General features: G+C 37.6%; 11 protein-coding genes across 17 annotated transcripts in view; 6 read left to right on the top strand and 5 right to left on the bottom strand.

Moving 5' to 3' along the window:
- Positions 1 to 12,807: 12,807 nt before the first annotated feature.
- On the bottom strand, positions 12,808 to 19,197 carry LOC140889742 (uncharacterized). The gene is made up of 10 exons (XM_073297462.1): positions 19,166 to 19,197; positions 17,851 to 17,978; positions 17,176 to 17,307; positions 16,456 to 17,079; positions 15,230 to 15,882; positions 14,836 to 14,923; positions 14,365 to 14,501; positions 14,179 to 14,274; positions 13,889 to 14,016; positions 12,808 to 13,339 (listed from the first exon to the last, which is right to left on the bottom strand). Exons 1-10 carry the CDS (start codon positions 19,195 to 19,197, stop codon positions 12,808 to 12,810), a joined length of 2,550 nt encoding a protein of 849 aa, XP_073153563.1.
- A 2,197-nt stretch (positions 19,198 to 21,394) lies between these two features.
- LOC140889743 (uncharacterized) lies at positions 21,395 to 23,129 on the top strand. The gene is made up of 4 exons (XM_073297464.1): positions 21,395 to 21,440; positions 21,483 to 21,640; positions 21,823 to 22,131; positions 22,587 to 23,129. Exons 1-4 carry the CDS (start codon positions 21,395 to 21,397, stop codon positions 23,127 to 23,129), a joined length of 1,056 nt encoding a protein of 351 aa, XP_073153565.1.
- Positions 23,130 to 38,707: 15,578 nt separating this feature from the next.
- LOC140887139 (histone-lysine N-methyltransferase, H3 lysine-9 specific SUVH1-like) lies at positions 38,708 to 42,731 on the top strand. 4 transcript variants are annotated; one of them, XM_073294199.1, is made up of 3 exons: positions 38,708 to 38,803; positions 39,179 to 41,584; positions 42,362 to 42,731. In XM_073294199.1, exon 2 carries the CDS (start codon positions 39,411 to 39,413, stop codon positions 41,529 to 41,531), a length of 2,121 nt encoding a protein of 706 aa, XP_073150300.1. In that variant the 5' UTR covers positions 38,708 to 38,803; positions 39,179 to 39,410; the 3' UTR covers positions 41,532 to 41,584; positions 42,362 to 42,731. The 4 variants fall into 4 exon arrangements, with proteins under 4 accessions (XP_073150300.1, XP_073150303.1, XP_073150301.1 ...); XM_073294202.1 differs by having other exon boundaries at positions 42,367 to 42,731; XM_073294200.1 differs by having other exon boundaries at positions 42,408 to 42,731.
- Positions 42,732 to 46,046: 3,315 nt separating this feature from the next.
- LOC140886698 (probable protein S-acyltransferase 1) lies at positions 46,047 to 49,949 on the top strand. 2 transcript variants are annotated; one of them, XM_073293419.1, is made up of 6 exons: positions 46,047 to 46,459; positions 47,303 to 47,420; positions 47,509 to 47,814; positions 48,664 to 48,885; positions 49,156 to 49,615; positions 49,746 to 49,949. In XM_073293419.1, exons 2-5 carry the CDS (start codon positions 47,343 to 47,345, stop codon positions 49,612 to 49,614), a joined length of 1,065 nt encoding a protein of 354 aa, XP_073149520.1. In that variant the 5' UTR covers positions 46,047 to 46,459; positions 47,303 to 47,342; the 3' UTR covers position 49,615; positions 49,746 to 49,949. The 2 variants fall into 2 exon arrangements, with proteins under 2 accessions (XP_073149520.1, XP_073149518.1); XM_073293417.1 differs by having other exon boundaries at positions 46,049 to 46,459; positions 47,241 to 47,420.
- A 2,343-nt stretch (positions 49,950 to 52,292) lies between these two features.
- On the bottom strand, positions 52,293 to 53,000 carry LOC140889744 (uncharacterized). Its single transcript, XM_073297465.1, has one exon. It carries the CDS (start codon positions 52,998 to 53,000, stop codon positions 52,293 to 52,295), a length of 708 nt encoding a protein of 235 aa, XP_073153566.1.
- A 226-nt stretch (positions 53,001 to 53,226) lies between these two features.
- LOC140886699 (probable cytochrome c oxidase subunit 5C-1) lies at positions 53,227 to 54,532 on the top strand. The gene is made up of 3 exons (XM_073293420.1): positions 53,227 to 53,288; positions 53,388 to 53,455; positions 54,046 to 54,532. The coding sequence occupies exon 3, from the start codon at positions 54,074 to 54,076 to the stop codon at positions 54,266 to 54,268; it is 195 nt and encodes a 64-aa protein (XP_073149521.1). The 5' UTR covers positions 53,227 to 53,288; positions 53,388 to 53,455; positions 54,046 to 54,073; the 3' UTR covers positions 54,269 to 54,532.
- A 581-nt stretch (positions 54,533 to 55,113) lies between these two features.
- Positions 55,114 to 59,555, bottom strand: LOC140887826 (uncharacterized). Its single transcript, XM_073295333.1, has 2 exons — positions 59,401 to 59,555; positions 55,114 to 57,713 (listed from the first exon to the last, which is right to left on the bottom strand). The coding sequence occupies exons 1-2, from the start codon at positions 59,405 to 59,407 to the stop codon at positions 55,624 to 55,626; spliced, it is 2,097 nt and encodes a 698-aa protein (XP_073151434.1). The 5' UTR covers positions 59,408 to 59,555; the 3' UTR covers positions 55,114 to 55,623.
- Positions 59,556 to 62,294: 2,739 nt separating this feature from the next.
- On the bottom strand, positions 62,295 to 67,400 carry LOC140891701 (uncharacterized). The gene is made up of 4 exons (XM_073300308.1): positions 67,304 to 67,400; positions 67,146 to 67,200; positions 64,135 to 67,018; positions 62,295 to 63,575 (listed from the first exon to the last, which is right to left on the bottom strand). Exons 3-4 carry the CDS (start codon positions 66,940 to 66,942, stop codon positions 62,547 to 62,549), a joined length of 3,837 nt encoding a protein of 1,278 aa, XP_073156409.1. The 5' UTR covers positions 66,943 to 67,018; positions 67,146 to 67,200; positions 67,304 to 67,400; the 3' UTR covers positions 62,295 to 62,546.
- Positions 67,401 to 116,577: 49,177 nt separating this feature from the next.
- On the bottom strand, positions 116,578 to 117,784 carry LOC140889745 (uncharacterized). Its single transcript, XM_073297466.1, has 3 exons — positions 117,271 to 117,784; positions 116,861 to 117,156; positions 116,578 to 116,724 (listed from the first exon to the last, which is right to left on the bottom strand). The coding sequence occupies exons 1-3, from the start codon at positions 117,782 to 117,784 to the stop codon at positions 116,578 to 116,580; spliced, it is 957 nt and encodes a 318-aa protein (XP_073153567.1).
- A 6,140-nt stretch (positions 117,785 to 123,924) lies between these two features.
- LOC140891176 (membrane steroid-binding protein 2-like) lies at positions 123,925 to 125,985 on the top strand. 2 transcript variants are annotated; one of them, XM_073299523.1, is made up of 3 exons: positions 123,925 to 124,357; positions 124,609 to 124,653; positions 125,504 to 125,985. In XM_073299523.1, the coding sequence occupies exons 1-3, from the start codon at positions 124,065 to 124,067 to the stop codon at positions 125,799 to 125,801; spliced, it is 636 nt and encodes a 211-aa protein (XP_073155624.1). In that variant the 5' UTR covers positions 123,925 to 124,064; the 3' UTR covers positions 125,802 to 125,985. The 2 variants fall into 2 exon arrangements, with proteins under 2 accessions (XP_073155624.1, XP_073155625.1); XM_073299524.1 differs by lacking the exon at positions 124,609 to 124,653 and having other exon boundaries at positions 123,928 to 124,357.
- A 16,163-nt stretch (positions 125,986 to 142,148) lies between these two features.
- Positions 142,149 to 144,179, top strand: part of LOC140887299 (chaperone protein dnaJ 72) — a 3,269-nt gene continuing 1,238 nt past the window's right edge. For both annotated transcript variants that reach the window (XM_073294464.1, XM_073294463.1), the window contains exon 1: positions 142,149 to 142,700. In XM_073294464.1, coding sequence (XP_073150565.1) covers positions 142,288 to 142,700 — 413 coding nt within the window. In that variant the 5' untranslated portion in view covers positions 142,149 to 142,287. The remainder of the gene's footprint in view (positions 142,701 to 144,179) is intronic.

Here is a 144,179-nt window from a genome sequence, read left to right on the forward strand (position 1 = left end):
GTGCCAGATTTCAATTAAATATAACAATTCTATTATTGATCAGATAATTGAAAAGACAATCAATTCTAGAAAAATAATTAATCTAGAAAAACTCAATTCAATAAAATCAAAAATTCATGAAAATGTCTGCACCAGGTTCCATCCGACCTCTAGACTCTAAAAAATTAGTTCATGATCAAAAATAGATAAACACAATTCATGTTTATGAAACTAAACATCAATTCCAATTTAATAAGAAACGGGAAAGAAAAACAAATCCGAAGTAGCTTCCACGTCCTTCTACTTCGAACTTTTCCAATTTTCTTCTTCACGTTGTTGTGCAGATTTTTCCTCCCTAAATCTCTTCTTCCTTGTGCGTGTGTTGTGTGATTTAGATTTGTGCGGCCGCCCCCCTCCTATTGTGTCTTTGAAATCTCTTTTATATGTCCTCGAAGCCCGTCAAAGAAAGCCCGAAAAAGTCTCAAAGTCTCCTTCCCAAAAAATTACAAAATCTGACTTCGCGACGGCGCGGGCGAGCATTAGAGTGGCGAGGGCGCGCCTGAGCCTCAAATTTACACTTCTTTTCACGTCCAGAGATGGCGCAGGCGCTCCCTACTCTTGCATGTGCTGTTCTACAATGCGCGACAATTTTCAAAAAATCATATCTCATAATCTAACCGTCGGATTGAGCTGAAATTTTGACAGGTGCTTCAAAACATCTCAAAATATATTATGAATGGTGAAGATCGGATTTTTTGTCTCAATAAGATCCAGTAGTTTTCTGAAGTTGCTGCTCCAAAATTCATCCTTCCGCTTCTTATAGCTACTTTTGCTCCAATCCTTGGAACTCACAAAAATAACAACAAATATGCGTAATATCCACTAAATACATCACAAAAGCCAAGTAAAAACATATATAAATTAAGTGCATAAAATGCACTTATCAAGTGCGCCCAAGAGTATATATGCCATATCAACGAAATCATCAAAATTCAAGAACTATCAAGTTCCTCAAACACCTATTGTCGTGCAATGGTCCAACAGACATCCAAAAAATCTAATACATCACTACACTTCACCGGTTAAACATTCGTGCTTGAAATATTCAACAATCAACCTACGGTTTCTCATATCTAATCAAGAGCAGAAAAGTTTTCACAAAAGTTTCATATATTTATTTTTCTCAACTTCCTCATCATAGGCAAAAATTTCATCCTCACTCATGCATTCGAACAAACACAAAACAACGACACAACAAAAACAAAAACATCATCATGAATAATGCACCCCCTACACTTAAATGAAGCATTTCCCTAAATGCATCAAAACACAAACAAATAACTAAACACAATGCAATGCAAAATGTAAAATGAAACTCCCCTGGTTTATTGGTTGGCATCGTCCTCTTCTTTGACCTCAGGAGGGGGAACAGGTCTAGCGTACTGAAATAGGAAAGGCGGAGGATATGGTAGAGCAGCAGGGACAGTGGCCGAATAAAGGCCGAGATGCAATGTGATATTCAGAAGGAGAGCATCCACAGCTTGAGAGTTATGAGCCGCCACAGTAATGTATGCAACTTGGTGATGAGCAAAGGCGGTAAGCTCGTGGATGGAATCGTCTTGGGAGCAACGAGGAGGCTGCGGTGGCCTTGGGGGATCCGGACAAAGAACAAATCGGCCATCATGCACAAAGTTCTTGACTCGGTACACTCTCTTGGCCTCAATTGCAGCGGCGTCCACAGGTCGCATACATTGCAACCATTCTTCATCAGAGCGAGTGGAAACCCCGGCGCAAATACACAAGGCTGAGATAATCATCGGAAAATATAGACCCAAAATGGCGGAAGTAATCGACCGTCGGATCTCACTGTGAATCACGCGTCCCACATTAATCGGCCATACCATATTGAGAGCATAGAGATGAAAGAGTGGGTGCCCGGTTAGCCAACTTGTGGCTAAGGGCTTTTATGACTCTATGTAAAACAATCTTTTGTTTAATATAATTTACACTTTTATAATGACATTGACTTTATCTTTCTTCATAATGTTATATTATGATATACTATTGTTGTTTTGATAAAGACCTTGAATATACTATAGTGTATGTAAGATGTGGTAGCACATGGGGATGGCTATCATGAAACACATCTTATAGTCACTGTATATTCTAAACAGTTCCTAGTCAATTGAGCCGTCCGCAAATAAGGATAAGGATCGCTCGAGATTGAGACTAGCATTTGCGATGCAGAGTACCACGTTTCATTGGTATGGAACATAGAGATGTTCAAAGCATGCAAATGGATATTCATATGATGAATGATCGAACTACCCTATTCGGACTTTCCAAGTGGTTATCACTTATCGAGTGGATAAAGTCCGCGGTTTTGGTTGTACACCATTAGTCCTTATTACTTGAAACATCATTGAGACTCTATATGCTAGTACTGTACTTTGACTCGTTTACCGACTCTATTGGGGTCATCAGGTGTCGGGATTGGGTACAGTTATGACACATATAGGAGTCGATGCTTTGTTGTCAAGGATTCACCACATACTCGCGAGTGTGGATATCCTATGCGATCTGAGGAGATATTAGTGTGACGAATCTCTGGCCAGAGTACATGATGTGTTTTAGGTTAATGGGTTTTCCTAGTAACACATGCGATGTCACTATTTGATCTCCAAGATGTAATGCATAGTTATCGAATCTCGAACGACTCTCGATGCACCAATGGTTGTTGATTCGATCGGGATATTTGGTTGAAGGGACCGTACTGTACGCTAACCAAAATCTACTGGTTCTTGCAGACACTATCAGTAATACCTAGGGAATCATGGGGCGATGTTGCTTAGCGCTCTTACCATGATTCGATGGATAAGTCGGAAATTGTTGTTCCGAGTCACAAGGAGTTGTGAGCCCATGGCTAGCTGTATTCCTGAACCATTGAGGGTTACACAAGTAATGGATTACTAAAATCCCGTAGAGATAGTTAAATTTAAAGAGTTAAATTTAATGAAAGAGAAGTTGGACTTCTTAACTAAAGGGAGTGGGATTTCCTAAAATGATATAGGGATGGGCATTTTTAGAAATCACTGAATTCGGATTCAGAAAAATTATCTTGACTCTAAAAGATGCAGAAATGGTTTCTGTGCACATTGGTGAAATCAGTTTATCAATCGGAGTCACGATGAATTTTATATTAATTTCTATAACAACAGGCTTGGCTTGTGGGCTTAAGTTATGGATTGTGGGCTTTAAGGAGTTAGTGTCTTGATACAATTATAACTAGAAATTATCTATAAATAGAGGTGTTGGGTTTGAAAATTACACACATTGAATACTGCAAATTTTGAAATTCACTCTATACTATTCAAGAGGATTTTTCGAAAATTCCTCTGTCCCTTTTGGAGAAAATTCAACTTGTGATTTTTGTGAAAAATTACAAATCGAATTAACAGATCATATCTGTTTATTCTCTACGTAAAACTTCTGATTGATTTCTAGTGCAGTCAATTAGAGGGTTTCTGTTTTTCATTCGTGGACCTAATTCCGGAGATAGATCGTGACAGTCATCGGTTCCCGGGATTTACAAGAAGAGCAGATTAAATTCTGTTGGAATCCACGATCAAGCCTTTGCTTGACGAGGTAAAAATTTCATTGTTATTTTATTTTTACTTGAACAAATTTAATCGTAAAAGTTTTGATACCCATATATGGAATCGTTCCATATAATAAAATAAAATTTTAAACTTCCGCTGCACCGGGTATCAATTCTTAATTGATCTGAACACATTTTTCCAACAGTGGTATCAGAGCCAGGTTGCTCAGATCAAACGATTAAATTAATCGATTGTACAAAATTTTAAGCCTCGGTTTTTGAAACAAAACGAAAATTTTAAATTGAATATTAATGGGCAAATCGGGCAGCGATCGTCGCTGCCCAGGGCAGCGAGTCCATCACTGCACAGGGCAGCGATCGTCGCTGCCCTGCCTGGGACCCTTTTTGGGGCGCGGGCTGCCCGTGATTGTCCCGGGCAGCCCGGAAAAATTATTTTTTAATTTTTAATTAAAATTTTAATTTTTTTTTGAAATTCTAGTTTTTGATCCGATCCAAAATTGTTTTTGATTGGTTCACGAGGCATCGGATCGAATTGTTCGAGTCCGAAAATTTTAAAATTGATTTTTGGATAAATTTGAATTTTAGGAAAATTTATAAATTTTATCCGTTAAATTAAATTTTATAAAATTAATTATTTTGGTACAATTGATGATAAGATATGATCTTATGGATGGATAAGATAAAATATGATTTTATCTTTTAAATTATGATGTCTTTGCATGTTTATCCAATTATTTAATTATTGAATTAATTATTGGATAAAGGATGATCGATTGCCATGACCAATGTTTTAGGTGTATGTTAGGTAATTTATATTTGTCTTATTGTTGTTGGATTTTATTAATGGGCTTGGTTTATAGCCCAATATGATTGTCATATGTAATAAAAGTGGGCCTGGTTTATGGCCCGTTCCCACCCCTAAAAATGTATCCAATATTTGTTATCGAAATTTATTGTAAATTTATTAGACTTAGTGGGAGACAAAGATTTGAAGAAATGGTGGGCCCAGCACACAATGAAGACCGAAGAAATGTAAATTGGAAGCTCAATGTAATAGGATTGCATTGCATACTTGCATATCACCTAGGATTGGACTTAGACTCGTGATTGGCAATCACGGGTCGATTAGTTAATGGGATCGATCATCCTTAAATAATATATGATATTATTGATGTATGCATGTTTGGACTAAATTGTATGAATCCCGCAAGCATACATAAATTGCATGATGAGACAAATTTTCAAAATTAAAAATCCATCATTTTAAATATGATTTAAAATTGATATCAAGATTAATAAAAAGGGAATTTAAATATTGTTTAAATATTCCTACCTTCCATCAACGACCAATGTATGAGATGCTACCTGCGGATACGGTCCGGCTCATATTATTGGGGGGGGCCCATTCGTCGGAAAGCTGTACATTGGATCGACACATGTTGTAAGTTGGGTGGAACTCTCATGGGATTGGTTCATATTATTGGGGATCTACATGGCGACCGTCTATCACAACTTAATATTGATGGGTTATCTTGACATGTCACAATAAACGGCGTCATATTATTGGGCCCTTATTGGACATGAGGTGAAAACATGGGGGTTGCTTTGGAAGCAATTGGGCTCTACCTTTTGAAAATTATGGTTGGCTGATATTATTCGGGACTATAATTTGTCAATTGGACTCCATATTCCCACTAAAGAAAATGTTTCTCATTTTCACTAGAGGGTAGTGAAATCGTCAAAATAGTGGGAGTGTAATTCATAAAATAAAATTCGTCATATTTTATGTCTTAGTAAATTAATTAAACAAATCACTGATTATTGTCTGTTTACTTTTCAGTACTATATTACGATGAATCCACGCAATCCACTGTTTTCAATTCTCGAACAAAACAAATTGACTGGCGCAAACTATACGGAATGGTTCCGTAAGTTGAAAATTATTCTTACTTCGGAAAAAGCTTTCTACATGTTAGAGAAGCCGCCTCCGAAGGAAGCCCCGGCTAATACAAGTCCGAAAGAGTTGGCCAAACTTGATTTATGGTGGGACCATGATATCAAGGCCAAATGCTACATGCAGGCTTCGATGTCTGATGAGCTTCAAAGGAGATTCGAGGATGCCGTGAATGCTGCTGACATTCACAAGAACCTCAAGGAACTCTTTGGAGCTCAGTCAAGGTCGAAGAGATATGCCACCGTCAGAGAGCTCATGACGAGCCACATGCGAGATGGGACTTCGGTCCGTGAGCATGGGGTGCACATGATTGGGCTCATTGAAAAGTTGGTAACACTCGACTTGACTTTGGAGCATGAACTTAGCGCGGACTTGTTGCTTCTATCACTTCCTTCATCGTTTGACGATTTTGTGATGAACTTCAATATGAACAAGATAGAGGCCACCCTTGAAGAGATGGTCAATATGCTTGTCACATATGAAGCCACACTAAAGAAGGATAAGCCGGTACTCTTGGTTGGGTCCTCTTCTAACTCTAAGAAAGGACCAAGTGGAAAGGGTAAGAAACATTCTGCCCCGCCCAAGAAGACTGTACCAAATAAGAAGGGAAAGGCCAAGGCTTCAATTGGGATAAAAGATGAAAACGTTTGCCATTACTGCAAGAAACCCGGTCATTGGAAACGTAACTGCAAGGAATACCTCGAACAGTTGCGAACTGCAAAGGGTATGTTTTACATTGAAATAAATGTTTCGCTTAATACTTCTTCTTGGGTATTGGATACCGAATGTGGATCTCACATTTGCAATGATTTGCAGGTGATGACAAGAAGTCGTAAGCTAAGGATGGGTGAGACCCAGCTAAGGCTCGGGAATGGTTCTAGAGTCGAAACCAAAGCTATAGGAGACATTTATTTAGTTTTGCAGAACAATTTTAAGTTATTTTTGAGAGATGTTTTATATGTTCCGGATTTGGTCAAAAACATTATATCTATTTCTATGCTTGATAGAGATGGTTTTTCTTGCAATTTTGTGAATGGAATTTGCAATATTTACAAGAATGAATGTTTGATTGGAAATGGACAACTTGAAAACGATCTATATAGCTTAAAATTAAAATACGTTCCAATTAATTATGTTGATAAACCGGTAACAACAATTAAAAGGAAAAACGATAGTCAAAACCTGGCAAACCTTTGGCATGCTAGGATAGGTCATATTTCCTCAAGGAGGATGAACAAGCTAGTGGGAGAGGGCATGTTTGATATGTCTGATATTAACTCTCTACCTACTTGTGAGTCCTGCCTAAAGGGAAAAATGACTAAATCTCCTTTCAAAGGAAAACCTGAGCGTAGTCAAAATCTGTTGGATTTGATCCATACAGATGTTTGCGGTCCATTTAGGATTGGTACTAAATGTGGCAACACCTACTTCATTACCTTTACTAATGATCATTCTAGGTATGGGTATTTATATTTAATGAAATATAAGTCTGAAGCATTTGAAAGGTTCAAAGAATTCAAGGCTGAAGTAGAAAACAAACTAGGTAAAAGTATTAAGGCACTTCAATCGGATCGAGGTGGAGAATACTTAAGTACCGAGTTTTTGGACTATCTAAAAGAGAATGGGATTTTCTCTCAGTGGACTCCTCCTATGACACCTCAGCTGAATGGTATTTCGGAGCGTCGCAATCGAACTTTGTTGGACATGGTTCGATCCATGATGAGCTTCACTGAGCTCCCACCTTCGTTTTGGGGCTACGCACTTGAAACGGCGGTATTGTTGTTAAACAATGTCCACACTAAAGCAGTAGATAAAACACCATACGAGTTATGGAATGGCAAAGCTCCTAAGTATTCGTACTTGAGGATTTGGGGATGTCCTGCTTACGTGAAGCAGACAGTGGGAGATAAGTTGGATAGTCGATCCACCTTATGTTATTTTGTAGGGTATCCGAAGAATTTAATCGGATATTATTTCTATCATCCTGATGAAACAAAAGTGTTTGTTTCAATAAATGCCACCTTCTTGGAGAAGGAGTTCTTATTGGATAAGAAAGGCAAGATGATGGAACTCGAAGAAATTCGAGAAAAACCCGAGATACAAAATAGCGATCCTACACCTCAAGAATCATCACAAGACACGTCTATTACTAGGAGATCCGAGAGGACTTCTAGGCTTCCTATTAGATATGGTCTTCTTCTTGAAGGGGATCAAAGTGAACCCGACATTGGATGTGATCCAAGAAACTTCAAGGAAGCAATTTCTGATGCGGATTCGAATTTATGGCTTGAAGCTATGCAATCGGAAATAGACTCGATGCATTCTAACCAAGTTTGGTCTTTAGTAGATCCTCTCGATGGAATTGTTCCAATTGGGTGCAAATGGATCTACAAGAGAAAGCTTGGGCCTGATGGAAAGATATTGACCTACAAGGCACGATTGGTGGCAAAAGCTTATACTCAAAGACAAGGAGTTGACTATGATGAAACCTTTTCACCAGTCTCAATGTTCAAGTCCATAAGAATCCTTATTGCCATAGCAGCATGGTATGACTATGAGATATGGCAAATGGATGTAAAGACTGCATTTTTTAATGGAAACATTAAGGAAGAGATCTATATGATGCAGCCTGAGGGATACACATCCATGGGAAGCGAGCATAAGGTATGCAAGCTTCAGAGATCAATCTATGGTCTCAAACAAGCATCAAGAAGTTGGAACCAGAAATTTGATGAAACGATAAAGAATTTTGGTTTTATCAAGAATCCGGAGGAACCATGCGTGTACAAGAAAGTAGTTAAGAATGAGGTAACATTCTTAGTACTTTATGTTGATGACATCCTACTCATGGGGAATGATGTAGGGATGTTGCAGTCAACAAAGATATGGTTATCAGGTAGATTCTCGATGAAGGATTTAAGTAAGGCATCCTATATTCTAGGAATTCAGATCTATAGAGATAGATCTAAAAGAATGATAGGACTCACTCAATCAACCTACATCGACACCATATTGAAAAGGTTTTCAATGGATGGGTCCAAGAGAGGACATCTACCTATGTGTTCTGGAGTTTTTCTATCCAAGTCTATGTGTCCCAAGACTGACGAAGAGATAGAGAAGATGACACACGTGCCATATGCGTCAGCCATAGGTAGTATCATGTATGGGATGATATCTACCAGACCGGATTTGGCCTATGCTCTGAGCGCCACGAGCAGATACCAAGCTAATCCAGGTCAAATGCATTGGAAAGCCGTGAAGGATATTCTTAAGTACTTGCGAAGGACTAAGAATTTATTCATGATTTATGGAGGGAGAGAATTGAAGTTGGAAGGCTATACCGACTCTAGCTTCCAATGTGATGTGGATGACTCGAAATCAACCTCTGGATTTGTATTTGTGCTCAATGGCGGTGCTGTCTCTTGGAAGAGTTTCAAGCAGGACACCACAGCGGATTCCACCACTGAGGCAGAATACATTGCAGCATCAGCTGCTGCTAAAGAGGCGGTTTGGATAAGGAAATTCATCCAAGAGTTGGGTGTAATTCCTGAAGCTGTTGGTCCATTCCCGGTGTACTGTGACAACACGGGTGCCGTTGCTAGGTCTCATCAGAAGTCCAAACACATACTGAGGAAATACCACATCATCCGGGAGATCGTGGAAAGAGGAGACATCAGTGTCGAGAGAGTGGCCTCTACAGACAATATCGCTGATCCGCTTACTAAGCCCTTGCCAGGACCATTTTTTGACAAACATCGCGAAGCAATGGGATTACGTAGTATGACTAGTTGGCTTTAGGGCAAGTGGGAGATTGAAAGAGTGGGTGCCCGGTTAGCCAACTTGTGGCTAAGGGCTTTTATGACTCTATGTAAAACAATCTTTTGTTTAATATAATTTACACTTTTATAATGGCATTGACTTTATCTTTCTTCATAATGTTATATTATGATATACTATTGTTGTTTTGATAAAGACCTTGAATATACTATAGTGTATGTAAGATGTGGTAGCACATGGGGATGGCTATCATAAAACACATCTTATAGTCACTGTATATTTTAAATAGTTCCTAGTCAATTGAGCCGTCCGCAAATAAGGATAAGGATCGCTCGAGATTGAGACTAGCATTTGCGATGCAGAGTACCATGTTTCATTGGTATGGAACATAGAGATGTTCAAAGCATGCAAATGGATATTCATATGATGAATGATCGAACTACCCTATTCGGACTTTCCAAGTGGTTATCACTTATCGAGTGGATAAAGTCCGCGGTTTTGGTTGTACACCATTAGTCCTTATTACTTGAAACATCATTGAGACTCTATATGCTAGTACTGTACTTTGACTCGTTTACCGACTCTATTGGGGTCATCAGGTGTCGGGATTGGGTACAGTTACTACACATATAGGAGTCGATGCTTATTTTTCAAGGATTCATCACATACTCGCGAGTATGGATATCCTATGCGATCTGAGGAGATATTAGTGTGACGAATCTCTGGCCAGAGTACATGATGTGTTTTAGGTTAATGGGTTTTCCTAGTAACACATGCGATGTCACTATTTGATCTCCAAGATGTAATGCATAGTTATCGAATCTCGAACGACTCTCGATGCACCAATGGTTGTTGATTTGATCGGGATATTTGGTTGAAGGGACCATACTGTACGATAACCAAAATCTACTGGTTCTTGCAAGGCACTATCAGTAATACCTAGGGAATCATGGGGCGATGTTGCTAGGCGCTTTTACCATGATTCGATGGGTAAGTAAGAAATTGTTGTTCCGAGTCACAAGGAGTTGTGAGCCCACGGCTAGCTGTATTCCTGAACCATTGAGGGTTACACAAGTAATGTATTACTAAAACCCCGTAGAGATAGTTAAATTTAAAGAGTTAAATTTAATGAAAGAAAAGTTGGACTTCTTAACTAAAGGGAGTGGGATTTCCTAAAATGACATAGGGATGGGCATTTTTGGAAATCACTGAATTCGGATTCAGAAAAATTATCTTGACTCTAAAAGATGCAAAAATGGTTTCTGTGCACATTGGTGAAATCAGTTTATCAATCGGAGTCACGATGAATTTTATATTAATTTCTATAACAACAGGCTTGGCTTGTTGGGCTTAAGTTATGGATTGTGGGCTTTAAGGAGTTAGAGTCCTGATACAATTATAACTAGAAATTATCTATAAATAGAGGTGTTGGGTTCGAAAATTACACACATTGAATACTGCAAATTTCGAAATTCACTCTATACTATTCAAGAGGATTTTTCGAAAATTCCTCTGTCCCTTTTGGAGAAAATTCGACTTGTGATTTTTGTGAAAAATTACAAATCGAATTAACAGATCATATCTGTTTATTCTCTACGTAAAATTTCTGATTGATTTCTAGTGCAGTCAATCAGAGGGTTTCTGTTTTTCATTCGTGGACCTAATTCCGGAGATAGATCGTGACAGTCATCGGTTCCCGGGATTTACAAGAATAGCAGATTAAATTCTGTTGGAGTCCACGATCAAGCCTTTGCTTGACGAGGTAAAAATTTAATTGTGATTTTATTTTTACTTGAATAAATTTAATCGTAAAAGTTTTGATACCTATATATGGAATCGTTCCATATAATAAAATAAAATTTTAAACTTTCGCTGCACCGGGTATCAATTCTTAATTGATCTGAACACAGTTTTCCAACAAGAGAAGTAGGGCATGCTCAAGATTGACTTCACTGGTGTGCAATATCGGCATCAGACGCCGAGTTAGGAAGATATACCAGGTGGCTGGGACCAAATGCAAATAGCGCTCCTTAAAATTCAGTGAAGACACAAGATCAACCCACAAAGCTCCAGGGTAGGCCAGTTGGCCAAGTAACTCATCCAAATCCGGGTCGAGTTTGAGGCTTTGATATAGTGAATTATCGACATCCGGTGTCTCGAGCAATGAATTCTACTCATTGGGCTCAAATGAAATCAATTTCCCCTTGACAAAAGCTTTACTATCCGTCCTTTCCGCTGCATTCGCATAGAATTCACGCACAATTGGCATGACAGCGGGAGGAATTGGCTTGCAAAAAACTTCCCAACCACGTTCTTGAATGAAACGGAACACCTCACTATCACCAAAATCTAATTCAAATCCACGCTCGGGAATGGGAGAGAGGTTTACCTTAGCGTGATCGTATCGATCATGAGCCGCTTGATTGAAAAAAAATTCGGCAAGATTTTGTGAGGAACGTGCCGTTGCGGTACCTTGAGAAGAGGATTCTCCGGTGACTCGAACACGCTTAGGCCCCATGAGTAATCAAAATTAAATATGGCCAAAAAAAATCCGACGAACTCCGAGGGATTCAAGAAGCATGGCCGGTGACTGAGGAATCAGAGAAACGGAGGTATTTACGGCGGCGGCAGAATCGGCGCGAGCGGTGTACGGTGAACTGAGATGCGGCCAATCGTAGAAGCAGGGCGAGGTGGAGTTGGTGACTTCTGTAACAAGGTGAACCGGCGGCATAGGGATGTGGCGGGGATGTGCAGCGTGGCAAATGGCGGAGAGGAACCAGAGGTGGAGGAGTGATGTGGCGGTGCCCCGTCGGACAAGATGACCGAAGATGGTGATCAAAGCTTAGTGGTGTGGCCGCCGATTAACTCCCTGCGATGGAAGATGAGGATTGTGTGAGAGATTGAGAAGAAGGGTTTGGGGGTTAGGGATTTAGATAGAAAAGATAAAAGAGAATGGGAGAGGGGAGAAGTGAAATCGCGATATTAATTGTGTAACCAATCGAGCGAGACCAAAATATCAGACCTACTGCCTTACCAAAAAAAACCACTCGCTCGATCGGTAGAAGTCTACGGATCGAGCGAGCCATAAAAAAAACAAAATATTTTTGTATTTTTCTATTTTCCGAAAAACAAAAATAAAAAACAAGAAAGGAACAAAAATGCAAAAATAAAAACAAGGGAAAGAAATAAAGAACACTGGGTTGCCTCCCAGCCAGCGCTAAATTTACAGTCAGTCTATAGCTCAACTGCATGCTGCGATTTATTCGACATCTGGTGGGGCATCTAGTGTGAGATCATGCTCGTCCTCTCCTACATTCGCTGGGATCCCTTCATGATAATGTTTCAGTCTGTGGCCATTCACCTTGAATATTTTTTATGTGTCCAAGCTCTGAATTTTGACTGCACCATGGGGAAAGACATTAGTGATAACAAACGGTCCATTCCAACGTGAACACAACTTACTTGGAAATAGCCGAAGTCATGAGTTATAGAGAAGGACTTTCTGACCGACTTCGAATTCCCTTCTGGAGATCATCTTGTCATGTAATGACTTTGTCTTTTCCTTGTAAATCTTTGAACTGGCATATGCATCATTGCGTATCTCCTCTAATTCCTGCAACTGCAGCTTCCGATGCTCGCCACTCTCATTCATCTGCATGTTAAAGTTTTTGATAGCCCAATAGGCTCTATACTCCAATTCCACGGGCAGATGACATGGTTTCCCAAATATCAGCCAATATGGGGACATTCCAATTGGCATCTTGAACGCGATTCTGTAAGCCCGCAAAGCGTCATCAAAGCGCAAGCTCCAGTTCTTCTTTGTAGGATTCGCGGTTTTCTCTAAGATAGACTTGATCTCTCTGTTCGAAACCTCAGCTTGACCATTGGATTGCGGATGGTATGCAATGGAGATCTTGTGCGTCACATGGTAATTTTTCAGCAAACTGGCCATAGTTTGGTTGCAGAAGTGCGTTCCTCTATCACTGATGAGGGCTCGTGGAATCCCAAACCTAGAAAAAATATTGTGCTTGATAAACTCTGCAACCACTTTAGAATCATCAGTACGGGTGACCTTTTTTTCCACCCATTTCGAGACATAATCCACAGCAAGTATATATATATATCAATACGAACTAGGAAAAGGTCCCATGAAGTCGATGCCCCAAACATCAAAGATTTCTCAAACTAAAATAGGTTGCTGAGGCATATCCTTGCGCTGGGATATATTACCTGTCTTCTGGCATTGAGCGCACGACTTACAGAAAACGTAAGCGTCTCGAAATATGGATGGCCAGAAAAATCCGTTGTCCAACACCTTCCTCGCTGTTCTTTTTGCTCCAAAGTGACCACCACAAGCATATGAGTGACAAAATGTGATAATAGGGATTACCTCTCTTGCAGGTACACATCGTCGTATGACTTGATCAGCGCAGTGTTTCCACAAGTATGGATCATCCCACACAAAATACTTAGCATCGCTTCTCACTTTATCTCTATGTGCCTTAGAAACTTCGGAGGGAAACCCATTAGTAACTAAATAATTCACAATATTCGCATACCAGGGTAATTCTGTGATTGCTGAAAATAGTTGCTCATCAGGAAATTCTTCTCGCAAGCTCAGCTCCTCATCAATATGAACTAGACGGCTCAAGTGGTCAGCTACTCGATTCTCTGTTCCTCTTTTGTCCTTGATTTCCACATCAAATTTGCTCAATAGTAGTATCCATCTTATTAGCCTTGGTTTTGTCTCCTTCTTCGCCATCAGAAAACGAAGAGCTGCATGATCAGAAAAAACGATAACTTTAGCACCAAGTAAATAAGAACAGAATTTTTCTAAAGCAAAAACTACAGCCAAGAGCTCCTTTTCAATAGTGGAATAGTTCCGTTGGGCATCGTTCAGAATACGCAAAGCGTAGTAAATAGCATGTGATGCTTTCCCAACTTTCTATCCCAAAATCGCTCCTACAGCATAGTTGCTGGCATCACACATGATTTCAAACGGTTTGCTTTAGTCAGGTGGTTGGATAATTGGTGCCGAAGTCAATGAGTCTTTAAGTTTGTCAAAAGACGTTTTGCATGGATCATCAAACTCAAATGGGGCATCCTTTTGCAATAGTTTGCACATGGGGGATGTGATCTTGGAAAAGTCCTGAATGTATCTCCTGTAAAAACCTGCATGGCCAAGAAAAGAACGCACTTTCAGCACACATGTGGTATAAGGGAGAGACTGAATAATGTCAATTTTAGCTTTATCTACCTCTATTTCCTTTAGATGAGACGACATGACCCAAAACAATACATTGCCCAACCATAAAATGACATTTTTCATAATTTAAAACTAGGTTGGTTTCGACACACCGCTTTAGGACTAGAGCAAGGTGAGGCAAGCAGTTTTCGAATGAATCACCATAGACAGTAAAATCATCCATAAAAACCTCTAAGATATGCTCAATATAGTCAGAAAAAATGCTAACCATACACCGTTGGAATGTGGCCGGTGCATTACAGAGTCCAAAGGGCATGCGTCGATATGCAAAGGTTCCGAATGGGCAAGTGAATGTCGTCTTCTCCTGATCTTCTAGCGCAATCGCGATCTAAAAATAACCAGAATACCCATCAAGAAAACAATAGTAAGAATGACATGCTAACCTTTCAATTATTTGATCAATAAAGGGTAAAGGGAAGTGGTCCTTTCGGGTTCCAGCATTTAGCTTCCTATAGTCTATACAAACCCTCCACCCATTTTGAATGAGGGTGGGAACCAATTCGTCATCCTTGTTCTTTAACACAGTAATCCCAATTTTCTTGGGAACCACTTGGACTGGATTGACCAATTGACTGTCTGAAATTGGGTAGATGACTCCAACTTCAAGGAGTTTGAGAATTTCAGCCTTCACCACCTCCATCATAGGTGGGTTCAACTTTATTTGCGGCTGACGCAAGGGGTTTGCTCCTTCCTCCATCAGAATCCTATGCATGCACGTAGAAGGGCTGATTCCCTTGATGTCTGCGATGGTCCACCCAATAGCAGTTTTGTGCTCCTTTAGAACCTCGACGAGTTTATCTTCTTGTTCGGCTTCCAAACTGTTGGAGATGATGACTGACAATGTTTCTCTTTCTCCAAGGAAAACATACTTAAGATGTTTGGGAAGCGTTTCCAGTTCAACCACTGGTGCCTGCAAAATAGAAGGGAGACGTTGAGTATTAGATATTGGTAGAGAGAGATAAGCAAGATTACCTGATTGAGGTAGCTCAGGAGCACTGTTCAGAATGTTCTCAATTTTTTCTTGTGCTTCTTTACTTCGTCCAACTCCATCCTCATCCTGATGAATGGGTGCGATAATAACCACCTCTAGCTCATATTTTCCTGCATGCTCAGAATATTCTTGTGCCAAGTAATCCAAAATATCGACAGAATAAACACAATCATCACTGTTAGAAAATCTCATGGCATCATAAATATTAAACTTTACAACCTCACCATCAAATTCCATAGTGAGTGTGCCACTGTGAACTTCAATTTTATTCATCGATGTTTTCAAAAATGGTCTGTCTAACAGAATAGGACTATTATGATCACCATTTTCCATGTCAAGCACATAAAAATCCGCAGAAAATACCAAGTTATTTACTTGTACTAATACATCTTCCACTAATCCCCTAGGGTATTCATTAGACCTATCAGATAACTGTATAACAATTCTAGTTTTATTCAAAGGACCAAGTTTCAAGGATGCATAAATAGAGTATGGCATAACATTGATTGATGCTCCTAGATCTAACATGGCCTTCTCTAGTCTAACATTCCCTATAGTGCATCGGATAGAGAACATATCTGGATCCTTGCATTTGGCAGGAAATTTCCTTTGGATCAATGCAGATACATTCTCACCTAACTCCACATTCTGACAACCCTTCAGTGTTTGCTTCCTCTTTGTTGTGCACAATTCCTTCAAAAACTTCGCGTATCGAGGTATCTGCTTAATAGCATCTAGCAATGGAATGTTCACCTCCCATCTACGAAAAGTTTCATAAAGTTCCTTTATCCCTTCATCTTTTCTAGACTCCTTAAGTGCTAAGGGAAAAAGGGCCACAGGCTTATATTCAGAAAGAGGAGGAAACTTACCTTGTGGCGCTTCTTCCTTGGTTGCTTCTCCATCATTCACCTTCGGCTCTTCTTTCAGCTCCTCCTTGGACGAAGCCTCAACTTCTTTCTCCTTGACCTTCAACTCCTTCCCATTTCTTAGAGTAATTGCACTTGCGTTCTCTCTTGGGTTCGAAATTGTTTGGGATGGAAAAGCGTTGGAATGTTGTGCTTCCAACTTGTTTATTGTAGTGGCGAGCTGTCCCATCTGGTTATTCAAATTTTGGATGCTTGCTCGGGTCTCTTGTTGGAAATACAGAGTATTAGTTGCAAGATCCTTAACTATATTTTCGAGAAACTCACCTAGCGCTGGAATCTGATGACGCTGCTGCTGTTGAGGAAACGGTGGCCTATAAGCTTGATTGTGTGGTGGTGCTTGAGGTCCAGGTTGATTTTCCTGAGAGTTTCCGTATCTCAGATTTGGATGATCCTTCCAACCTGGATTGTATGTGTTGGAATACGGATCATACTTTCGCTGTGGTGGTCCAGGAAATCCGCCAGTAGAATTAACCTGTTCAACCGATTCCTCTTGAAATATGGGACACATGTCAGTAGCATGTCCTACTGCAGCACAAATTTCACATGCCTTCGCAGCTTGTCCATTCCCTACAGCCATTTGACGCACAAGAAACGTCAGTTCAATCAATTGTTGCTCAAGAGAAGAGACATTTACCTCGCCATTTTTCCTTGGTGCATGATCACTTCTGTTGGTGCCAAATTGCTGAGAATTGGCAGTCATGTTCTCGATTAAATTCCTCTCTTGAACTGGAGTTTTGTCCACAAAAACTCCTCCACTGGCCGCATCTAACATGATCCTGTCATGGGATAACAAACCTTCATAGAAATATTGAATCAACAATTTTTCACTTATCTGATGTTGCGGACAGATAGCACAAAGCTTTTTGAACCGCTCCCAATATTCATGAAGTGATTCCCCTGTGTATTGCTTGATCTCATAGATCTCTTTCCTGATGTTTGCGGCTCTCGAAGCTGGGAAATATTTCTCTAGGAAGATCCTCTTTATCTTAGTCCAGGTGGTGATGGATCGAGAGGGTAAATAATGCAGTCAATCCTTAGCAGCACTCTTCAAAGAGAAAGGAAAGGCTCTCAGTTGGATCTGCTCCTCTGTTACTCCATGGGGTTTCATACTTGTGCAAACCACATGAAATTCCATCAAGTGCTTGTTAGGGTCCTCACCTGCAAGACCATGAAAAGAAGGCAATAAGTGAATTAATCCAGATTTAAGCTCAAAACTAGCATTATTTTCTAGAGTAGGAAAATTAATGCATAAGGGCTGTTGGTTTGGATCAGGAGTGCCCAATTGTCTCAGGCTCAGATTTGCGTTGTCAGCCATCTCTTGCTCAGGAATTGCAGTACAAATCTCGTCCTCTTCCTGTCTTCTACGAGCTTTTCTCCTTTGCCTGTGTAAAGTTCTTTCGATCTCCGGGTCGTAGGGAAATTCTTCTTCAGAAAAATCACGTGAAAGCATGAATGGCAGAGAAAAACTAGAAACAAAGAAAAAAAGGAAGAGAGCAAGATTAAACAAAATAAAAAGAACACGATAAATTAAACACTGTTCCCCGGCAACGGTGCCAAAATTTGGTAGCGCTAAGTCGTGTCACGCCCAAATTACCCAACTCAAATCAGATAACGAAATATGCAGTAGTGTGTGAGTAGGGATCGTTCCCACGAGAAAAGTGAAATCTAATGTGTTCTAAAGTAAAGTAAAGGTCTTTTTGATTTATTATTGATTGTATGTGCTATAATTCAGCTGAATTGAGGTATTGGTTATTTTTCAGAATTAATTTGGGATTAATTTTGAATTTCCAGATTTTTAATATTTGGGATTTTCGAATTTAAGGGTTGATTACTCATTAATTGAGTGTTTAGATGCTCTAGAAAATATAAATGCGAATTTTATAAATTTGTAGGAATTTTTGGAAAATTCAGATTGTTTTAATTTGGGTATTTTGACATTTAGGAGCCGTTTATTCACTATTTGGACATTGATAGGATGATTTAATATGAAATATGAATATTTGGAAATATTAGTTTGGATTTTTAGACTTCGTTCCGATAATTCTCAGATTTGTACAAGGGAATAGGAATTAATATGAATAAATAGTTTTTCACAGGATTGGACTATTCGAGAATTACTTGAGATATTTCTGTGGTAAATTAAATGTTGATTGAGGTACGTATGAGCTGTTTACATTACGATGCCCATAATGGCATGTAATGATATTAAGTATTTTGTAATGAGTGATAACGTGTTTTATGTGCTTATGTGAATTATGTGATTTCATTCACTCATTTACTTTGATTGTTAATGTGCTGAATTGAGAATAATCCCTATTTTATTTAATAAAATAAAATAAATTTCAAATATATTTTTATTGGAAAAATATTAAGGGATATTCGTAAAATAAGCACGTTAACAATATTTCATAACAAGTTAAGCCTTGACACCTTTGATTGTTATTGATATTGATATCTTGAGATGTGTTGAGTCATCGTTGGAGCAAGTGGCATTATTTAGTGCACTCCTGAGGTAGCACGAGGCCGAGTGGGTCGCACCTACACCCTCAATGCTACGATACTCCTGATGACTGCATGAGGCCGAGTGGGTCGCTCCCACACCATCATGCTATGTGCATTGAGGAGCTGTGATGATTCGAGGTCTGCTGCGTACCTGGCACGGGTGACCACTGAGATTATTGTCATACGATTATTTGGACTCTATTTGATATCCCTTATTCCATTGATACCTGTCACGCATTGCATTGCATTGCATTTCATTTCATTGCATTGTACTTGATTTTATTCATGTCAGGTATATTTGTCATAATGTTTCTAGTTCGTCGTACTGAGGTCCGACCCCTGTTTTCTTTTTATGTTGTGGATGTTTGTGATTCTATAGCAGGATATCCAGGGGTATTTGACGCGTCTGGTGGAGCGTCATCTAGTGGTACCCAGTGAGTCGAGCGTGGACTCAAGTTCCTAGATATATGTATATATCAGTTTAGCGAGTTTTATATTTTTTGGGGTGATGCCCCGTGTATCTGTATCGATAGATTTGGACTTTTTTTTGGATTTTTATTTGTGTGATCGAGCCTTGCCGGCTCTGCATGTGTTTAGTCCTGGCCAGTGCGGCTATAGGTTTGTAAATTGGTGTTGTGACTCTATTTTTGAGTATATATTGCTGGTTGTGTTGTACAGGTTTTTGGGATGTCTTATTTACGAATAGGTCATGCCGAATTTTCTGTAGGCCCAAAATGCAAATTTTAACTCGTTTTTGCTGTTTACATTAATTAATCTTGATTGTTTGATCATTAAATATTAAATCAAGACACGGGTCCTTTCACTTGGTATCAGAGCATAAACTGAGATATGCTCGAATTAGAGTCTAGGACACTCGAGTTTAGACACCAACAAAATGGTTGCGTATGTGTGTGACTACTTGTTCTTACGTGACTTACTTGTTGTGTTGTATTTGAACTTAGCTGATTAAGAACCAGTAGTTATTGGGTTTGTAACTTAGTTTATGAATTCCTATTATAACTCTGACTTCGTAGAATAGTTCTGCATTCGTTAAGATATTTCTACCTGTATTTAAATCCTTGTGTCTTGTAGAATGGCACCGGAAGAAAGAGGTAGAAAAGGAAAGGAAGTTTTAGAAGAGTCTGCAGCACAAAATATTAGAAATCTTGATGATTTTGTCAGGGGAAGACGTGGTCGACCAGCTGTCCAGTCTCCGAAGGATGTGGAATTAGAGGTGGAACAACAGCCACAGGTAAATCCTGACAAAGGAAAAGCGGTTCAGGCTGAGGCTGATCCAGTGGCACAATTTACTGAGAAAATGGGAGGAATACGATTAATAATTTCTCAATTTCAGGAGTTGCGTCCTCAAAAGTTCTTTGGTAATGAAGAAAGTGATAAAGCTGCTAGCTGGTTGAAAAGTCTCAACAATATGTTTAATGGACTAGAGTATCCTGATGAAATTCGACTAAAGTTAGTTTCTTTTCAACTTAAAGACCGTGCGCAACTTTGGTGGGAAACGACAGCAAAAGTACTTTTTGATTTTGGTGAAAAGATTACATGGGAAGTATTTTGTACTCAGTTTACACAGGAATATGCACCACCATCCTATTATTCTGCTCAAGAAGATGAATTTAATCTGTTGGTGCAAGGCAATAAATCTGTTGTTGAATATGCTTCTCAGTTTTCTGCTCTTCTTCCTTATGTCTTACATGTTGCAAAGAATGATCGGTCAAAGCTTTCACACTTTCTGAAGGGGCTTACATGAACGATCCACACTTTGGTGAAAACTGGAACTCCATCGACTTATATGAAAGCAGTAGAAAAGGCGAAGAAGATTTAAGTGAGTTTACTGAGGGGTGAACCACAACCAATCCCAGCATCTGTTCCTCAAGAAGCTGGAAGCAGTTCACAGATGCCAATGGGTTTACCTCCATATCAGCCTACTCAGTTTCCTCAACAAGCGAAGAGGCCTTGGTTTAAAATCAGAGGAAATTCATTTAAAAAGAAGCCACAATCTAGTTCCTCGAGCTCCAGCGGTAGTCGTTGTGGAAGTTCAGTTGGATCATCCAGTAGAGTGTATTGTGACAGATGTGGTGGTAAGCATTTGATTACACAATGTACAGGATTTTCAGGGACATGTTATACTTGTGTTCATGTTGGAAATTCGGCTAGAGTATGTCCAAATGCTGGAAGACAGCAAGTGCAGCCACAACAGTTGGACCAATTTTCTGGGAGACCATCTTTTAGGCCATATACTCCTGTACCGCAGTTTGCTTCTACACAGTCTTATGTTCAGGTACAGCCAACGCAGCAGCCTAGGTATCCATCTCCTTAGAGTCAGCAGCGTTTTCCAGGGCCACAGCAGGCTCAAGTCCATGCGATGACTCAGGATCAGACACAAGATGCACCTGGGGGATTTATTGCAGGTATTTGTTATATTTTTTATTATCCTGCACGTATCTTGATAGAAACAGAAGCATTTCATTCATTTTTATCTGTTACATTTGCTGATGAGCATGAGATTTCTTTTACTCCGTTGTTGGATACTGTGTCTGTAGCTACTCTTGCTGGTGTTTTCTTGATGTCTAATGAGATAGTTTTGATGGCTTGTTTGATCAATTGCAGGGTACATCTGTGTATTCTAAAATCGATCTTCATTCCGGATATCATCAACTTCGAGTTCGAGAGGAAGATGTTCCCAAGACAGCATTTCAAACGCGTTATGGACATTATGAATTTTTAGTTGTGCCTTTCGGGTTGACTAATGCTCAAGCGATTTTCATGGATTTAATGAATCGTGTGTTTCAGGAATTCATAGATCGATTTGTTATCGTTTTTATTGATGACATTTTGATTTATTCTAAGTTAAGGAATAAGCATAAAGAACATTTGACATTAGTAATTGAGAAACTCAGAACATCACAATTATATGCTAAGTTCTCCAAGTGTGAGTTTTGGTTGGATAGGGTATTATTTCTAGGATATGTGATATCAGCACAAAGGGTATCTGTCGATCCTAGTAAAGTTGAAGTTGTTCTTAATTGGTCTAGAACAACCAATTTCTCTGAGATTCGTAGCTTTTTGGTTCTGGCTGGATATTACAGGCGTTTTATTAAGGTATTTTCTGAAATAGCAAGGCCTATGACCAAATTGACTCAAATAGATCGACGTTTTGTGTGGACTGAGGAATGTAAAGCTAGTTTTCAGACTTTTAAAGAAAATTGACTACGGCTCCAGTACTAGCATTACCTTCAGGCTCAGGTGGATTTGTTGTCTGTATAGATGTTTCTTTGAATGGACTGGGTTGTGTTTTGATGCAAAATGGACGCATGATTGCGTATGCATCTCGTCAATTGAAACCACATAAGACTCGTTATCCTGTTCATGATTTAGAATTGACTGCCATTGTGCATGCATTGAAAATATGGCTTCATTATCTGTACGGTGAGTAGTTTGTGATTTATTCTGATCATAAGAGTTTGAAATATTTATTCACACAGTCTGATTTGAATATGAGACAACGTCGATGGTTAGAATTTCTTAAGAATTTTGACTGTGATATTCAATACCAGTCAGGAAACGTGAATCAAGTTGCAGATTCTTTGAGCAGAAAATTTCATAGAAAGATGTTGGCATCTTTAACTATTTATAAAGTTCATGAGCATTTGGGAACTTCAGGATGGACTTATCGAGCTAAAGGTAATCATTTCATAATGTCATCTATTCAAGTTGATCCACGGATAATTTCGAAAATCAAAGCAGCACAAAAGACTGATCCATACATTCATAACGTGAAAGAATTAACTCCAGCTGGTCAATCAGGGAAATTTATTGTTGCTTCTGATGGATGTTTGTGTTATAATGGTAGACTTGTGGTTCCGAATTTGATAGATTTGAAAGAAGATATACTACGAGAAGCTCATTTTAGTCGACATAGTATACATCCGGGAATTAGAAAGATGTATCATATCTTGAAAGGCCATTACTGGTGGGAAGGTATGAAGAAAGATATTTCTGACTTTGTGGCTAAGTGTTTGACGTGCCAACAAGTGAAGACTGAAAGAATGAGACCAGGTGGTATGTTACTTAGTCTTGAAGTACCACAGTGGAATTGAGAACACATTACTATGGATTTCGTGACACACCTACCTCGATCTAATTGTGGTTGTGATGCAATTTGGGTTATTGTGGATAGATTGTCTAAATCTGCCCATTTTATTCCATATTATCGTACTTGTACATATACGAAAATGGCAAAAATGTACATTGATCAGATAGTGAGATTGCATGGTGTGCCAGTTATGATAGTATCAGATCGTGAACCCAGATTTACTTTTAAGTTTTGGGCTAGTTTGCAATCAGCTTTGGGTTCTAAATTGGCCATGAGTACTGCCTATCATCCATAGACAGATGGTCAATCTGAAAGAACTATTCAGACACTTGAGGATTTATACGAGCTGTTGTGATGGATTTCAGTGGTGGTTGGCAAGAATCATTAGCTTTGGTGGAATTTTCTTACAATAATAGTTAACAAGCATCTATCGGGATGGCACCATTTGAAGCCTTGTATGGCAGAAAATGTTGATGTGAAACCCCGTTTCTAATCTTATATACTCGGTTTTAAACAATCAAAGAAAAAGAAAGAGCATGCAAAAATTTTTATTTTTATTTTATAAAAGCCTCGCGCCCGCGAGAGCCATCGTCTCGCGCGCGCGCAGGCAACGCGGTCAGAGGCCTCGCAGGAGGCTCGCGCCCGCGCGAGGTGATGTGCTTGCGCGCACAGGCAAAACAAAAAGAGCCCCTCCAGGCGCGCTCGCGCACAGGCCTCTCGGACAGAAAGTGCAGGATTCCCAAAAATCAACCAAAACTATCTCCAATCAAATCTAAACCCATGCACAAATACAAACCAACATTTAAACATACAATATTCTAGGTTCTGCCCAAAAATACAACATATCAAGTTCAACGATAGGGTTCGATCGACTAATCAAAAAAAATACAAGTTTGAAAGACATAACCCTATGACACAGTGTCTCACTTATATCATTCTCACCCCATGCTAACCCAGACGACTCGGTCCAGCTCCTGATCCTCCTGTTGTCAAGTACACATACAAACAAAAACAACCGCCAGATAACCCGGTTAGAAATATAATTTTCAAGTAAAAGAGACAGGCATACAATATCAATTAAACAACTCATATTGAAATATATCAATCATCAATAAATCCAAATGAGAGTGGATTATTCATGACTTCAAAACTCGGGATTATCAATTCAGATAATCGAAATATCAATCGTAGTCAGTTGGGATCCCGGAGTCAAGACATTACGAACAACCCACCGACACTCCCATTCGGGGTGGATGTCGCACAACTCAACCCCTAGACTTCAGAGCAACTATAAGAAGTATTCTAGCACCTAGAAAAACTCGAAATCCAAGGCCACTTCAATATAGCTCCCTAAATTGTCTAATTTCAAAACGAATCAAATATTCGGCTCAATATGAATTCAAGTGCAAACAAAGTAAATCAATCAAGTTGACACCAACAAATTAACATGCAGTATGTGATTTGTGGGACTCGAGAATCAATCGAACTCGAGTATTCAACCCCATTCAATTCAATGTCGTCTTTAACCTTTACAAGTTCGTCGGGGATTCAAATCTGAAAATGACAATGAACTCAATCAATATCGAATCAAATCAAAAGACCATTACAAGAAGTTCAGTACTATACCGTCTTCAACTCTCGAATCGGTTCAAACTCCCAAGTTCGTTCCAAACCCAAATCTTTCAATCAAACTCTGAAAATATGAAATACGGATTCGATATCAATCTACTAACTCAACAAACCCGGAAATCAAACCGAATAATATAACCGATAATCCAAAACTCGATTTTGACGGCATAACGGCTATAAACGGTCAAACCAAAAATCTCAAACCAATTATCATCATCAATACAACTCAAACCCATCTTCCAAATCCAACAAACAACCAAATCCACCATAATTCCAAAACCCATTTTTGAAAATTAAGCTCCAAATATCATATAAAATCCAAACTTCGTTCTTTTTTCGAACCAACTTCGAATACATTGTCTATGCTAGCTCAAGAACAACATACTCAAAAATTATCAAATTCTGACAACCCAACAAAAATCAAAGTTCATAGATCGTAGCAAAACTTACGGCAAAACGATGCCCTCGTTGCGGTGATCATGAATCTGAACTCGAATCGGAAATCTGACGGTCGGATCGTGCGAATCGAAGGAAGAAGAAGCTCGAAATGTTGGCCATGGCTTCTCGGTTTAGGCGTGTGGTGGAGAGGAAATGAAGGAGAGAGGGTGATGTTGATGGTAGATAATAAAAATAAATCAAGCTTGCTTTGACTAAGTCCAACCCTCTATTGCAATTCGGTCCCTGAAACTCCAAACTCAATCAATTCAATCCCGGCTCAATTAATCTCCAATAATTCAAAATAAATAATAATCAACTCTGTTAATCACGAAATAATTAATTTTGGAGCCTTACAATTCTCCCACTTTAAGATTCGATTTCGTCCTCGAAATCTGACAGATCACACACTGAAACAAAGGAAGAATCATACTGAAGAAGGACTCACATCAATCAAATAACTCTGAAAATCGCTGCCTCATATCAGATTTGGTCTTCCAAGTCGCTTCTTTAACTCCGTGACGACTCCACTGAATCTTCACTAACGGAATCGACTTGTTTCTGAGCTGCTTCTTTTTCCTGTCAAGAATCTGAATCGGTCTCTCGAAGTAGCTCAGAGTCTCATCGAGTTCTGCCTCGTCCGGTTGAAGAACATGGGATGGATCCGGATGATATCTCCGCAACATTGAAACGTGTAACACATCGTGGATGCCTGAAAGAGACGGAGGAAGAGCAATCCTATAGGCAAGATCGCCTATCTTTTCCAAAATCTCATACGGACCAATGAATCTCGGCAACAACTTCCCTCTTTTCTCGAATCTGACAGTGCCTCTGAACGGAGAAATCTTCAAAAATACTCGGTCTCCATGATCAAAACACAGTGGTCTGCGTCTGATATTAGCGTACTTGGCCTGTCTGTCTTGGGTTGTCTTCATTATGATTCGAATCAACTTCACCTGCTCTGCCATATCGCGAATCATATCGGGGCCCAACTCAGGTGATTCTGAAATCTCATCCCAAAATAACAGAGATCTGCACTTCTTCCAGTACAAAGCTTCTAAAGGTGTCATCCCGATACTCGCTTGGAAGCTGTTATTGTACGAAAACTCCACTAGAGGCAAAGAATTCTGCCAACCTGAGCCAAAATCAAGCACTACTGCTCGAAGCATATCCTCCAAAGTCTGGATCGTACGCTCGGACTGACCGTCAGTCTGAGGGTGATATGCTGTGCTCAAGTGCAAATGAGTACCCAATGCCTCCAGTAAGTTGTGCCAAAAGTGAGAAGTGAATCTTGGGTCTCTGTCTGATACTATCGACTTCGGAATGCCGTACAATCTCACAACCTCTCTGACATATAACTCGGTCATCTGAACGTGACGGTATGTCATTCGGTACGGAATGAAACAAGCAGATTTCATCAGCCGGTCAATCACTACCCATATCGCATCACAACCTCTGACTGAACGCGGTAGCTTCGTGATGAAATCCATAGAGATGTGATCCCACTTACATTCCGAAATAGGCAAACTATGCAATAAGCCACTTGGTTTCTTCCTCCCGGCTTTCACCTGTTGACAATTCAGACAACGGGACACAAACCTCGTGACGTCTCCCTTCAGCTATTTCCACCAAAACTGAGTCTTTAGGTCATTATACATCTTCCGGCCTCCGGGATGAACACTGAACCGACTGCAATGCGCCTCTCGAAGAATACGCTGTCTCAATTCAGAAACATCGGGCACCACAATACGGTTATTCATGAATAAAACATCATCCCTAACCTGAAACTCTGACTGGTGACCTGATCTGACCCTCTCTATCGAACTCTGACTGCTCGGATCAGATCTCTGTGCCTCTCTGATCAACAGAAACAACTCTGGTTCGGCCTGAATCGCAAAAACTCTGATGGATCTCCTATCGGTCTCAAATTCCAAACCAGAAGTACAACAGTCTTCAATCAACTGAGAGACACCAATCGTAGAAAGAGATAAGGAACAAAGTTTTTGATTAAGAGCGTCTGCAGCTGCATTCGACTTTCCAGGATAATACTTGATCTCACAGTCGAAGTCCTTAAGTAAATCCATCCATCTCCTCTGTCTCATGTTCAGCTCGAACTGGAAAAACAAGTATTTCAGGCTCTTGTGGTCAGAAAATATTTCAAAAGACTCACCATAAAGGTAATGGCGCCAGGTCTTCAAAGCAAAAATGATTGCGGCAAGCTCAAGATCATGGATCGGATAACGAGTCTCGTGCGGCTTCAGCTGCCTCGATGCATAAGCTATGATGTGCTTCCTCTGCATAAGAATGCATCCAAGACCACGGTGAGAAGCATCGCAGTAAACGGAAAAACCTCTCGTACCTGATGTAATAGACAAGATCGGTGCGCTGGTCAACCTCTTATTCAACTCAATAAAACTGGCCTCGCACTCCTCGGACCAAAGAAACGGTGCATTCTTCGGGGTCAACTGGGTAATCGGCTTTGCAATGAAATAGGGACCCTCGATAAATCGGTGATAATATCCCGCTAAACTCATAAAGCTTCGAATTTCTGGCACTGATGTCGGTCTCGGCCAATTCATGACTGCCTCGATCTTACTAGGGTCCACAGCAATTCTATCTCCCAATATAATGTGGCCTAGAAAAACCACTCGGTCCAACCAAAACTCACACTTTGATAGCTTAGCATACAACTGTTCGGCTCGCAAAATCTGCAATACAATCCTCAAATGCTCTACATGATCTGAACGGTTCTTTGAATAGATCAGAATATCGTCAATGAAGATAATGACAAACTCATCTAAATACCGCTGAAAGATACGATTCATCAGATCCATAAAAACTGCCGGAGCATTGGTCAAATCGAACGGCATGACTATAAACTCGAAATGCCCATATCTGATTCTGAAGGCTGTCTTAGGCACATCCTCGTCGCGAACTCTCAGCTGATGATACCCTGATCTCAGATCTATCTTTGAATACACTGAAGAACCCTGCAGTTGATCAAAAAGGTCATCAATTCTAGGTAGAGGATACTTGTTCTTGACCGTTGCTTGATTCAACTGGCGGTAGTCAATGCAGAGTCGCGTAGAACCGTCTTTCTTCCTCACAAAAAGCACTGGAGAACCCCAAGGTGATACGCTAGGTCGGATGTATCCCTTGACAATCAAATCTTCTAGCTGCTCCTTCAACTCTTTCAGTTATAATGGAGCCATTCGATAAGGCACTTTCGAAATAGACTGAGTACCTGGTGCAAGTTCAATGTTAAATTCGATCTCTCGAATAGGCGGCAAACTAGGAATATCGTCTGGAAATACATCAGGAAACTCGCTAACCACTGGTATCTCAGTCAACTCAGGACTAGACCTCTGAACATCCACTGCATAAATCAGAAATCCTTCTGCCCCTCTCTGTAGCAAACGAGACATGGATAACACAGAAATCAAAGGAATTCTGGATCGAGAACCCTTACCGAAAAACTTCCATTTGTCTGCCATCTCAGGTCTGAATCGGACCACTTTCTGAAAGCAATCACTGTCGCCCTATACTTGGTCAGAGCATCAATCCCGACAATACAGTCAAAATCAGATAGTCCAAGTACAATGCAGTTGATCTCAATCGAATTTCCCTCGGACTCTAACACACAATTTCGGACCAATCTCACCGAAATAGTTTCTCCACCCAAAGGCGAAGTAATAGAAACAACATCCGATAATGGCTCAGCAAATAAATCATGCATCACGACAAATATTTCAGAAATAAAATAGTCAGAAGCACCTGTATCAATCAAAACATACGCAGGATAACCAAAAATTGAACAGTTACCTGCTATCACATCATTCGGAGCAGCATTGGCTTGATCCTCTGTCAAAGCAAACACCCTCGCCTGCTATTGAGGAGGTTGGTTCTGATTCTGATTACCTCCCTGACGAGACTGCTGCTGGGGCTGAAAATAATGGACTGCAGAAGCTGATCTCTCGGGCTGAGCTGGCGGTCGAGAAGAACTACCGCTCTGAGCTCTATCGGATCCCCGCTGAGGACAAACTCTAGCAAAGTGACCCAGTTGCTGGCAGATATTACAACTACCAAACACGCCTCGACAGTGATCACTTGGGTGACGGCCTCCATACTTACTGCATGATGCTCCTGAAAACCCTAAACTCTGCCCAGAACTGAACTGTCTAAAGCCACTGGAACTTGATGAACTGCTCCCAGGCTTCTTAAATTGCTTCCCCTTCGGTCTATACTGATCTCGCCTATTTTTGCCACTGTTACATCCCTCAACCCTCTGAGACAGATTCGACTGTTGAGAAGGTTGGTACTGATACTGAGACTGCTGAGTCTGAAACTGAACAGGCTGATTCTGAAAAGATCTCTGCTGCTGCTAAGGAGCTAATTGATTTCCTCGCTGCATCAATAGTCCATCTTCGGCTCCCTTTGCCTGATCCATAGCATCTGCGAAGTTGTTGGGTCTCCCGATATTGACCAAAGTGAAAATCTCCGGGTTCAAGCCGTTGATGAAATGATCGGCCTTGGCTTCTTCGTTGTCTGCGATGTGAGGTACGAACCTCAAGAGACTGTCAAACTTGATCACATAATCCTCGATTCTCAATTTCCCTTGCTTCAAATTCGCAAATTCGGCACTCTTTTCCTTTCGGTACGACACAGGAAAGAATCGCTTATAGAACTCAGTCTTGAATAAACTCCAAGTGACAGCGGTGCCTCGATTCTCATTTTCTCTCTTGGTTGTAGTCCACCAATTCTTAGCAACACCCTGTAGCTGGTGAATGACTAACCTGATTCTGCGGTCATCGGTATAGTCGAGGAAATCAAAGAGTTGATCATTGTCCTCTAGACAACTTTCACAGTAAACGGAGTTTTCGGTACCCGTCAAGGTAGGCGGTCGGAACGATCGAAATCTCTTCAATAAAGTTTTCATAAGGGTCGCGGTAGCATCAATCTGATCCACTCCAGTAATACCCTGATCATTCGGAGGAGTTACTACTGGCTGCGGATTCTCATTAGAAGGAGGAACCAAGTGTGGTTGATTTCTTCGCACAGATTGTCGAGGTGCCATCTGATATCAAAGGGTTAGGACACAACATCTCAATCACAATCTCAACCTCATAACTTCGGTGTCCAAAACTCTGCTCTGAGTACTCAGGAATCTCAAGGATATTCGAGAACAGATGATAGCACAAATACAATTATATATCACGTAATTCATGCTTTACAAATAAAATCACAATTCATGTAATTCAATTAATTCAAGAATCAATAAAGCATGCTCGCACGTATTTAAAATAATCATTTAAATAAATCAATCACATACGAGAATTCAATTCATGCGGACTCGATCTACCTCGCTCACTCTAGTTCAATTCCAAAAATATTATCCGCTCTGATACCACTTAATGTGAGACCCCGTTTCTAATCTTCTATACTCAGGTTTAAACAATCAAAGCAAAAGAAAGAGCATGCCAATTTTTTTTTTTTTATAAATGCCTCGCGCCCGCGCAAGCCATCATCTCGCGCGCGCGCAGGCAACGCGGCCAGAGGCCTCGCGCCCGTGCGAGGTGATGTGCTCGCGCGCAGGCCTCTCGGACAGAAAGTGCAGGATTCCCAAAAATCAACCAAAAATATCTCCAATCAAATCTAATCCCATGCACAAATACAAACCAACATTTAAACATACAATATTCTAGGTTCTGCCCAAAAATACAACATATCAAGTTCGACGATAGGGTTCGATCGACTAATCAAAAATAATACAAGTTCGAAAGACACAACCCTACAACACGGTATCTCACTTCTATCATTCTCACCCCATGCTAACCCAGATGACTCGGTCCAGCTCCTGATCCTCCTGTTGTCAAGTACACATACAAACAAAAACAACAGCCGGATAACCCGGTTAGAAATATAATTTCCAAGTAAAAGAGACAGTCACACAATATCAATTAAACAACTCATATTGAAATATATCAATCATCAATAAATCCAAATGAGAGTGGATGTATGCATGACTTCAAAACTCGGGATTATCAAGTCAGATAATCGAAATATCAATCGGTAATCAGTTGGGATCCCGGAGTCAAGTCATTACGAACAACCCACCGACACTCCCATTCGGGGTGGATGTCGCACAACTCAACCCCTAGACTTCAGATCAACTATAAGAAGTATTCTAGCACCTGAAAAAACTCGAAATCCAAGGTCACTTCAATATAGCTCCCTAAATCGTCTAATTTCAAAACGAATCAAATATTCGGCTCAATATGAATGCAAGTTCAAACAAAGTAAATCAATCAAGTTGACACCAATAAATTAACATGAAGTATGTGATTTGTGGGACTCGAGAATCAATCGAACTCGAGTATTCAACCCCATTCAATTCAATGTCGTCTTTTACCTTTCCAAGTTTGTCGGGGATTCAAATCTGAAAATGACAACGAACTCAATCAATATCGAATCAAATCAAAACAAACCATTACAAGAAGTTCAATACTATACCGTCTTCAACTCTCGAATTGGTTCAAACTTCCAAGTTCATTCCAAACCCGAATCTTTCAACCAAACTCTGAAAATATGAAATATGGATTCGATATCAATCTACTAACTTAACAAACCCGGAAATCAAACCGAATAATATAACCGATAATCCAAAACTCGATTTCGACGGCATAACGGCTATAAACGGTCAAACCAAAAATTTCAAACCAATTATCATCATCAATACAACTCAAACCCATCTTCCAAATCCAACAAACAACCAAATCCACTATAATTCCAAAACCCATTTTCAAAAATTAAGCTCCAAAAATCATATAAAATCCAAACTTCGTTCTTTTTCCGAACCGACTTCGAATACACGGTCTATTCTAGCTCAAGAAAAACATACTCAAAAATTATCAAATTCTGGCAAGCCAACAAAAATCAAAGTTCATAGATCGTAGAAAAACTTACGGCAAAACGACGCCCTCGTTGCGGTTTTCATGAATCTCAACTCGAATCAGAAATCTGACGGTCGGATCGTGCAGATCAAAGGAAGAAGCTCGAAATGTTGGCCATGGCTTCTCGGTTTAGGTGTGTGGTGGAGAGGAAATGAAGGAGAGAGGGTGATGTTGATGGTAGATAATAAAAATAAATCAAGCTTGCTTTAACTAAGTCCAACCCTCTATTGCAATCCGGTCCCTGAAACTCCAAACTCAATCAATTCAATCTCGGCTCAATTAATCTCCAATAATTCAAAATAAATAATAATCAACTCTACTAATCACAAAATAATTAATTTCGGGGCCTTACAGTAGATCTCCGATATGTTGGGAAGAAGTAGGAGAATGACAGTTGTCAGGACCAGAATTCATCCAAGAGATGAAAGAAAAAGTTGAACTGATCAGGAAAAGAATGAAAGCAGCCCAGGATCGTCAAACCAGCTATGCTAATAACAGGCGTAGACCTTTAGAATTTTAGGTTGGCGATTTTTTTTCTTGAAAGTATCACCATTTCGTGGTACTATGAGATTTGGGCGTAAAGGGAAATTAGCTCCTCGTTATATCGGTCCATACGAGATTGTTGAGAAGATTGGTATTTTGGCGTATCATTTGAACTTGCCGCAGATTTTGTCTGCAATACATGATATATTTCACGTATCTATGATGTGGAAGTATGAACCAGATCCTTCTCATATCTTGAGGGCTGATGATGTGGAGTTGGATAGTTTCCTTAGCTATGTTGAGTATCCAATGCAGATTCTTGATCGTAAAGAAAAGCAATTTAGGAACAAGACAAATCCTTTGGTTATGGTGGAATGGAGTAGACATGGGAGAGAAGAAGCTACATGGGAATTGGAGTCTAGAATGCGTCAAGAATGGCCTCATTTGTTTGACAATGTGATAAATTATTCCACGTACTCTGATTTTTCGATTTACTATCAGTGGTAGATGTTTGATCCCTTTGTATATAAGTTTGATGTGTGTTTGATTTCGAGGACGAAATCTTCTTTTTAGAGGGGGAGAAATGTAAGGACCTGATTTTAATATGTTAATTAATTTGTGTGTTAAAACTATGTATTAATAAATATCGATTTATAGACGATATTAAAATGCATATTTTATTTATAGAGCACACAGGAGTTGAAATAACTCAAATTTGGGTCAAGTTTTAACCCCGAATGAATAAAATAAGACACACATTAAATCAATACATATCTAATTAAATAGATATGGGTATACATATACAGATATATATCATTCTCTCTCCTCCATATTTTTCCATCTTCTTCGTTATCTATCTGTGTCGTCTTCTTCTTCTTTGTTTTCAAAATTTTTCCAACACTTTAAATGCCCGTATCTTCTTCGTTTTTGTCCGAATTTCAAAAGCAAATATAGTTCTGGAATCCTCGCGACGTAAGCTTTTTTTTGATACCAATTTTTCTAAGCTTTGTGCACGTTCCGTCGAACCCGTTTCCGACCAGCCGCTTCGTTCCGCCGTGCATCACCGGAGGTTCGGGGAACGTTGTTTGAGTTGTTTGAATCTTTAATTCGAAGTTTTGAGGTAATTTCGAGACTAGTGTTTCAAACTTTGGGAATTTCGATTCAATTGACATCCGATAATTGATATTTGATTTATTATTGATTGTAGGTGCTATAATTCAGCTGAATTGAGGTATTGGTTATTTTTCAAATTTTATTTGGGATTAATTTTGAATTTCCAGATTTTTAATATTGGGGATTTTCGAATTTAAGTGTTGATTACTCATTAATTTAGTGTTTAGATGCTCTAGAAAATATAAATGCGAATTTTCGAAATTTGTAGGAATTTTTGAAAAAATTCAGATTGTTTTAATTTGGGTATTTTAACATTTAGGAGTCGTTTATTCACTATTTGGACATTGATAGGATGATTTAATATGAAATATGAATATTTAGAAATATAATTTTGTATTTTTAGACTTAGTTCCGATAATTCTCAGATTTGTACAGGGGAATAGGAATTAATATGAATAAATGATTTTTCACAGGATTGGACTATTCGAGAATATCTTGAGATATTTCTGTGGTAAATTAAGTGTTGATTAAGGTACGTATGAGTTGTTTACATTATGACGTCTATAATGGCATGTAATGATATTAAGTATTTTGTAATGAGTGATAACGTGTTTTATGTGCTTATGTGAATTATGTGATTGCATTCACTCATTTACATTGATTGTTAATGTGCTGAATTGAGAATAATCGTTATTTTCTTTAATAAAATAAAATAAATTTCAAATATATTTTTATTGGAAAAATATTAAGGGATATTCGTCAAATAAGCACGTTAATAATATTTCATAGCACGTTGAGCCTTGACACCTTTGATTGCTATTTATATTTATCTCTTGATATGTGTTGAGTCATCTTTGGAGCGAGTGGCATTATTTAGTGCACTCCTGAGGTAGCACGAGGCCGAGTGGGTCGCACTTGCACCCTCGATGCTACGATACTCCTGATGACTGCATGAGGCCGAGTGGGGTCGCTCCCACACCATCATGCTACGTGCGTCGAGGAGCTGTGATGATTCGAGGTCTGCTGCGTACCTTCCACAGGTGGCCACTGAGATTATTGTCATACGATTATTTGGACTCCATTTGGTATCCCTTATTCCATTGATACATATCACGCATTGCATTGCATTTCATTGCATTATACTTGATTTTATTCATGTCAGTTATATTTGTCATAATGTTTCTAGTTCGTCGTACTGGGGTCCGACCACTGTTTTTTTTTTATGTTGTGGATGTTTGTGATTCTATAGCAGGATATCCAGGGGGATTTGACGCGTCTGGTGGAGCGTCATCTAGTGGTACCCAGTGAGTCGAGCGTGGAGTCAAGTTCCCAAATATATGTATATATCAGTTTAGCGAGTTTTATATTTTCCGAGGTGATGCCCCGTGTATCTGTATCGATAGATTTGGACTTTGTTTTGGATTGTTATTTGTGTGATCGAGCCTTGCCGGCTCTGCATGTGTTTAGTCCTGGCCAGTGCGACTATAGGTTTGTAAATTAGTGTTGTGACTCTATTTTCGAGTATATATTGCTGGTTGTGTTGTACAGGTTTTTGGGATGTCCTATTTATGAATGGGTCATGCCGAATTTTCTGTAGGCCCAAAACGCAAATTTTTAACTCGTTTTCACTGTTTACATTAATTAATCCTGATTGTTTGATCATTAAATATTAAATCAGGACACGGGCCCTTTCATGGAATGTATAGTATCTTTTTATGAAATAAACATGAGTGTTCTTGTTGTCTTGATTTATTACCCAGACTTAAATTTCGAGGACAAAATTTCCTAAGTTGGGGAGAATGTAGTAACTCGTACCCTATTTTAAGTAATTAAATAATAAACATGATTAAGGGTTACTAACTCAAGAAACAAAGATTTAAACAAGACAAATCAACATAAAAGTTATAAATTGAACTATGGTTAGTTCAGAAGGACCGAACCGAGTTCGGAAGACCTGAAATACACACACTTCGGAAGCAGCTAAATCAACAGGGTCAACTTCGTAAACAAGAAAGCAGTTCAGAACGACCGAACTGAGGATCAGAACGACCGAACTGAGGATTGGAACGTCCGAACCTCATTAGCCAATTTGTCCATGAGTAGACACGAGGTGAACTGACATGTGGCACAGTTCAGACCATCCGAAGTTATAGATTAGAGAATCCGATGACATGGAACGATGGCTAAGAAATAAATTCGGACATGTGTAATGCATGCAGAGATCGGAACCACCAAATTCAGGATCGGAATGTCCGAAATCTGGCGTTCGAAAACATGGCGAGCATGTAGAGTTCGGAACTACCGATCTCCGTCTATAAATAGGGGACTTCAGAAGAGATTTCATACCACAATAGTTTCCCTTCTTGATTTAGTTTATAACTGATGGCCCGACGATATAAGTGAGGTGCTTCGGTAATAGCATCCATTTGAGAGTAGAAACTAGGTTGTTGACATCAACGAGCTAACGACGAACGAAGGTATGGTTCGAGAATCATATTTAAATTATAGGAGTATATGTTATCTTAGTTAAGGCCTGTAGAACATGTTTAGTGATACGATGAATATTTGACTGTAGGCTTGGAACGTAGATTCTGTTAGGCTTGATCTACTACTAGAGGTACGTAAGTACTGACTGAGATTGTCAGCTGAGTATGCATGCTTATGTGTTGCATTTATGTTCCATGATATGTGTTTTACTATTTTAAATAAATACTGCATGTGCACATACACGTTGAGACGTATTTTCTTCGAGATAGCATTTCTCGTAGGGTAGCTCAGCCCTACACCTGATTATACTGTCTGACAACGAGAGTTACCGCACGAAGGGAGACTGATACTACGGTGATCTAGACGAGTGTGTGAGCTATCTAAAGGATGGAGTCCCAGATAGTGCTACATACTCAATGGTGCCTAGTCTGAGTAGGACTTGGTAGTTTACCAGTCATCACGTTGCATGCATCATATTAAGTTTTGTATACTCATATTTACGTACTGGGTATTAGTTGCTCACGTCCTTGGTATTATCTTGGACACCCCATCCTACGAGGAAGGTCTTAGGTTGGACGGAGAAGGTGGATCAAATCAGGGTTAGTTGCAGGTTCTGGAGATTCCAGGAGTTACTAGCTACAGTCAGTTTCATTTGTATATATTTTGGGTGAATACACTTGGGTTTGTAATACCGGTTGTATTCTTCCAATTTATCTTGTAATTAGTAGGTTTTTAAGTTTTTGTAATAAACTTTGTTAAGTTTGATTTAATAAATTTTATATTAAGATAATGGCATACTTAAGAGTGCTAGTTAGTAGGTGATCCGAGCGGGTCACTACATTATGGTGTGGGAGCCACCTGTTCATCCGACGACACAGAATACTACACGACATGACGCCATCTAATTGAGCAGAGTTCTTGATCCTGATTCTTGATATCCTGTGCACTTGAATTCATGCACTCATAGCACTTTTATACTCATGCTTTCGTATTAAGCATTTTTATTGCTCACGTTCTTGATTTTTGTTCTTAGACACGCCATTCCACGGGAAAAGTCTAAGGTTGGATAGACCCAGTGAGAGCGATCGCTGAGTTGGCAGGAGCCGCATGGTCAGGACTGACGATCATGTCCATGTTCCATTTGGGTTTTAGTACTTTTTTTCGATACGTGTGTATAACATTTACAGGTTTCTTCGATTGGGTTGTAAACTATGTTTAATTTTTATGTTGTTTATCTTATCCCATTTTAATTAAGTTAATTGCTTACTATTAAGAATTTTTTAGTAGGTGAATCGGGACGGGCCACTAGACCTGCTCAACATGATATATGCACATGTAACATATGAATAAAACAGTAAAACATGTATATCACGACACATAAGATGCAACATATAAACATGAATATTATGTTGGATATCTCAGTCAGTACTTACGTACCTCTAATACATAGGGCGAGTAAACAGCTCCACCGTGAAAGCCTGCAGGTCAACTGATTACCATATCATCATTACTGATGAAAAAAATCTTAACTAAGTCACTAACTACTCCCAATAACAACTATGAGTTCAAACTTATACATGTATCTGTCGTCAATCTTTTGTTGTCGAAGGTCCCAAAAATCGATCACAACTTCTTTATGACCTCGAAGGCTCTTGCCTATAGCTCGACCCTCGATTATGTGGCTAGAAACGTTAAAAAAATACACAAGAATCGAGAGAAACACACAAAAAACACACATCACTATGTGAAATTCGATGGCCTATTTATTAGCAACGGTCGAAAGATCCGTTCCTGGGATCGGTAGCTCCAATCTTCGTATGCAAAGATGTGTCAACATTATCTGGACACCTCAGTGCACACCTACATTCAAAAGGTCATAATTCACCTTCGAAAGATCCGATCTCCTACGCTTTCGTGCATTTTTGGCTCCTCGTTGAAGTGATTGACCATGCTACCTTCGGGCGGTCCAATCTATGTTCAGTGTTTCCGAACTCACTTCGATGGATCCGAACACTTTGGATGGTCCGAATGCTAATTTTTTGGTTCTAAACTGTTTAATCACTTGATTTACTTAAATAATGATCTTTTGATCATTTTTAATATTTTAATCACATAAAACAGTACTTGGGTCACTACAATTTTTATACTTAACAATAGTAATAGATAATAGACAAGATAGATTTATTTTATCGATTGAACAATAATTTAAATTTATTATAATTATAAATTAATTAAACATCACATTTTCTTAAAATATTAATCCACTATCATTCTTGAATTTTTAAATTTAATTCTAATCGAATAATTCTCTAATATTTTCTATGGCATGTAAAAGTTGAAATTTATGACTCAAATTGCAATAAATTTACTTTGTAAAAATATAAAATATCAGTTAATCCAAAATGGATATATAAAAAAATTTCAAAAAAAAATAATAAAAAATCAAAGCTGACTTTCCAAGTGTACGCACAATACGCAGTCATTGATGAAAAAAGAGTACAAAATGCTGCTGATGCGCATAATGAAAACCCTCGCTTCACTCAGCTCAGAACTCACTCGGTCTCAAGCGTAAAGCTCAGGGGTAAACATACATATTTTTTCAAGATCTGTTCGTTTGACCATGATGTGGAAGAAGAACATTGAACTTGATTTTCGTTTCAGATATTTCTTACATTTTACGATTTAGTGGTCTTCTTTGTGTTCTTCGCGATTTACTCTACCGTTTTTTAGGTTTCTTGGGCCCTTGAGACATGTTGGAACTGAAATTCTCTGTTTTTTTCCTTCGTTCCTCAACTGGCTTCTCGAATTTTGTGGCTTTGCATGTATATACTATTTGATGGGTGGTACTTTTGGGGGTTTAGGCTACTTAGGGATTCACTGTTCCTTTTCCCCCAACATTTGATTTTTCTTGAAATTTCCATCCCAACAACTGATTGCATCGTTTTGCATGTTGCAGGAGGCAGATTCGTGCAAGCGTCTGAGCTATGTTTTTCCTGGAAATATTATGTGATTAGTTTGGTTTTTGACCATTTAATGACTAATATTTGTCAGTTGAAAAATATTAGGTTTTTTTCGTTTGGTGCATTTTTAACAGTTACAATGAGTAGTTTCTGTGGATTTTAGTGCATAGTTTAAGTTAAAAGTTTAGTGTTGGCGCAATTACATAGGTAGTTCTGCATTCTGATTCTATGGAGCAAGGTTTTGGTTTCGAGCCAAATTCTCGTCCTGGGTCAGTCGATAAAACCAGGGTGTTGGATGTGAGGCCGTTGCAGTGCCTCGTCCCAATTTTCCCGAACACACCCAATGTGTCTTCAGGTTCAGCCCACCCGGCACCCTTTTCTTGTTTTCCACCGTCAGGTCCATTTCCACCAGGTGTCCGACCATTTTACCCTTTTCTGATTCCCAGTAGTTCTCAGCACACTACTTCTGCTACCCAAGACCAAGATAATTTAGGTTCCGACGGCCCTATACCAGCTCCTGTTCCACTTAATTCATATATGACCCCAACACCCCGAGCGCAAGGCCAGCGTGGGAAGTCTAAGAGGACCTTCAGTGCTCGCGAATATGTTGTGGTGGATGATGATGGGTATGATGACTCACTGACCGACCAATATCCAAGTGGATCCAGTGCACATGCCAATGATGCAGAGAATGGCAGCAACTCAGAGTTGAGGAGTGGCAGGCCAAGGCGGAGAGGGGCCAGGAACAGTGATGGCTTTGATGTGGAATCTTTAGTTAATAGCTTCTTGACACCATTTAAGCTTCATGAGTTTGATGACTTTAGAAGATCTAATGGTGACATGGAGACTGTTAGAACCATACTCCTAGTTTTTAGTTTACTAAGGAGAAGGCTTACTCAGCTCGAAGAAGCGAGTGACTCGGCAACAGCGATTGCTAGACGTCCTGACCTGAAGGCAGGCAAATTTTTGCTGACGAAAGGGATTCGAACAAATTGTACGAAGAGGATTGGACATGTACCTGGAATCGAAGTTGGCGATATATTCTTTTTCAGAATGGAACTTTGCATTGCTGGTCTACATTCCCAAAGTATGGCTGGAATAGATTATTTGAGTGTTCGCGTTACCGTAGATGAAGAGCCTGTCGCTGTCAGCATAGTTTCATCTGGAGGATATGATGATGAGGGGGATGGCGTAGATGTTTTGGTTTACAGTGGTCAGGGTGGAGTGCAGAGGCCAGACAGGCAAATGTTTGATCAGAAGCTTGAGAGGGGAAATCTTGCTCTTGAAAAGAGTTTACATCGTGCCAATGATGTAAGAGTTATAAGGGGTGTAAAGGATTCTCTGTCAACCGGCAAGATCTATATCTATGATGGCCTGTACAAGATTCGGGAGTCATGGGCGGAAAAAAACAAGTCAGGATGCAATGTTTTCAAGTATAAGTTGGTCAGAGTTCCGGGGCAGCCAGAAGCTTATTCTGTGTGGAAGTCAATTCAGCAGTGGAAGGATGGATTTACTAGGCCTAAGGGTGTCATTCTTCCCGATCTGACTTCAGGTGCCGAGAGTCAGCCTGTCACTCTTGTGAATGATGTTGATAATGAAAAGGGCCCAGCCCATTTCTCATATATTTCTACTCTGAGATACTCCAAGCCTTTTTTGACATCTAAACCTTCTTCTGGTTGCCATTGCTTGGGTGGATGTCAGCCGGGTGATCCCAACTGCCCTTGCAATCGTAGAAATGAGGGCCTTCTTCCCTATTCTTCAACCGGGGTTCTTCTAAATAACAAATCTTTGATATATGAGTGTGGACCAACTTGTGCCTGTCCTCCAAACTGCCGGAATCGAATGTCTCAAGCTGGTATTAAGTATCGTCTTGAGGTTTTCAAAACAAAGAACAGTGGCTGGGGACTGAGGTCTTGGGATCCCATTCGCGTAGGAGCTTTTATTTGTGAATATGCTGGGGATGTAATTAGTGATTCGGGTGATTTTGGAAGTGAAAATGATAATAGTTATATCTTTGATTCCACACGCTACTATGAGCCATTAGAACTTATACGAGAAAGTTCTGCTGGTTATAATAAGGCCCCTTTCCCCCTTGTTATAAGTGGAAAGAACTGCGGAAATGTAGCTCGTTTCATGAACCATAGCTGTTCGCCAAATGTGTTCTGGCAGCCAGTTTTACGAGAACGTAACAATGACTCATATCTCCATGTTGCATTCTTTGCCATCCGACATATTCCGCCAATGCAAGAGCTAACTTATGATTATGGACTGGTTCCATCCGAAAAAGGGGATAAAGGAAAGAAAAAGTGTTTGTGTGGATCAGAGAAGTGCCGAGGCTACTTCTATTGATGGTGTGAAGTATGAGAGTTGATGGATTTTGGTGCCCTATGCTTGGAATAAAGGTGATATTTCAATTTTATTGAACCTTATTCTGTTGTCACTTATTTCACTGGCGTCAACATTATTATATGTTCATCACAACATGAATGATATCTTGGTAAGAATTTGACAACTTCTATGAGGAAACATGGATTTTCAGCTTCTATAGTTTTTCATTACTCAAATTCTTCTCTGTAGACAACTTGTTTTTTTACCTCACCAGGCTCACCATGTGAAATAGTTTAGGGAAAAGGTTACATGGTCTTTTGTTTTACTTGGCATCTATATATTGGAATCGAAACATCCGAAGATTCAGTATATTAGCTATGCTTAGATTCTTTAGCCTATAACTTTTTGATTAATTATGCATTATGTTTACGTTTAGCTTTCATACATGTGAAAACAAGGGCCATTACAATTTTAGAACTGTAAATTTGCATTCTTCGATAGAATACTTCTTTCCTGATTGTATCATGTGACAACATAAAAGGTACATAGATTTTTTTGTTTTACCATTGAAATATAGGTGCCGAATTTTACCTGAAACATTTATAACTCAACATGTGATTTACACACGCCCTGTGTACCAATGACACTTGTATGTATATAAGGTCGAAATCTATGTCGTATTATGGTGTTCTTGTTGCACTCTCAAATAAACTTCTCTTTATCAATAAGACCGCCTTAGCATTTTTAATATGATGACTTGTGCACTGTGAAAAAGTTCAAAATTTGACTCAACTTTGTACCAAATTAATGCATCTGTTAATTCAAAAATTAATGCATTTTTAATTATGTAGGCCAGATGTTCCCCAGCCAGATGAGTTGTGTTTTTTTGTCTATCAGGTAAGTTTTCCTGTGCATTTACCTGCGAAGACATTGCAGCCCCTAGAAAGTAATTCTAGGTATGTGGCATGCAGTAAAAAAATTTCTCCGTTGATGTCTGGATAGTGTTCGCATTTTGTCTCGAGTATTAGCACTGTAATTCAAATGTATGTGAATGGATTGGTTAGTGTATGTGATGGGGAGCATACCGACTCGGATTTGAACTCCAGTTGATTTCTGCATTTTGGTATTTTTGTAATGTTTGATTGATGATATTAGCAATGTAGTTGTAAATTTGACTTTGGGCCATTGATCTTTGATATTAGAAGCTTCCCTCTATCTTTAGCCACCGTCACAGTTTCTTTGATCTGGTGAGTCGATTGATTTGCAACAGTTCATTTAATACACACACATACAAGTTAGATATTTTTCATTTTATACATTTTTCATTTTATACGAGGAAAAGAGACTTCCCAAGCTGTCCTTTTTCTCTCGTCGGCATCCATACATATGCATATATACATATACATATACATATATATATATATGTATATATATATTGCGAAAAAAAAGATGGTTATGAGTTTTATGACTTGTGAAATTTCAAATGTTATTTCTATCGGAATTTTGCATGCCCTCTCATGCCGCGGGATCTTTCTTCAAGAAAAGGCCCCTACAAAGCCACTGCATTGCTAAAACCTTGAATAAGCTATGAAGTGATATAATGGCGAAATGGTTTTACGTAAAGTATTTATAATATCATACTGTATATTTGTAATATATGCTATAACATAATTAATGGTTTGATCCTGCTGTCATTTTTATTATTTTTTCTTGACAAAATTAAGGTCCCTACTTTCTAATACGCACAAACAAATCATTGTGAAAATGTCAAAAATACAACTGTTTTTCTCCACCTTATAATCAAAATTGCTGGAAGTTTTCTCCACGTAAACTTCTTTTTTTCCACTCTTCCATTATTGACTGAAATTCCACAATATTTTTTTTTTTCAACAAATGATTTGATAATTACAATATCAGCGTTCACACGCATCACCTGTGCTTTTTTGCTAGTTTTTATAAATGACCAACCATGATATTTGGTTTGGTGAATGAATATCGATTCTCTAAATCACTTAAATACAAGGGAACAAATGCATTAACTCAAAAACTCTAATGAAATAGCCTTATGGTTTATTTAACTCAATTAATGAAAAATATTTTTTTAATATCAAAAATATTATTTTTAATTATAAATATAAATCAAGTTTATCTATTTCAAAAATATATATTTGTTGTAAGTTTTACAAGAAGTTAATGATTTTTAGTTTATCATACATCAATGTTTCAAATTTGAGACGTGTTGAGACTAGGGCTGGCAAAAAAAACCGAAATGACGTCATACCGTCTTTACCATACCGAAAAAAACCAAAAATATCGAAAATTTTGGTATACCTTAAATTTCGGTACGGTATGATACCGTATCGAAATTTTCGGTATCGGTAACGGTATAAGATTTTCGAATTTTTGGTATTTCGGTATACCGAAAAAAAATCGATATACACGGTATCGGTATGATACCGTGTATACCGATATATTTTTTAAAAAAAACAATATAAAAAATCGGTATACACGGTATCATACCGATATCGTACCGAATTTCGATATTCGGTACGGTATCGATATGGATTTATGTCATATCGAAATTTCGGTATACCGAAATTTTCGGTGAGACTCATTTGCAACAACTAACAATCTTCTTTCTCGACTCAAAAAAATAAAAATAAAAATAAATCTCATGACTGACCTACCCTTACATTAATCATGAATATTTGGGAACTCTAATTTCCACAGGAAACTGAAATAGAATGAACTAATGATAGAGACAGACATACAGATTACAGACAGCATGGGATGTATATGTGTCAAGTGTTAATTTTTTTAAAGGATCTCATATGTTTCTATAAAAGCACTTAAAAACGTAAAATATGCTTTGTAATGGCTATATATATATATATATTCTTTTGTAATGTAATATATATATGGTACCGTTTGGTACATGAGATGGTAGTGGGATTGAGATACAAATTTTTACTCATCTCATGTTTTTCTCATTTTTTTGTTAGCCCAATGATATTTGATGGCCCAATATAACATTAAATGTAGGCTTGATGACAAATACCTCTTAACTCATGGTATTAGTGGAGGATGAGTGTCATATAAGTAAAATTGTGTGAAATTGACAATAATGATTAAGAGAATAAACACAATAATCCTACAAAATAAAAAACATAAAAAATAACATATTATTCATATCTATGTCTTGTTTATCCACATCTTATCATGTTTTTATTCATTTATCGTACATCTCATCCATGATACCAAATGGTAGTATATATGCATATACATATATATTTTTTCTTTTGTAATTTGTAATGTAATATATATATACAGTATATACATATATATATATAGTATATATATATATATATATATATATATATATATATATATATATATATATAGATTGCGTTTACTTGCTATGATAAGTATAAGATTATATTAATAATCCTAAGCAATCACATGTTTACTTGTTTTTTAGGGCCCGTAGTAACTCATAAAACTCATCCATAGTTACCTAATTTAAACTTTAAACCTTGATGATTTATCACAAATAAAAGGTGTGATAAATAGTCATTATGTTTCTAATTGAAAAAAATTACACTAATATCCTTAATTTACTTCCCAAAAAAATAATATATGAAAATCTCATTTACAAAAATTATATAACATGGATATAAATTTCAAATTTTTTAAGATATATTAATACATTTCATTTAATTTAAATATACGAAATATCCATTTAAAAATTATAAAACATGAAAAAAATTCTAATAATTTAATATATGATTAATACATTTCATTAGAATTTATCCTTATTCATGGGGAAATTTTTTTTAACTCAATTTATTAATTTTTTTTAAAAAAATAAATAATTTTTATACTCAATAATTTTGGTTAATTAAAATAATTTACATGTGGATTAATAATAATTTACATTTTTCAATAAAAATTACAACCCCAATTTTACAAATAAAAACTAAAAATAAGATTATATTATATATAAATGACAAAATTGTAACTCGTAATTTAATCATATTATCAATCACAAAATTGATCCATTAAAGTAAGCATGTGATTGTTTATGCATCATTATTCAACATCTTATAAAATTAGTTTAATAATCTTATTATTATTTATCTATATATAATTGAGCAATGCTACATGTACAACCAAATTTATACATCAATTTGTACAACACAAAAAAATCAATACAAAAATTTCATTTATCAAAATCTCATGATAAATTGAATGTAAAATATCGCGGCATAATAGCGAAATCTCACGATATATTTCTTGTAAATATCGTTGTACACGATATATGTTGTACCTCTAGCATTATTCATATATAATTAATGTCACTAAGTAAACACAACCATAATATATAGGTTAAAAAATAATGAATGAACATTTGACGAGTAGAGAAAACGGTTAGAGAAGATTCCTTATATATATATGACCCGCGAGAAATTCGGATACCAAGAATGAATCCTTCCAACTTGTAGCCAACCGTTGCGATGTTAGGGGCATAGCAGAGAGAAAATAAAGAAGGGAAAAGGAATTTTGGGGCAATTTCTGTTTTGACAGGATGTAATGCAGGGGTAGCATCCAAAGAAAATAATTTTTTTTTGTAAAAAAAAAAAATAAAAGTAAATAAATAAATTCATGTGCTTCTTCTTGTTCTCCTCCATGATTCAGCCCTGCCCATCTGACAAATTCTTCATCTCCTTTATTTCCCATGTGATGGATGATATTGTTTTGCAATTGAAATAGTTTGCAAGGGGAAAGAAAGGAGAGGTTTGGAGAAACAAAGAAGAAGAAGAATTTGTAGGATATTTAATTAGAAGATTTTGATGGGTGGGGCTAAAAATCAAGATTTTGTTATTCCTTCCAAATGCGTGGATTCTGCTAAATCCAAGAAAAGGCTTTATCAAGTTTGGAAGGGTCGAAATGTATGTGTTTCTTGGACCCTTTTTCATGTTGTCTTTGTTTTGATTATCGTGTGTTTCTGTGTGTGAACATTTGCAATCTTCATTATCAAATGTGGTCTTTTTTAATTTATGTTCTTTTGTGAGTTTTGGAGCAAGAAAATGTTGGATTTCAAATGTTTCTTTTCATGTTTTTATTTTCTTAGGCAGATTTTCTTGTTTGATATGTTAGCAATGTGGGGAAGATTGAGAACTTATCCCACGTTTCTTCAGTCACTCATGAAACATATTATTTGTACTTCTGATTCTTGGTTGGATTGAATTATGTACATTGGAGAGAATATAATGGGTATACATGTATGTAATCTGAACCCTTTTAATGGATATTTATACAGCGGTTGTTAGACTATATTTTTGTCCTGAACTTCAAGAAATTCGATAAATTTGATGTCTGTTGATCTCTAGAGGTTCTTGATGACAAAATTACATTGAATCGCATTTGTAGAAGTATGTTTAATACTGGGGCAAACCTGTGGTTGTTTCACTTTCTTAAACAATATTTGACAACTTGTGTTGAATTTGGTGTTTTGAAGAAGAAAGTCACTAGAGAGAGACATGAACAGAAGAAATTGCATCACTATTTTTTCGTATGTTTTCTCTTCTCTGATGTTCTTTATGACATACGCAATTGTATTTTGCCCTTTATGTTCTGTCATCTTACTTGGAAGTGCTGATTTCATTTGAACTATTTTTGAATCCATCTGAAAATTAGCTCGAGCAATGAACTGATTCCTTTGACTTTCAGAAATTTTTGTGTGGAGGGAGATTGATCTTTGGTCCCGATGCGGGATCACTTCTTCTGTCTAGCTTCCTAATAGGAGCCCCTGCATTAACATTCTGTGCTAAGATGCTTGTAAGGATCCCAGAAGTTGATTCCTTGTACGGACACGTTGTATTTATTGTCGGACTTGTCCTCACATTTCTGGTGCGTAAACATAAGCATACTCCATAGAATTTATGGTGCATCGGTTTCATATAGTACCATGATTTACTAACATAGATTGGATTTACAGGTTTTGACATTTCTCGTCATGACATCTTCAAGGAATCCTGGAATAGTCCCGAGGAACACAAGACCGCCTGAGCCAGACAGCTTGTCGAATTCCAATTCATCTATAGAGTGGATTAACAATGCTACACCTGACTTAAAATTGCCAAGAACAAAAGATATCTTTGTCAACGGCCATACAGTTAAAGTGAAGTATTGTGATACATGTTTGCTGTATCGCCCCCCACGTTCATCTCATTGCTCGATCTGCAACAACTGTGTCCAGAGGTTCGATCACCATTGTCCGTGGGTGGGCCAATGCATTGGTGTTGTAAGTTACTTTTATGTTTTAAACCTCTTGGTTTCTTTATATAGCATTCCACCTAGTGGTGAACGGGTGAAGTACTTTTGTTTTCAGCCATGAATAACCCACAACCTCATAGCACCCCACATGTAGAGGTGCAAATGAACCAATCTAGCCTAATAGTAATTAATCTTTTATATTTGAGCTCAAGCTCAAACATTTTAATCTAACTAGATGTTCGACTAGAAACTTAAAATGATAATTTCTTTGAGTTCGATTCAATGCTGATCTCATATTTGAGCTTGATTTGTTTGGATTGAAATTAATAATCGAGCTCTATCACGTAAGAAGCTCGAACAATGGGTCGAGCTCTGTTAATTTTAAGTTCACTTATAAAATACTAAATAAAAAATAAAAGCTCGCAAGCAATTGAATATAATAATAGTTCATGCTCATAATCATCCTGAAAATATATTCTTTAATGTTGCAAAGTAAATGAAGATTTGAAATAATTGCTAGTGAAGTATTGGTCTCGCTTATGAACCTTGTACATGGCTTCTAGTGATATAATGGAATTACAGTCTCCACGACAACATCAAATGATTGTTCAGAATGTGATCACCCTAGAGACCCAATGCATGAGTCATCATGACCCAAGCTTAAAATGCTCTATTTTCCTGCATAACTCATTATATTTACATGTTTAATTCATTGGAAAATTCTTTAGTGCGTCCCTATCCATCTTGGATGTCCAGAATGAAAAAGGCAAATAAGCATTCATAAAACAAGTGACTACTGTACCATGCTCCATGTTTTCTTGTCTGATTTTGTCGTAGAATTGACTTACACTTGCCTCTTTATGCTGATTTGATGCAGCGCAACTACCGGACTTTTATCATGTTTGTATCATCTTCAACAATCTTGTGCATATATGTTTTCACATTTTCTTTGTTGCATCTCCTTGAACAACCGGGTCGCATTTGGACTAGCATGTCGAGGGATATCGTGTCAGTTGCTCTTATAATCTACTGCTTCATTGCGGTGTGGTTCGTTGGTGGCCTTAGCGTATTCCATTTTTATCTCATCTGCACCAACCAGGTTAGCCTCGTTTCATTTAAACACAGGGCTTAATCATATTTTTTTGGAAGTTACTTGATATATAAATTACTACAGATTTTTGCCTGCCTGGTGGCTAATGCGCTTTTGATTTATTGTGAAGCTACAGTAGTCCATTTGCATGTTCCATTTTTTATAAACAAGTTCTAAAATGCCGTTTCAAGATTTAACAGATGAAACATCCATGCTGTATAGATATTGTTAATTTCATGGTCTGTACGCATTCTAAAGCATAGTCTCAACAACTCACAGACAACGTACGAAAACTTTCGTTACCGCTATGATAAGAAGGAAAATCCATACAATCGAGGAGTGATCAAGAACCTCCAGGAAATCTTTTTCTCCAAGACGGTACCTTCTCTGGTAAACTTCCGGGAATGGGTGACTAAAGAAGACGACACTATTTTTGAGTCCATGACAAAGAAATTCGGTGGCGACATCATGAAATCAAATGGCAAGATGGATATAGAAGCCGGCATTCTTGGAAAAGATGGTAAACCATATCCGGATCTTTTGCAGAATCTTGATTATAAAGGAATCGAAGACAGCTTAAAGAAGGACAGGGGAGGGAAAATCGTCAGCGATCCCTTTTTCTTTCCCATGGCTCAAGAAGGAGAAGGTGGCAGACATAGTAATGCCGATGAGGATGATGCAGATGATGAGACAGAAAATAGCTCACAACGAACTTCGTCGGCTGTGCTTCGAGTATAACGTGAGTTCATTCCCCATTTTTCATTGGCATCAAAGTTAGAACCGTATTGGAGAAGCGGAGTTATTTTATCCCAAGAGTAAAGTTTATATATCTTTATGATCAAGTTGTGAATTTGTGATCCTTCTTGCAGGACCATATTATGAAAGTGTGAAGGATTTATGTAGTGAAAGGTTGAGTATCATCATATGTAATCCTCCTCTTGGCGAATGGAATCAAAGAGGAAGCAACCGAGATTTTGGGACGAAAATGAAACGTATGTTGTGAATATTAGGAAGATGTATGTAATTTCTTCTCAAACTGTTGCACCAAATTTAGATGTGTCCTTGTTTTCTTCCTTCGTTCTTTCATTTTGATTTTATTTATTATATTTGTGATGATGTTGTGTAGGACGTGTTCTTTGTGTCGAACCATGAAACTAGGGGGAAAAGTTCGGTTTTATTTTGCCACTTAATTATGTGTGTGTATGTACATATTTACATATTGAAGAGAATAATATCACAGCTTTACTGAACACCACTCTCTTTTTTTTGTAACATAAATATGAAATACCATTACGAAGGAGACATTAAGTCAAGTTTTACAATCTTCAACAACCAAGGTGGGAATTCACCCGGAAACCAAACAAAATTAAAACTCAAGGAAAGCGCTTTACGGGCTAACAAGTGGGCTGCACGGTTTGCCGATCTCTTCATTCATATGATGAATGGATATGAATTCATGTTCCAGAAGCATGGAATGAATTTCCAAGGCTAAAGCACCAGCAGATCCGAGTTCTTCTCCCGGTGCGATCGTTGCTTAAACCACCGAAAGAGAATCCGAGAAAATACACAAATTAGAGAATCTCTGCTCCACACAAAAATCCATTCCAAACCGAATAGCTACCAGTTCAGCTTCTTTAACCGATCCCAGGCCCCGGAAAATCCCCGCTTTTGCACCAAGAATAGACCCCTGAAAATCTCGAATTGAGCCCCGGCACTGAACAAATTTCTAACACCATCACAACCCGCATCCACGTCTAACCTCAGATGATTCTGCTGTGGCTTATTCCAATTATGTTCTGTGGAAGCTATATTCTATTTAGAGAACACATTACACCCACTGCCTGCAATTCGAAATGCACTAAGGTAGTGTTTGAGAGAGCTTTAAGGAAGCACTTCTCACCTTCACAAAATTGTGAGAGACTCTAGGAAGCATTTCTCAGCTTTTTCTTCACAAAATTTTGAAATTTTGTAAAATTTTGTGAAGGAAAAGTTGAGAAGTGTTTCCATAAAGCTCTCTCAAACACGAGAGAACACTACCTAAAGAAAGAAGCCCCAATCTACATCAATAAAAATCTGCTGCAACCTGAGTTCATTCAAGGATTTACATATATAATACCAATCAGCCCAACACAAAGTAGCAAATAACTCAAACTCATCTTTCGCATATTCTTTCGACAGCATCAAACCACAGTCCAAAAAGAGTTCCCTCTATAACTACGTAAAAACCTCCAAAATATTGTCTTTTTCCATAACTTACAAACAAAAGGACAAAACAGAATACAATGACTTGTAGACAAAAAATTAAACTTGCATAATGAACAAATGCCATAAGTGGAAACATGATGTGAATTCAGACGTCACAAAAAGATCCGAATTTTAGGAGGGACATTTAATTTCCAGATAAGCTTCCACCACGAATACAAATAATATGAAGACTGGGATTTGCTCAAAAAAAAAATATATGAAGACTGGGATGGAGGCGGGCTGAAATTATTCATTTTCCAGACAATAACCGGCTTTAACCAAATGTTTTCGGTTCAGGCTACCAATCCAATATCTGATATTCACTCCTCCCCTTCTATTCAAAGGAATGCCCAGAATGGCCTCCGCTTCAAACTTCGAGAACACCTGTCGAATGATAGATTCATACCAATAACCATTCGGCGAAATAAGAGAAGCCACTTTATAATCTAGTTTGGAAGGCCCTTATTGAGCCAATGTAACGCCGAGTCCCTCAGTCCTTTACTTGCTCTACTTGGAGAGTACGCTATCCCGGAACCGGAGACTTTAGGCGAGAAAATTTACAAGCTATCGCAGGGCGCTCGTCCAACGCCCACCAAGCAAGAGGTACTGCCCAAGGAAAGGAAAAGGTTACTTCCGGATTTTCTAGTTAGAGGGAACGATCACTCCTAAAAAAAAGGAGCAGTGATCCTTTTTTGAATGAAGGGAAGCTCGGAATCCACGGATCTGATTTAGCTAATATTTTCTTCCCATTTCCCACCCTCCAACACAGCCCCCTACTAAGCAACTCCCTCCCCCATAAAAAAGACCACCAAACAAATTATGGTTTAGCCCCTAAACCAACTGCCATAACATCACCCCTGCCTTAGATTCGGACACCATGGGTGTATCTCCAAGGTTATCTGACACTACCAGATTATCACTCATAACCGCTCTGGTAGGGGACGGAGTTGTTACCCGTTTTTCCGACACACTGATAATGTTCTCGTCCATTTCACTTTTATCTCGAGAGGATCCTGATTCCGGATTCGGCGTGCGATAAGGAACCAATGTCATTGGATCACCAACATTATCAGAAATATTCTGTGATGCGTCTCTTTGAGAATCACTGCTATCAGTACTGGTTCCTTTTGGAAACACTGATCTTCTTTCCCCAGAATACTCCTGTGCTCGAATCAATTACCAAATTGTGGTTCAATCGCCTCTTCCCCCTTCTGTTCACAGTGCCAAAGAGTATGGCCGAGCCTCCCACACATAAAGCAAAAATTCGGTAAACGTTCATATAGAAGGAGAATACACACTTCTTCGGTCGTATTTTCAGGTGTGATCCATATCCCCTGTTTGAGGGGCTTGTGGAAGTCCAGAACGACACGAACTCTGGCAAATTTACCAGTACAACGTCCATCTTCTCCAGAATCAATTTCAAGCACCCTACCCAATCGTTCAGCAATATTCCTTATGATTTTGGAATGCATAAATGCTATGGGAATGTTATGAACTTGGACCCAGATTGGAACTTCCTCAAATACCATATCATTTGGCTTCTGAAGGCCCAAGGGAGCTTTGAAAATCACCAAATCTTTAAAGAATGTCCATGGGCCATCATACAGAGCGTGTCTACGATCGATAAGAGAAGCAAAATCCAGTAGAAATAAATTTTCCCCAATTACCTCAATAATGACCTGTTTCTTGGCCTGAAGGATTCTAGGCATTTGGGCTCTAAAAGTTTCACGATTCACCGCCTTAGCAGACATCACTTTTGCCACTAGGCAAGATTCCATCTTCTGCTGACCAAAAGTTGTTAATTCTGCCGGAATGATGATCGGCTCTACAATGGATAATTTCAGTTTCCCCACTCTTTTAGCAATTTCATCATGATCCATGGAGGAAATATACTCCTTCGCACCAGGCCAAGGAGATCAAACCTACACCCAGATAGGAAATCTTGTTTCACCCAAGCCCTAGAGAATGAATCTCCATGAATGAGACGGGAAGTCTACAATAAAATTTATGTGGACGAGTTGTGTTTCTTTGTTTTTTTAAAAATAAATAAATTACTAAATTTATTTTCCAAAAACAATATATAAATAAAGAGGATTTAAAAAAAAAAAAAAAACGAACATGACAATATTTAAAAAATAAATACTGAGTGCTGATATTCCATTTCGCATGTAAGACGCTCTCCCCGGCACTCGCACACAAACACAATCCATACGATTCGATCCAATTTTTGAATTCCTGAAACCATTTTTCGTCCTCCAATTTTGCAGTGCAGGTTCTGCGGATCTAAGCGTTCTCGAAATTCAGTCAAATTTTTTGAAGTTGAGCTTCATTCTAGGTATGGATTTCCCTTTCATTTTTAGATTTGTTTATTTTGTGTGAATTCGTTCTGCTTCCGGGAATTTATTTTGTACTTTTAAGAAAGTGCTATTATTTGATCGCGGCTCTGAATTTGATATTGTGGTTTTATTGGGTCGCCATAATATATTTATTTATCCTGTGTTGTATGTATTTGGGTTCGAAATTCCTCACTTTGTTACTTATTTTTCCCCCATTTTGATTGGATGAATTCATAGTTTTGTCATTTGATTTCTGCGTTCTTGGTCTGGTTGTGTTTTGGTGGTTAATGTAGACTGAAAAACGAGGACAGAAAATCGTTCCTGTCATTGTGTTAACTAGTTAACAATTTCATGAGATTAGCTTTAGCACATCTTTAACAACTCTTTCCAAAATATCAAGTGTCTTGGTTCAGTTCAACAATCTTTCACTCCTCCGCTGGGAATGCCAGCACCTTTTTACCGACTTTGATGATGTCTTGTGGTATTTTGCTGGATTTAGAATATATTTACCTTGTTGAAATGTAGTCTTTCGTTTATGTAAATCCTTCCGATATTATGTTTCTGAAATTACAAAAGTTTCTGAAATTAGGATTTGTACACCTCTATTGGTAAGTTAAATGGCTGGCTCTAGGGTTGCTCATGTCACTCTGAAAGGACCAAGCGTGGTGAAGGAGATACTCATAGCAACCGCACTTGGCCTCGCTGCAGGCAGTCTTTGGAAGATGCACCACTGGAACGAGCAAAGAAAGACGAGGGCATTCTATGACATGCTGGATAAAGGCGAGGTCACTGTTGTCGCTGCAGAAGAATAAAACTTGTGCAATTTTTCTTGGTTATTTCAACCCATACTGGTGTAATGCTGGTCAGAATTTCCATTACTTTGGCTCTTTGATCAGAATTGGGCTTGTTTAGTTTGGATTTCATGTCAATAATTGCAGAACATATATTCAATCTCCTGCAAATACTGAAGTTTTTCTGGTCTCTATTGTATTGCTTTTGGTTGCTGAACCTGATTTATGTTGGCAACGGTTAAAAGATACCAATGCTTTCAAATATGACAATTGAATATTTGCTGACTGTTGCTTGTAGTTTGTTTTCTAGTCTGGATGTTTGAAGAGCCATTCCTTGGTATGACAGAACATGCAGCAATGCTATGCTAATTTCTTTTATCATGATTCCTTATTAACTTGCAATAAACTTTTTTATTACTATTATTTGTATTTTTTGAGAATATGCAATAAAGTATTAACTTCCATGAGATGATTTATGTTATTTGAAAATCAAGGGTGTGTTTGGAATGAGGACTTTGAGGTCATAGATTTCAGATTCATGATTCATCTACATTTGATGGCTTTGACCTTGATATATCTACATTTGATGGCTTTGGACCCTGATATATCTATTTTGAGTGGATTTCAAATCCACTATCTGTTGATTTATGTAGTAATGGGAATGAATTTGGCGTTTCAAACATCCTTCAAATTCTTCCAAAATCAAATATCTTCCTCCAAATCCATTGTTTCGACAGCAGGTAAATTTCAACAAGATTCAGTATGAATTTACGGGGTGTTGTGTACAAAAATCCGTGGCATATAAAATAGAGTTACGGAAACGTGAATTTCAATAAATAATGATACTTGCCCCGTAAAGTCCAGTATCCACAACACAAATCGCACTAATCAAACAATCTAAGACCTCCAATCTTTACAAGAGTTGTAGGCCATTGAAACATTGACACTATTGTCCAAACACTTTCTTCCAAATGGTAGTTAATAGATTATACATGTATATAGATGAATGATTTATGATCCTAAAATAAATCCAAAAATGATTAAATACACACTTATCATTCATCTGCATACATGAAGTTAAACACAAACATAAACTTGAGGCCTTGACTGATGATACGCAACAGCCTCTACAAGCAACGAAATTGTGATTGTCCAGCAAGGTGCAAAAACCATCAACGATGCTACACGGTCCTTTTCGTCTCATCACCAGCGATCTTAAAATCACGGATGTTGAATTTTCTACAAAAGCCTGATGTCATGAACGGCCCAATCTCCAAACCACAGCATCCTAAATACTTTAAATTCGAAACATCCTAAACTGGAAAATTTTCCTGGAACAGGGAGCACACTAGCCAGTGTAATGCAAAGGCAAAATCCTAACAGGACGACTCAACTTCCTTTCCATTATCATCATCACGAATATGTCGTTTTAACCTTCTTAGCCAGATTTCATAGTCCACAGGGTAAGGTGTTCCGCAAAGGCTATCAACATAATCTGCAAATGCTTTCAAGACAGCGGAGATGTCACCAAGTTTCTGCTGAATCACTCTCCTAGACCAAGAAATTTCTCTCCATTGCAGTGCGCCTTCTACCGAATCCAGAATGGGTAAATCCCCACCTGAAGAAAAGTACAGTGTATATACCAGGCTCTCTGCATCGGAAGCAGAACATAGCTTCCCCTCTTGAAGAGCAGAAGTGGATGAGAAATGAAGATTCAACGGTGGACGGTCTCTATCTTCTAAAATGGCATGTCCCCAACCCATAAGAACATAATAACATTGCCCCATGCTAGATTTCACGCATATTATATTTTCAGGTCTTATGTCTCCATGCCGAATTCCAGCTGAAGAGGCAGAAGATAGGGCTGACAAACAATCATGACAACATCTGATGGCCTCATCCGGGCCAAACTGGTTAACTCTCACCATGTCAGGAATGGTCATGCCAACTGGACTGGTCACTAAGACAGGAATCCCACACCAAGGGTACTCACAGTTACGGCCCGACCTCTGCTTATGACATTGACCAGGATGAACAACCCGGCCAGATGCATTCAGACGGGGAATATATTTACTTGACAAACCTTTTTGTTTCATAACACTCAACACTTTAGTCTGCCTCTGAACCTGATACCATAATTCCATACCCTCTAATGCCGGCTCAAGGTGAGAAGGGTGTGAGCCAATGTGCAGGAACAGACTCCTCCCTGGATTTTCAACAGAAGACGCGACATAAAACACAATCTCCCCATCATTCAGAACTTCATCTATCTGATAACCATTTTGCCGGTTTGAATCTTCTATCAACAAAATGGATCCAACTTCTAGCTCCACCGGCTTTTTGGGATCCAACTTAATGGCTTCATTTTGTAATTCTACAATTTCAGGAGAAGAAGGGCGATGCTGGAAACGAAGCAAATGATTACCATCGACATTCGTGTCCCTCAATTGCCTTTCGGCTCTCCTCGTTTGAAGACGGGAACTGTGGTCCGCAGCTAAATCTTCGACTGTGTTCTTAGGCATTCCACAGTATTGAGTTAAAGAATGAAATGTAGCATAAAGAACCTGTAAAGCACCAATATCACTCCAATTAGCATTTCCGAGCTTGTTCCAAATCTTTTCGACCGGGGATATCGCTATTTGTGAATGATCCTTGATCCATGTGGCAGCAGATTCATAGACACTATCAAGATCCAAGTCCAACTTATTCAGATCCCCCTCAACTTTAACAACTCCACCATATTGAGAATCAACAAGAAGTACGAATATTGAGTTATGATTCAGATGCCTATGCGACCTGCTAATGCTTCTAGCAAGTAATACACGAAGAGCAAAGAACAAAGCTTCACCTATAATAGAGAGTTGGGGCTTGTAGTTGCCGTTTAATGAGGTAAGACTTCCGATATCGGGCCTTAGCAGCGCTAATTCAACAATATCGTCCCACTTACCTTGAGGATGTCTCGGGTTTTTCAGCATTATAGCTGAGGCACACAACCCCCCAAGTTTACCTTTAGAAATAGCCTTTTCTGCTTGGTAAAATCTTGAGTTCCCACCATATAATGAGGAAACGTAGAAAGGCAATTGATCATTCTCGTGACCCCAGAAAGCTTCCCACAAGCCGCTCACACTTGCATGCAGGAAGTCCTCAAAAGCAAGATAAGCCGCTGATTCTACAGAGTTTGATATCGGTGCATTTATAGCGCTAGGCATCCTAACTAGTTGCTGAAAGGGTACCCCTTCTAATGCATAATCAAACTTTTGTAAATCTACCAACTCAAAAGGAACATCAAAGACAGGAGGCGCACCATTTTCTGAAATATCCTCAAACCATTCTGTAAGATTTGCATTTAAGATTTCACTGTTAACAAATCTGCGGAGAAACTCCTTCCTATCATGAGTCCTATCACCTGACGAAATACTCAGCTTTTGTGTAGCAGAATCCACCGAATCCTGATCGGGTGACACACCTGTAAATAAAATTGTTAGTCACAAGTCACCATACGACTTTACTCGAGGATGAATTTAAATTTGAGATGAAACTGAACGGATGATGGAAAATAAATTCATTCCGACACCAGGTGAAAATAAGCAGAACTGAATTATGAATAGGCCGAGGGATAGGTCATTTCAAAGAGAAGCAGGTAGACATCTTTCGCCACAGGTGAAAATCATTCAGACAAGACAAATTTGTCTATCATCTCCTCAAACTGGTCTATCGATCAGGCATTAACCCAAAATTTTGGGTACTGAATGCATTTACCCCAATATGTATGGTATTTTTGGCAGAAAATATTGTGAGGAATGTGAACCAGAAGCCATTGCTATCTAAATTAGTAATCTTAACCACGTAATGATGCCAGAAAAGACAAACAAGAAATTTATGGGAAACGATACGAGATCCATTTGGACTGTAATGTTAATTTTCTCATGGTGAATCTAGAAGAATCCACCATAGTTTAAGAAAGGGAACAATTCCAACATAATGACCTATTGACATATGTGGATAAAAAACTGGCAAGAAAATATAAATGTAGTTTTGGAAAGTACAAGGGAAATATGCAGACTTCTTCTGCCTGAATATTATAAATTCGTTAAGCAGATTGCTCGAGTAAACTGAACCCTGTATTTCTTTTATTGATCCTGTGTAACATGAATAACTTCCATAGAACTTTTACCATTTTGCTGAATCTTAAGAATTATTAAAGAATCTCTATATTCTATAAACTATGCATCAAGATTCCTTCTCGGGATTAAAAATAATGAAAGCTTAAGAACATCAACGCAAATATGAACATAAAGCGTCTTATTTTGGGCCTAGCAGACATGACACTCTTATGTTGATGCACTCAGCATAGCAGAAGTCAGGTCGTTTCCAATTACAATACAAACCAGCTGCACCAAATACAAGGACACACACTTCACTCTTTTTTTTTTTAATAGGAAACTCGGATACACACTTCGCTCTTGCCCGTGCACCAATAAAATAATGCACATTCAATTACACAAATCCTCTTAGGTTAGAATCATAACTTGTCAAAAGTTTTATACAATCCTTCACCTGTATTTGTGTATCAGACAAAAGCGAAAAAGTGTACATCCACACACTCTGGAGGGCCAAGACATTTTTTTTTTCCCTTAGAATCCTTGGTTCTAATAATCACAATGGGTCGAGACTAATCCGGGCTCCAGTCTGGTTGAACAAATTATGGGCAGCTTTCCCGAGGTCAATGGCTTCATTCACAATAAACTAGCATCAAAACCTTGAAACTGACCTCCTCGCTGCTTCGCCGGCGAAGGTAGGACCAGGAAACCCAATATCAACTTACTCCAGGGACATTACCCATAATTTTTTCATCCACCAGTCAACTTCCCCACCAACACACACCATCACGAACTAAAAAATCTGATGAAAATCGAGAAAATTTCACCATGCACATAGCAACAACTCCCAAAAAAAAAAATTGAAGCCAGATGAAACTGTGAATAACAAAGAAAAAAAACAAAGTAAAAATAATTTCGGGACACGATCGAAAGATGTGGCACAATCAAGTCAGAATTCAGTAGACCCAGAGTGATCCAACTTCAAAGCTCCACCATTTCTAAAAAAACAAAATTAGGGTTCATATAGCAGGAAAATCTCAAGTGCAATTATACCTTCCATGGTTCAAATTTCTTCTAGATCGTTGACATCAGATAGAAGCAATTCTGTAAGAATCCCGTCTCTTGGGGTACAGTTGTATGTAATTGTATGCGCTCAGATGCATCGGTAAGATGAGAGAAGCGTGTCATATACTTTCTTCCCATTCTCTTTGTCGTCAAAAGAATATATGTATATTGATTTATATATATATATATATATAATACCAATTTTGATACCATGAGGGGTATTTTTTTTTTTTTTTTTAACCGTGCTCAATATTTTTTTAAAAAAATGACCTCCCCTAATGCAATTCATATCACTTGGGGTGGTCAATTTTTTAAAAAAATGTTGACCAAGGTTAATTTCCCAATTTTTTTTTTATTATATTTATCGTGACCATCTAACGTGTTGTGCTGATTAAGTATTTTACAAAGCACAAAGAACTGTCAATTAAAATAAATCCATTCACTGCCCTAATTGATCATCCAAATTTGACTCGAAACGAGATGCTGACAGAACAGTAATTAGTATCCTTATATCGTATCTAATAATTCAAATTTAATTTGATAGTGTTGGATCCATAGAGTATATAGATCCTACATATTCAAGTCAATTTTGGACTTTTAAGTTCAACAGTAAAATATATCTTTATATTAATATGGACTCAACCCACAATTCCTGATCGAATCATGTTTTGATGAATTTTATGTATAATAATAGTATCGTTTGGCACTAAGAATAATAACACATCAAATTATTGGAGTGTTTTTTTTTTTTATTTCATTTACCATTTGGCTCAACTTTGACAAATTATTAGATTTTTTTATCATTCTATTTTTCAATATATATATATCCATATACCATCACTATATTACATATAGTTTATCATTTCATCTCATGAACTAAATAATATGGATATAAGGTGTTTTCGGGGTAATTAATTTAGGGATTGTTTGCAATCATTAAAAAAAATTATTGTTAAATTTTGGCTTTAAAAAATCATTTTTGTGTGTTTCTTAGGTAATGTTTGGAAGAGCTTCTAAGAAGCACTTTCCAACTTTCTTCCACAAAATTTCAAAATTTTGTTAAGAAAAAGCTGAGAAGTGATTCCTAGAATCTAAAGACAAAACACTACCTTAAACTCAAATTATGTGTTAGCTTATGCTTAACTTAATTGAAATTCAAAAGCTAGTCATATGGTGATTATGATTCTCCAAAAGTGATTCTAATAAAAAAATTCAATGTTAAAATCACTCTAATCACTTATTTATCAAACACTACCCAACTTTGATTTTTAGATTTTCACATTTTTTCCAAACACTACCAACTTTTGATTTTTCTTAATTTTTTTATAATATATAAATTTAATCACTTCCACAAAAAGATAATCTTTTTCAAACACTCTATGAGTAACGTTTTCAGTTACAATTTCTACTAAAAATGGCTAGTTGTATTAAAAAAAAAAAGAAGAAGAAGAAGAAGAAGCAAAAACATAAAGAAAAAAAGCTAACTCAAGCATAATATTTTTTAAATTTTTATGATGTCATATATATATATATATACTATCAATAAAGCAAGAGACTCTATTAGTTAACTACCTTTTGGTTCATTATTCAAATATTATCCTTTGAATTTAGTGGGAAGTTAACTGATTTATAAAGACTAACTTAAAAGGAATAATTAAGAACTATTAAAATCTAAAATCGTGATTTTATTTTTGATAATTAACAACTAAATATAATTTGCCCTAATATATATATATATATATATATATATATATATAAGTTATTAAAATATTATATAATGAAAAATATATTACAATTTATATAAATAACATTTATTACACACACGTAATGAGTGTGTTCTGATTATTAATAAATTTAAAATGTGAAAGGTAAGTTTGAGATTAAGAAAAAAAGATTAACCAAAAAACATTTGATTATGAGCTCTTGCTTTATTGATCGTATAGACATATTGGGTACTTATTTAGTTGGTTAATTTTTGTTTTTTTAAAAAATAAAAATTAACATGTGGTTAAACTGTTTCTCACTTTATAGATAGTCAACATAGCCCGGTAACAAATGTGTAAGATCATTCCATGCCATAAAATTGAAATTGTAACTAGACATTTTGTAGTAGAGGATGAGAAAAATATATATAACATCAAATATCTATCAAATATAGTAATTTATAAGCCTTGTACTCTATATATAGATGCAATAAGTTGAGCTCATTTAAAAAATAATTTGAATTTTTTGACCAATAATCACATCCATAGATAACATGCAGCAGCTGTGATTCGCAATTTTCAGGGGCAGAGTGTTGGGAGCCAATGCTAGCTTAATTTGTTTTCCAGGGTTGGAAAAAGGTGCAGAATTGGGACATTCGATTTCGAATGGATTTCTGTTTGCTGGTTGCTTATACCAATATTTGTATTTTTTCGGATTCTCTCTAGGCAGTTCAAGCGTCAACTTAGAGACAACTTAGTGAAGAGCGATGACCTAAAGAAACAGTAGTTTTGGAGATTCGGTCAAGTTTTGAGAAATCACATGACTAGATTTACAAACGAAGTCACACATATGTTAGCTCCTAAAATCATTAATACTTTCGACAGATTTCGAGTGGGCCAACTGTGATTTACCATCTTGGATTTCAAAATATGTAATTTGCGACTCATTTCTAGAGATGTAATGCATAGTTTTTGTTAAATTTTTTTTTTTGGGGAAAAAAAATCAAGAAGAGAACAATAACAATTTTTACCCAAAAAACAATGTAGAACTCAAACAATATTTATCAAAAAACTGCACTCAGATCGTCATTATACATTCAAATACAGAAAAAATCTCAGAGATTACAAAATAAACTCTTCACCATAAGAAAATGATGAACAAACGCAAATTCCGGGCAGAATGCTTGTTCGATTCGATCAGCTAAACATGTTGATGAGTATGCACTCACCAAGAAGCAAAAATGATTTCATGAGAAGTAAAGAAATGTGAAACACAAAAGGATACCTCAACAGACCTCATATCTCCAACAAATTGAATAAAAACTCGTTCTTGAAGAAACATATATAAGTAGCTAATGATGAAATCACGAATGGGGATTGTGAGAAGTAAATAGGGACTCAAAGAATGTGATTTTTCCCAGTATGGGATTCTTACTCCCTATCAGAATCACTCGAACTCGATTCAAAACTTGAACTTGAACTTGAACTTTTTGAATATTTACCCTTAGATTTACCTGATTTAGTTGAATGTACATTATCAGGTGATTCAACTCCATGATATGGCTTCCCAGATGGAACTCCACCAACTTCAACTGATGTCACCTCAAGAATTGATAGCTCATTTTCTGAGTCTGACACTTTTGAATTTACGTTCACTTTTCCATCATCATAACGCTCGGATGACGTGTTTCCGATCTCAAACTTGGTTTCAGGAGGTTCCAAGACAATGGGCCATTTGATATCCTCATCACTGATTTGGGCACCTGTTTTTAGTTGGAGCATTCCAGAAGCTGTATCTATATCAACTCGAGCTCGATACAATGCCTCAGCACCTTCAACCGTGACTATAGTATCCATGGACATTGATTCAGCTTTCTTACAAAGAAAATCTTCTTTGGGAAGTATAATTTTCTTTTCGGATGTATCCTGATCAGAAGAATCCTGGCTGTCCCCATCAGTTAACTCTTTATTCAAGATATCGTTATGTTCAGCTGCACCACTTTCTAGCATTGTTATCTTTGAAACACATTCGATGTCCTCTTCATATGTATCAATCACCTCCCTTGACTTCTCTAAATGCATTTCATGTTCTATTTTATTTACTTCGGCAAGGTTAATATCATCGACTCTCATATCGCTAGTTTCTCCAACACAATCTACGTGTTTCTCAAGGTCATTTGAACCCAGTTTCCATTTTCTCACACTGAAGCCCCCGACACCATCTAATTCCACCATCATTTCTTCATTGATGTTCTTGATCTCATCCTCCTCGTGGATTATTGTCTGCATATCAACACGGGGGCTAGCAGCTTCTGAAGCACTCGATGGGATAGAAATAAAATCAGGGCTTAGTGGAGAATCTACATTTGATGAGATATCAAGGTTAACCTCCTGAATCTCTCGAATTTTCACAATCTGTACAGTTCGACCTTCCTCACACAAGATTGAGCTGTTTTGTACCTGCATATTTACACGTCAATAGATTTCTATATGTACAAATATTATGAAGCAGTAACAATTTCCAGACATCAAATATTGCTTACTGCATTCTGTTTTGGAAAACATGGCACATGTTTGATAAAGTGTAACTAAATATTAATAAGGGAATACACTCAACACCATGATCAGTTATTTTGCGAACAGTTTCATAAAGAAGTTTTAAGAGGCTTCAAAAGCACAAACAAGGATGTTGCATCCAGAAATAGAATACACCCAAGAATTTGAGTAGGCATTGATGATAAAACAGTGTCATCGATTCTTGAGGCAGATGCTTTAGACCTAGCTATTGATCTAGAATTCTTTAATTAGATTTCAGAAAACAAAATCTGCAAATGTATAAACACATGCAAAGAAAAATGTTAATGGTAGAAATCAACATAAATCCATAAACAGGTTATCGAGACCTTTTTGTGAACAAATCACTCCATATTATTATTTAATTGCAACAAGTTGTTCATCAGTAGGCAAGACTAGAATAGATGAAAAGAGGACTGAAAAATCCTGAAAGGTCTCTTCTCACCTTAGCTTGAATAAGATGCTCAAAAGTTGGCTCCTGTACTATTTTATCATAAAAGAGAGTCACATTTCCTCCAGCAGAAGGTGTAGAAATTAATTTCTCATATGCTTCATGGTAGTCATCGGCATCAGAATTTGGTGATCGAACAGTTTCTTCCTCATTCATTGAATGCTCCTCAATAAACTGACCCTCGGACTGCCGAGAATTGCTTTGAACTAGACTCTCTTTTTCCCAAATCAGTAAATGCTTTTCCTCTGATTTGCCTGGATTTTCATGTTCAGAAGATTTGAACTGGTTTTTATCAGCATTTGAACAAGGAACTTGACCCTGAGCATGTTGGCCCATCGGATTATCCTCTACAGAAGCTTCAACTGATTCTTTCAATATCTGATCAACATTTGAGAGACCAGAGCATATGTCATCATTTTCTACCATATTGACAACATCTATCTGTCCTGATTCATGTTCGTTTACAGGATCATGGATGATTGGCGATTGTCTCTCAATAAAAGATACCGTCCTCTTGACCAATAAAGGTGGCAAACTTAGATCAGAATCGGCATGCACATCTGAAGAAGAAATATACGATGATGAGAAGTTCTTTGTAATGCCTGTGGGGCTCGAATCATAAACAGGCTCCCTTTGTAAAACACCATCAACTAATGTAGCAATTGAATCATTACTTCGTAAAGAAGTTTGGATTGAGATTCTTGGTTCTTCAGCAGTGTCACTGGTTCTTGCCTCCAACATTGACGGCTGTTCTGCTCCTGTTTCATTGAAGACCCTTTCACTAACTTCTGACAGTGATGAAGAGCTTGAAATGCTACTGTATCTTTCAACATTGTCAGGATTTGGATGATATTCGGCAGCCTCAACTCCCAGAGGTTGTGTTGCACTTGTTTCCTTGTGACAGTGTTCAACATCCCCAAATTGAAAATCAATTTCATCAACTTCTGAGTCACTCTTCTCAGCTTTGGCTAGTTCCAGAGATCCTTCATCTTCCGAAGACAGGCTACCATGCCCAACATGCTCCATCTCAGAACTAGACTCTGGTTCTTGAGGTGAGTTTTCTTGATGTGCTGGTTCCCCATTGGAAACCCGTTCTCGCTCCATGGATGATCTCTCTTCTAAGACATCGGTCATTCCAACAATGGGTTCTAGTTCTTTTGAGGTATCTTCTTCTGAGAGCTTCCTATCCTCTAACTCTACTGATCCAAGTGATTCTGTTTCAGGAACAGAACTCACCTTGGACTCACTTAGTTCACTTGATTGTCTTTGAATTATTGAATAGCTAGATTCTTCAGAAACCATTCGCTCAGGAGCAAAATAAGGCCTCCATTTGGTTTCTTGTCTGTCTTGCCTGTTGGGTGCAAAGAATGAAGGTCCCACATTAAAACTTTCCCTTCTTCGAAACAATTGCTCTCTTGGTTGAACCATGGAAAATGATTCTTGGATTCCATCTCTCATAAGATTAGGCTTCTTTTCACTTGAGTCATAAGGAATGTCGAAAGGGTTCCGCCTCGCCAATAAAATAGAAGGAGCTGAACCAGGAATAGGAGGTATCCCTGAATTATCATATGAACCATGAGGAAGGTCGAACGGATTTTGTCTCACTGTTGAAATGGGAGGAATGTTGAACGAAAAATCAGAATTTTCAAAGTCTATCAAGTTTATTTCTGGCACCATGCTAATATTCTTCCTAGATTTCCTCCTCAAAATTAAATTTTCCAACCGTTGGTTTCTTTCAATTTCTGAGCTTCCGAGATCCATGAGATTCTTTTGATCCTCTTCTGTCCATGTAATAGCAGACTTTGCCTGCTCTTCGTAGTCTCCTTGTGCATCTTCTTCATCTTCACCATCTTCAATATCTTCATTTGCAACTTCCAAAACCTCATGATTTTCAAACTCATCATCTGACTCATGACTACTAGTACTGGCTTCTAAAGACAGTTCAGATGCTGCATCAGAACCATCATGGGATGTATGAACAGGTTGTGGAGCGTCTTCATCCAAAAGAGGGTGAAGTTCATCGAGCATTGGCATTATGTCAGCCATGGAAGCATCTGGAGAGGAACTTTCAGCCACATCCGAACCCAAATCTGAATCATCATCCTCTTCCTCCTCTTCATCCTCTTCTTTCTCCTTATCTTCATGAGAATGAGGAGGAGAATCCAAAGTATCTATGTTTACTCTCTCGGAATCAAAAGAATCTGCCACCGATGTCTCATCGTCCAATTCAAGATGTTCATCATCACTCATCTTCGGAAGTGAAGCATAGTGGTTTTCCATGGCCTCCCCATCACCAATTCTCTCTTTATCCCATTCACTCGTTTGCTCTGAATCCATATTACCTGACTCTCTGTTTGCTTTCAGATTTCCACAGTTTTCCAGCTCAGTTTCCCACAAGATTTCTTTCATCAAACTCTCATCTAACTTACCATCAGTGAATCTGGCTTTCCCGATCAACTCCTCCATCACATCCATTTTCTTATCACTGTATTCAGCATAATATCTCTCATTTTTCTCAAAAACAGTAGCGCCTCCTGAAGCACCCTTTTTTATCAAAAAAGCGTCACAGGTAGTTTTCACTTCCATTTCAATCTCGGGTATGCTCGATTGTCCAAAACTTAGAAGGGTTCCAAGTAAAACAGCAGTGCATACAAGGACAGGAGATGCGGATACCAATAACGAAAAAATAAAAGGAGATGTTCTGTACAAAAATATCAAGAAACAAAGCATACCCAAAAGGAATGGATGATTGAAAACTGATCTAAAACACCATTTGATTGAAAAAACCTCACGTTTCCCCATCTTAACTAAAATCTCCAATAATCCAATACCCACTTCCCAAATTCTTTCTTTCGAAAAGCAATCTGCCCTTTCAAATCTGCCATATCCATTAAATTCAGTAAGAAAAAAAAAAGGCAACTATAATTAGCCATTAGGTCAAGAAATGAAACAATGTACAAACACAAAAGAATCAAAACAAGTAGCTACATCATTCCATAACTCACCTTCATGCAATACGGATCAAAGTCTTGAAAATCGGATTAAAGAATCAAGCAGTATCTGAAAAGCCCGAAACAAAAACAAAACATGTGAAATGAAACCCCAGAAAGAATATGTTTCAGCAGAAATAAATTTAAAGGGGCAAAACTCCAACCACACCAACCTCAAAACAGGATCAATCATGCAAAGGAAAGAACAGAAAAACAGTGTATTGTGATGCATTTGCTTCACGATCACTTTCTTTTCTTCCGCAGCATTCGTGCATATAGATTAAGTTAAGGCATCAAAATGCGCAAAGAAATGGGGAGAGGGATACCTAAATGCATAAAAAGAAGAACGTGTAAAAGAGAAAGTTGGGATCTTTCCATTTTATATTCTGTGATTCAAATTGTCATATTTCAAATCTATATACTATATATATGCAGTGGCCTTTTGTAGATGTGATAACGATGGCCCTTTGGTTTGACAAGTTATACCAGAAAATTACTTTTTTAAAAAAAAAAAGCCTTTTTTTTGTTATAGCAAAATAAGTGCTTAAAAAAGTACTTTTTTAAGTCAAAATTAGAGCTTTTTCAAAAGCAAAAAATTATAGCATAAAAAAACACTTTTTTTAAAAAAAGTCCACCAAATCCAAACATAGCCGATGTATCATTTTAATTAGATAATATTAATTAGTGGGTCTACTGCTATTTGCAAAACTATTTCATATATTTTTATTCGTAAGACGAGTGAATCTTATAACAAGTAATGATTTATATATTAAATATCTTTTTATAAGTAATAGGAGATTTTTTCACAAAATTGATGTGTCTCACCACAATTTTTGTGCAGATTAAGAATGTTTTGGATTAAAAATTTTGAATGTTATCGGACAACTGGTGTTTGTTGGATTTGGCCAAGGTTGTGAGGTTCAATTTGTTTATTGTTAGGATGCAACTAAATTTTTAAAAGTTAGGGAAAAATATATTTTTAGTCCCCATACTTTCATATCAAACCACTTTTGGTCTCTAAACATTTCAACACAACACTTTTAGTCCTTAAACTTTAAAAATTGTAACAAAATTAGTCCTTGTCATTTATTTTATAGTTAAATATATTTGTGAGGACTAATTTATGATATTAAATTTTAGGGACTTAAAATAAATAAAATTTATAACAAAATATTGTGAAAAATATAAAACATAAAAATAGTAGATGAAACTCTATTTTTAAAAAATATTTTATGTTTTATCTTTATATTCAAATTGAAAAAAAAAATTAAAAACTAAAATTAAAATTAGAGTTTCAAGATTAATTTTTATACCATATGTATTTTTTATTCTTTGTTATTTATTGTTAACATTTAGTATTTAAAACATACTTTCCAACGCCACCAGAATCAATCCATTTGGAGTTCATATGCAAAAATTGTGCTCGAAATACCAGAACGGTTCAAAATCGGTTTAGCACAGGATCAGTTGAGTGCATATGATAAGTTTAGTATTATATGTCTTGATCTGTTGATTTTTAGGCAAAGTGATAAACATGAACATTGTAGCCCTTTCTTTTTGTTTTCACGGAATCAAGAATAACTCGATTTAGATTTCATATGAGAGAATTATGCTCAATATACCAGACTGTGCCAGAATTCTGCTCTGCAGAATTTCAGTTCTGTACCAGTAACTTCAAGGCAGTTTAGAATCTCCTTAGGATCCGATTCAATCTCCAACTTATGAATAAGATTTGTAGTTCATTGTCTTATCTTTCCAACGCAGGGTGAATCGTTCCATTCGAATAATCGAGCTGCAAGATATGACCAAAATACCAGAAATGCTCGAGGTAAACTGATTCTGTTTTTCTGCTAAACTGGTGCAATTCAGTTTGGTATTGCGACGTCAGTTTGACCAAGATAACATTTGATTTTACTCAACTGATGTGAAATACAATATGTTCTAAATTGAGTTTTATTTGCATTTGTTTTGGCAGATAATCATTTGCATCTTTGATCTATGAGATACCATCAAAAAAATAGACTCGCCAGAGATTCAGTTTTGCTAACTTTGAGTTTTGACTTCCATCTTGAGTTATCAACTTCACACTTAGAGTAAATATGTTAAAAACACAATAACAAATTTTGTTGTCATCAAAATCAAGATTGTTTGTGTTCTAAATCCAACAATATATATTACATATTTATATTTGATATTTTAAGAAAATTAAAATTTGTCAAGTTCATATTTTATTGTTAAATAAAAGTAAATAATTAATCAGATTTGATATCAAATCAGTTATTTAGTATCAAAGATATTTAATAAATGTTATTTTAAAAAAATATTAGAAAACACATTAAGAAATGTGCTTATTTAAATATTTATAGAATATTTTAATTTTAAAAAACATATTATATTATTTTTATGAAAAAACTCTATATTCTAAAGTAGATATTTTTTGTATTAAAAAAACCGTAATAAATTTTATTTATATATAATAACATTATAAAAAAGAATAAATATGTTACTCAAAAAAATGTTTATGTTGTAGATATGTGATTATTTATGATCTTTATTTTTCATGTTTTATTTATTTATTTAGGTCCTTATAATTTAAAAATATAATAAATTAGTCTCCAAAAATATATTTAACCATAAAAAAATCATAAGGACTAATTGTGTTGCAATTTGTAAAGTTTAAGGACTAAAAGTGTTATTTTGAAATGTTTAAGGACCAAAAACGTTTTAATGTGAAAATATAAGGACTAAAATTATAATTTTTCTTAGAAGTTATGTTTTAATTCTTTTTATTTCTTGGTACATGTGCATCAGATTTGTAAGATAATATTGATTCAAATTTATTGATGAAAATCAGGTGAATAACAAATGCACAATACTTTCAATACCAGTCATGTTGTATGCTAAAATAGTATTTGAAAGAGCTTTTAGGAAGCACTTTTTAGTTTTTTTTAACAAAATTTTGAACATTTGTGAAATTTTATTAAGAAGAAGCTGATAAGTGATTCTTAGAAGCTCTCCCAAACATACCTAAATCTGAATATCTAAATCTGATATATATTTATCAATATTTTTCTCAAATCAAGTTCGTCGATTCAAGCACAACATTATATTATAGTTATGCAGGTTAATTTAATGATTAATTTATAGTTTTAGATGAAAAAAAAACTAACGCTTTTTAATGATGAGTGGTTACAAATTTGTTGTTTTTAATTCGTTTCAAGACAACATTTGATGTAGTACGTGGGTTGGGCATTACTCATATTCATCATCAAAGTATGCAAGTCGAAGTAGTTGAGAAAAATAGGAAAAATTTGGAGAAATGGTTTTGGAAAGTAAGTAGAATTTATACTAGTTGTTTCGTACAATCGTACATATGTTTGTGTATAATATAATATATAAATATAATGTATAAATAATGAAAAAACCTACAAATATAAATTCATGCGGAAAAATGAATATTTAAGTTTAACTTCACATGAAATTTTGTAAACAAAAAAATGATAAACTAAATAAAAGATAGTAGTAAGGAATATAAAGTAGTTATCATTGTAAGTTATGTTATATTGATAATGTTACATTAATTAAAAAAACATTAATAAAAGGTTTCATTTGGTAGGATGGTTATTAGGGATGACAATAGGTCGGGTCTAAACCCGGCCCTGCATTGAACCCGACCCGACGGGACGGGTTTAGACTCGGCCAAGCGGGTCCACATGCGGGTCCGAGGTTTGGCCGGACCCGCCCTGTAGCGACCCTTACCCGGATCACCTACTAAACAGAACTTAGGCATGCAATTAACTTAATAAAACATATATCAGAATAAACTTGCGGAAACCATAATTAAATACAATCCCAAGGAAAGAAATCTGTAATTTATCCAAAAATTATACAACCAAATCGAATAGTTGTATCAACCCAAAACAACAGAAATAAAACCTAGACGAAGCTCCAGCTGGCCAACCACTGCCTAGCCCCTCTTGGATCCACCAGCCTCGTCCAATCGCAAACCTGCTCCATGGAATGGGGTGTCCAGAAATACAAAGTACGAGACGTGAGCATAAAACGCTCAGCACGAGAGTATGAGTATACATACATGCAAAGTGAACTCCTTAGAACTCGAGGTCAAGTATCAGATACAAAGACAGACCGGGCCCTGGTATGTATCACGCTGTGCCGTCGCTTCAGGAGATGGCTCCCATACCATAATACCAGTGGATTTACCGGACCCAAAGCCATGGAAGTCCATCCACTAACAGGATAGGGTACAACCCTACTAACAGATATCTCGAAGGAGATAGCTCAGTATGCAAATGAATGCAGCATAAATCAATGACATATAAACCATGCAGCCACATAATACATGCATACTCAGTCAGGATATCTCGAACAGTACTTTCGTACCTCAAATCAGTGCAAGCTCTACCAACTCTAGGTCCACGCCTATAGTCTGCTCTACACTGCCAAATGATATTACTATCATTAAAGTGCTCTAAAAGCCTTAACTAAGCTATTTCATACTCCTAAATATTTATAGGAAGCAAAAGTTGTACCTTCGTCCGTCGTTAGCCCTTTGATGTCGATGCCTCCAGAACTTGGGCACAACTCCGCTACGACTATCGAAAGCCTCGACGACTCCCGGGTCAAGCCTAGGAAGGCTAGAACAACTCGAATACGACTAGAGTAAAGAGAAAATCCGAAATTGGCAATTGAAAATGAATTCTCGACCTTCTATTTATAGACAACGATCGGAGCCTCCGATCCTCGATCGGAACGTCCGAACCTCGATCGGAATGTCCGATCCTGCCATCGGAGCTTTCGAAGATCCTGATCTGCCACGTGTCAAAATATCACTTGTTGACTTTGGATAGGGGTGATCGGAGCTTCTGATCCTGATCGGAGCTTCCGATCCAACCACACGTCATGCCTGACGTAATACCATCGGAGCTTCCGATCCTGCATCGGAGCGTCCGATCCTGTTCGGAGCTTCCGAACTCACCTTCGGAGCTTTCGAACTCTACCCAAGTAATTATGACTAATTCCTTAATTACTGATTTTGGTTACGGGCTACTACATTCTCCCCCACTTAAGATATTTCGTTCTCGAAATCAGATCTTAAGTACTGAATGTAATACAGAAATCAGAAACATTCTTTATTCAAATCAAACGTTTACAGAGTTTGCAACTGAATACAACTTTAAGAATGAAATCAAAACAACTCAGGATGGTCTTCACGCATCCTGTCCTCAAGCTCCCAAGTAGCTTCCTCAGTGTCTCGGCGCTGCCACTGAACTAAAACTAAAGGAATGACTTTGTTCCGCAAAACCTTATCCTTATAATCCAGGATACGAATAGGTTTCTCAATATAAGTCAAATCCTTGCTCACATGAACCTCAGACCGCTGCAGAATATGAGACTCATCCGCCATATACCGTCGTAACAGAGATACGTGGAACACGTCGTGAATACTGGAAAGATGCGGTGGCAAAGCTAGTCGATAAGCCAAATCGCCAATGCTCTCCAAGATCTCAAACGAACCGATAAACCTGGGAGACAACTTGCCCTTAAGGCCAAATCTGAGAATCTTGCGGAAAGGTGACACTCTCAGAAACACTTTCTCCCCGACATCGAACTGCAAAGGCCTACGCTTGGTATTAGCATAGCTGGCTTGACGATCCTGTGCAGTCTTAATCCATTTCTTGATCTGATCAACAATGTCTATCGCCTACTGGATAAACTCCGGTCCCTCAGCCTGTCTCTCCCCCACTTCTTCCCAAAAGAGTGGAGTACGACAACGTCGCCCGTACAACGCCTCAAAAGGTGCCATCCCAATACTAGTATGATAGCTGTTGTTGTACGCGAACTCGATCAATGACAAATGATCCTGCCAGGCTGAACCAAAATCCATGACGCACGCTCTAAGCATATCCTCCAAAGTACGGATAGTGCGCTCTGACTGACCATCAGTCTCCGGATGATAGGAAGTACTCAAACTGAGAGTAGTACCCATCGCACGCTGAACACTCCCCCAGAATCTAGAAGTAAACCTCGGGTCTCGATCGCTGACAATGCTCACCGGCACTCCATGAAGTCGAACGATCTCCTGAATGTACAACCGAGCCATACGATCCACATTGTACTCCCGGATATAGGCAATGAAATGTGCTGACTTGGTGAGTCGTTCCACCACAATCCAGATAGCATCACAGTTCCTCGGGGATAACGGCAAATGGGTCACAAAGTCCATTGTGATAAACTCTCATTTCCATTCAGGAATAGGCAGACTGTGAAGCAATCCTCCAGGTCGTCGGTGCTCTGCCTTGACCTGTTGACACACCAAACATCTCGAAACAAACTGATAAACACTGCATTTCATTCCCTTCCACCAAAAACGAGTACGTAGATCCTTGTACATCTTGTTGCTCCCAGGATGAATACTCAACTTAGTGCGATGCGCCTGAGACAAAATCTCCTCTTGCAACTCTTCATTCTGCGGAATCACAAGCCTACCAGACAAACACAGAAAGCCATCTGACTGATAATAAAATCCAGACGAGCTACCCTCGTTAGCTAGATGAGCTAAACGCTGGGTCTTCGAATCAGACATCTGAGCATCTCTGATCCGCGAATACAAAGCTGGCTCAGATAGTATCGCAAACATCTGGATACTCTGCATACCTTTCTTATGCTTGAAGGTATATCCTGAAGTACAACAATCACTGATTGCACTAGACATCGAACAATTCTGAAGTGCGGATAGTCGCACCTTGCGACTCAAAGCATCAGCGGTGAGATTAGCAGCTCCCGGATGGTACTTAATCTCGCAATCATAGTCCTTAAGCAAGTCCATCCAACGTCTCTGCCTCATGTTCAACTCCGCCTGAGTGAACAAATACTTGAGACTCTTATGGTCGGTGAAGATCTCAAATTTCTCGCCATACAGATAATGAAGCCAGATCTTCAAAGCGAACACAATGGCTGCTAACTCCAAATCATGGACTGGGTAGTTGTCCTCGTGAAGCTTCAGCTGTCTAGAAGCGTATGCGATCACATGCTCATTCTGAGTTAGAACACAACCTAACCCCTGAAGAGAAGCATCAGTGTATACCACATACCCTCCAGATCCTGACGGTAATGCCAACACCGGCGCAGAAGTCAACCGCCGTCGAAGCTCACAGAAGTTCTCCTCACACTCGGAGGACCACTTGAAGCCCACACCCTTGCGAGTAAGCTGTGTCAAAGGTCGAGCTAACTGAGAGAAGTTCAGAATGAAGCGACGATAATACCCTGTTAGACCCAGAAAACTACGGATCTCAGCAACTGTCGTCGGACACGACCAATTAAGTACCGCTTCAATCTTTCTTGGATCAACAGAAATCCCCTCCCTGGATATGATATGGCCAAGAAAGACCACTCGATCCATCCAGAACTCACACTTGCTCATCTTGGCATACAACTGCTCATCCCGAAGAGTCTGCAGTACCAACCGCAATTGAGAAACATGCTCTTCCGTATTACGCGAATACACCAAGATGTCGTCAATGAAGACCATAACAAACTTGTCCAAATACTCCCTGAAGACGCGGTTCATCAGATCCATGAATATAGACGGCGCATTAGTCAAACCAAATGGCATCACTAGGAACTCGTAATGCCCATAGCGAGTACGGAATGCAGTCTTGGCTACGTCCTGATCACGGACTCTCAACTGATGATATCCAGATCTCAAGTCAATCTTGGAGTAAATAGAAGTACCCTGCAGCTGATCAAACAAGTCATCAATGCGAGGCAACGGATACTTTTTCTTCACTGTAACACAATTCAGCTGCCTATAGTCAATGCACAGCCGCATCGACCCATCCTTCTTCTTTACAAAAAGAACAGGAGCTCCCCAAGGAGATACACTAGGACGAATGTACCCCTTGTCCAAAAGGTCATGTAGCTGATTTTTCAACTCACGCATCTCTGACGGAGCCAGACGATATGGTGCTCGAGAAATAGGCGAAGTACCCGGCATCAACTCTATGCCAAACTCGACTTCCCTAACAGGAGGAAAACCCGGAATCTCATCAGGAAAAACATCTGGAAATTCATCCACGACCGGAATGCTCTCTATCCCAATGCTCTCAGCGGACAAATCAACTGCATAGATAAGGTAGCCTTCCCCTCCAGACTCTAGAGCTCGACAGGCTCTCAAAGCTGATACCAAAGGCATCGGGGGTCGCGCTCCCTCTCCATAGAAAAACCAGCTCTCACTCCCCTCCGGATGAAAGCGTACTAATCTCTGATAGCAGTCCACTAAAGCTCGATAGGTAGTCAACATATCTATTCCCAGAATGCAATCAAAGTCGTCCATCGCCAGGACCATGAGATTTGCTAACAGAATGTTCCCTTCGAATTCTAAAGGGCAACCCATCACTAGACGCTTAGCCAAAGCAGATTGGCCCGTCGGAGTAGAAACAGACATCACTACATCTAGTGCAATGCATGGTAACTTATGCCTCTTAACAAAACGTGCAGAAATGAAGGAATGAAATGCACTAGTGTCAATAAGTACAAGAGCAGGTATACCATAAAGCAGAAATGTACCTGCGATGACTTTCTCATTCTCCTCCACTGCCTGATCATGCCTCAAGGCAAACACCTGGCCAGAAGTTCGTGGCCTCAAATGAGAACTCCCAGCAGGCTGTCCCTGCGACCTCTACTGTACGGTGGCCTGAGAACCAGATCCTGAACCAGAACCAAAACCAGAACCGCCTCCCCCAGATAGTGGACAATCCCTCCGGATATGACCAGCCTCTCCACAACGGAAACAAGCTCCAGAAGCTCTACGACACTTGTCGGATGGATGGTTCTTCCCACAGTGATCACAATTGTCCTTCTTACCGAAACGGACAACACCTCCAGAACCAGAGGAAGAAGTAGATCCAGACTTCTTAAAAGATTGGGCACGGGGACCCAAAGAATTATCAGGCCTCGACTGAGGGAAAGACCTGTTCCACCGAATGATGTCCTCCGCCTGGTGACAACGGCTCACCAAACCCTCATAGGACATGTCGTCGCCAACCGCCACACGGTCATGGATCTCAGGGTTAAGGCCCTGAAGGAACAGATTATACTTCATCCCAGAGCTGTCAGCAATCTCGGGGCAATAGGATAGCAGATCAAAGAACTTCTTCTGATACTCATCAATAGACATGGCTCCCTGTCGCAGACTCAGTAGCTCGCCTGCCTTCGACTGACGGAGTGCAGGAGGAAAATACAGCTTCTGAAAAGCTGTGCGGAACTCGGCCCAGGTGGCCACTCCTCTCGCCGCAACAAAAGGTGCAGAAGTAAACCTCCACCACCTGCGCGCACGTCCATCCAGAAGATAACCTAGGGTCTCCATCTTCTGCTCCTCGGTGCAGTGGAAAGTCTGAAAAGTCGTCTCCATGCGGTCTAACCAGTTCTCCGCATCTTCCGGAGACTCACCTACAACCAAGGGTTTAGGACCCATAGCTAAGAATCGACGCACAGTGAAACGCTCGTCGTCATGATGACGATGACGCCGTTCTCGACGACGCTCTCGGTCGGCATCGCCCCAACGACCGCGTCCACTTCCGTGGCTACTCTCATCATCGTAGTTTGCCATCTACAAAAATACCTCATGATGAGACTAAATCCCAAGAATACTTTTGCATGCTCTGATACGATAAATGTAGCGACCCTTACCCGGATCACCTACTAAACAGAACTTAGACATGCAATTAACTTAATAAAACAGATATCAGAATAAACTTGCGGAAACCATAATTAAATACAATCCCAAGGAAAGGAATCTGTAATTTATCCAAAAATTATACAACCAAATCGAATAGCTATATCAACCCAAAACAACAGAAATAAAACCTAGACGAAGCTCCAGCTGGCCAACCACTGCCTAGCCCCTCTTGGATCCACCAGCCTCGTCCAATCGCAAACCTGCCCCATGGAATGAGGTGTCCAGAAACACAAAGTACGAGACGTGAGCATAAAACGCTCAGCACAAGAGTATGAGTATACATGCATGCAAAGTGAACTCCCTAGAACTCGAGGTCAAGGATCAAATACAAAGACAGACCGGGCCCTAGTATGTAGCACGCTGTGCCATCGCTTCAGGAGGTGGCTCCCATACCATAATACCAGTGGATTTACCGGACCCAAAGCCATGGAAGTCCATCAACTAACAGGATAGGGTACAACCCTACTAACAGACATCTCGAAGGAGATAGCTCAGTATGCAAATGAATGCAGCATAAATCAATGACATATAAACCATGCAGTCACATAATACATGCATACTCAGTCAGGATATCTCGAACAGTACTTTCGTACCTCAAATCAGTGCAAGCTCTACCAACTCTAGGTCCACGCCTATAGTCTGCTCTACACTGCCAAATGATACTACTATCATTAAAGTGCTCTAAAAGCCTTAACTAAGCTATTGCATACTCCTAAATATTTATAGAAAGCAAAAGTTGTACCTTCGTCCGTCGTTAGCCCTTTGATGTCGATGCCTCCAAAACTTGGGCACAACTCCGCTACGACTATCGAACGCCTCGACGACTCCCGGGTCAAGCCTAGAAAGGCTAGAACAACTCGAATACGACTAGAGTAAAGAGGAAATCCGGAATTGGCAATTGAAAATGAATTCTCGGCCTTCTATTTATAGACAACGATCGGAGCCTCCGATCCTCGATCGGAACGTCCGAACCTCGATCGGAACGTCCGATCCTGCCATCGGAGCTTCCGAAGATCCTGATCTGCCACGTGTCAAAATATCACTTGTTGACTTTGGATAGGGGTGATCGGAGCTTCCGATCCAACCACACGTCATGCCTGACGTAATACCATCGGAGCTTCCGATCCTGCATCGGAGCGTCCGATCCTGTTCGGAGCTTTCGAACTCACCTTCGGAGCTTCCTAACTCTACCCAAGTAATTATGATTAATTTCTTAATTACTGATTTTGGTTACGGGCTACTACACGCCCCGAACCCGCTCCGCCAAAAATATATATATTAAATATACTTTAATATAAATACAAAATATACATGTATATATATTAATAATATATAATTATATTATTTATATTACATAATCAATATTTTATCCCTAATTTGAGTTTATAATATTTTTGGATTTAAATAATTTTAATATATTATGATATTTTTAATATAAAAATATATTATTATGATTTTTCTTTTGTTATTAATTATTAATTAAATAAAAAATGATATATTTTAACTCGTAGGAATATTTTTTGTCCTAAATATTATTAATATAAATTTAAAAAATAAATTTAATGATGATTTGTTAATTTTTTTAACTTATTTAATTTTTTATTTAATAAAATTTAAAGTATATTTAATTTGGTGGGTCCAACGGATCTAACCCGAATTGGACCCGCCAGGTCCACGGGTTGGCGGGGCAGGTCTCGGGTTTGCCCAAACCCGCCCTGAACCCGCCCCGTTGCCATCCCTAGTGGTTATCGTTGGAGTACATATTAGTCCAACACTTGACTGGTTTTTAAGAAGAAAAATGATAACTCGTTGGCCCGGAAAAAAGTCACCGTGCAATCGTGAAAACATAATAAATGAGTCCCAACTTGGTTAAGGTATGGGTGAATTCCCCTTAAATCCCCAAACCCAAACTTAGTTTTGGGCTCAGTCCCTGCAGCAGCTATTCTTATTTCGTAGTCCTCTGGTCCATCTAATTTGTGTGTTTAAACTCCCTAACCGAATGTTTTTACCAATTTGCCCTCCAAATCTTCAGATGTCAAACAACTTCCTTTCCTTCTTATTTATTATTTCGACTCATCTTTTTTTTTTTGAAGCAATTTTATTTATCTTCTTTATTGTGTTTGCTCTCATTCCTCTCTCTTCGTTGCCATCTTTCTAGGCCCTAACCAAAAAATCATCTGAAAAATCTCAAAGCACGGATTCGATGCTGCTCAACCCCGCGTCCTTCACTCTCCTTCCCCTTTCTCTTCTTCTTCACGATTAGTCTTGGCTCTACAAAAAAAAAAACCCATTAAAAAAATAACAAGAAGTTTTATCAGTATATTAGAGAAGATGAATTTGAGCGACAAACAATCGGAATTTCCCATCTTCCTTGGCAGGTTCGATTCTTAAGATCAATTATTTTCCCTCTTTTGGTTTCCATTCTCCTTAATTTTCATTTGTTGTAAGCCCATGTCTCCATCTCAAATGGGCAAAAAATGACCGAATCCACTAACAATTGGAAATTATGGACAAAGACACGATTTTTAGTGACCTAAAATGACGAAAATTAAATGAAAAAGAGCGATGAACCTTGGAAAAATGGTAAGTTCTCCTTGGAAGTATGTGATTGTTCAGACTTACGTTTCTTCAATTTTTTTTTGTTATTCAATTTGTACTATTTCTATTTCGAACCTCAAGCCCCAAACCACGGAAGCCACTAAACAATGGAAATCATGGACAAAGATGTTATTTTTAGTGACCACAAGTTACAAAGAAACAAAAAAAAAAGAGCAATGAACTGATTCTTCTCGCAAAATGGTATGTTCTTTCTCGCAAAATGGTATGTTCTTCTCTCTTTGACAAATGCAATTTTTAGATTTGAGTTTCTTCAATTGTGCATTTTTGTTCTTCAATTTTTAGTAATTCTTAGAATATTTGTGCTTGCTGCTAAAGAAAAAAAAAGAAAAAAAATAGTATACCGAGTTGTTTGGCTTCTCATAGTGTGAGATATTTTATATTCAACAAGTCATTTGCATAATAGATTTAAGTGAATAAACTATAAAGTTTTTGTACCAATCCATGTAAATCAATTGTTTTAGAGGGGTTAAACACATATTGGATTGAATTGCATGGAGCAAAGCTTGAATACTGTAAGATACTTTCCTTTGAGTACTTTCCTTTGATTGAAGGAAAAAAGAAGCATCATAAATATAAAAAAAAAATGAAGAAAAAACAGGAAAAAGAGAAAAAAAAAAAGTAGAATGTTGCCCAAAAGATTTATTAGTTTCAATTCAGCTGCAAAATTTTATTTGTTACCTCATTTGATGCTACAAAATTCAAATGCAAATTTTTATTTGTTATTAAAATTTTCAGCTACTACAAATATATTGGTCATTGTAGTCCCTTAAATTTGTGCACTGGGTTGAAGAATATTCTAAATGGTGTCTTACGTGAGTATTGTAAAATGGTTAAATTTATCTAGTAGTAAGAGACCCTATAGCAAATTTCTTATTTTAAATATGTTTCTTCTTTAAACATAAATTACTTGTGACTCTGAGAAATCCATGTGATTAAACATTGATGGGTTTTGATGAAACATATAAACCTTTGTCTTAAATTAGTTCTGATAGTTTGAGTACGATAATAGGACTGCCTAGTTAATTGCTAAACATATTTTCTTTGTTGCAATTACAATCTGGTGCATTTGCTAACCCCCAAGGACTACTATTATTTTTGTGTGTGGTTAATGACAGGTAGCTAAGGTCATCAGGAGACCAGAGATGATTCTTCTAGAGGCAGCAATACCTGAGTTGTGTCTATACCAGTATATATCTGCATTTCTTCTAGTATATCGGGGGGATCTCGGGTTATTTGGAAGCATATTTGTCTTGTTAAGTTATGTGTGAGATTGTTTTATCCTGTGAAGCATGTAAACGAGATTTATACTATTTTTATGTATTATAATCGTATTTACCATATTTTGGAATCATTTTAAGTTCAAAGGCGATAACGACTAAATTATCGACAAAAAATATCTTATTTCAAGCACAAAAAAACCCAAGTCTAGTACAATGGGCATGCAATTGGGTACATAATGGAAAATTTTAAGCATATATTCAGAACGAATCATCGTGATCTTCTTTTAAACTCATATGTCTAATTAATGAATAAGAGTTGTGAAATAAAACTTCTTACCACAATTTTTATCTAAAAAACACACAAGTCATTAGCAACAAAATTATATGTACAAAATAGCTTACTTCAAGCACAATAGAACCCAAGTTAAAGACAACAGGTATGAAATTGGGCACTTAATGCAAAAATTTATGATTTGTATTTCAAGCAAACATCGTGGTTATTTCAGCTACAAAATGATCTAAATCGGTACAAATTGTACTTAATTAGGTACAGAACACAGGGAACCGAGCATATAATTTTCGGTGAAAATATTCTTCTTTTGAACTCTTTTAACTAATTAATGCATAAAACTTAGAAAAGTAACTTCTTACCATTAGTTATATCTTTTATGAACAAAATACTATCAACTTACACAAATAAATTTTATTTGAGGTACAAAATAATCTGAATTCGATACAAATAATACTTAATTAGATACAAAACGCAGGGAACCAGACATATAATCTTAGAAAAACAACGTGTACCTATTTTGAAATACTATCAACTTACACAAAAAAATTTTATTTGAGGTACAAAATTGAGTATCTTTTTTAAAAAATACTATCACCTTAATAACTGACACAAAATTGCTTATTTCAGGTACAAAATAATATCTATTTAATATAAATATTACTGAATTAGGTACAAATCGCAAGAAACCAGAGAACAACGTACCCTTCATTTGAACTCTTGTATCTAACTAATACATAAGACTTAGAAGAAATAACATCTTAACATTATTTATATCTTTCAAGAACAAAATTTATCACTTTATTACTAGCACAATATAGCTTATTTCGGGTAGAAAATAATCTAAATTCGGTACTAATAGTACTTAATTAGGTACAAAAATCATAGAATCGAGTTTATAATCTTTGGAGAAGAATGTGCTCTATTGACTCCTATAGGTACCATATTTGTACTTGAACGTACCTGGTTTACTTACATATGTATCTTGTTTAACTATTTTGTTATGTACTTTATCAATTGACATTAGTGTAGTTTTTTTTGTGTAAATACTCAAGTTGGAGAAATATATGCTATATTCACCTCGTTATGTACTTTATTTTAATACTATTGTACCTTATTTACTTGAAAATGTACAATCATGAAGTGATTAATTAAATCTTTAGATTATACTTGACAATTGATATAAGTGAAACCTTTTTGAGTAATTATTATATGGTATTGGGAGAAATTTTCAGCTGCCCAACCAATGATTTTCAACTCATCACCGACAACTAAAACCCGGTACCGTGTTTTAGATATGCGAAAAATCAAAAACAAAAACAACTAAAACCCGGTACCGGGTTTTAGTGATCGGGGACGAGGTGGAGAAATTTTGTTGGACAGCTGAAAAGTCCTCATGGTATTGGTATCTAAAACATATATATATATTTATACACACACACACACACACACACACATACACACACACACACACACACACACACACTCTACTAATGGTTAAGAATTGAGATATTGGTGACCTCTAGTTAAAGTCATAGCATACAAACATTTCATAGACATTCATTAACCACTTACCAAGAAGTTGATTATATGTTTGCTAATCTTAATTTATGTTTTGTGAGAACATCTCATTGATAATTCAATATTTAAAATAACTATCATATTCACGTTCGGTAGATACAACAATCTTCCCATAGAATACTCAAATTCAATAATAATGTCCTCTATTAACTCCTATATGTACCATATTTGTACTTGGATGTACCTGATTTACTTACATATGTATCTTGTTTAACTATTTTTTTTAATTTATTTATCAATCGATATTAGTGTAGTCTTTTGTGTAAATACTAAAATTGGATAAATATGTGCTATATTCATCTCGTTATGTACTTTATTTTAATACAATTGTACCTTATTTACTTGGAAATGTACCATCATGAAGTGATTAATTAAATCTTTAGATTATACTTGACAATTGATATAAGTGAAACCTTTTTGAGTAGTTATTATATGGTTTTAGTATCTCAACATATATTTATACACACCACTAGTGGTTGGAAATTGAGATATTGGTGATCTCTAGTTGAAGTCATATCATATAAACATTACATAGACATTCATTAAACACTTACCAAGAAGTTGATCACATGTTTGCTAATCTTAATATATGTTTTGTGTGAACATTTCATTAATAATTCAATATTTAAAATAACTATCACATTCACGTTCGGTGGATACAACAATCTTCCCAACGAATACTCAAAATCAGTAAGGTACATATCGAGAACATCATCCGGTAAATTAGTATCAACTTAAGGTACATAATTTAGTAAATCCGGTACATTAAATTTAAAATAAGGTATATATAAGACTCAATCAAGCACAATTAGATTCAAATTGAGTATTCAGTTGAACGATTGTGGTTGACATCGAACATGAACTTGATTGGGTACACACAACACCATTACAAATACTTTTTTTTTTATTATTATTATGGAATGACTTATGAATCATTCACAAAAGCATTTGGATTAAGATTATCGAACATGAGATAAACTTCTTTGCAAGTAATGGATGAATGACTATGAAATATGTGTATAACATGACTTGATCTATAGATCACCAATATTCAAACCATGGGAGTGCTTGTGGAGATATGTACAAGATAGACAAACCACAACATAGTTAGTCTAACAAGCTTCAAGCATGCCAATTCACAAATATAATGTAATATTCAACTATTTGTTACTTAAAAGTACAAATTCAAGTACATCTAGTACATAAAATTTTCAATTGGGTACATAGAGGAGTCAATCGAGCACATCATCCGGTAAATTAATACCAATACAAGGTACATACTTTAGTAAATCTGGTACATTAAATTTAAAATAAGGTACATAATTTAGTAGTTTCAGTACATTCAAATTGAAATATGGTACTTATAGGAGTCAATCGAGAACATCATCCAGTAAATTAGTACCAACATAAGGTACATTAGTATCAACATATTATGGAATGACTTGTGGAACGTTCACACAAGGAATTGGATTAAGATTATCGAACATAAGATATTCTTCTTTGTAAGTAGTGGATGAATGACTATGGAATGTGAGCATAACACGACTTGTTCTAGAGATCACCAATATCCAAATCATAGGAGTGCATATTTATATATGTTTGAGATGCTAAAACCATATAATAACCACTCGAACAATTTTCACTTATATCAATTCACAAGTATAATCTAAGATTTAATCACTCACTTATAGAGGGTACAGATTCAAGTAAATAAAGTACAATAATATTAAAATAAGGTACATAGCTTGCTGAATATGGTACATATTTGTGACATTTGAGTACTTACACAAAAGAGATACACTAATGTGAATTGACAAGTAAATAATAAAAGAGTTAAAGAAAGTACATATTTAAATAAATCAGGTACATCCAAGTAAAAATAAGGTACAAATAGGAGCTAATAGAGCACATTGTAATTAAATTTGAGTATTCGGTTAATATTGTGGTCTCCACCTGCAGTACATCCAAGTAAAAATAAGGTACCAAAAGTGGACCAACAGTGTACTTGCACGGCTTTTCTAGCGCCCTTGCACTATTGCTCGCGCCCCACATGAGAGATCAAGGCATCCAAAACAGAAAAAGTTGTGCACCCGTGCAGACTTGGTAGTGTTGCAACGCTATGAGAGCACAGACCTTTGCCCGGATTTGGTACGGACCTTGTGCCCTCTTTGCAAAATTGTTTTTCTCTTTTCCCAAAAAATCTGCAGATTTATAACATTTGTGATTAGGTTCGGTTTTTACACATTTCTGGGCTCGAAAAAAAATGATTGAATATACCTGATATCAAAATAACGATTTGAACTGATTTCTTAATTCTTATACCTGATTTTAGGTATTTTGTACCAGATGTGTAGATCGAATATACCTATTTTTCAGTATATTTACTTGTTTTCTGTCAAAAATTCGACATGTAGTTGTCATTTATACAACTAATCATGTGCACAAAAAATAACACCATCATTGTTAATATCTCCAACACATCAAATAACAACACCATCAATGTTAAACGTCATCATTAACAAACATGATAATAAAATGTCCGAGACACAAATACCACATATCAACATAATACACCAAATAATATTCCAACAAGTTCAGGCTTAAAAACAAATAACACTTCACAACATGTCTTAGAAATGAAACCATCAAAGCAACACTAAACCACAAAGCTACCACTGGAACGTGTATGCTTACTAGCAGGTAAGTCCAAGACTAATTGCCCTTTTTTGTCCTCATTTTCCTGTAAAATTGTAAAAACAAAAAACAAACAAACAAACTTAATTATCAACCCAATAGTGCAGATGTAAAAAATGTAAAGTCTAAAAAAATTATCAATTTCTCACTCATCCTTACTGCATACAAGAGAAATAAATTTTTCATATATTGTCGTTCACTTTGCTCTTCCAACTTGGCCTCCAAATTGACAAGCCACAAATATAGATTCTATTTTAAGATCCAAGTCAACTGGAGTGAAAAGAGTCTTAATATCATCCTCAACAATCAAACAACATGAGTTAATGTCAAATCCTATTCAATATAAAATTAATTATACGACTGCTGATAGCGAGTTCGGGCGTAATTAAAATAAGATGGAGAGCATCTACTACAATATATTTCACACTTTTCTTCCTCTGTCCATCATCAACAATTTTATCTTTCACAACATTTCTAATTTTTTTTCAAAAAAAACATTGCGACCATTTAAATTGGGACAATTTCTTATTCAAGCAAGGTGATCTTCTTTCTAAAATTTGACCTATAACGATCGAAATAGTTCGCATACTAATTCAAATTCAAATTCTTAAACAAGTACATTAACAATTACATCAACATAAATACCATAGAAATTCGGGATGACCGAGTGAAAATGAGCATTACACCATATTTTCTAAACTTCATCCAATTAATTGAATCGTTTGAAAGAAAAATTTCAAAAAATATATAACAAATGCAAATGAACACATTAGTAGAAACAAAACCCTAGAATTTGGGGAAGAATTGTTAGCATATGAGATAACAAATTAAATCATGAACACCACGCAACATCAATCAATCATAATAAAAAAAAAACCTCAAATATGGTTCAAATTCAAAAGAATATATGTTGTAAACCTCTAGGAAATTTCATATCCAATGGATCGATCTTTTCTCGAATTCTTTTGCTTCTTAACGCTCTGGACTTTCTTTGCATTCGCATCTTCGGATGAATGTTTCTTAACTCTTGGCATTTTATCACAGATTTTTCTTGTACATTTTGGATTATTATATATTGGGGAAAATTTTGGGAAGAGAACAGGAGTGGAAGACGCAGTAGTGTATTGGAAATGAAAGAGACAATCCATTTAACATTTAATATAATATATATTAAAGGTTATTTTAGGGTTTAAAATAAAAAATAAGGATATATTGGTCATTTAAATCTTAAAAGGAGTTGAAACATAGAATTGTGATATGTCAGGGACTGCAAACTTATATGGCCTGACATAGGGACTGGCCCCAAACTAAAGTTTGAGTTTAGGGATTTAATCCCAATTTACCGTTAAGGTATTTTCATTAATCCACATTTATATGATAATAAATACAATGACGTTCCTGATGGGTTATGACCCAATTTGATTTTTTTCCGGCCCAAGCCCAATGACTCATTCCATTTGAGTCTCATATTATTTATTTGGATACTTTATCAAGGCCCATAAATTTCTAAAAATCCATAAGAGGTTCAAGCCCATGAAACTCTCCAACTATCTATAAATAGCTCAAGTCCTCTTATTATTAAGAGACGCACTCTATAGTCACATGCTCTAGTTCTCTAAAATTTTTATTGGGCAAATACTGACTTAAGCGTCGAAGTGTCTTCGCCGGAAAACCTCCGGTGCCACTCACTTTGCTTTGTGATGCAGGTAACAACCCACGAAGTTCAAACTTTGGAACCGTTCGAGTATTGATCCGGCTATCTAGATCTCCACAAGTTACCCAGATTTTCTCTAATCGGGTAATATAAATTTTTGCTATATCAGCTTGGCACCGTCTGTGGGAACTTGATCACTGCATCATTGAGAATGCATACTCAATCACAAATATCTCAAGAAAATAATCACAATGGAGACTCACCTCCCATATTCAAACCACCGCCTGGATTTAGTTTCATATAGGAAACATTGACATCCTTAATAGAAGAAACAGCCGTACGCGCAGCGACTAAAGCAATCGCTCAGTTCGTGGAATCCTGTCAACGTCGAAGCACCAACAAGAGAGCTCATAGAAGAGGGCTCTCATCTCATGACCCCGATAACAAAGACCCAAAAAAAAAACTAATTCTAAAGTGACTGAAAAAGATCCTGAGGGGAGCGAAAAAAATACTACTCCTAAAGAGGGGGAAGCAAGTGCTCACATAGTTCGCGACGTCTCTAACGAAAACAAAACCACTAATCCAACCCGTGAAGATAGATCTCACACATATGTAGCTGGAGAGGAGTCTTCAGCAATTTTTTCCTGCACGTCGGAGCCCGTTCACTAACGTCATTCTATCTGAAGCATTGCCTAAGGGAGTCAAAATTCCCAGCCTACCTGAGTTCGATGGAACTAGTGATCCTCAAGATCATATTGACAAATTCTATGCAAAAGCAGATTTGTATGACATTACAGATGCGGCTTACTACAAGATATTCCGAATAACGTTATCAGAGAGAGCTCTCACATGGTTCAATAAGCTGTCGTCTAAATCCATTGCCAACTTGGAGCAACTCATCGAGCGTTTCATCCAACAATTCTCAATTAACAAGAAATACCTGAAAACAGCAGCATACTTATTCACAATTGTTCAGAAATAAGGGGAAGCTTGAGAGACTATGTTAAGAGATTTACTCATGCGGTTCATGAAGTCCCACGCGTGAACCACGATATGTTATCTGGAATATTAATGCAGCAGAACTTGCGTCCTGGAAGGTTCAAGGAATCTATAGCAGAAAAATCCCCGAACACCTTGGAGGAGCTGTTGTCTAGAGCCGAAAAATACATCCGCATCGAAGAAACTGATGAGTTGCACTCCTCGGAAAAAATAAAACGAGACGAAAAATATGATGAAATATAATGCAGGACAGAGAGTCATTTCAATCTAAAGAAACTCTATACTCATAGAGCAAAGAACTGAAAGCTAAAATAAATTGTTTGTTGTTACTTTATTTGCTCTGCAGATCAAAAATTTTATTTAATCATCTTTTATTTTAAGTTTAATAATAAACTTATGTTTATTTGTTTACTTTTCTATTTAATTATATAGGAAGGAACCCAGCTCCATCAACAAATGCTTAACTCATACGTCACGACCCATGCAATCATTAAGGCTACGTATCCATCAGGGGCTTGGCCAGCCCTATAGGACTACCTAATCCACGATGCGGTAAGTGGTCAAGAAGACAAAAATACAGTCCCGGGATACCTCACCACCTAAAAAATAGAGTGTGTTCAGGACTTTTCCATGAGACAAAATCTTAGGAACTTGATCCACTCCTATGCACTCCATGTTAAGCACTACGTTATTTCTCTTAGAGAGCAATAAAAATTCATAACGACTATAAATAATTCAAAAAAGTCATAACGACTATAAATAATTCATGAAGTCATAGCGACTATAAACAATTAAAAAAAGTCATAACGACTACAAATAATAATGAAGTCATAGTAACTATAAAAAAATTTCAGAAGAAGTCATAGCGACTATAAACAATTCAAAAAAGTCATAGCGACTATAAATAATTCATGAAGTCATAGCGATTATAAAAAAATTTTCAGAAGAAGTCATAGCGACTGTAAACAATTCAAAAAAGTCATAGTAATTATAAACAATTCAAAAAAGTCATAGCGACTATAAATAATTCATGAAGTCATAGCACTATAAAAAAAATTTCAGAAGAAGTCATAGCGACTATAATCAATTCAAAAAAGTCATAGCGACTATAAACAATTCAAAAAAGTCATAGCGACTATAAATAATTTAAAAAAGTCACAGCGACTATAAATAATTCATGAAGTCATAGCGACTATAAAAAAATTTCAGAAGAAGTCATAGCGACTATAAACAATTCAAAAAAGTCATAGCGACTATAAATAATTCATGAAGTCATAGTAACTATAAAAAAAATTTCAGAAGAAGTCATAGCGACTATAAAAAAAATTCAAAAAAAGTCATAACGACTATAAAAAAAATTTCGGAAAAAGTCATAGCAACTATAAATAATTTATCAAGTCATAATAACTATAAAAAAAATATATCAAGTCATAGTGACTATATAAAAAAATCCAACAAGTCATGATGACTATAAAAAAGAAAAAAAAATTCCAAGTCCTAGAGACTTTAAAAAATCATAAACTCATGAGGTTACATCGAATGCATCAACCTAAAAGGCTACATGAAATACACCAACTCAAGGATTTTGATCGAAGATACTACTCCAAGGGATTGCAGAAGATGCAGACCTTAAAGAGATTGCATGAAGACAAAAATCTCCAGAGCGTTAGAAAAACTCTCCGTCGAAAATATTATAAGTGGCGGTCCTAACGCATCCACCGGAATAGCAGTTATGGTCCAACTCCCGTATATGGGCAAAGGCAATAACCGCCATTATACCTCGTGGTTCAATTTTTTGAAATAGTGAGAAATCACTCATTAAATTCAATATTATCGCCAAACTTTGCATGCGAAGAGAACATGTGACTAGAAAACTAGAACATGTGACTATAGAGAGCGTACCTTAATAATGAGAGGACTTGAGCTATTTATAGATAGTCGAAGAGTTTCATGAGCTTGAGCCTCTTATGGGCTTTTAAATATTTATGGGTCTTGATAAAGTGTCCAAATAAATATCGGAGTAATATGAGACCCAGATGGATTGAGTCATTGGGCTTGGGCCCGGGAGAAAGTCAAATTGGGTAATAACCCATCATAAGCCCCCCACTCTCGGGTATGTCGTGTTAGCGAGATGACCGAGAGTAGAAAATTTGGAGTTACCGTTATGGAGTAATTAGTACGAATGTGTTGCAATTGAATTGCAGATAGTAGGAAGAAAAGTTCTAGGTAAATTGAAAATTGTTGGATTCACAGTCCTATCTGAATAATGATCGTAGAATTGCAGTAGGATTGTTGTGTAATTGGATAGAAATCAAAGTCCTGCCAGAATAATAATTGTAAAAACTCATTAGAACTCTGGCTGGATTACCATTATAAATTCAACACAGTAGTGTTTTCATCACAACTTACTAACTCAATATTATTTCTGACTTTTTTTTATTGTAGTATTTGCTAGGTCGCGTGCCAAAAATTGTTAGAAAAGATATAAGTCATCAGATACACATGGCAGGTAACGACCAATTAATTCCGGATTATGGTCCTTGAAAGCGGACAATGCATGTGCAATGTATTTAATTTCCTTCGTCTCTTTCCTTTGTCCTTGTCTGACTTTTGCCAACTTTCAGCCTCTTTTCACGTGAATAGTGTTTGGTATATATATATATATATATATATATATATATATATGTATATATATATATGTATATATGTATATATATATATGTATGTATCGGATATTCTTGTGTGTTATTGCATCCCTTGTCATGATTCATCATCTCCTCCATTATCCACGGCAAAGGGACGGCGAGGTCCTGGGCAGGGATGGGCACGTGACGGTGGTTGGCGAGGGGCGACGGTGATCAGGAGAGGCGAAAATTGTCGGAGATCGACTTCCAGCCATGGAGAATCCATTGGTGATGGGTGCGTCCAAATATGGCTCGATCAACGTTGCACGAGGAAGGGGCTGCGAGAGGATCATCGAAGGCTTGTGTGATGAAAGTGTGGCGGCGTTGCTCAGGGTGGTGTCGGGTTCCAAAAACTCGAGCTCGTCAGTCATGGCTACGTTTCTGGGAGTGAACAAAGCAAGATTCTGCACTCGAGGGCGGAGGCGGCAGGTCGATCAGAGGTGGAGAGCACGTCGACGCTGCAACTTTATGAGGGAGATCTTTGCGGCCGCTTGCACTTCGAGGATGATGGTGGTGGTGGTGTTGTAGTCACGGCCAGTCCACCGGTGTTGGTTCGCCGGAGAAGATGGCTGCCGGTGATGGAGCGACTGTGGTGGCGTCATTGGTGGCGGATGATGCTGTTGAGGATGATGACATGATTTATGATGCAGACATATGCGTATACATGTATATACATATATATGATACATGTTGGGAAATAAATAATTAATTTTTATGTTCAAGTATTTGATGCTATTACTTGTTATTATTATTGATTAAACTGATATTTTAGGATCTCACTAACATATGAGTAATAAATTCAAAAAATTTATTGTCAGCCGAAATTGATATTGATATTGCTCGAGAAAACACAAATCCAAAAAATGTATTTTTTGGATGTTTATTCTTTTTTTATTGCAGGTTGCCCTTCACGGGGTAAGGTACTTTCGGTGTTGGTTGTTAACCGAGATACTTATCCCCCTTCGCCAGCGGAGTTTGGCGATGATAGTGAATGTAATGAATGAATCCTTACTATTTTCAAAAATTGGACCGCGGTTCAAACGGCAGTTATTGTTTCTGCCAACATATGGGTGTTGGACCGCAACTATTATTCCAGTGGATGTGTTAGGACCGCAACTTATAATATTTTCGACGGAGAGTTTTCCGACTGCCTGAGAGATTTTTGTCTTCTAAGCAATCTCTTGAGGGAATGCGTTTTCTAAAATCCCGTGGAGTAGTATTTTCGATGAAAACCCTTGAGTTAGTGTATTTCATGTAACCTCTTAGGTTGGTGCATTGGATGTAAGCTCTTGGGGCTACGATTCTGTATAGTCTTTAGAACTTGGTGAATTTTTTATGGTTATCATGACGTGATGAATTTTGTGACAGTCATTATGACTTGATAAATTTTTTTTATAGTCGATATGACTTTTTTTGAAAAATATATATATTTTATAGTCGCTACGACTTCGTTTGAATTTTTTTTTTTTATAATCGCTATGACTTCATCTGAATTTTTTTTTATAGTCGCTATGACTTCATGAATTTTTATAGTCACCATGACATGATAAATTATTTATAGTCGCTATGACTTCTTCTGAAATGTTTTTATAGTCGCTGTGACTTTTTGGGTTTTTCTTCATAGTTGCTATAACTTTTTTGAAAAATTATTTTTTTATAGTCGCTATGACTTCATGAATTTTTATAGTCACCATGACATGATAAATTATTTATAGTTGATATGACTTCTTCTAAAAAATTTTGATAGTCGTTATGACTTGATGAATTATTTATAGTCACTATGACTTTTTGAACTATTTATAGTCACTATGACTTTTTCTGAATTTTTCTTTTATAGTCGCTATGACTTGATGAATTATTTATAGTCCCTATGACTTTTTGAATTTTTATAGTCGCTATGACTTTTTTGAATTGTTTATAGTCCCTATGACTTTTTTGAATTGTTTATAGTCCCAATGACTTTTTTGAATTGTTTATAGTCTCTATAAATTTTTATTGTGCTCTAAGAGAAATAATGTAGTGCTTAACATGGAGTACTTAAGAGTGGATCAAGTTCCTAAGATTTTGTCTCATGGGGAAGTCCTGAACCCACTCTATTTGTTAGGTGGTAAGGTATCCCGGGACTGTATTTTTTTCGTCTTGACCTCTTACAGCATCGTGGCTTAGGTAATCTTACAGGGCTGGCCAAGCCTCTGATGGATGAGTAGCCTTAATGATTGCATGGGTCGTGACATATGAGTTAAGCATTCGTCGACGGAGCTGGGTTCCTTCCTATATAATGTAATAGAAAAGTAAACAAATCAACGTAAGTTTATTATTAAACTTAAAATAAAAGAGAATTAAATAAAAGTTTTGATCTGCAGAGCAAATAAAGTAGCGACAAGCAATTTATTTTAGCTTGCAAGTGTTTGATCTATGAGTATAGAGTTTTTTTAGATTGACATGACTCTCTGTCCTGCGTTATATTTCATTGTATTCTTCGTTTTGTTTTCTTTTTCCCGAGGAGTGCAACTCATTAGTTTCCTCGACGCGGATGTATTTTTCCGCTCTAGACAACAGCTCCTCCAAGGTATTTGGAGATTTTCTTGCTATAGATTCCTTGAACCTTCCAGGACGCAAGTTCTGCTGCATTATTTCAGATAACATATCGTGGTTCACGTGTGAGACTTCGTGAACCGCATGAGTAAATCTCTTAACATAGTCTCGCAAACTTTCTCATTCTTTTTGAATAATTGTGAATAAGTATGCTGCTGTTTTTGGATATTTCTTGTTAATTGAAAATTGTTGGATGAAGCGCTGGATGAGTTGCTCCAAGTTGGCGATGCATTCGGACGGCAGCTTATTGAACCATGTGAGAGCTTGCCCTGATAATGTTGTTCGAAATATCTTGCAGTAAGTTGCATCTGTGATGTCATACAAATCTGCTTTCGCATAGAATTTGTCAATATGATCTTGAGGATCACTAGTTCCATCGAACTCAGGTAGGTTGGAGATTTTGACTCCCTTAGGCAATGCTTCAGATAGAATAACATTAGTGAACGGGCTCCGACGTGCAGGCAAGATTGCTGACGAATTCTCTCCAGTTACATATGTGTGAGATCCATCTCCACGGGTTGGATTAGTGGTTTTGTTTTCGTCAGAGACATCTTGACTATGTGAGCACTTTTTTCATCCTCTTTATGAGTAATGTTTTTTCTTGTTTCCTTCAGGATCTTTGTCATTAACTTTAGACTTAGTTTTCTTTGGGTCTCTTCTTTATTAGGGTCACAAGATGATGACCCTATTTTATGAGCTCTCTTGTCGGTGCTCGGGCGTTGACGGGATGCCACGAACTGAGCGACTGCTTCAGTTGCTGCGCGTGCAGCTGTTCCTTCCATTAAGGCCGTCAACATTTCTTGGGTGAAACTAAATCCAGACGGTGGTTTTAGGATTGGAGGTGGGTCTCCATTGTGATTATTTCCTTGATTTGTTTGTGGTGGAGTATGCATTCTCAATGATGCAGTGAACAAGTTCCCACAGACTGCGCCAAGATGATGTAGCAAAAAATTGATAATGCTTGATTGAAGAGAATCTGAGTAATTGGTGAAGATCTGGATAGCCGGATCAATACTCTGGTTGTTCCAAAGTCTGAATTTCGTGGGTTGTTACCTGCATCACAAAGTAAAGTGTGTGGCGCCAGGGGTTGCCCGGCGAAGACACTCCGACGCTCAAGTCAGTATTAGCCCAATAAAAGTTCTAGAGAACTAGAGCATGTGGCTATAGAGAGCGTACCTTAATAATGAGAGGACTTGAGCTATTTATAGATAGTCGAAGAGTTTCATGAGCTTGAGCCTCTTATGGGCTTTTAGATATTTATGGGTCTTGATAATTTGTCCAAATAAATATCGGATTAATATGAGATCTAGATGGATTGAGTCATTGGGCTTGGGCCCGGGAGAAAGTCAAATTGGGTAATAACTCATCAAAGGACATCCTACAATGATTTTTAAAAAGAAAATATAAAAAATAAATTTTACTAAGCATATATTCTAACGCAATATCAATTTTGAATTGTAGTAGATTTTTTAAATTTGTTACTCATATGTTTGTGAGATCCTAAAATATCAGTTTATTCAATAATAATTTCAAGTGATAGCATCAAATACTAGGCATAAAAACTAATTATATATATATTTCTTAATATGTATCATATATATGTATGTGTGTATCTATAGTCATCATAAACCATGTCATCATCATCAACATCACCCGCGGCCTTCTTCTCCGACGCACCATCACTGGCCGACAGGCCATCATGACAGCGCAACCCCCACCATCATCCTCCAAGTGCAAGCGGCTGCCAAGATCTAACTCCTAGAGTTGCAGAATCGCCGTGCTCCTCCACCATCGCTCGATCAGCCGCCAGCCGCCGCCTCCTTCACGAAGCAACGCTGCCACCTCGAGTACAAAATCTGGCTCCGTTCCCACCTGGAAACACAGCCATGACTGAATTTTGAGTTTCAAGATTTTGGCTACCCTCTTCAAAGCCGAGCATAGCCCCATCGAGCCAGATCGGAGAGCATGGAAGCTAACCATGGGTGGAAGTCGACAGAGCCATCGTCGGACTATTAACACAACCATCTCTGATCCACCGCCATTCCTTGGACAACCCCTTTCTCAAGCGACCAGCTCCCCTGCACTGCAACCAACATCCTCCGATAGCCCCCGTCAAGCTTGATCGGAAATCTTGGAAGCTATTCCATGGCTTGAAGTCGAAAGATGACCACCGCCGGATGAACCCCGCCATTCACTCGACATCGGCAATCACCACCTCGCCGTCGTCGCTGTCTCGGTCATGGAATAGGAAGAAGATGATGAATGTGTAGAATGATGAGAAGATCACACATACATACGATACACAATATAAGATACATACAAATAGAAGTTTGCGTGGAGAGGAAGGAAATAGAACAAAGGCAGAGAGAGAAGAAAGAATTAAAAAATCACACATATCAATTTTCAAACCACGTGATGGGAATTGATACCTGCCATATTGATTAACTCTCCCCTTTGATTATTTTTGTTTGAACGTGATAGAACGAGTACTGCAACAAAAAATAATACAACAATAATATTGAGTTAGTAAGTTGTGATAAACATACTTCGATGTGGAATTTATAATGATAGTAGCAACCAGAGTTCTACTGGGTTTCTACAATTATTATTCTGGCAGGAATTTGATTCCTGTCCAATTACACTGTAATCATTATTTGGCAGGATTTTAATTTCATTGCATCACTATCCTACTACAGTTACTCCACCACGGTATCTCCATATCTCAAGAGCTTTCGAGGGCGTTGTCCCCGATCCCCCAAGAGGTGGCTCTACCCCCTCGACCCCCGCGGCCTGGCCGAGCCGGTCTATCCTCGTAATTTTTGCAGTGGCAAACATTATTCATTGTTGGCAACTAAATTTCTAAAAATATTAAATGAAGTTCTGAAAATATTCTAACACCTACTATCTGCACGTGACCCGCCCAAAGGTGGGGGACCTATGATGGGTTACGACCCAAATTTATTTTCTCCTGTAATCAGAATCCTGCTACATGTATACTGACAGACTACTCCAAAAACTCTTACTCTCAACCATCTCTACTAAACAGGACATGCTCGAGAGTGGGGGGCTTATTATGGGTTATGACCCAATTTGATTTTTTCCCGGCCCAAACCCAATGACTCAATCTATTTGAGTCTCATATTATTTATTTGGACATCAAGGCTCATAAATTTTTAAAAGCTCATAAGAGGCCCAAGCCCATTAAACTCTTCGACTATCTATAAATAGCTCAAGTCCTCTTATTATTAAGGGACGCACTCTATAGTCACATGCTCTAGTTCTCTAGAATTTTTATTGGGCAAATACTGACTTGAGCGTCAGAGTGTCTTCGTCGGACAACCTTCGGCGCCACTCACTTTGCTTTGTGATGCAGGTAACAACCCACAAAGTTCGAACTTTGGAACAGTTCGAGTATTGATTCAGCTATCCAGATCTTCACAAGTTACCCAGATTTTTTTTCTAATCGGGTAATATAAATTTTTTGCTACATCAGTTCCCTTCGAATATTACTCATCGTCCTAGAAACACCTAAATTCTCATTCCCCTCTTTCCATAAAACGGTCGCTGGTAGCGCTTAGTCGTGTCGCGCCCAAATTAACCCAACTCAGATTAACTAAATAAACATGTAGTAGCGAGAGTAGGGATCGTTCCCACGAGAAAAGTGAAATTTATTTGTGTTATTAAAAATACTTGAAATAAATAAAAGGGGATTTTAGATTTTTGAATTACTACTATGCAAAAATTAAAATAAGAAAGATCAATAAATTAACGAGACTTAGTATCGGTCGACTACACCCTTGAAATTATTCATTCGATCATCGATTCCCTAAAAATAATTAATTCACATTGAATATTCATCATTGGAAATTTAATTCATGTTTCACTTTAATTTTAGTTAACTAGACACCAGCGTTCTAAGTTAACCCTTACCCCATAAATTAACCCTGTAGTGACCCTGCATGGAATCACCTACTAACTGGCAACTAATAGCATGCATTAAACTTAATACAGCAAAATACTTAACAGAGTAAAACGTGCGAAAACATAATCCATAAATTACATATCAGCTTAATAAAATATATCCAGACTTAATACTGTAGTGATACAACCATATCGAAAAACTTAAAAGTAAACATTATACAGCTATATCAAATCCTGCTGTATAATTAACTCCTCAAGGCTCCTGCTCCCTAGTCTTACCTTGAACTACCAGCTCCGTCCATCCTGCGACCTACCCTGTGGAATAGGGTGTCCAAGATAACAACTAGGACGTGAGCGCTAACGTCCAGTACATAAACATGAGTAACATATGTATATAATGCATGCAACATGATGACTGGTAAAAGGTCATCTGAAAAGTCATGCTCAGTACCGGTGCCACATGAGTATTGCCACCGCACGGATCAACCTCTGGGTGCAACCACACTCGTCTAGTACACCAGAGTAGTCAGACATACATGTCCCCGCCGTCGCAGTACTCTCAGTGACAGATTATCGAGTATAGAGCTGAGCGGCTTTATAATCATGTATATCAAGATATAGGCTCAACATGTATATGCACATGACATATGAATATGAAAAACGGTAAATCATATATCATGCCATATAATAATGCCAAATAAATGCAACATATAAACATGTATTCTCGCTGGCAATCTCAGTCCATGTGTACGTACCTCTAGGCTAGTTCAAGTATAATAGATCCTAGGTTCCAAGCCTATATTCAAAAGTTCACCGTATCACTACACAAGTTCTATAAGCCTTAACTAAGATAATAAGTACTTCCAAAACTTAAATAGATTTCCGGACCATACCTTCGTCCGTAGATAGCCCTTTGGAGTCGCTGGTCCCGGATGACTATAACCACACCTTGGTTATTCCAGAACCTCGATTATAATCGATAGGGCCCTCAAGTGTATAACTCACACTATATAACTAGAGAAGGAAACTCGGAAATTGTAATTCAAATTGAAATCGAATGAGTCCTATTTATAGGAAAATTTCTGGTCGAGTTCGGGCCCTCCGAACTGGGGTTCGGATCATCCGTTCCAACTTAATGCATGCATGCAAGCCACGTCAGGTTCGGAGCCTCCGAATTCAGGTTCGGATCGTCCGAACTTCTCTTCGTCCGACACTTGTCAAAATCCATGGCTGAGTAATCTTGCTTGCATGGCATGAGGGAGTTCGGGCCGTCCGATCCTTAGTTCGGATCGTCCGAACTTGACTTAACTCCGAAGTCAACAAACCATCTTTGGAGCCCCCGAGTTGCTGAGTTTGGGCCGTCCGAAGTTCTCTTCGGACCATCCGAACTGGCTCAGAAAAATGAAAATCCAATTCTTGATTCTGAAGTCCGATTAAACCCCGGAATTGGTTAATCACCAATCTTTAATCATGTTTAACATATTATTATCTTAAAATGGAATTTGGGTTACTACATTCTCCCCACCTTTAGATATTTTGTCCGCAAAATAAAATCTAAAGACAAATCAAGATAACAATATGAAACATCAAACCATGTTTTATTACAACAACTGTAATTACATCTTTACATGGTAATCAAAAGTACAAAGCAAACAACTCAGGATATTCAGCCCGCATATAGCTCTCGATTTCCCAAGTTGCTTCTTCAACGCCTCGGCGCTGCCACTGTACCATCACAAGTGGTATAGTCTTGTTCCGAAGAATTTTCTCCTTTCTGTCTAGGATACGGAGTGGTCGTTCAACAAAAGACAGATTTGGTTCTAGCTGAATATCAGTATGCTGGATAATATGAGATTCATCAGCTATGTACTGTCGAAGTAACGACACATGAAAAACATTATGTATACTGGAAAGAGATGGCGGTAACGCCAAACGATATGCAACATCTCCAATTTTCTCCAGTATCTGGAAAGTCCCAATGAAACGAGGTGACAACTTGCCTTTCACACCGAACCTCATCACCTTCCTAAAAGGTGACACTCGTAGGAACACATATTCACCAGGCTCAAACTGAAGTGGCCTGCGGTGAATATTAGCGTAACTGGCTTGCCGATCTTGAGCAGCTTTGATCCTCCGCTTGATCAAATCTACCTTGTCTACAATCTGCTGCACCAATTTAGGACCCTCGACTTGTCGTTCCCCGACTTCATCCCAGAATAACGGAGTACGACACCGTCGACCATACAATGCCTCGAAAGGTGCCATATCAATACTAAGATGATAACTGTTATTGTAGGCAAATTCGATCAAAGGTAACTGATCCTGCCAAGATAAGCTAAAATCCATGACAGAAGAACGTAGCATATCTTCCAACATACGAATAGTTCGCTCTGACTGCCCGTTAGTCTCCGGATGATATGCAGTGCTCAAACTCAGAGTGGTACCCAACGCCTACTGAAAACTACCCCAAAAACGTGAGGTAAATCGCGGATCTCTATCACTAACTATGCTCACTGGAATCCCATGTAATCGCACTATCTCCTGGATATATAAGCGTGCAATGCGATCATAAGAATACTCCCGGTTGTAAGGAATAAAGTGTGCTGATTTCGTCAAACGGTCAACAACGACCCAGATAGCATCACACTGACGTGAAGTCATAGGAAAGTGGGTGACAAAATCCATAGTCACATGCTCCCACTTCCATTCGGGAATCTCAAGATTCTGTAGTAATCCACCTGGTCGTCGGTTTTCAGCCTTGACCTGTTGACAAACCAAACATCTTGAAACAAACTAATATACACTCCGCTTCATCCATTTCCACCAAAATCTGGTTCGCAAGTCCTTATACATTTTCATGCTTCCAGGATAAACAGACAATCGACTCCTGTGAGCTTGAGATATAATATCATTCCTGAGTTCCGTAACATCAGGTACAACCACTCGATTCGATAAGCACAATAAACCATCTGCTTGAAAATGGAATCCAGATGTATTACCCCCATTGGCTAGATGTGCCAAACGCTGAGTCTTAACATCAGATATCTGAGCATCTCTGATCCGAGAATACAATGCTGGCTCAGATAATATAGTATACAAACGAATTCCATTTCTTCCTTTCTTGTGCTTGAGTGTAAAACTCAATGAACAGCACTCTTGAACCAAATGAGATATTTCACTAGTCTGAAGTGCAGAAAGTCACACCTGCCGACTCAAGGCATCAGCAGTAAGATTAGCAGAACCTGGATGATATTTGATTTCACAACCATAATCCTTCAAAAGATCCATCCAGCGTCTCTGTCGCATATTCAACTCCGCCTGAGTGAATAAATACTTCAAACTCTTGTGATCCGTAAATATCTCAAATTTCTTGCCATAAAGATAATGCCTCCAAATCTTGAGTGCAAATACAATGGCGTCTAACTCGAGATCATGTACAGGATAATTATTCTCATGCGTCTTCAACTGTTGAGAAGCATAGGCAATAACATGTTCACGCTGTGTAAAAACACATCCTAACCCCTGACCAGAGGCATCAGTATAGACAACATAACCTCCTGATCCAGAAGGTAGAGCTAACACAGGTGCAGTAGTAAGACGTCTATGCAGCTCGTGAAATGACTCCTTACAATCCGAGGACCATATGAAGGCAAAATCTTTTCGTGTAAGCTATGTCAAAGGCCTGGCCAACTGTGCAAAATTCTCGATGAACCGATGGTAATAACCCGCTAGACCTAAGAAACTACGAAACTCAGCAACCGTCATCGGACGAGACCAGTTCAGCACTGCCTCTATCTTACTTGGATCAACAGATATTCCTTCACTGGAAATCACATGACCGAGAAACACTACCCGATCAAGCCAGAATTCACACTTGCTCAATTTTGCATACAACTGCTTATCTCGTAACGTCTGTAAAACAATTCTCAGATGCTGTGCATGCTCATCCTTGTCATGAGAATAGACAAGAATATCATCAATAAAGACGATGACAAATATATCCAGATATTCTCGAAATACCTGATTCATCAGATTCATAAAGACTGCCGGTGCATTCGTCAAACCTAATGGCATCACCAGAAATTCATAATGCCCGTATCTGGTCCTGAAAGCAGTCGTAGAAATATCTGAGTCTCGTACCTACATCCGGTGGTATCTAGATCTCAGATCTATCTTCGAGTAAACAGAAGTATCTTGTAATTGATCGAACAGATCATCAATCCGTGGCAAAGGATACTTATTCTTGATGGTGACACGATTCAACTGCCTGTAGTCAATACATAATCGCATCGATCCATCCTTCTTCTTGACAAATAAAATAGGTGCTCCCCACGGAGAAACACTCGGACGAATATATCCCTTATCAAGCAGATCCTGCAACTGCTGTTTCAATTCCCTCATCTCCGACGGTGCTAGACGATAATGTTGGAAAACTGGCGAGTTCCCAGACCAATTACGATTGATACCCGGTGCAGCGGAAGTTTAAAATTTTTTTCATGGAACGTTTCCATGGTATGGGTATCAACCGTTCATCGATTGAATTACGTGTGTGTAAAATTTAAATAACAATTAAATAAATTTTACCTCAAATCTCGCAACGAGATTAATGGACACCAACAGAACAATTCTGCTCTTGTTGTCTCTCCCTGGAACCGATGAACGCCTTCAATCAGGTCCACGAACAGAGGTTTAATCCCTCTGATAGATTGCACTAGAAAATCTATCAGAAGTTTTCTGCGAAGAGATTACACGAATTTGATTCGTTATTCCTGACCGCGATTCAAAATCACAGACCGGAATTTTCTCGGGCAGAGCAAAGGGAGGGGACGGCCGATCGGTTTTGAGAGGGTCTAGGGTTTTCGAAATTTTCTCTCAAAATTTATGACCTGTTGTGTGTAATTTCTGTACTGAAATAACTTATTTATAATGCAGGCCACTAACACCTTAGGGCCCATTAATCATAAGCTGGGGCCCGACAAGCAAAGCCCGCTCGTTCAGAAATTAATATAAAATTCATCGTGACTCCGATTGATGAAACGATTTCACCAATGTGCACAGAAACCATTTCTGCACGTTTTAAAGTCAAAATAAATTTTCCTGAATCCGAATTCAGTGGTTTCCAAAAATGTCCATCCCTATGTCATTTTAGGAAATCCTACTCCCTTACTCTTATTTAAGAAGTCCAACTCCTTAGTTCATTAAATTTAACTCTTTAAATTTAACTATCTCAACGGGGATTAAAACTCCATTACACTGTGTGACCCTCAATGGTTCAGGGATACAGCTAGCCGTGGGCTCACAACTCCTTGTGACTCGGAACAACACTTTCCGACTTGCCCAACGAATCATGGTAAAGCGCCTAGCAACATCGCCCCATGATTCCCTAGGTATCACTGATAGTGCCTACAAGAACCAGTAGATTTTGGTTAACGTACAGTACGGTCCCTTCATCCATATATCCCGATCGAATCAACAACCATTGGTATATCGAGAGTCGCTCAAGATTCGATAACTATGCAATACATCTTGAAGATCAAATTAGTGACATCGCATGTGCTACTAAGAAACCATTTCTTAAATCACATCAAGTACTCTGGCCAGAGATTTGTCACACTAATATCTCCTCAGATCGCATAGGATATCCACACTCGCAAGTATGTGGTGAATCCTTGACAACAATGCATTGACTCCTATATGTGTCGTAACTGTACCCAATCTCGACACCTGATGACCCCCTCAGAGTCGGTAAACGAGTCAAAGCACAGTACTAGCATATAGAGTCTCCATGATGTTTCAAGTCGTAAGGACTAATGGTGTACAACCAAAACCGCGGACTTTATCCACTCGATAAGTGATAACCACTTGGAAAGTCCGGATAGGGTAGTTCGACTATTCATCCTATGAATATCCATTTGCATGCTTCGAACATCTCCATGTTCCCTACCAATGAAACGTGGTACTCCGCATCGCAAATGCTAGTCTCAAACTCGAGCGATCCTTATCCTTATTATCGGACGGCTCAATCGACTAGGAACGGTTTTAGAATATACAGTGACTATAAGATGTATTTCATGATAGACATCTCCATGTTCTACCACATCTTACATACACTATAGTATATTCAAGGTCTTTATCAAAACAACAATAGTATATCACAATATAACAATATGAAGTAATATAAAGTCATTGCCATAAAAGTGTAAATAATATTAAACAAAAGATTGTTTATACAAAGAGTCAACAAAGCCCATAGCCACACAGTTGGCTCACTGGGCACCCACTCTTACAATCTCCCACTTGCCCTATAGCCAACTAGTCATACTACGTAGACCCATTGCTTCGCGATGTTTGTCAAACAATGGTCCTGGCAAAGGCTTAGTAAGTGGATCAGCGATATTGTCTGCAGAGGCCACTCGTTCGACACTGATGTCTCCTCTTTCCACAATCTCCCGGATTATGTGGTATTTCCTCAGTACGTGTTTGGATCTTTGATGAGACCTTGGTTCCTTTGCTTGAGCAACGGCACCCGTGTTGTCGCAGTACACCGGGACTGGACCAACAAATTCAGGAATGACGCCCAACTCTTGGACGAAATTCCTCATCCAAACGGCCTCTTTAGCAGCAGCTGATGCTGCAATGTATTCAGCCTCAGTGGTGGAATCCGCTGTGGTGTCCTGCTTGGAACTCTTCCAAGAGACAGCACCGCCATTGAGCATGAACACAAATCCAGAGGTTGACTTCGAGTCATCCACATCACTTTGGAAGCTAGAGTCGGTATAGCCTTCCAGTTTGAGTTCTCGTCCTCCATAAACCATGAACATATTCTTAGTCCTTCGCAAGTACTTAAGAATGTCCTTCACGGCTTTCCAATGCATCTGACCAGGATTAGACTGATATCTGCTCGTGACACTCAGAGCAAATGCTACATCCGGTCTGGTAGATATCATCCCATACATGATACTACCTATAGCTGACGCATATGGTACATGTGTCATATTCTCTATCTCTGCATCAGTCTTGGGACACATCGACTTGGATAGAGAAACTCCATGACACATGGGTAGATGTCCTCTCTTGGACCCATCCATTGAAAACCGTTTCAATATGGTATCGATGTAGGTTGATTGAGTGAGTCCTATCATTCTCTTAGATCTATCCCTATAGATCTGTATCCCAAGAATGTAGGATGCCTCACCCAAATCCTTCATCGAAAATCTACCTGATAACCATATCTTTGTTGACTGCAACATCCCTACATCATTCCCAATGAGTAGGATGTCATCAACATAAAGTACTAAGAATGTCACCGCATCCTTAACTACTTTCTTGTACACGCAAGGTTCCTCCGGGTTTTTGATGAAACCAAAGTCTTTAATTGTTTCATCAAATTTCTGGTTCCAACTTCTTGATGCTTGTTTTAGACCATAAATTGATCTCTGAAGCTTGCATACCTTATGCTCGCTTCCCATGGATGTGTACCCCTCAGGCTGCTTCATATAGATTTCTTCCTTAATGTCTCCATTAAGAAAAGCAGTCTTCACATCCATTTGCCATATCTCATAGTCATACCATGCAGCTATGGCAATAAGGATTCTTATGGACTTGAACATAGCAACTGGTGAAAAGGTTTCATCATAGTCAACTCCTTGCCTTTGAGTATAACCTTTCGCCACCAATCGCGCCTTGTAGGTCAATACCTTACCATCAGGCCCAAGCTTTCTTTTGTAGATCCATTTACACCCTATTGGAACAATTCCATCGGGAGGATCCACTAAAGTCCAGACTTGGTTAGTATGCATCGAATCCAATTCTGATTGCATAGCTTCAAGCCATAAATTCGAATCCGCATCAGAAATTGCTTCCTTGAAGCTTCTTGGATCACATCCAATGTCGGGTTCATCTTGACCCTCTTCAAGAAGAAGACCATATCGAACTGGAGGTCTAGAAGTCCTCTCGGATCTTCTAGGTGCAGGCGTGTCCAGCAATGGTTCCTGAGGTGTGGGATCGTTATTTTGTATTTCGGGTTCTTCTCGAACTTCTTCGAGTTCCATCATCTCGCCTTTCTTATCCAATAAGAACTCCTTCTCCAAGAAGGTGGCATTCCGCGAAACAAACACCTTTGTTTCAGCAGGATAATAGAAATAATATCCGATTGAATTCTTCGGATACCCCACAAAATAACACAGGCTGGATCGACTATCCAACTTATCTCCCACTGTCCGCTTCACGTAAGCAGGACATCCCCAAATCCTCAAGTATGAATACTTAGGAGCTTTGCCATTCCATAACTCGTATGGTGTTTTGTCCACTGCTTTAGTGTGGACGTTATTCAACAACAATACCGCCGTTTCAAGCGCATAGCCCCAAAACGAAGGTGGAAGCTCAGTGAAGCTCATCATGGATCGAACCATGTCCAACAAAGTTCGATTACGGCGCTCCGATACACCATTAAGCTGTGGTGTCATAGGAGGAGTCCACTGAGAGAGAATCCCATTCTCTTTTAGATAGTCCAAAAACTCGGTACTCAAGTATTCTCCACCTCGATCCGATCGAAGTGCTTTAATACTTTTACCTAGCTTGTTTTCTACTTCAGCCTTGAATTCTTTGAACTTTTCAAATGCTTCAGACTTATATTTCATTAAATATAAACACCCATACCTAGAATAATCATCAGTAAAGGTAATGAAGTAGGTGTGGCCATGTTGAGTCCCTACTCTAAATGGACCACAAACATCTGTATGGATCAAATCCAACAGATTTTGACTACGTTCAGGCTTCCCCTTAAAAGGAGATTTAGTCATTTTTCTTTTTAGGCAGGATTCACAAGTAGGTAGAGAGTTAATATCAGACATATCAAACATGCCCTCTCCCACTAGCTTGTTCATCCTCCTTGAGGAAATATGACCTAGTCTAGCGTGCCAAAGGTTTGCCGGGTTTTGACTATCGATTTTCCTTTTGTTTGTTGTTGCCGGTTTGTCAATACAATTCACTGGAACGTCTTTTAGTTTTAAATTGTATAGATCGTTTTCAAGTTGTCCATTTCCAATTAAACATTCATTCTTGTAAATACTGCAAATCCCATTCACAAAATTACAAGAATAACCATCTCTATCAAGCATAGAAATAGAAATAATGTTTTTAATTAAATCTGGCACAAATAAAACATCTCTCAACAATAATTTAAAACCATTCTGCAAAATCAAACAAACATCTCCAATGGCCGTAGCTTCAACTCTGGAACCATTCCCGAGCCTCAGCTGGGTCTCACCCATTCTAAGCCTGCGACTTCTTGTCATCACCTGCAAATCATTGCAAATGTGAGAACCACATCCGGTATCCAATACCCAAGAAGTTGTATTAAGTGACATGTTTATTTCGATATAGAACATACCCTTTGCAGTTCCCAACTGCTCAAGATACTCCTTGCAGTTGCGCTTCCAATGACCCGGCTTCTTGCAGTAATGGCAAACATCCTTGGATTTTCCATCGTTTGAAGCCTTTGTCTTTTGCTTCTTCTCGGGTTCCACTTTCTTGGGTGGGGCAGAACGTTTCTTGCCCTTCATACTTGGCCCCTTCTTAGCAGAAGATGAGGAGCCCACCAAGAAAGCTGGCTTATCCTTCTTAAGTGTGGATTCATATGTAACGAGCATATTGACCATCTCTTCAAGGGTGGCCTCTATCTTGTTCATATTAAAATTTATCACGAATCCATCAAATGAAGAAGGAAGAGATAGAAGCAGCAAGTCCACATTGAGTTCATGCTCCAACACCAAATCAAGGGTCGCTAACTTCTGTATGAGCCAAATCACTCGTACCCCATGATCACGGACCGAAGTCCCTTCACGCATGCGGCACGTCATCAACTCCTTAACAGTAGAGAACCTTTCAGCCCTCGACTGAGCCCCAAAAAGTTCCTTGAGTTGCGTGTGAATGTCAGCAGCATTCACCGTGTCCTCAAATCGCCTCTGGAGTTCATCAGACATCGAGGCTTGCATATAGCATTTGGTCTTGATGTCATGGTCACACCATGCATCAAGTTTGGCCAATTCCTCCGGACTTATGTCAGCTGGTGCTTCCTTCGGAGGTGCTTTCTCTAACACGTAGAGCATTTTCTCCGAAGTTAAGACAATCTTCAACTTCCGGAACCATTCCGTATAGTTGGCGCCAGTCAGCTTGTTTTGTTCGAGGATCGAGAATAAAGGATTTCGCGAATTCATTGTATGAAATACTGAAAAGGAAAAACAGACATATATCAATGATTGTTTAACAATTTACTAAGACATAAAATAGGCGAATTTAATTTTATGAATCTCACTCCCACTATTTTAACGATTTCACCACCCTCTAGTGAAAACGGGAAACTTTTTCCTTAGTGAGAACATGGAGTCCAATTGACAAACTTATGGTCCCGAATAATATCAGCCAACCATAATTCTCAAAAGGTAGAGCCCAATTGCTTCCAAAGCAACCCCCATGTATTTACCTCATGTCCAATAAGGGCCCAATAATATGACGCCGTTTAAAGTGACATGTCAAGATGACCCATCAATATTAAGTTGTGATGGACGGTCGCCATGTGGATCCCCCAATAATATGAGCCGATCCCATGGGAGTTCCACCCAACTTACAACATTTGTCGATCCAATGTACAGCTTTCCGACGAACGGGCCCCCCCAATAATATGAGCCGGACCGTATCCGCGGGTAGCATCACATACATTGACCGTTGATGGAAGGTAGGAACATTTAAACAATATTTAAATTTCCTTTATTTATCTTGATATAAATTTTAAATCATATTTAAAATGAGGGATTTTATTTATAAAAATATTTGTCTCATCATTTTTAATTTATTGCATGCATTGCCGGATTCACGCAATTTATGTCTAAACATGCATACAATCATAATATTACATATTATATAGGATGATCGATTCCATTTCTAATTGACCCGTGGTTGCCAATCACGGGTCTTAGTCCAATCCTAGGTAATATGCAGTATGCAAATGCAATCCTATTACATATGCTTCCAATTTACATTTCTTCAGTCTTCATTGTCTGCTGGGCCCACCATCTTCAAATCTTGATCTCCCACTAAATCTAATGTATTTACAATTAAATAACAATGACAAGTAGGGGATACATTTTTAGGGGTGGGAACGGGCTATAAACCAAGCCCACTTTTATTACATATGACATTCATATCGGGCCATAAACCAGGCCCATTAATAAAACCAACAACAATAAAGACAAAATGTAAATTCCTAACATACACCTACAAAATTGGTCATGGCAATCGATCATCCTTATCCAATAACATTTAATTCAAAATTAATTTATTGGATAACATGCTGTGGCAATTCAAATTTAAACAAGATAAAATCATATTTTATATATAAAATCACATTTCACATATAAAATCATATTTTATCTCCATATCAAATAAAATCATATTTTATCTATAAAATCCAATTTTACAAATAAAATCATATTTTATCTAATATATCATAAGATCATATCTTATCATCAATTGTACCAAAATAATTGATTTCAAAATTCAATTTACGGATAAAATATTAAAATTTTCCAAAAATTCAAATTTATCCAAAATCAATTTTAAAATTTACGGACTCGAACAATTCGATCCGAAATCTCGTGAACCAATCAAAAACAATTTTTGACCGGACCAAAAATAAAATTTTAAATATTAAAATTAATAAAAATATTAAAAATTAATTTTTTTTCCCGCGGGCCACCCGGGACACTCCCGGGTTGGCCCGCACCCGGGGCGCGGGCCGGGGGCAGCCCGGCTGCCCCCTTAGGGCAGCGCCTGGCGCCGCCCCTGGGCGGCGCCGTGCGCTGCCCTGGGCGGCGCCGAGCGCCGCCCTGCGCAGCGCCCAGCGCTGCGCTGGGCAGCGCCGAGCGCCGCCCCTGGGCAGCGCCGAGCGCTGCCCTGCGCAGCGCCCAGCGCTGCGCTGGGCAGCGCACAGCGCTGCCCTGGGCGGCGCCGTGCGCCGCCCTGGGCGGCGACGGTCGCCGCCTTGGGCGGCGCTGTGCGCCCCCTTTGGGCGGCGCCGTGCGCCGCCCGGGGCAGCAACAATTGCTGCCCCACCGGGCAGCGATCCAATCGCTGCCCGGGTTTTGCCCCGAAAAAATTTTTTTTTTTATTAAAAATATTTATTTTGTTTCATAAACCGAGACTCAAAAATTTTGTACAATTGATTATTCAATCGATTGATCTGAGCAACCTGGCTCTGATACCACTGTTGGAAAACTGGCGAGTTCCCAGACCAATTACGATTGATACCCGGTGCAGCGGAAGTTTAAAAATTTTTTCATGGAACGTTTCCATGGTATGGGTATCAACCGTTCATCGATTGAATTACGTGTGTGTAAAATTTAAATAACAATTAAATAAATTTTACCTCAAATCTCGCAACGAGATTAATGGACACCAACAGAACAATTCTGCTCTTGTTGTCTCTCCCTGGAACCGATGAACGCCTTCAATCAGGTCCACGAACAGAGGTTTAATCCCTCTGATAGATTGCACTAGAAAATCTATCAGAAGTTTTCTGCGAAGAGATTACACGAATCTGATTCGTTATTCCTGACCGCGATTCAAAATCACAGACCGGAATTTTCTCGGGCAGAGCAAAGGGAGGGACGGCCGATCGGTTTTGAGAGGGTCTAGGGTTTTCGAAATTTTCTCTCAAAATTTATGACCTGTTGTGTGTAATTTCTGTACTGAAATAACTTATTTATAATGCAGGCCACTAACACCTTAGGGCCCATTAATCATAAGCTGGGGCCCGACAAGCAAAGCCCGCTCGTTCAGAAATTAATATAAAATTCATCGTGACTCCGATTGATGAAACGATTTCACCAATGTGCACAGAAACCATTTCTGCACGTTTTAAAGTCAAAATAAATTTTCCTGAATCCGAATTCAGTGGTTTCCAAAAATGTCCATCCCTATGTCATTTTAGGAAATCCTACTCCCTTACTCTTATTTAAGAAGTCCAACTCCTTAGTTCATTAAATTTAACTCTTTAAATTTAACTATCTCAACGGGGATTAAAACTCCATTACACTGTGTGACCCTCAATGGTTCAGGGATACAGCTAGCCGTGGGCTCACAACTCCTTGTGACTCGGAACAACACTTTCCGACTTGCCCAACGAATCATGGTAAAGCGCCTAGCAACATCGCCCCATGATTCCCTAGGTATCACTGATAGTGCCTACAAGAACCAGTAGATTTTGGTTAACGTACAGTACGGTCCCTTCATCCATATATCCCGATCGAATCAACAACCATTGGTATATCGAGAGTCGCTCAAGATTCGATAACTATGCAATACATCTTGAAGATCAAATTAGTGACATCGCATGTGCTACTAAGAAACCATTTCTTAAATCACATCAAGTACTCTGGCCAGAGATTTGTCACACTAATATCTCCTCAGATCGCATAGGATATCCACACTCGCAAGTATGTGGTGAATCCTTGACAACAATGCATTGACTCCTATATGTGTCGTAACTGTACCCAATCTCGACACCTGATGACCCCCTCAGAGTCGGTAAACGAGTCAAAGCACAGTACTAGCATATAGAGTCTCCATGATGTTTCAAGTCGTAAGGACTAATGGTGTACAACCAAAACCGCGGACTTTATCCACTCGATAAGTGATAACCACTTGGAAAGTCCGGATAGGGTAGTTCGACTATTCATCCTATGAATATCCATTTGCATGCTTCGAACATCTCCATGTTCCCTACCAATGAAACGTGGTACTCCGCATCGCAAATGCTAGTCTCAAACTCGAGCGATCCTTATCCTTATTATCGGACGGCTCAATCGACTAGGAACGGTTTTAGAATATACAGTGACTATAAGATGTATTTCATGATAGACATCTCCATGTTCTACCACATCTTACATACACTATAGTATATTCAAGGTCTTTATCAAAACAACAATAGTATATCACAATATAACAATATGAAGTAATATAAAGTCATTGCCATAAAAGTGTAAATAATATTAAACAAAAGATTGTTTATACAAAGAGTCAACAAAGCCCATAGCCACACAGTTGGCTCACTGGGCACCCACTCTTACAGATAAGGTGCTCGGGATATAGGCGTCGTTCCTGGTACTAGATCAATACCAAATTCAACCTCTCGTACCGGAGAAAAGCCAGGAATCTCATCAGGGAATACATCAGGAAACTCGCTGACAATCGGTAGCTGATCAATACTCGAACTACTCGTGGACATATCAACTGCATAAATGAGGTAGCCCTCCCCACCTGACTCCAAGACATGACATGCCTTTAGAGCCGATACAAGTGGCATTGGAGGTCACGCACCCTCACCATAAAAGTACCAGCTATCACCCTCATTCGGATGAAACTGTACCAGACGTTGATAACAATCCACAGTAGCGTGATACAAAGTCAGCATATCTATTCCCAAAATACAATCAAAATCTGTCATCGCTAATATCATCAAATTAGCCGATAACGCATGACCCTCAAACTCTAGAAGGCAACCCATCACTAGACGCTTAGTTACTACCTCCTGCTCCAGCGGAGTAGATACAACTAAATCCATATCTAATGATACATAAGGTCATCTATGTCTCTTAACAAAGCGACTAGAAATAAAGGAATGCGATGCTCCAGTATCAATTAAGAAAAATGCAGGAATACCACATAACAAAAAGGTACCTGCCAACATGCGATCGCTTCCCTCAGTAGCCTGCTCCTGAGACAGAGCAAACACCTGTCCTTGAGTCTGTGGATGGTAACCAGAAGAATTATGTGGTGCTAATTGTTGACGTGGAAAAGTAGAAGCCTGAGATCCAACCTGTAATCCCGATCCACCAGCAAAACCCATGCGCTGAGGACAATCTCTCCGCAGATGTCCCTGCTCACCACAAATATAACAAGCACCAGTAGCCTTCCTACATGAAGCTGCAGGATGCTTCCTACCACAGTGATTGCAAAACTCCTCCTTCTTCTTCTTCTTCCCAAAGAGGAATGTACCTCGTGAGCCACAAGAACCAGACGAAGTAGTAGGAGAAGATGAAGACATAGGTCCAGATTGCACAACAGATTGAGCCCTAGGCCCAAGAGATCCACTAGGCTATTTTGGAATCATCAACAGTGCCCGCCTATTGTTTTTCTCCACTTGACAGTAACGGTTCACCAAAGTCTCATAAGATGTCGGATTATCACATACGACAACTTGTGAGTAGATATCTTGATTCAGGCCTTGTAGAAAGATATCATACTTGGACGCATCACTGTCATTGATATGAGGACTAAAAGGTAGCAGATCAAGAAATCGTTACTGATATTGATCAATAGTCATTGATCCTTGCCTCAGAGTCAGCAACTCCATAGATCGTGCCTGTCGAACTGCTGGAGGAAAATACAGTTTCTGAAACTGCAGACAGAAATCCCCCCAAGTCACCTGTCCTTTCTCTGTACGTGCTTGAGTAATTTTGGCATCCCACCATAAGCGTGCTCGATCCTCTAGAACGAATTCTAGAACTTCCAGTTTCTGCTCCTCAGTGCAATCGAAAGCTCGAAATGCACTCTTGAGTTTAGACATCCAACCTCTTTCCTGTTCAGGATTCTCGCCTCCCACCAAGGGTTTCGGTCCTACTTGCATGAACTTATTGATAGAGTAACGACGTCTACCCTCATGAAGACGATATCGATCATCATGATGGCGATGATGATGATGATGACCACCTCCCTGGCCAACACTATCGTAACTCTCGTCAGCCATATCCTGAAAATAATTGCACATTAAAATCACAAATGCGCAAGAATTACTCAAGACTAAACTAAATCCCAAAAACTAATTCCCAAAATCTATGCATGCTCTGATACCAAAAATGTAGTGACCCTACATGGAATCACCTACTAACTGGTAACTAATAGCATGCATTAAACTTAATACAGCAAAATACTTAACAGAGTAAAACGTGCGGAAACATAATCCATAAATTACATATCAGCTTAATAAAATATATCCAGGCTTAATACTGTAGTGATACAACCATATCGAAAAACTTAAAAGTAAACATTATACAGCTATATCGAATCCTGTTGTATAATTAACTCCTCAAGGCTCCTGCTCCCTAGTCTTGCCTTGAACTACCAGCTCCGTCCATCCTGCGACCTACCCAGTGGAATAGGGTGTCCAAGATAACAACTAGGACGTGAGCGCTAATGCCCAGTACATAAACATGGGTAAACATATGTATATAATGCATGCAACATGATGACTGGTAAAAGGTCATCTGAAAAGTCATGCTCAGTACCGGCGCCACATGAGTGCTGCCACCGCACGGATCAACCTCTGGGTGCAACCACACTCGTCTAGTACACCAGAGTAGTCAGACATACATGTCCCCGCTGTCGCGGTACTCTCAGTGACAGACTATCGAGTATAGAGCTGAGCGGCTCTATAATCAAGTATATCAAGGTATAGGCTCAACGTGTACATGCACATGACATATGAATATGAAAAATGGTAAATCATATATCATGCCATATAATAATGCCAAATAAATGCAACATATAAACATGTATACTCGCTGGCAATCTCAGTCAATGTGTACGTACCTCTAGGCTAGTTCAAGTATAATAGATCCTAGGTTCCAAGCCTATATTCAAAAGTTCATCGTATCACTACACAAGTTCTATAAGCCTTAACTAAGCTAATAAGTACTCCCAAAACTTAAATAGATTCCCGGACCATACCTTCGTCCGTAGGCTGGTCCCGGATGACTATAACCACACCTTGGTTATTCCAGAACCTCGATTATAACCGATAGGGCCCTCAAGTGTATAACTCACACTATATAACTGGAGAAGGAAACTCAAAAATTGTAATTCAAATTGAAATCGAATGAGTCCTATTTATAGGAAAATTTCTGGTCGAGTTCGGGCCCTCCGAACTGGGGTTCGGATCGTCCGTTCCAACTTAATGCATGCATGCAAACCACGTCGGGTTCGGAGCCTCCGAACTCAGGTTCGGATCGTCCGAACTTCTCTTCATCCGACACTTGTCAAAATCCATGGCTGAGTAATCCTGCTTGCATGGCATGAGGGAGTTCAGGCCGTCCGATCCTTAGTTCGGATCGTACGAACTTGCCTTAACTCCGAAGTCAACAAGCCATCTTTGGAGCCCCCGAGTTGCTGAGTTCGGGCCGTCCGAAGTTCTCTTCGGATCATCCGAACTGACTCAGAAAAATGAATATCCAATTCTTGATTCTGAAGTCCGATTAAACCCCGGAATTGGTTAATCACCAACCCTTAATCATGTTTAACATATTATTATCTTAAAATGGAATCTGGGTTACTACAAACCCAATACCAGCAATTAGATTTAAATCCACGGTAGCATTCAAATGAGTAAAACTGATGAATCTAGACAACACAATACCAGCAATTATATTTAATCTAGTCAATGTTTGTTCCTACGATTTAACAAATTCAACAGCAGAAAATATTAATCATAGTTGCTTCAAAAATCAGATGATTCAAAAAATTACGGATTTGAGTTCTAATTTAGCAACACATTGTATAGCAAAATCGTAGGGTGATCAATCCTAAAATCTCACATACAAGCATGACAATCAATCCAAAACAACTCTTGATACGCAATTTGGAATTAAACAACGAAAAATTCGAATCTCACAAATAAAATAACTCGAGGGTTCGTCTTCCGCAACCAAGTACTAAAACTTAGCCAACAATATTCATGAATTTTGTAGAAAAAATCATGAAATAAAATTAAATCTAAGAAAAGAGAAGAAACCTAGCCGCCAAGAGAGTTCTTCAAGCTTTCTACCGTCCAAAGATGATCTATTTTTGAGTTCTAGATGATATTTAAAGTATAGAGTCCTTCCCAAGAAAGTTTTCTATTTAAAATATAAATTCCCGACTTTTCGTCTCACCCGCTCCATCGATTAAATTGCACGGATCGAGCTCCCCAAATTATGCAAACTTTCTGTCCAGATTTTCTATTTGCTCCCGCTCAATCGTTTAAATTTGACGGATCGAGCGAGCATCTTTTTTCCAGCGAGCAGCGATTTTGAAAATTTTATATTCGGAGATCTAGCCGTTGGATTGAGTTGAAATTTGAAAAGAAACTTCAAAACATCTTGAAATTCATTTTGAACGGTGCAGATCAGATTTGGATTTTTATAAAATTAAAAATGATTTTCTGACCATTGCTGCTTTGTAATTCTTCTCTTATCTCGGCTCTTTCCTTCCATATTTAGCTCCATTTATTCACTTTTCTTAAATCAAACCAGAAACATTCATTAGTAACTATACAATGAATTTAATCAATGCAAACTCTTCTAATCACACTAATTAACACACATAAATATAGGAAAATATCATCACATCAAACTCCCCCATACTTAATCCTTGCTCGCCCTCGAGCAACACAAAACCAAAAATAAGCTCGAACTCATAATCCATAACAAAAATAACCATGATCTTCATATTTGTGCCTCAGGAATAAATTCAATGCATGATCAAGAAAGGCGTTAAAATGCTAAAAACGGAACAAGTTCAATATCCAGACATTTCGACTAGAGATATAGTCCTGAACGTGTGTGTGTGTGTGTGTATGATCATTAGCCAGTGTTATGCATACTTCACAAATCCATTCAATGTAAAACCCCGCAATAGCTCAAGTTGCACACCAACAAATCAAATTATACCATTGAGAAATTTTATAGTCTTTTCACTTGTCCGAGTAATTGCACCCGGTTATCCTCAACTGCATACATTCTCCTCCATTTTTAGCTCTTGGAATTTATAGGACTAGAATTTCAATCCTCATTCCAATGCCTCCCCTCACCTTACTAACTCCATTCTTTACTATTTTTCTTTTTCTTTTTTTCGATTAAGCTCAAAAGGGAGGTTGATAGGCTAGCGACTTCCTAAAACTATCACAAGGCTCACACGACCTTCACTATATCATATACAATTCACAAGTCATGACTCATGCGTGCTTAAAAAAAATATTCAACAACCATATCAAAGTCTAATTTGCATTGGAGATCAAAGTGTTCTAAGGTTAGCAAATCATCTATTTTCAAAAGCATGCACATCATCAATTAGATATCATCATGTGCTAGTGAATTTCAACAGTCAAATTCATCACAAACTATGAGCTCTAAATTTTTTTTTTTCCATAAAAACGGCTAAATTCTCTCAATGACTGGCTAAGTCTCTCTCCCATACTTAAAATTTTACATTGTCCCCAATGTAAGAAAAAATTCAAAACAAAAATAAAAAAAAACTAAGAATGAAAAGAAATACTCCCCTTGGGTTGCCTCTCAAGCAGCTCCTCTGTTTACAGTCGTTGGCCCGACTGTATGTTTCAGTTCCTCAAGGTGGTTCATATCTGGTTTCCTTGTCCACCTTCACCCACTTGAGAAATTTTCCAGTTAAATTCGTCCCATGCTTCCTCTGCTTTGATTTCTTGGGGATTCCTTTTAATCGATCCGGAGAAAGTTTCGACTCAAATTTAGATGCCTGCAAATTAGAGATAAAAATTTCAGCAATAGAATTTTTAGCAGGTTGTGCAATAACTTCCTTCAACTTACCCTCATTCACATCTTTCGCGGGTTCTTGTGACAAGTGATCATTATCATTAATATTATTAACAAACACTTTCACAACCAGAAATTTTCAGGGTATCAAAAATATGAAACTTAACAATCTCCCCATCAAACTCCATAGTGAGAGTGCCATTGTTAACATCTATAATGGACTTTGAAGTTTTCAAAAATGGTCTTCCTAGAAAAATTGGACTATTCATATCATTATTTTTCATGTCAAGAACATAGAAATCAGCAGGAAAAATCAAATTTTCAACTTGCACAAGAACATCTTCTAACAGACCCCTAGGATAAATAGTAGATCTATCAGCCATCTGGATAACAATTTCAGTTTTATTTAAAGGCCCTAAGTTTAAGGAAGCATAAACAGAGTATAACATGACATTAATCGATGCTCCTAAATCTAGCATGGCCGTGTCAAGCTGAACATCTCCTATTTTACAAGGAATCGAAAACATACTTGGGTCCTTGCATTTTGTGGGTACCTTTCTTTGAATTACAGCAGAAACATGTTCTCCCAATTCAACTTTCTGACACCCCTTCAGTTTGTGTTTGCTCTTCACAGTACACAATTCTTTTAAAAATTTAGCATAACGAGATACTTGTTTGATAGCATCTAACAAAGGAATATTTACCTCACATCTACGAAAAATTTCATACATCCCCTTAATTTCTTCATCCCTCCTAGACTCTTTCAATGCTAAGGAAAAAGGGGCTACATGTTTATACTCAGAAAAAGGAGGGAACTTACCTTTTGGTGCCTCGTGAATTTTCTCATTCTCCTCCACCTTAGATTCCTGCTCATCTTTGTTCTGTACTGGTTCTTTCACCACTTTTTCTTTAACCTTCAACTCATTTACACTCCTCAATGTGATTGCACTCACATTCTCCTTCGGATTCACCACTGTCTGTGATGGTAAGATGCTAGAATTCAGTGCCTCCAACCTGTTGACTGCGGTTGCCAACTGCCCCATTTGAGTGTTCAACTGTTGGATACTTGCTCGAGTTTCCTATTGAAAAGTTACAGTATTAGTAGCAAGATTCTTAACAACGTTTTCTAGAAACTCACCAGGCGTTGGAACTTGAGGACGTTGTGGTGGAGGATGATATGGTGGCCTGTAAGCTTGATGGTGCGGTTGGTGTACTGGAGAGTTTTTGTATCCGAGATTGGGATGATCCTTCCAAATTGGATTGTATGTATTGGAATAAGGATCATACTTCTGTTGTGGTGGCCCTTGAAATCCTCCTGCTGCATTGACTTGTTCAGTAGATCCCTCTTGAAGTGTGGGACACATGTCAGTTGCATGTCCCACTGCAGCACAAATTCCACATGCCTTTTCCATCTGTCTATTCCCTACAGCCATCTGACGCACAAGAGACATAAGTTCAATCAGTTGTTGCTCAAGGGAAGAAACATTTACCTTATTATTCCCTATGGGTGCAGAATCATTCCTGTTGGTGCCAAATTGCTGAGAATTTGCAGCCATGCTCTCAATTAAATTCCTCGCTTGCACTGGAGTTTTATCCACAAATACTCCTCAACTGGCCGCATCTAGCATGCTCCTGTCATGAGGTAACAAACCTTCATAGCAATATTGGATTAAAAGATTTTCACTTATCTGGTGTTGTGGGTAGCTAGCGCAAAGCTTTTTGAACCGCTCCCAATACTCGTACAGTGACCCCCCTGTAAATTTCTTGCACCCATAGATTTCTTTCCTGATGGTTGCTGCTCTTGAAGCTGGAAAGTACTTCTCTAGAAATAACCTCTACATCTTAGTCCAGGTGGTGATGGATCAAGAGGGTAAATAGTATAGCCAATCTGTCGCAACATTCTTCAATGAAAATGGAAAGGCTCTCAGCTGGATTTTCTCCTCTGTTACTCCATGGGGTTTCATGCTTGTGCAAACCACATGGAATTCCATTAAGTGCTTGTGCGGGTCCTCACCTGCAAGACCATGGAACGAATGTAATAAGTAAATTAGCCCAGATTTTAATTCAAAAGTAGCATTATTTTCTAAAGTAGAATAAGTAATGCATAAGGGCTGTTGATTTGGATCAGGAGTGTCCAGTTGTCTCAGGCTCAGATTTGCGTTGGCAGCCATCTCTTCTTGTCTCCTACGAGCTTTTCTCCGCCCACGATGGAAAGATCTGTCTATCTCTGGATCATATGGAACTTCTTCTTCTGAAGAGTAACCTGAAAGTATTAACAAACCAGAGTAGCACTGGGGAAAAAGAATATAAATAAAAATAAAAATAAAAACAAGAACACAAATAAATTAAACGACCTTCCCCGGCAACGGCGCCAAAATTTGGTAGCGCTTAGTCGTGTCGCGCCCAAATTAACCCAAATCATATTAGCTAAATAAACATGTAGTAGCGAGAGTAGGGATCGTTCCCAAGAGGAAAGTAAAATTTATTTGTGTTATTAAAAATACTGGAAACAAATAAAAATGGATTTTAGATTTTTGAATTAACTACTATGCAAAAATTAAAATAAAAAAGATCAATAAATTAACGAGACTTGATATCGGTCGACTACACCCTTGAAATTATTCATTCGATCATCGATTCCCTAAAAATAATTAATTCACATTGAATATTCATCATTGGAAATTTAATTCATGTTTCACCTTAATTTTAGTTAACTAAACACCAGCGTTCTAAGTTAACTCTTACCCCATAAATTAACCCAATACCACCGATTAGATTTAAATCCACGATAACATTCAAATGAGTAAAACTGATGAATCTAGACAACACAATACCAACGATTGTATTTATTCTAGTCAATGGTTGTTCCTACGATTTAACAAATTTAACAGCAGAAAATATTAATCATAATTTCTTCACAAATCAGATGATTCAAACAATTACGGATTTGAGTTCTAATTTAGTAATAGATTGTATAGCAAAATCCTAAGGTGATCAATCCTAAAATCTCACATACAAGCATGTCAATCAATCCAAAACAACTCTTGATACGCAATTTGGAATTAAACAATGAAAAACTCGAATCTCACAACTAAAATAACTCAAGTGTTCGTCTTCCTCAACCAAGTACTAAAACTTAGTCAACAATATTCATGAATTTTGTAGAAAAATTCATGAAAGAAAATTAAATCTAAGAAAAGAGAAGAAACCTAGCCGCCAAGAGAGTTCTTCAAGCTTTCTACTGTCCAAAGATGATCTATTTTCGAGTTCTAGATGATATTTAAAGTATAGAGTCCTTCCTAAGAAAGTTTCCTATTTAAAATATAAATTCCCGACTTTTCATCTCGCCCGCTCGATCGGTTAAATTGCACGGATCGAGCTCCCCAAATTATGCCAACTTTCTGTCCAGATTTTCTTTCTGCTCCCGCTCGATCGGTTAAATTTGATGGATCGAGCGAACATCTTTTTTTGCAGTGAGCAGCGATTTTGAAAAATTCATATTCGGAGATCTAGCCGTCGGATTGAGCTGAAATTTGGACAACTGCTTCAAAACATCTTGAATTCATTTTGTAGAGATCGGATTTGAATTTCTCGAAAATTAAAAATGATTTTCTGACCATTGCTGCTTCGTAATTCTTCTCTTATCTCGGCTCTTTCCTTTCATCTTTAGCTCCATTTATTCACTTTTCCTAAATCAAACCAAAAACATTCATTAGTAACTATACAATGAATTTAATCAATGCAAACTCTTCTAATCACACCAATTAACAAACATAAATATAGGAAAATATCATCACATCAGTCGCACCACATGGACTTTGTGGTGTCTCGTATTTCCATAGAATAGCTGCACCACAAGATTAATGAGCTACTTATAAAGACAAGACATAGACATCAACTAAAATTGAAGAGAAATTGTGGGTGAATTCCTAGATTTGTGTTTAAAATTAATGGTTCGATTTTGATTCAAATCGAATTTTCAGTTTTGGTTTCGTTTCGATTCGGGCAGTTAACTGATCTGTAAACACCTATATGTTAGTGTTCCACGATGTGTAATTTAGGTTTTCTTAAGTTTGTACGTAAATTTGTGTAGTGACTCAGCTCGGATCACATATTAACTCGTAGTCTTAAGCATTCAATTAGTTTAATAACCAAAGTAATTAAAATAGGAGAGTTTATTGTGAAAACTTAAAAACATAGTACAAAAAAATCGACATGATACAACCTATACTAGAAACCCAATGTATTAATTCATGCAACCATAATAATCTTCCCAGCAGCCCCTGGACCTGCAACTAACCTTGCATCGATCCTCCCGCTCCGTCCAACCTGAGACCTATCCAATGGAAAGGGACGTCCAAGGTAACACCAAAGATGTGAGCGACAATCGCCCAATACGAATATAGTGACCCGCTCTAGAATCACTTACTAATCAAACTTAAGCATGCAATAAATAAATATATTAAAGCACAATAATTCAATTAATAACCAGCTAAAATAAAACGATTCAACAAGCCAACAGGCGGTAGAACCGTCAAAACGGGTCAGCCCGTCGTGCCAACCTGCCCCGCCATGAAAAAATGGCGGATTGGGTTAGGGTTTTACTGGCCTATTTGGAGGCAGGCCTAAACGGGCCAACCCAAACGGACAGCGGGTTGAGGCGGGCCGGGCCGGCCCTCCTGTTGATTAACTTAATTAAGAATCGGACTACTACAATGAAAGTATGAGTATACAAAACTAATATGATGCATGCAACATGAGTTGACTGGGTGACTAGCCAACTAAGATCGAATTCACCGATGATATAAGGTTTTTTTACAGGGGCGGATCTAGGATTTCGTTTTTGCGGGGGCCGCTTACAAAATAAAGACAAAAGATTAAAAGATAAAAATTACACTACTTTTAACAAATATATTTTTAGCTAAAAATAATTAGACATTCTATAAAACTTTCAAAATCTTCAATGATATCATTAATACATAAAATGTTGGCAATGTGTCTTTCAGTAAATAACTAAATATCATCAATGCATTTGAGAGAAAATTATCATTTATTTTGCTTCAAAGACTAGTTTTGATGATATTCATAGCTAAGAAATGACACTTATGTAGTAGCTGTAAAAACTGAAAAAATAAGCACATCATTATCACCCTAAAACAAGGTTGTATATAAGAACTTTTTAGTCTTTACCAACTATAAACGCAAATAAATAAAATCTAGGCAGTTGATCAAGACATTATTACAAATACTAAATTCTAAAATATCAAAATTTAGCAACTGATGCGATTTTAATTAAGTTGAATAATATTTTTTTAAAAAATAATTAAGAGAACAATGAAAATTTGGATGAAGGTGATATTTTGTTTGTTCCTATTTATTTTATTTATGTCCAACAAAATCTAAACAAACCATCTTTCATTCGGCGCTCATCTTTTGCTTCTAATTTCTAAACTTTGAGTACAAAACCCCTAAAACTCGATTTTTGATTTGAAGGGTAAGAAATATTAATATATTAGAAATTAAAAGAAGATTAATTAATATATATATATATATATATATATAATATAAAAAATCCTTCAAATGATAACACAACTAATAATGATTAAAAATGAATTCAATCCAAAACATTATATGAACAAAATCTAAAACAACTCAATCAAATAAAATCACAACAGAAAACATGTATACATCGGCATATTGTAAGGCCGAAAATAAACACAACTAGCATAAAAATTTTGTGGGAATTGAGAAATTTGATGTAGCCGATAGTGCATCCATGCAGAATAGTGGGGTTTTTCTAAATCTATTGATTTTGAAAAATAAAATTAGAAGAATATGGATTTTATTTTTCACGATAATAATTTTTTTATTTTATATAATTTTAGATAAAAGCATAAGATTTTTCACTTTTCACTATAAATATCATCCCTTTTTATTAGTTTGAAATCTATTATTTTATATAATTTTAGAGATAATTTAGAATAAGAGAAACATTAAAATATAGATTTTCATTTTTCCATGATGAATAGCCTCTTTATTTTTATTTTTCTTACGTTGTAATTTTTTATTTTGTATGATTTTAGAGGAAATGTTTTTAAAGATTTAAGTAAAGAAATAATTTAGATAATTTATTAGAAGAATATGAATTTTCATTTTGCGGATGAATAACCCATTTTTCGTTTTTATTAGTTGCAATTTTTTATTATATACATATTTAATATTTTGAAACAATAATTTACATATTTTAATAAAATGGGTAAAAAGGCAAAAGAAGCGGGCTCAGCGTTTCGAACTTGAGCATTTAAAGTTGAAAAAAAGACTTTTCGCCCCTGGTTTTTTAGATCCAAATTAATATTATCTCTTACTATCTAATAAAGTGAGAGGATGCTATAGTAAATGTTTTTGGTATTTTTAATTGAATTTTCAAAATTATCCTTTATCTAATAATGCAATTTCTAAAGTGAGAGGATGCTATAGTAAATGTTTTTGGTATTTTTAAGTGAATTTTCAAAATTACCCTCTATCTAATAATGCAATTTTTAAAAATCAAATGTGCAATTCAGTAATTTCAAATGATTTTCAAATTTTGAAAGTAACTCTCACAATGTGTTTAACTGTTTGAGATTGTTGTTTTTTAAATAATAATAATAATAATAATAATAATAACAATTATTACATATATTTTATCTTCTAAAATGGTAGTTTAATAATATAAGCATTAACTTTTCAAAATAATAATAATAATAATAACGCGTGCATTAACAAGCACACTTATTGCGTGTGCAAGTTGCTAGTTATTATAAAATATATATAAGATCAATCATAAAAATCCTGTACACTTAGATGTGTGAGATCAAATTGTCTGTATATATCTTTTCTATCCCTTCTATTATATTAAGTGTGAGGCTACACTAAGTTGATACGTTGGTGTGGCCTCTTTGTTTTTAAATTTTTTTTTACAATTTTTTTTTGTTGCAATGATTTATTTTTTTTATTTTCTAAAATTATTTAATAAAAAACGGACTGTAATGAACATAAACTTGTATGCAAAAACACACTATATAAGCATGCAACACGTGCAATTCGGTACTAGTATTATAGTATTTATAAAAGGTGTATAAAAAAATAAAATTTTATTTTGAGATTCGTGGTTGGTGGCGGAAGGATGATGTTCCATGCAGTTCCCAATCCCATGCCCATTGCCCGATCTAGTCAATTCACACCCTTCGACTCTCACACCCACCCGATAAATTCCCATTTCGATTTCACCATCAAAACCCTACCAAACCCTAATTCTCCTCCTCCTAAAAACGAAATTAGTTCATGGCGCTGTGGGATTTGCTTACGGAATCGATCAACCAGTACACGGGGCTGTCCCCGACGGCGTTTTTCACCATACTGGCGCTGATGTTCGTGACTTACAAGGTTGTCTCTGGCATGTTTGTGGCGGCAAATGATTACACCGCCGTCAAGAGAGAGAATGAGTTTGTCCTCCGCGAGCCGGTGCAGATGGGCGATGTGACGGAGGTGGAGCTGAGGGCCTACGATGGTTCTGATCCCAACAAGCCGTTACTCATGGCTATCAAAGGACAGATCTACGATGTTTCTCGTTCCAGGTACTTGTTTTTCAGAGATCCCCGTTCACCAAGCGAGCTCGTTGAGCGCATGACTTGAATTTCGTTGGAATGAATAAATCTTTGCATCGCTGAACTGTTTTTCTTGCCTTGTTACTTATTCCCCTGTTTGTTGCTTTTTTACAAATACATCAATCTGCCGTGAATTTGAATTGCTAGTTATACTGATTTAAGTCTAAATATTAGTACTATTTAAGAGGTGCGAACTACCAAGTATGACTAAAAATTTGCAGGCGCCTGCTCGAGGTTGAACCACATTCTAATGGGCTCATGCTCAAGTGAGATTTGAGTCGACTTGAGCTCAATTCGAATTCGAAGAGTGAAAAATTGAGGCTTGAGCTCTTTTTCAATGGATATTTAAGTTCCAACTTCCGAATGAGCCTGTTGTGTTCTGAACTTGAATTCAGAGGTCAAGATCGAACACACAGAATCAAGATTAGAAATCACGAAAATAACTACAGCTGGAAGATAAAAATAAGATTAGAAATCTCGAAAATAACTACAGCTGGAAGATAAAAATACAGCAAATACAGCTAGAAGATTTATACATAGTAACACAATTAAAAAATTCTCACGTATTTAATAGCCTAGCTAGATATTTAATAACAATACAGCTACAAGATGGGCAAAAACAGAGACGAAACTAGGAAGGAGAAACAGTCTCGGGTGGTGAACAAACAGTGGGGTTCTCCGGTGTCTCAGATCTAGGGGAATCAGAGCGGGGTTAGCTGCATAGATGAAGATGAGAAAGAGGTGGAGGTGGTTGGAGAAGGAAGTGGCCGAGACAAGGCGTAGAGGGTAGAGGTAGTGGAAGTCGAGGGTGGAGAAGATGGATGAGGATTTGGATTAGCAGAAATGGGATAAACAAAAAAAAATAAAAATAAGTGTATAAAAGTTTGCAGAGCTAGAAGTTGTGTTGTAAAAGTTTTCAAGTTTGGTTCAGATTTCGGGCTTTCGGCTCGGACAAAGTAAATTCAAATTCAATCATTTGAATCTGAACGAAACTTGATTCGTTTGCTCCCCCAATTGATGTGTTCCCTTTCATCCTTATAATCCGCATTGTGATGATTTGCAAGATATTTAATATGGTGAACCTACTTGAGATAATGTAATTCAATGTTATTTCAGGATGTTTTATGGACCTAGTGGACCATATGCATTGTTTGCCGGTAGGGATGCAAGCCGAGCCCTCGCTCTAATGTCTTTCGACCCTAAAGACCTTACTGGAAATATCGAAGAGCTGACTACTTCAGAGTTGGAAGCTTTACTAGAATGGGAATACAAGTTCATGGAGAAGTATGTGAAAGTGGGGCAAATAGTCGGAGGAAAAATCATCGAGCCTAAAGAAACCGGATTCGAAGATCAATCTACCAAACACGATGGAGATGAATCCAAGGAAACCGGATCTGAAGTAAAAGATTTGTAGTAGAAGACATCCCATTCGCATGCTCAAGTTTTTGAACAAAACACATGGTATGTAAAATTTCAAGGGTTCTGAAAATGAACCTGAATATATGATGTTTAGGTTGTATAATGTAACTTGTAAGGACCACCGGACCACTGTTACTCTTCAATAAAATAATGAAAGATGTATAAAATTGTACGTTTTACGGCTCAGTTTTCTCTTGAACATATATATATATATATTATATATGTATATACTATTTTATTAAAGTTGAGATAGGTATAGTAAACGCTTCTTCTCATCTAATGTGTGGATACCAAGTTTTTTTTTTTCTCATTTTACCCTTCATTTTACTATTTTCGTGAAAAAAATTTGTGTTCATTTTGAAAAACATCTCACTTGAAAATACATAAATCACTACACCCCACTTTCTCAAAAAAAATAGAATTCATTGATTCAACTATAACACTTTAAAAAAAAAAACTGATTTATATTTTCACACATAAAGAGCCCGTTTAGATTTTGTAGAGATTTTTTAAAATAAGTGCTTTTAAAAGCTGCAATTTTTAGCTTTTGAAAAAGCTCTAATTTTGACTTAAAAAAGTGCTTATTTAAGCACTTTTTTGGTCAACCAAACAATTTGTTAACTGAAAAACACTTAAAAAAATGTTTTTTTGGCCTGACTTTTGAAACCAAACGGGGCCAAAGCATGCGCCTATCCCGCTAGTATATATAATAAACGAGTTGTTCTCACCTCCCACGAAGATAACTACAATTGATTGGCACAAATAATATAATAGTGAAAAACTAGTAATCGTAACCTTTTAGGTGTATAACGTTGATGATATTCAAAAACGTAATTAACAAGTCGGTTGAGTATAGTAGGAAATTTATTTTACTTTCTATGACTAATGTGCGGATAACTAAGTTATGGATTTAAGAATTTTTGTGTTTCATCGTTGACAATATAATTAAATCCACAGATTTGAAATAATTTCATTCAAAAATATTGATTTTTGATCTTGAAAATGTACATTCATATGCTTTTCGAATTTTGAGCAAACTCCTTGTGGATATATTTTCAAGGCACGCTTGCTTAATATTTGAAAATACAAAAAAATTATGGGCAACTTGAAAATCACTCCCCAATTCAAACTTAAGTTTCATTTAACTCCCTAACTTCTTTTTTTTTTTTTTTTTTTCCAAAAATGCCTTTTTCTTAATTTTAATCATTATTTTCTCTCGAAGTATCAAATGCGTAATCTGATTCACTTGATTAATCAAGATAATAAATATTTTCATCATCGAATGAAAATTCAATTGTTTCTACTGGATAGAATCCAATAGTATATAATTCTTCATGAAGTTTAATATTTTTTTCGTTTCGTTTTGGACATTCATTTGCATAATGTCCTTATTCATTGCACACCAACATGCACAATTATTTCCTTTATCTTTTGAGCAAGATGATTCTTTGTTATCAAACTTTTTATATAATTTTCTTCTATAAGGTTTTTTGAAAAAGTTCTTTTTGAATTTACTTTTCTTATAAGGAATGAATTTTCTTTTAAATGATTTATAAGGTTTATTAGTTTTGGTTTGTTTGTGTCGTTTAGATGTTTGTGTGACATGTTTGTTTTACAACCATAATCTTTTACTGTGAATTCTATTTTGTCATAACAAAGTTTATTGTTTTGTTTGTAGGACTTGGAGACTCTTTTATTTGGCGTTACTTCATGACATTTCTTTGTTATTATATCTTTGATAAATTTAATAGCTCCTCCTAACGTTTTGGCATAAGAAGTCGTTAAGAATTCATCTTTACTGTTTATTGGTATATTAGGTATCTTATTAAAGATACTTAGTTTATAGTGTTCTTTTTTATCAGCGTCTATTAACTGATAATAGTTTGTTTCATAATCACATATAAATTCCTCTAAATAGCAATTCTTCTAGATCTTTTTCTAGTTTTGCTACGGATGCCATTAGGATGAAGTTGATTAATTGACAATAGTTTGTTTAATTTTAAGAATATTTTGGTCCATTGTTCTAATTTTCTCGAGTATATCTTCATCATTTCTAGCAAATGATAATGATCTTCTCGGTAATGAATTTTTGTTATTTGAAGATCATCCGAACTCCATGTTTTATGAGGTTTTATTTCTTCAATGAATACTTTTTTGGGTGTTTCAACCCTTGTGATGTCCTGAAAGATCGTTGGAATCTCGATCATTTCTTTAGATTATGAACTGTGCGAATGCACACTGTTTGATAATGCTAATCCAACAATATAATGTATGTTGATTGGTGCATTTCGTGATCTCATTAAATCTTTTATTTTAAAATAATATTCGAGTGTTAAGACTCTGTTAATATATTTATCTTGTGTAGAAACTGAGAATTGTGGATATAAAGTAAAATTTAAGTTTTGAATAACAGAGATTTCCGGTAATTATTTCTAGTATAGAATCTCGTAGTTATTTATTTGTTTATCTCGTACAATAATCTCGATTGGTGAATCGATTCCTTCTCTAAAATGAGCTGAAACTATTATATCAAGTCCTCCGATAAAGATATATTTTAGTTTATTTCTTTCGGATTCTTTTGCTCATCTCATAATTGGTTCTACTTTTGTTGTCGTTAGAAGAAGTATTTCATTTTTATGTTCAAGGTTTATACGTAAGGATTTTTCTCTTGTTTTTAAAGAATAGAATATATGATTATTCCTTGAGTTTAATGTTTGAGATATTTTAGTAAAATACCTTGAATAATTAGTAATTGTTGTGAAGAACTGTCGTTTTTGAGTTTCTTAATTTCTAAGAATTTTTGTTTGTTGAATGTGATATTTAAATCATATTCTTTATTATTCTCAATTTTTTCTATTTCCAGATCTGTCATTAGTAAATTAGGGAAGACCTTTTCTTTTCAAGATCTATTAGTTGTTGTTCAATATCTGCTATATCCTGGATTATCATCTTCTTCAGGAATTGAAGAGTAATTTAGGGCTCTTATATGAGTTTTTAGCTGTTTTTTAGTCATATATATTTTGAAACTGATATGCTTAATTAGTTGCTAGATTAAATATGCTAAGTTTATACTTTGATCGTACTGATGTACATCTTTTATTAATTCAATACTTTTGTTCTTGGATCATATTTTTAGATTTTATATACATACTTGTTTCTCTGAATCCTTTTCCTAAATGAGATATGGAATTGTTACATCATGATGCTAAATATTTATAGTAGATCTAATCCTGATCTTGATTCTTAATTTTCTGGCTCTGATACCAGATTGCGAAAAATTCTCCTAATCGTCTATATCTTGTAAACTATATTCATCAAATTGTTCTATTAGTTTGGATTCTAAATAAAATATTTATTGGTTTATTATATTATATTCTTCGTAGATCTGAATATATAATGGGCCTGTTTTTAACAAAATTTTAATTTTCTCTCATAATTCTTGAAGCTTATTATTTAAAATGCACATTTCCTGTTTGAGTGTCATACGAGAAATATTTTAGATTTTTTGAAATAAATTTTAAATTAAGGGCAATAGGAGGTTTAGAAAAGTTACCAAATTGATCAATCCTTGATCCTGAGTAGATGCCAAATCATTGCTTTTCCTTAACGATCACTTGTTTAAAACGGTGCTTGCCTTTTGGATCTCCAGGTTTACTCTGATCATGAATTTTCAATCGATGGCTTCCAGCCTTCTTCCTCCTTACGCCCTGCCTGTTTAGTTAATTGTCATTAGGCTTAATTTGTTTTTTGATTTTATGCTTCTTAATTTTCTATAATCTTCATGCGTCTTGTATGAATTAGAGCATAAGAAACTTAAGAAGAAAGAGGGAGACTCAAACTTCACTTACTTATTTTCAAAACAAGCATATCCTTATATAGGCGTGGAGAAACACGTACAAAGATAAGAATAAAAAAAAAGGGAGGGGGGGACCATTCTTGACGCTACATAATGAAAGACAACTTATTTTCCGTCTGAGGGGACGCCTTTACATGTGGTGTGGTCCACGATTATAAATTTACATTGTATCACTATCTGAATCTCTAGTGGCTTCGGACCACTTTTTATTGGTTTTTCTTTTTTGACAGCCATTTCTTCTATCTTTATTGGTTTTCAATGTCCACATTTGTGAGTGGTAATCGTTCCTACTTTTTTACATAGCATTTGTTGAGTCTTTTTTGTCATGTCGACTCTTGATTCATAGATTGGAGCTTCAAATTGTGCTAACATTGTTAGATATTTTTTTCTGGATGAGCTCCTTGTGTCCAGTGGTTAATAAAATTTTATTATATGCAAAATTTATTTTAACCTTTGAATTTTCATCTATCTTTCCTATTTTCAAGATCATGTCAATTAATGTTTTTATTCTTATCTTTGGAAGTGTTGAGATGTCCATGACTGGTTTCTCTTCATTTGATCTTTCGAATAATAACTTTTTCGTTATTCCTTCGACATTGAATGTATATCATTGGTTGATAGAATTTGTCATTATCCCAATCTGAAAGAATTGAATGAATATTCAATGTTAATACTGGATCGTCGTTGAAGACTGCTTTATTGAACTTGATAATAATATTTCTCAGTTGATAGGGAAATAGTTATATCTCTTGATTGTTTGGACTGACTTCTAATCAACTTAATAATTCATTTGATAAAAATCTTACGACTTCATGCGTTGGTGCTCCTTGTAATGTTCTTGCTCTGGATATGCCTTGTGTGTCACAAGTTTTAGCCAAAATCCTGCAGATGTTTTGACTATTTTCAAATAGTTTAATGTCTCAAAGAACCCAGTCTTGAATTTTTCTGTAAAATTCGTTTTTTCAAAAATTTGTTTTTGTGGTCGTAGATTGACCATCTTTCTGTCTCTTTTTTCAAGGGCATTTTTGAACGTCCTTTCTTTTTATTTTTCATTTTTCTCGGTGCTGGCTGTGACCACTGATTCTTTTCCATTTTCTTTTTCTTTTTTGTTAGTGCTGGCTGTGACCACTGACTATTTTTCTTTCATCTCCATTATTTTGTCAAACGGAGTTGCCATTTTGATGGGTGTTCGTGGCGAGGATGATGACGAGGTTGTCATTTACTCTTTTGTCATTTGAATTTTTCTGATTAATTTTTTTTCTTTTGTTGAAGAATTTGAATTTCTTTCTGTAAGTCAATCAGTTGTTCTTTCAATTGACTTAATTGTTTCATCTTGAATATATTCTGCACAAGAAAATGTATTTATACATATATGTAAAATTCTTAGTAATTTAACACTTCTCGTGAGTAATTCGAATAGTTTGATTATGCGTATCATTGCATTTATAAATCATTTTTCAAGAATCGAATCAATCTTCATAAATGAGATTGATTATTTTACTCATAGAGTAACTTATGTTTCTGAATATAAATCTCTTTTCATTAATTTATATTCTCCATGCTTTATGAGGCATGTTTGGATGACTTAATGTAACACCCCGATTTTATCTTAATTGAGCTTATTCGAGTTAATCGGAGATTACAGAGTTCAAGAGCCGACTTGATTTTGATCAGGGTCTATTTTGCAAATTTCGGATTTTTCAGGAACTAAAACCAAATATTGGATTTTATATTTTATCTACACTTGGTTAACTTGGTCTATTCCCTTCATCTCCTTCCCCAAGCACGCCTCCACCATTGTAGATGCCCCATTTGAGATTCAAGCTTTCAGATTTCAGTCCTAACTCGATCCGTCCGTTGGAAATTATTTCTGAAGGCATTTTAGCGATCACGACAGCGAGAGCTTCGTTATATCGTAAGTTTTTCTTCGATCAGCTAAATTTTGATTTTTGGATGTTGTTAGAATCGATTAAGTTTCGGTTATGTTGTGCTTGACAGAGTTCTGATCGTTTATTCTCAATCTGTTTTGAATTAGAGAGTCGTTCGGATTTGTTATGATTTTTGGAAGCCTATTTTTCAAAAATGGAGTTTTGAGATTTGTTGGGTTTGAGCCTTTATTGTTGTCTTAACATTGATATGAGTTGATATAGATATTGTACTGCTGTCTGCGTTCCAGTTTGATTAGTTTATAGCCGTTATGCCGCCGGTTTGAGTTTTTGAGATTTTGAACCGTTTTGAGTTATAGAACTTTGGCTATTGAGTTTTGATCGTCGTTGTTGATCTTCTTTTCCTCCGTACAAATCTTTTGGAGTTTGTCGAGCCCTGTGTTAGCAGCTTGAGATCGTCGAAGAATTGGACGAAGAGCGGTAAAGAGTTTACCTTGAGCCTTGTTGTTGTTTAGGTTGTATAGATTTTGATATAGCCTTTTTTGTAGCGTATCCAGAATTGGAGCTACTTGCTTTGAGAGGTACAAGCAGTCATCATTTAGCGGGATAGCATACTCAAGACAGTTGGTTCTTAAGTTTTCCATTAAAATCACATACTTGCATCAATACTTGTTCTAACATGTGGAACTTGTATTTTGTTGTTGATTGAGCACTTGTTATATGACTTAATGTTTTATGTTTTACTTATGCATTCATCTTGAGCCAAACCTTTGATTTCAGCAGGCAGAACGACCTTTTTTATTTAGAGGTTTTGGGGGCTATGTTGCGAGTGGCCTGAGTTGTAGAAGTTCACCTAGTGTTAGCATACTTCTCATAGCCGCACCAAAGTCTAGGGGATTGGGATACGTGGCACCACCTCGATGGGGAGAGTCGGTGAGTTGTTACGTGATCTCATCATCGGGATCCCAAAAGCAAAGCAGCAATCCCTTGTTTATCAGAATTGATATCCCTATTTTAAAGACATGCATATAATTCGTTTTGATTTGATTATGTTGTCTTGAAAACATGTTGTTGATATGTTACTTGTATTACTTGTTATGTTGATTTTACTGGAAATATCATTCTCACCGGAGTTATCCAACTGTTACTTTGTTTTGTATGTGTACTTGGCAATAGGTGGGGTATGATCAAGTCAGTGAAGGCCTGGTTAGCGTCAGGAGTGAGAGATAGAAGTGGGACTCGGTTTAGAAGTCGTATCAGTATGTCTATCTGTGAGACCTCAATTCTAAACATCTAATCAAAGAGTAAACTAACTAGCAAGCATTAAAAGTCGAGAGCATTTTTTTTTTTAACAGGGGCCGCGCGGCCGCGCATGGCACCCTGGCCAACGCGCGGCCGCGCATGGCGCCCTGCCCGAGAAGAATCGGGCTGCGCGACGCGCTGCTCCTGCTGCTAAAAACAATTCCAATGTACGACCAAAGCTCGGGGGGTGAAACAATCATCGCTCTAACAACAAAATCTTGCATTGGTACAAAATTCCAGCAATAAGGTATTCAAATACATAAAAGGTGTAGAACATGCATCAATTCTAAGTTCCACGATCCAAAATACAATACGATACAAGTTCAATTACAAATTTGACTTCTATAACAACAAGGCCTCACTCTATCAACTCATCCACCTAACCATGCGATCTCTGACTCGGTCCTGCCCCACCTATTGCCAAGCACACATACAAAGACAAGACAACAGCCGGATAATCTGGTGAGAATAATATTCCCAGTAAAAGAGACTAGCATGCAATATCAAATAAGCATTTCAAATCGAAATACATCAACTTCCAGATATTAAAATATCAACCATGCAATTTCAAGACGAATCAAAATGAAATTCATGTCTTTAAAACTCTTGGATTATCAAGTCCGGATAATCACAACATTTCTGCTTTGCTTTTGGGATCCTGAGGATGAGATCACGTAAACAACTCACCGACTCTCCCGATCGAGGTGGTGCTACGTATCTCCATCCTCTAGACTTTGGTGCGACTATAAGGAGTATGCTAGCACTAGGTGAAACGGCTACACCCAGGCCACTCACAATATAGCCCCCAAAACGTCTAATAAAAAAAGAAGGGTCGTCCTGCCCGCCGAAATCAAGGATTCTTAGCTCAAGATGAATGCAATGCAAACATAACTCAATCAACTAAATTCGAGTAAAAGTAAATAACATGCAAGTATGTGATTCTTCGGAACACTCGAATCAAGTCGGATTCGAGTCACTCGTTCCATTCCAGTCTAAGTCATCTTATACCTTTTCTCAAACGTCGATGCTCCAAACCTGAAAACAACAACGATTCCTCAATCAAGATTCTATCAAACTTTCTCAATCGAAAATAAGAAATCGATACTATACCGGCAACAATCTTCAAAGCGATTTAACTCCTGAAATCTCACAACTCAACGACCTTCGAACGAATCTGTACGAAGGTAAGAGAATATCAACAAAGACGATCAAACTCAATAGCCAAATATCATCGACTCAAAACGGTTCAAAATCCCAATTTCAAACCGGCGGCATAACGGCTATATTCTAATTAAACCGGAATCGCAGACAGCATCATAACAACAATATCAACTCAATACAATGCCCAAACAACAACAAAAGCTCAAACCCAACAAATCTAAAAATCCTCATTTTCGAAAATGGCTTCCAAAAATCATAACAAATCCGAACGACGCTCTATTTCAAAACCGACAGAGAATAAACGATCAGAACTCTGCCAAGATCAACATACTCAAAACTCAATCAATTCTAAAAATATTCAAAAAATAGAATGCATCTGATCGTAGAAAAACTTACGATAGAACGAATCTCTCGCAGCCGTGATCGCTAATCTGTTTTCATAAATAATTTCTAATGGACGGATCGAGCTCGGGATGAAATCTGGAAAGCTTGGAAGTCGCTTGGAGAGTCTTCAATGGAGGGAAGGCGTGAGGGAGGGAGGATGAGTGGAGGAGAAGTCAAACAAGGTATAAATATCTATTAAAGTCCAAAATTATGTTTTAGTCCCTGAAAAAATCCGAAATTTTCAAAAAGGACCCTGATCAAAATCAAGTCGGCTCTTGAATTCTGGAATCTCCGATTATCTCAAATAAAGTCAATTTAAGATAAAATCGGGGAATTACAATTCTCCCCTTCTAAGAACAGATTTCGTCCTCGAAATCAAACACGGTTCCAACGCGCACTGAGTCTCTCAATTTACTCCTTCAAGTCCGTCAATCGGAAGTTGACTCATTCTCGTTAGAAAATCCTTCTATGCTCAGTCACAATCGAATCATCTCTGGTTCCAACTCAAAGCATAACATCTAAAGTTCGACTCTTCTGACCTGGCTGTCCGTCGTTCTGAGGGTATCAAATTGTAAAAGGTGTAATCAGACAACAAAACCTCATCGAAAACTATGCCGAAAGAACGAGTGCATCAAGGATCTCTGTCTAAACTGACAGACTTTGGAAAAACATGACATCTGCCGACCTCTGACATGATAGTAATCCTCTGGTCTTGACTGAAAGTCATTCTGTACGGAATACGGTAGCAGATTCCAACAATCGGTCAGTCGAAATCAGATAGTAGATAAAATAAGAACAGTTCAAACTCCATACAATTCCTCAGATAAGGATTCGCAGTCAGAAATATCATACAATATAATCCTCTTCTCTGTCCCCAAATCAGTTTCGTCTGCGAAAACAATTACTCCAACTCTTAAGATTAGAAAAGATCACAGAAATCTCCTCATAAAACAATAGATAACAGATCTACTAATCAATAAGATCTCTGCGAGCTCAAAGTCCAGATTCAGACATTGAGTCTCGAGCGTCTTCCGCTGTCTCGATGTCCAAACTAGAGCACGATTCTTCTGAATAATAATACATCACAAGATCTTGATAAGAAGAATACCAAGTACTGAAATATCATCAGCATCGAAATCAGTACACCGGAGCGCTGGTCGACAAAAATTCCATCACCAAATCATAAAATCGAGGAAGACAACTCAATCCAAACAGAATTCAGACATCGAAGAATAGCATACAACTGTTCGGCACAAAATCTGCTATAAAATCCTCAAAAGCTCTTAAAGATCAGTACAATTCTTATTCCAACAGATGAGAAATCATCGATAAGAATTCATAGCTTCCACTAAAACTTCTGAAAGATCCGGTTAATTGAAAGATTAACAACACTAATTGAGTGTTCGTCAATTCAAACGACTCAACCAAAGTTAAGGAGCACGATAAACACTAAACAAATTCTTCAATAAGAAGGCAAGATACTCGCCAGTATTATCATTCAATTAGAGTATGAAACCAAAGTCGAATGTTACCTGATCTGTCAATATCGGGTGCAGCCTGAATCTGCGGATCCTCAGACAGAGCAAAAAGTCATGCCTGCTATCTGGGAGGCTGGCTCGCATACTGATTACCTTCCTGCCTAATCTGCTGCTGAGGTTGGAAAGAGTGGACAGTAGGTGCTTGCTGCTGAGGCTGAGCTGTCTGTCTCGAAGAACTTCCACTTTGAGCTTGCTCAGGGACACGCTGAGAACACGTTCTTGCAAAGTGCCCCGCCTGGTTACAGATATGACAGCTTCCAAAAATACCTCTACACTGATCACTGGAGTGACGCTCTCCGCAATTGGCACAAGACATGCCTGACTGACCCGAACTTTGTCCCGATCCATATTGCCTCGAGCCACTAGAGCTCGAAGAACTGCCTCCGTGCTTCTTAAACTGCTTCCCCCTCGGAAGATAGTAATCCTTCCTATTACCTCCACTGCTACCACCTTCAGAACTCGGTGGTTGATTCTGAATCTGAAAAGATTGATTCTGGTATTGGGACGGTTGGTTCTGATATTGAGAAGGTTGTGCCTGGAACTGTCCTTGCTGCTGTTAAGGCACAAACTGAGCTCCTCTCTGTCTCCACAAGCTTGCTTCAGCTCCTTTTGCATTATTCATGGCATCCGCAAAATTATCTGGCCTAGCAGTGTTTACCAGTGTGAAGATATCAGGGTTCAGACCATTAATGAACTGGTCGGCTTTAGCTTTTTCATTGTCGGCAATGTGCGGTGCAAAACGCAACAAGCTATCAAACTTCGCTACGTACTCCTCAATGTTCAAATTCCCTTGCCTCAGATTTGCAAACTCGGCTCCCTTGTCCTTTCGATACGAAACTGGGAAAACCCGCTTATAAAACTCAGGCTTAAACAGATTCCAGTTAATAGCCGTACCTCGGTTCTCCATGGATCTCTTTGTCATGATCCACCAATTCTTAGCAACACCACGAAGCTGATGAATGACCAACCTGGTTCTGCGGTCATCAGAATAGTCAAGGAATCAAACAACTGATCAACGTCATCCAACCAACTCTCACAGTCAACTGGATTCTTTGTACCCAACAACAACGGTGGATTAAACGACTAGAACCTCTTCAGCAAGGTTTCCATCGGCATCGTTGTAGCATCCATCTGAACAGTTTCGGTACTAGCTTGCTCATTAGGTGGATTAACTGGCGGTGGGTTCCTGTTAATAACTCGTCGAGGACCCATTTGATAATCAAAGGTTAGGACACAAGATATCTCAATCGCTGCAATTCGATGTCCTTGCAATCTCTCAAAATTCCGGATACAGGTGAATTAAAGTTCATATCTCAAATAATTCATGCTTTATAAATTAAATCACATAGTCATGTAATTCAAATAATTCTCAATTAATAAAGCATGCTCGCATGGTATTTAAACAAATCAATTTAAATAACTCAATCACATACGAGAATTCAATTTATGCGGACTCGATCTACCCCGCTCACTTCTAAATTCAGTCCAAGAATCTTGTGCTCTGATACCGCTTAATGTGAGACCTCAATTCTAAACATCTAATCAAAGAGTAAACTAACTAGCAAGCATTAAAAGTCAAACTTAATGTGAGACCTCAATTCTAAACATCTAATCAAAGAGTAAACTAACTAGCAAGCATTAAAATTCGAGAGCATTTTTTTTAACAGGGGCCGCGCGGCCGCGCCTCAGCTTGGCGCGGCCGTGCATGGCACCCTGGCCAACGCACGGTCGGGCCCTTGCAAGGAGCGGCCGCACATGGCGCACTGCCCGAGAAGAACCAGGCTGCGCGACGCGTTGCTCCTACTGCTAAAAACAATTCCAACGTACGACCAAAGCTCAGGGGAGTGAAACAATCATCGCTCTAACAACAAAATCATGCATTGGTACAAAATTCCAGCAATAAGGTATTCAAATACATAAAAGGTGTAGAACATGCATCAATTCTAAGTTCCACGATCCAAAATACAATACGATACAAGTTCAATTACAAATTCGACTTCTACAACAACAAGGCCTCACTCTATCAACTCATCCACCTAACCATGCGATCTCTGACTCGGTCCTGCCCCACCTGTTGCCAAGCACACATACAAAGACAAGACAACAGCCAGATAATCCGGTGAAAATAATATTTCCAGTAAAAGAGACTAGCATGCAATATCAAATAAGCATTTCAAATCGAAATACATCAACTTCCAGATATTCAAATATCAACCATGCAATTTTAAGACGAATCAAAATGAAATGCATGTCTTTAAAACTCTTGGATTATCAAATCCGGATAATCACAACATTGCTGCTTTGCTTTTGGGATCCCAAGGATGAGATCACGTAAACAACTCACCGACTCTTCCGATCGAGGTGGTGCTACGTATCTCCATCCTCTAGACTTTGGTGCGACTATAAGGAGTATGCTAGCACTAGGTGAAACGGCTACACCCAGGACACTCACAATATAGCCCCCAAAACGTCTAATAAAAAAATAAGAGCCGTCCTGCCCGCCGAAATCAAGGATTCTTAGCTCAAGATGAATGCAATGCAAACATAACTCAATCAACTAAATTCGAGTTAAAGCAAATAACATGCAAGTATGTGATTCTTCGGAACACTCGAATCAAGTCGGATTCGAGTCACTCGTTCCATTCCAGTCTAAGTCATCTTATACCTTTCCTCAAACGTCGATGCTCCAAACCTGGAAACAACAACGATTCCTCAATCAAGATTCCATCAAAGTTTCTCAATCGAAAATAAGAAATCGATACTATACCGGCTACAATCTTCAAAGCGATTTAACTCCTGAAATCTCACAACTCAACGGCCTTCGAACGAATCTGTACGGAGGTAAGAGAAGATCAACAAAGACGATCAAACTCAATAGCCAAATATCATCGACTCAAAACGGTTCAAAATCCCAATTTCAAACCGGCGGCATAACGGCTATATTCTAATTAAACCGGAATTGCAGACAGCATCATAACAACGATATCAACTCAATACAATGCCCAAACAACAACAAAAGCTCAAACCCAACAAATCTAAAAATCCTTATTTTCGAAAATGGCTTCCAAAAATCATAACAAATCCGAACGACGCTCTATTTCAAAACCGACAGAGAATAAACAATCAGAACTCTGCCAAGATCAACATACTCGAAACTCAATCGATTCTAATTTCGAAAATGACTTCCAAAAATCATAACAAATCCGAACGATGCTCTATTTCAAAACCGACAGAGAATAAACGATCAGAACTCTGCCAAGATCAACATACTCGAAACTCAATCGATTCTAACAACATCCGAAAAATAGAATGCATCTGATCGTAGAAAAACTTACGATAGAACGAAGTTCTCGCATCCGTGATCGCTAATCTGCCTTCAGAAATAATTTCTAACGGACGGATCGAGCTCGGGATAAAATCTGGAAAGCTTGGAAGTCGCTTGGAGAGTCTTCAATGGAGGGAAGGCGTGAGGAAGGGAGGAGAAGTGGAGGAGAAGAAGTCAAACAAGGTATAAATATCTATTAAAGTCCAAAATTGCGTTTTAGTTCCTGAAAAAAATCCGTAATTTGCAAAAAGGACCCTGATCAAAATCAAGTCGGCTCTTGAATTCTGGAATCTCCGATTATCTCAAATAAAGTCAATTTAAGATAAAATCGGGGCATTACACTATCTAGTTTATATTGGAACATGTATAGATCTCGAACTTCGTTGTTTATGTTGTATCGACTTTGCGAGTATTGAAGTTGTATGTCGTCGTTGCATGTATTATGAACCTCGTTATGATTTGAATGCATTGGACTTGAGCTTTGGCAAGTTTTCTGCTATTATTTAGCTCTGTTCTGTCACCGCTCGATCGGTAAGATTTAACCGATTGAGCGATGACAATTGTACCAAGTTTTTGTTTTGCATTTTAGGCGGCCGCTCGATTGGTTGGATCTTACCGATTAAGCGGAGCTGGTTTCTTTGGGCAGTAACTTTTGCTTTTATTGCTCGCTCGATCAGTTAGATCTTACCGATCGAGCGAGGCCCTTTTCAAAAAAAAAAAATTTACTATTGCTTTTAGTCTTGGATCTTGTATACTTAATTGTTGTTTAATCCGAGATTAGTTGTTTAGAACCGAGGTATCACACTTAAAGTCATAGAATAATTCATGTTTCTGAATATAAATCTCATTTCATCAAATTTATATTCCCAATACTTTCTAAGGTATGTTCGGATGACTCGAAGTCATTTTCTGGATCACTTAGGATCTCTTTTGTTATTCCGTTACTACGGATATTATAATTTGGGTGAAGTTATCTGGTTAATGCATCCGGTAATGAACTATTTGTTCCTTTAACATACTGAATCTTGAACTGATAGTGGTTTAATTCCAATTGCCGTCCGATTAACCGTGCTGCATTTCTTTTCGTATTTCTTAATATTTTTCTTGATTTGAAATATGTTAAATTCATATTATCAGTTCGTACTAAAAATGGTTTAGAGATAAGATAAATTTCATAAGTTCTAATCGTAAAATTAGAGCTAAAAATTCCTTTTCATTTGAGTGATAATTTAGTTGTGCGCCTTGAAAAATTCCTGATGTATAATTACATAATTCTTCATTATTCCTGGTAGCTGTTTTAGTAAGTTCTTCTAAATTTCTCTCTCATGTATATGCTTTTAAACATGCTCCCCAATATTCATCTGACGCAACTGTTTCGATTATTATTATATCTTTATTTGACGAAAAATATAACTCAGGGAGATTACTAATTATTTTTCTATTAATTAGTATCTTCTTTCGATCATTTTCATTTATAGTCCTAGGTAATTTATCTTGGTTTTAAATAGTTGTGCTTACTTTTCAGAAAATATAATCCCATCTTTATGACAAACATCTAGTACTGTTATAAGGTCTTTATAATTTTGTTCTAATGTTTTTTAGTAAATTAATATATCATCTATATAAACACAACAGAAATCTATATATGGCTTGAATGATTCATCCATGTATCTCTGAAAGATACCTGACGCTTGTTTGAGTCCGAAAGGTAATACTGTCCATTGGTATTGTCTTTTTGGACAACTGAATGCTGTAAGTAATTGTGTTTGCGAATCTAACTGTATTTGCCAAAATCCTGATTTACAATCTAAACTGAAAAAATATTTCATTCCTCCTATATAAGATAGTAAATCATTTTTGTTTGGGATGTAATATTCATTCATGATTGTTGCATTATTAATTTTACGATAATCAATTACCACTCTTTTCTTGTCAGTGTTTTTTTTACTGACATAAAAAGCTGATGAAGAGTGTGACCTCTTACTTGGAATAATTATTCTAAGTTTAAGAAATTCTTGGATTTATTTTTCAAATATTTTCACATCATCCATGTTGCATCTTCTCGGTGCTTCACGGATTGTGATATTAGAATCTTTAAGTTTTATTGAAGCACTAAATTGTTTTTTTTTCTTAACTTTGTCCTGAGGATTTTCAGAACAAATATCATGAAATTTCTTCATGATCTTTTTTTTAGGATTAATAGTTAAAATATTCTCTATTTTAAACTCTATAGGATTATTATTTCTTTTATGAATTTTTTTTGTAAATCTTTCATTTCCTACACAAAATGCCGTTGATAATGTGAATCATTGATGATCCCTTGTTTAAAGTTATATGATTTTCAAATTGTGTAAAAGGAAAGTATTGTCTTGAAAAGTTATTCCATGTTATAATATTCATTTTGTTTCTTCTATTTCTATTTTTAATTTTTTTGTTACTGTATCAAGCATAATAATTGATCCATCTCCTATTCAAACTTTAATCCCTTATTATATTTTTTCCAATAATGATTTGAGAGTATGTGTTTACTTGTTAGGCACATACTTGCTTCTGTATCAACATAAACATGTTACATGTATATGATATGGTTTATGTTCTTTTATTTTTATTTGAATTTTTATATAAATACTATTAGTATTAGTATTGTTTTTCTCCATTTCTCACCTTTTTTAAAATTAAATAAAGGTATTTTGGAGATTTTTGAACAAAATATTCTCACTCTAGATAGTAGAAAATAAGTTTTATTTGGGTAGAGATTTATAAATAAGTTAAAATTGGTTTTAAGAACAGATTCACAATTTTCCGAAAAATGAATATCGTCACGCATGTCATTGGCCCTTAAATAAAATTACTTGGCAGTAAATATTCGGTGATTTACAAAATGAGAAGTCAGTAAGGAATATGGCTCTAGCACCGCCACGCCGCCCGCTATGCCCCTCGCCTCGCCCTCTCCCATTCATCCTCTTCCACAAAACCAGCCTTCGATTTCTTCAGAAATACGTCGTAGATCAATGACAACGTAATTGCAAATGGATCATTATCAGGTCTTGGGTGTAAGGAAAAATGCGAGCAAAGAAGAAATAAAGCAAGCTTTTCGCAATTTGGCCATGGAATTTCACCCGGACAAACATTCTCAATCCTCCAAGCATTCCAGAGACACCGCCACCTTCAAATTCAAGCAGCTTTCGGAGGCGTACGAGACTCTCATTGACGATCGCAAGCGCGCAGATTATAATATTAGCAGAAATGCTTATGGCGCGGCGCAGAATAAAAGATACGACTATGCTTACAACAGAGGCGGAGGAAGATATTCGTATGGGAATGGTTACGGGTACAGTGGATCGGCGAGCAGAGGTGCTGGCGACTTTGCCTTTACCAAATTTGAGGTTGGTCTTCGGTATCTCACCACCAGGAGTTTTCTACTCAATGCAACTTTTGCAGGGTAATTTTCTTTTTTTTTTATCTTCTTGATTTTATGCATTTAGAGTTTGAGTGTGTTTTATTGAATTTTTTATTGGTGTTGCGCGTTGGTATGTAGCTTAGCGTGAAGGAATTTTGTGGTGATAAAGCTGAATTATTTTACCTGATTAATTCCGATCAAGAAAACCTAGCTTGGTGTGAGCCTGGAGAATGGACGTCCAATGATAAATTTTCAAATTTCTTTGTTTCCCCAAACAATTTTCTTGCTTCACCTTTGCAGTGATTATTGTCATGATCCATCTTGATGAGTGAAATTCTCATCTGGATTCATCATTATCATCTTATGTTAATATTCAAAGAAAATGTGAAGGCTGTAGGGAAGGGCAGTGGAACCATGAATCCGTGCAAGAAAAAGATACTACGGGAATTATGCCATCTCTTATACATAATGGCTTCTAGGCTAGAGGAAGATTTGATGGGAAGGGTATAGCTTAAATGCATGGATATCGTACAACTTGAGTTCAAGGCTCAAGATAAGGCACTCCTTCAAGTTAAGTGCACTAAATCATATTATTCTAAATCTAAATATGGGAAGAAAAATTATATCAGATATCGTCCAATAATTGTTTAACTGAACTATTGAGAAATAATATGATTAAACATTACTTAGGATCTCAACTTTGGGTTCACAATTCCTTCATTTACCTTGCATCTTATAGGAATCTTTAGCTTTGTGCTTCATTTGCAGATTTTTTTTTATCAGATAGGGTCCAATTATTACTCAATTAGTGAACTATTGAGAAATAACATGAATAAAATTTGAGCTTTTTGAAACAATCTAGAAATTACAAAGTCAATCACTCACTAGAAAGTTGATGGACAGGTAAAAAATGGAAAAGGCGATTACATTAATATTACTTGCCCAAAAAGAATAAACAAAATCCTTTTAGAGAGCGATAGAAATTGGAGATGGACAGATGGTTTATCTGAATTCAGAATGGGTAGAATTTGACCACAAGCTATTTCTTGTTCTAATCCGCTTCCCAGATACTCATAAAGTGTATGTACCTTGGGGCTTGGTCAACGGTTGTCGTATAATCTACGTTGTGAAAATTCTTTTTTCGCTCTTCTGAATTTTGTACTGCCTTATATGATATATAAGTCTATTTTAGTTCACGTGGACACAGAAAATTAGTTTTCTCGATCATTTTTCTTGGATTTTAAGGTAAAACAATGCAACACTAGATAAACTCTTGAAATGGTCATTCCGGTAATTGTCATGTACATTCTTAAGTTTATATCCATTCAACTTTTTGTGCTAGCAGCTCACGTGTTTGTTCGAAGATTTGGAATGGTACTTGATACTATTATAGATTAATCAGTGAAATAAATTAAAAATTCATTAAATGTAATTCTGAATGCACAATATACATGTGTTTGTGTGTGTGTAGTAGTAGTAGTAATCCTTGCTGAAGGTATTATGGTCCCATGTTTGGATCAT

This window comes from Henckelia pumila, chromosome 3 (genome assembly GCF_033568475.1).
Source record: "Henckelia pumila isolate YLH828 chromosome 3, ASM3356847v2, whole genome shotgun sequence".
Classification (NCBI taxonomy): Eukaryota; Viridiplantae; Streptophyta; class Magnoliopsida; order Lamiales; family Gesneriaceae; genus Henckelia; species Henckelia pumila.

Bases quoted from the DNA above. Each gene is read 5' to 3' on its own strand.
- LOC140889742 (XM_073297462.1), bottom strand. From the start codon at position 19,197: ATGACAATAATCTCAGTGGTCACCCGTGCCAG. The intron at 14,275-14,364 runs GCACCAATTATC...ATTTTGGGATAG, and splicing joins TTAAAGACTCATTGACTTCG to AAAGTTGGGAAAGCATCACA. The intron at 13,340-13,888 runs GTATGCGAATAT...TATTTTTTCTAG, and splicing joins GCAATCACAGAATTACCCTG to GTTTGGGATTCCACGAGCCC.
- LOC140889743 (XM_073297464.1), top strand. From the start codon at position 21,395: ATGACTCAGGATCAGACACAAGATGCACCTGGGGGATTTATTGCAG. The intron at 21,641-21,822 runs GTACATCTGTGT...CGTGTGTTTCAG, and splicing joins CTTGTTTGATCAATTGCAGG to GAATTCATAGATCGATTTGT. The intron at 22,132-22,586 runs GTATTTTCTGAA...ATTCAATACCAG, and splicing joins ATTACAGGCGTTTTATTAAG to TCAGGAAACGTGAATCAAGT.
- LOC140887139 (XM_073294199.1), top strand. From the start codon at position 39,411: ATGGAGCAAGGTTTTGGTTTCGAGCCAAATTCTCGTCCTGGGTCAGTC.
- LOC140886698 (XM_073293417.1), top strand. From the start codon at position 46,361: ATGGGTGGGGCTAAAAATCAAGATTTTGTTATTCCTTCCAAATGCGTG. The intron at 46,460-47,240 runs GTATGTGTTTCT...TTTGACTTTCAG, and splicing joins AAGTTTGGAAGGGTCGAAAT to AAATTTTTGTGTGGAGGGAG. The intron at 47,421-47,508 runs GTGCGTAAACAT...TTGGATTTACAG, and splicing joins GACTTGTCCTCACATTTCTG to GTTTTGACATTTCTCGTCAT.
- LOC140889744 (XM_073297465.1), bottom strand. From the start codon at position 53,000: ATGGATCATGATGAAATTGCTAAAAGAGTGGGGAAACTGAAATTATCC.
- LOC140886699 (XM_073293420.1), top strand. From the start codon at position 54,074: ATGGCTGGCTCTAGGGTTGCTCATGTCACTCTGAAAGGACCAAGCGTG.
- LOC140891701 (XM_073300308.1), bottom strand. From the start codon at position 66,942: ATGGGGAAACGTGAGGTTTTTTCAATCAAATGGTGTTTTAGATCAGTT. The intron at 63,576-64,134 runs GTGAGAAGAGAC...GTAAATATGCAG, and splicing joins AGCATCTTATTCAAGCTAAG to GTACAAAACAGCTCAATCTT.
- LOC140889745 (XM_073297466.1), bottom strand. From the start codon at position 117,784: ATGGGGCAGTTGGCAACCGCAGTCAACAGGTTGGAGGCACTGAATTCT. The intron at 117,157-117,270 runs GTATGTTTTCGA...CCTTAAACTTAG, and splicing joins CACAAAATGCAAGGACCCAA to GGCCTTTAAATAAAACTGAA. The intron at 116,725-116,860 runs GTTTGTTAATAA...TCTAATTTGCAG, and splicing joins AAATTTCTGGTTGTGAAAGT to GCATCTAAATTTGAGTCGAA.
- LOC140891176 (XM_073299523.1), top strand. From the start codon at position 124,065: ATGGCGCTGTGGGATTTGCTTACGGAATCGATCAACCAGTACACGGGG. The intron at 124,358-124,608 runs GTACTTGTTTTT...AAAAATTTGCAG, and splicing joins TACGATGTTTCTCGTTCCAG to GCGCCTGCTCGAGGTTGAAC. The intron at 124,654-125,503 runs GTGAGATTTGAG...ATGTTATTTCAG, and splicing joins TCTAATGGGCTCATGCTCAA to GATGTTTTATGGACCTAGTG.